This window comes from Rhipicephalus microplus, chromosome 7 (genome assembly GCF_043290135.1).
Source record: "Rhipicephalus microplus isolate Deutch F79 chromosome 7, USDA_Rmic, whole genome shotgun sequence".
Classification (NCBI taxonomy): Eukaryota; Metazoa; Arthropoda; class Arachnida; order Ixodida; family Ixodidae; genus Rhipicephalus; species Rhipicephalus microplus.
Window position 1 is genome coordinate 100409745 of NC_134706.1, and position 144179 is coordinate 100553923.

Consider the following 144179-nt stretch of genomic DNA (forward strand, 5'->3'; position numbering starts at 1 on the left):
TAGAACAATTTTGCCATATGAACAAACACCGTAAACTGATACTAAAAAGGTAATTCAATTATTTTTTTTAAAATCATTTGTCAGTCATATAATTAGTGGCAATATCTTTCCACCTTAGCCTTGAAGAAGGCGGCGAAGGGACAAGCGCCTACTTATAATAGTTCTTTAAAAATATTCTGTACTACATAAAAACACCTTGTCCCGATGTGGTGGTCAAGTGACTAAATTACTCGGCTACTGACCCGCAGGTCGTGGGATCGAATCCCGGCTGTGGCGGCTGCATTTTTGATGGAGGCGGAAACGTTGTACACCCGTCTTTATAGATTTGGGTGCAAGTTATTGAAACCCAGGTGGTCGAAATTTCTGCGGGCCTCCACTACAGCACCTCTCATATACATGTGGTGGCTTTGGACTTTTAACTCCACATATCAGTAAAAACACCTTATATACTGTCTATATTATTGAACACGAGACAGTGCTACTGTTTTTAAGGAATCATGTGGTGCCACGTTTCTTTATCTATGGCTTGCAAATTTGTTCGAGCTTTCGAAATACGATGCCTTGGACTAAATAGAGAAGTTGCTCCCGCTGTTCCAACAAGGTACAACGCATCTAGTCTAGGCCCGTTCTTTTTACTGACGTAAAACGAAGTGCTGCACCGAAGAAATAACCTAAATTATCATAGAAATTGACTTGATGTAATTTTTTTTGAAAACCGTTATCTGCCTAATAAGGCAAACTACAGAATTGTCTCACGGAGTATTTTCTAAGATGGCGAAAATGCTGTAGTCCTGTGTGCTCAGATTTGGGTGCACGGTAAAGAACCCCAGGTGGTCAAAATTTTCAGAGCTTTCCACTACAGCGTCTCTCATTATCATATGGTCGTTTTGGGACCTTAAACTCCACGTATACGAAGATTCTTTTATGCTTTATAGCAGCAGAAAATGAAACCACCTTCCCCCATCCATCGCTGCAATTACTGACACCAATTTCAAAAGTGCCAATCTTGACACGATATTTACTTATTTTTTCTTCTCATTTGTTTTGTTAATTTTTATAAGTGCACGTTTCTCTATGCATATTCGCCACTCCTTTCTGTAATTCCCCCGTGCTTCGAAAGCACTTGCAATAAATAAATAAATAAATAAATAAAAATGATCAATCATCAATTATTGTCTCCTGAATAAATGCACCCATTACCCATTGCAACACTGAAAATGCATGTAATTTGTTATTATTCTTACAAAAGTTTGACTTTTATGCACCAACATATTATATTTACTACAGAAACAACTTCACGTATATTCTTATGGCAAGCACTTTGTGCTTACACATAAGTTCGCGCGAGGAAGGCGGTAAACAGCTTTGCACATAAACAGTTGTCTACATTGCGCACAGACAATCACTGGAGTTCATTCTGGCACGTCTTAACAATAGACCAGTGTCTTTTGAAACTGTTCCAGCATGTCGTCGGTAATGAACATTGCAGCTAAATGTGGGTAAAGAACTCCTGAGGTGTTTGAAGCAGACTGCCCTGTTCAAGCGGCGTTTAGAGTGATGGCATGCTGCACGCCATATTATTGGATCCTTGCTGAAGAGGTACTTGTGCACGTACTGTGTGATGTGCCATATTTCTCTTCTTTTTCTCCGTTTCCTTTCCTTCTTTCCATCTCCCCATACCTTTCCCAAGTAAAGAGTAGCTGACAGGTTACTCTGGACTGGTTGACCTTCGTACCTTCCCTTCTCTACCATTTTTTTTTCTTTCAAGTAAACGCGCTAAACACCTACGACAAAAGTGGCAGTGCCTTCACATTGAAGCGAAAAACAAAGCATAGCCGGGTGTCCCACCCGTGTGTGCCGACGCAAACGTCAAACGCAGCCCGCAACCAAATGATCCACTGGGGATTTACTTCGTACCTAAGAACAGAACACCAAAAAAGCGTGCCACATTGGACGTGTTATTGTTATTTCACTTTCAAGACACGAAAAAAATTTTCAGTAAACACTTCTTTCTAATGCGTGACATGCTTCCAACAGCTATATTTGAAAGCCTTCTAATTTCGCTTTCTTGAACAGTTGGATCTACTTGCCTGACTACTGTTTTCATTACCCATTTCATCACACATCGATGGTCTGGCGCGACAGAGCACCTTCAGGCAACTTATAAAGTCTTTTGTGCTGCTCAGACAAAGCAGTTTGCTTTTACGTTAATTCCAAAACTTATTTGTCAACGTTTCTTTTCTACTTTCATTACTCAATTGTTGATGTTTTCGGGCCTTTCTTTTTCACGTGCTCTGTCTATTCATTCTCTCTATATAAATTGCAAGACGCACTGTTTCGCTACACATGTCGAACGCAGTTCACGATAAAGCATGACCGCATTTGATAGGCATTGATCTTCTCACATTTCTTCTCATCTTCTCTATACAATGTCGGACAATAATAAATGACATCTAGCACAGCACTTATGTAAAAAAAGGCACCTATGTAATTGTAGTTTTGAGTAATCCAAAATGAAAGCTAGCCACGGTGAAACAGAAGTTGGCCGGCTGACGACCACATTTTAGTATTTTGTTTTACATAGTTCGGTAAACCAAGACTTGTATACTAAAACGTTTCTCGCACAGTCGTCTGGCGAAGCCAAATGCTGATACAAGTAATTCGTTTCCCAAGGGAAACGTGAAACATGAATAAAGCATTCAGGTCTAGGGCCCCCTAAGGGTCGCTTGAATTTATTTAAAAAATGAGCATGCGGATGTATACGAGTCAGAAAACGCATGATGTAGGCGTATATTTTTGGCAAGTTGCCAAGAAATGTATATTCTTTATCATTAATCAGTCTTTCTTCGAGGGGGCCTTGTTTTTGTATTAAGCCTGACTTTCAGCTTACATCCTGTATGCTTGTTGCAGTGTTGGTATATGAGGCCACTTGAACTGTTGCTAAACGGCATGGCAGCGGATATAAAGTCTAGTTTTAAATAAGCTTTGGTTGAAAACTTGGAGGGTGCTCGAGATTCGCCTGCAGTAACCGAAAGTGACAGAGTAATCATGCCCTGTGCACATAGTCTTCTCAAGTGCTTACAAAGTTTTGGTTTTCCGTGAATGCTACAGCAACGCCATTGAAAAACGATTGACTGTGCGCGTAACATTGCCTGTCTCAATGTCTCCTGAAATGACTACTGCAAGTGCACTTGTACAGAGCTCAATACGACATAATTATTCCTTTTTACGAGTTGGAAAAGAGCTGCGACGCGGTCATAAGGCATTAGGCAAAAATAAGCAGCAGTTCGCATTGTTAATGTTTGTGTCGATGATTATCTAATGTGTGAAAACGCTTTATAATGAGTTGATCTTTGAAATGCTACTTGTTTAGCTATTCCTACGTTTTGATACCTTGCGCAATTTTTCACTTCTCTATAGCAATAACATATGTGTTAAAGAGACTCCTTCGCCTACAAGATACTTCTATCGTGTTCTTTGCTGAGGCACCTTCTACAAAATGAATGGAACTATAGTAGAACTCCTGCTTGCCACACACAAGACCTTGGTGTGATTCTCACACGAACTCGAAGTTCTTTATTGTTGGTCATGGACAAAATAATCATTTTTGCTCGCAACCATTGGCATGTACACCAAAAGAAATTTTTGAAAAACATGCTCTTTGCCATCATCACGGTAAAGTACCCACAGATATGCGGTGGTGTAAAAGTGATTACATATGAAAACTTTTGTTAGGAAAGACAATGACTCTACTTGAGCAGTCATATTTGTGTCATTCAGACGTGTCATTTAGAGGAGTTAAGCCATATAAAAAAGCAGCGACGTAAAGACATGTATATGTTCTGTCATTTGTAAATAAAACTGCTAAAACTGTAACTAAGCGAACGTGAAAGGCGGTCAAAGAGAAGGTGTAGCTCAAACATTCTGCTGACCCTATCGCTATATAGGTTCTGTGTGAATCAGTGCAGAGTAATTGTCTCTCCGGAACTTTCTTATCTTTAGTCAGGCTTTGCAAGGTGCATCGACGTGTTTTTGTCAGTATAGTAATTATGTGAACATCATGGTCTGTCCAGGTACGCCGACTACGGCATCGCTAAAAGCGCAACGTGCGACATTGAACAAATTCCTCACCTTTGTTTCAGAACATGCCGATAACGGTGGGAAACGACAGCAGATTACTGTGTCATGATGTGGCAATCATTCATAACTTCCATTAACGCACTCACATGAGATGAAGAAACGCTTGAAGTGAGCTCGCTGAGTCCTAGGAATACAAATCTAATGTTTATTAGACTGCAAAAGCAGCCAAACCTGTCCTGTAACCACAACTATTTTGTGGGAGCAGAGGGCTGAACACAAATATTTATTTTGTCGGCTATCTGAGCTGATGTCACAGCGATGATGTCGGAGCTTCTCGGTGTCTTTCGCTTCCGCGAACACGAAACAAAGTGTCCGCTACGTGGGTCCTACCATGGCGATGAGGGCAATGCAACCGAGCGGTTATTCTGTTTCAAATGGCGTTGCCAGCGCCCACGTGAGGTGGCTTCAAACTGTCTATAGAAGTCGCCTTTCGCGTTTGTTATTAAGAGGAGTGCAGTACTTAAAGGCCCCTCCTAGAAAGGGAGGCCTTTAAGGTAATAAACTGAACTGAACTGAACTTAAGATCGCGCTTGGGGAGTTCAAAAGTATCTTCGTAAAATGCTTCTGAAGGATAACGAGTAGATTCCTATGAATGTACACATGGCAGCCAAAGAAATAATGATGAATTTATAATAACGGTCTTGCAATCATGACAAAGTGGTTGCGGTACAAGAGAAGCCGTAGTAGTTTGCAGGTGATCAGCGTAAGAGTGTACCTAAGCTTATATAGGTTCCAAGGCAAAGAACTCAATGGGCATGTGAAGTGTCGTGCCATAAACCAGATTTGTGGATGAGCACTTTGTGTCTTCTTTCACTGTAGTGCAATAGCCAAGTAAAACAAAGAAACGCGCTCTGCTTATGGAACTGTAAGCTTAGTGCAGCAGTGATGCCTTCAGTTGATGGTGGGAATGTTCTACCACGCCGTTTGAACTTGGACGGTAAGTGGAAGTTTGTATGTTCGTGACGGGTGTATAAGGCGGGGAAGAGCCCGAAAAAGAGTGAATCGAATGGTCTCTGTGGGTTGTCCTTATTGTGTGCTCTACGCCATAACGAACATAACGGACAGATCTCACCTACATTAAAGAAATAAGTGACCACAAATTAATTCATGTCACCTTTTCTCTAACCCAGCCCGTGTGTCAGTCACATAAGAAAATCATCCGTCTCTGTAATAAAAGAAATTACTAAGCGATCAATGATGAACTCGAACAATTTTGTGAGGAATACGAAGCAATATTTCAAGAGCGCGACATTCATGAAAACTGGTCTCTTTTCAAAAAAAATAGCATATTCAACAGATGAATACAATTCAACATTATCAATCAATGCTAACCGGCATAAACCATGGTTCACAAGAAACCTTAAGAAATTGAAAACAAGAAAAAGCGCCTTTTTCGCCAGGCTAAACAAAACCCACACCACGACTCATAGGAAAAGTACTACGAAGCTGAACGTACATATCTTACCACTACCCGGCAAAGCAAGTACACCTTCTTTCACTATGACCTGGCAAAGATGATTACTGAAAACGCTAAAACAATTTCGCAAACCATCAACCCACAGTCAACCCGCACTATATATTTACCTAACGAGCAGGGTGAAATGCTATCAGATGAAGACACCGCTTACATAATTAACACCGCGTTTTTTTCTGTTTTCACCAAAGAACCTGATTAATCATTAACTATGTTTCTTACACCTTCTGAGGCTACGATTCCCCCTATCACTTTCTCGATTGACGGCATTTCAAACATAATTGACAACATTAAACTGTCATTATCCGCAGGTTTCGATGAAGCCACATCGAAGTTTCTGAATAACACCAAATTCATTTCCGCGGCTTGTCTAACGCTGTTGTTTTCCCAGTCACTGTCATCTGTAAACCAACCAAACGAGTGGAAAATGGCCAAGGTTGTTTTATTCTACAAATCAGGCAGCAAGAGTTCACCCTTAAACTTCCGCCCCAATTCCATCACATCAGTGCCTTGTAAGATCATGGAGCATGTCATATACACTCATAGAATTAGTTTCCTTGATTCTCAAAATTTTTTTCACCATTCTCAGCATGGGTTCCGCAAGGGACTATCCTGCGAAATTCAGTTATCTGCCTTTCTCCATGACCTTCACCTCAATATAGGCGCTAACACTCAAACTGATGTAATTTTTCTTGATTTCGCGAAAGCATTTGACAAAGTTGCTCATCAACGCTTACTACGAAAACTCTCCCGACTGATTTTAAACCCCGAAGTTCTAACATGCATGAAGCAGTTCCTCACTAACCGCCTGCAATCAGTGTGCGTCATTAACAACAACTCTGAGCCTCTTTTAGTAGATTATGTCGTCTCTCAGGGTTTGGTATTAGGCCCCCTACTCTTTCTAATATATACTAATGACCTACCATTTCATGTTACTAGCAAAATCCGCATGTTTGCCGATGATTGCGTGATTTATCGTTCAGTTATTAACATTGCTGACCAGTCTGCTCTTCAACAGGACTTGCACAACATTAAGGACAGAATTCAAAGCTGGTTAATGATTTTAAATACCGGTAAATGCAAAACAATGTCGTTTTCCCACAGTCCTAACCCGTTAAAATCCAAATATCAAATAGCAAACGAGCAACTAGAGACCGTATGCCAATATAAATACTTAGGTGTGACGATATCGAATAACCTCGACTGGTGTGTGCATGTGAACAATGTTATTGCATCATCTAACAAAACATTTGGGTTTTTACGACGTCATTTACAAAGCGCTCCACAGCATGTCAAGTTACTAGCTTACAAAACACCAATACGGCCCAAACTAGAATACGCATCAGCCATTTGGAATCCTCGCCAGATATTCCTCACAAACACCCTTGAGGCTTTTCAGAATCGTGCCATTTGTTTCATTCATTCCGCCTTTTCATACGATATCAGCGTAACGTCCTTGAATTCGTAATCCGGTTTACAAAAACTTTTTAATTGACGCCACATTGCTAGTTTATCATTATTTCATCAATTCTACAACAGCGCGCTAAATCAAGCACCGCATATTTTGCCCCCATCATGCATAACCTATCGCATTGGTCACCCCTTAAAATGTTGCCCGTCCTCAAGCTCGCACAGTCACCTTTGCATCTTCTTTTTTTCTTCGAGCAGCCAAGGATTGGAACGACTTTACACAAGAAATTGCCAACTCGAGCCCTACTGCCTTCATTGAAGCGATCACATCACATTATACCATATAATTAGGTGTTCAACCTGTTGTACATATTGTAATCTATCCCTTATGTAATACCCCCCGGTGGGTTATTTAAGGAATAAAAGTGAAAGTAAAAGTAGAAATTCGGATTTGCACGAGAGTCTGTGGAACAGAATCTGCAGCAATGTTTCTTAGTGTTGTTTCTTCCAGCCTGAGGGTAGATGGGTCGATACAACGTTAACCCAATATTAGCTGGTTTCAAAGGAGTATTTTTGCTTTCAAAAAAAATAAATAGCGAGCATTGAAACCACAGCTCCCATGGCACCAGCATTACACCGCATAGAGACTTCTTTCAAAAAAGATTCCGGACCAGTCCATAGCGGTGAATCAGTGTCTATGGCGATCGGCTGTTGACCCGAAGAAGTGGCCAATGTGGTCGCTATGGTGGAGATAAAGTGGTTCTGGCCCATGTATTGTTTGATGTCAATAAACGTTAAAGAACACGAGTAGGTAGACATCTCCAGGGCCTTCCGCTACAACTCCTCAGATAGTCATATCATGCTTTTGCGCCGTGATATCGCAAAAAAAAGTTGGGAATGGGCACAGCCCTTTTGTGACGTCACTGCTGCACTTACATCTTGTGTTTTGTTTCTCTCAGGATTTCTATTTTTATTCCTTCAACTTCAATCAATCAATCAATCAATCAATCAATCAATCAACTTTTATTTCTCATAGAGAAATATGGGGGTGACGGAAAAAAAGCCGCAGTACTGCGGCTTGACAAAGCTCCGGCCCCCTACAAAGTCCAGCAGTAACAATGATCAACCACACAAAAATTGATTTTGCTGGAAAATAAAACATTTGATTTGAATGCACATTGACAGGAAGAGGCAAATGTAGCGATTTCTAGGAGAAACATGGGAGGACTTGGTCTTTATACATCATTATACATAGTAATACACATTCATAAGACTTATGGAAAAAAGGACAAAAAAGAAAAACACGAACAGTTGTAGGTAATGATTACGTGTACAACAGAAGTTGATAAATAATCCAACAAAAAAACTGCAAAGGCAATAAATCAGTATTACACTGAGAACATAAAAAAAACGTTAAAAAACATGCCGTAGTCATTGGTAAACGACATGAACGTAACAGTCATTTGAACGAAATCTAAAACAGGTAGTAGTTACCAACACTGAGCACATTTCTCTAGTATGAGAAATGTTATAGCCTCGGTTTATTTTGTGGACCATGATAATAAGTCCTATTGGTGAAAAGAAGATTACAATTTCAACGCACAGTACAAAAAAATTCATATGAAAAAAAAAAAAAAAAAAAAGTAAACAATTTCCGAAAGAGAATGAGCAAGCCAAACGCACACAGACAAAAAGAGAAAAAAAAACGCCATGTACAAACAGAAGAACCGTGCGTATCATTCTGCGACTGATGAATACGACTAGATGTTAGTGTGAAACGAAGTCTAAACTTCACCCGATAAGAATGAGCGAAAGGTGCGTGCTGAGGCCGACTCAGTGGCTATGCCATGTTTTGCATATTTGTTTAAGATTACGGCTAGTTGATACGATACAGACTGATTGCCATAGTTTGTGCGGCATATTGGCTGGATCCAGTCATCCTGACTTCTTGTGTCGTATGTATAGTGACGTCTTGCTAGGCGAAACGAACTGATGAATTCGGTGTTATTAGTCCTCATGGCGAGACGGTATGTACAGGAAAGACGGAATGCGTAGACGAATTTAACTTTGAGTATATTATATGCTTCAAAATAAGGGGCAGTATGAGTAGCATACGGAACGTTGGCTATTGCACGAATTGCGCGCTTTTGGCATATACCGAGTTTTTTCAAGTTGTCAGAGGATGTAGTACCCCATACAAGATGACAATAATTTAATGTCGATAAAAATAATCCATTATATATCAGACGTTTAGCTTTTACTGGTAATATTTGACGGTTTTTATTAATTAATGCAGTGACGGAGTTTAACTTGTTGCAAACATTTTGCACATGCTTATTCCACGACAATGTTTCTGTGAAAGTGACACCCAAGGCTTTGATCTCTCTAACAACACTAATTTCGTCATTATCAAGATACAACTTTTTTGTCAGTTCAATAACTCTGTTTCTAGTGCGGAAAATTATGGCTTGAGTCTTTTTTGTGTTAATTTTCAAGGAATTTCTTTTTGACCACGCTGATACTTCTGCAAGCGCATCATTAGCTAAAGATACCAACCCATCCGGCTTTACTCCGCTGAAAAAAAGGGCTGTATCATCGGCGTAACCTACCCACTTACAATTAGTAAAAGAGGAAAAAATGTCGTTTATGTAGACGATGAATAGGAGCGGGCCGAGTATACTGCCCTGGGGCACCCCGGACTTCAGGCGTTTAGTCTTTGAATCGAAAGTGTCATTTGTGACAAATTGACTTCTATGGCGAAGGTATGAACGCAGAAGGTCATTGGACCTCCCACGCACGCCATAGTGTTCTAGCTTATACAGTAGTAGGTTATGTTGCACACAATCAAAAGCTTTTGAGAAGTCGATGTATACACCTAGTACTATATTTTTATCTTCAAAGGCATCTATTATACATTCTTTTTGAGCAAGTAGTGCTTGTTCTGTGGATTTTCCTTTCAAGAACCCGTACTGGGCCAATGAAATGAAAGAGTGTTTATTCAGGAAGCGAACAAGTCGTGCGTGAATAATCTTTTCCAGGCCTTTTGATAAGATTGGGAGTATAGAAATTGGTCTAAAATTTCCCAAATCATTTTCATCGCCCCCCTTGTGTATGGCAATTACCCTTGCTGTTTGCATTTTTTCTGGAAAACAGCTACTTTCAAGCACTAAATTGTACAGTGTTGTCAGAATAGGAGCAATAATGTCGATGATGTGCTTTATAGGGCGGATTTGCATGTCGTTTGCATCCAGTGATCTAGAAGTTTTTAAGCTCCTAAATATACCGACAACTTCACTCTCCGTTGTTGGGAAAAATACCATACTGGAGTAGGGTGAACTGGTACCTTGAATGGGATATGGATTTACGTTGCAAGCGCCTGACTGGCCTACCGCAATGAAATGGTCATTGAGTGCGTTTGACAAATCTGAACCGCACTTCATGAGACCGTTTACACACAGGCTCGAAATCGCACGGTCAGTCTTAGGATGAACTATGGCGTTTAGTCGTTTCCACAACAGCTCAGTGTTTGCCGCGACAGAGAAATGCTTGAAAAAATATTCTTCCTTTGCTTTCTTTAGCGTAGCATTCAAACGATTTCGGAAAGATTTAAATTTTTTCCATGTTTCAGGGTTTCTGGTCCTGATGAAAACCCAATAAAGGTTATTTTTTACCTTGATTTGGCTGCGAAGGTAATTGGTTAGCCATGGTTTTCGCGATTTATTACTTCTATGCCTGACAACGTATGGGAAGTGCTTATTGTACAGTGTCCTCAGTTCAGCAATAAAGGTCTCGTACATGGAATTTGAGTCATGTTTTCTAAAAACTTGACGCCAGTCGTGGGCTTCAACCTCGTTACGGAAAGCGTCCAGAGATGCACTGTTTATATCTTGGAAACGCTGAGGCGGATCGATAATCCGCTTAGTTGGCACTTCATTTTCGATGAAAGTAAAGATGGGAAGATGGTCACTCATATCGCTTGCAATCGAACCGCTACAAAGGTTTTTTCTGTCGGTGTTAGTGATGAATAGATCGATAAGGGTATTTGACGAATGAGTAATGCGGGTAGAATTTACAATAGTGTTTACAAACCCGTTTGACTGCAGTAAAGCTGACAGTTCGATCTGATCTCTTGAGGTTTTTAGCATGTCTATATTGAAATCACCGGCAAGAAAAAGAGAATATTTGTTGGAACGAATGAAGTCAAAATATTCTTCAAGAAAACAGAAAAAGGTGTGTATATTGGCGTCAGGTGGGCGGTAGACGACACAAAAGATATTGGATCGACTACGCACGCTTAGAACTTCGAAGTTAGCATTTGAAACGGAGAATTCGTCAATGATGCTCACGTTTAGCTCAGCCTTAGCCAACAACAGCACGCCCCCTCCTTTACGTTGAGAGCGGTTTAAAGCAAAGCCTTGGTAGCCTGGTTGGGCGAACGGCACGGAATACTTTGTGTACCACGTTTCAGATACCATGATGATATCAAACGGTACGCCCGTGCTAGCAAGAAATAGTTCGAATTCGTCATGTTTGGATTCCAGCGATCGCGCATTCACATGCAGAAAAGACAAGTGATCATATCCAGGTAGGTGTTTAAGTGAAGAAGGTTTTACAGCCATGACGGCAGTAATCTACAAGAAAAAAGGGCCACGTAGGCAACAGTCTCATAATTATGACGCGTCGGCTGACTGCGTCATCTTCTCCAAGTCGCTTGCGGAATTTAAGCGCAGAACGGCAGAGTTTTCGTCTCGACGAGCAAAAATTCGTCCATCCTTTGTCCAGACATATCGCCAGCCTGCCACCCTCTTCCTAGCCACAGCAGCACCGAGAAGTTGCTTATTCTGACGTGTCAGGTGCTCATTAACAAACACAGGTTTTGTAGAACTACAACCAAGCAATGTGCCCGTTTGGCGAGTCTTCCTGGCCTTCGCCAGAAAAGAATTTCGCTTCTCACGACGGACAAAGCGCACAATTATGTTTGGTTCGCTGTGCTTAGTCGTGAAGACGCGGTGACAGATGTCAATATCGTCTTTCGATACCGATTCTCCAATGAGCTGACCCATCTTCGAGACCACGTCAATCACATCTGGTTCTACCGGAACTCCCTTAATCTCTACATTATTGGAGCGAGTATATTGCTCTAATTCATCGACTCGCGCAGTCAACCTCTCGTTCTCTTCCTTTAGTTTCCGATTGCTTAACTTTAGCTCTTTTATCTCATTTATGAGCTCTTTTATGTCTTTGCCCATCTCAGTCACGCTGTCACAAGACTCGCTACAGTACTGAACGCTCTGTTTCAGTGAGCGAAGTTCTGACATCACCTCCTTTCTAAGGCTATCAATCCCCTGTTGCATTGTCATGCTATCGCTAAGTTTATCGTCAGTGTCCTCTTTACCCGTTTTTCGCGTGTTGCGGCCAGTCATTTCGAGATGGCCACAGACAGCAAGAACATGGAAACACAATGTTGAAAGAAAACGAATGCAAGTGACACAAGAACTCTGCTCGGCAGCAGTGCAAGAAAACAAGAAGGTACTATGGACTTAGGAGCACAAAATCTTGTGCTTACCTGCGAGATGAGAAGATGCCGATTAGTATGTGCACTGTTGACGCACTGCTGCCGAACAAAGTCGCCAGTCAAACTTGTCACATATGCTCTTCCGATGTCTGTTTTTTAACGCTCTCACTTTTAGTTTAACACTGTCTCTTATAACAATTCTCGATAAATGCCAAATGTTTAACACCTTTAGTGCATCTTCGCATACGCTCCGTGGTATTCGCGTATGTAGAAGACGTGTCAGGAGGAAGTGGTTCAATGACGTTTGCGACAGGATTCTGATGTTATCCTTGTCACGACTAGGCTGTGACATTCGTGAAACCTTGTGATATTTATTGTTAATCAATCAACAAAAAATATTCTTTTCTCAAAAAACATACACTTTAGGTGAAAAAAGGTGACCAGAAGCAAAGTCTGTCCAATGAAAGCTTGACAAAGCTATCACTGGAGAAAAAGAGGAGACAAAAAAGAAAAAAAACACGCTATAGAAAATGCTGAACACGAAGAGTAAGCGTTTCGATGTACAATGTGCAATTCTGTAGAAATTTGCATGTACACACACACACACACACACTCACTCACACGCACACGCACACACACACAGACGCTACTACTTAGGAAGAAATGAGATGAACTTAGCGGTTGCCTTCATTTTATTTCGAAATGTTTCAACAAGTGCACCAGTCTGCATTTGAAACCCTGACAAAGACCGTTCCACCGGTTGAAATCATTGGAAGTAGACTGAACAAAATCACTAATTTGTCTTTCTTCTCTCTCTCTCTCGTTATATATATATATATATATATATATATATATATATATATATATATATATATATATATATATATATATATATATATATATATATATATATATATATATATATATATATATATATATATATATATATATAATAAATAAGAAATGAAGAAACACAAAAAACACTTCCTGGCTTGATAATTACTAAAAGAAAATTTCACTGGCTATGTGAGTAGCTCTCTATTCACGTTTATAGCAGCTTAAGAACGCGACCTCGGGGCACGCAGACGTATGTACAGATAGATAGATATATAGATAGATAGTAATTATATATATATATATGTATATATATATATATATGTAGATAGATAGATAGATAGATAGATAGATAGATAGATAGATAGATAGATAGATAGATAGATAGATAGATAGATAGATAGATAGATAGATAGATAGATAGATAGATAGATAGATAGATAGATAGATAGGAATGATAAAGCACCTTTGATTCGCAAAGAAATGCTTGGCATTCAGTGAAGTCATTGGTACGAAATTAAAGAAGCTTTGAAAAATATGCCTTATTAATATAGTTACGCTGTGAACATCGTACTCATCATAATCAGGTTTTAATTGACATCGGGTATTATGAACCTCAGTTAAAATATAAAACAAGTAGGGTTTAGAATTTTTTTTCTGGCTCTCTTAGATAGACCTATGCAGACTCATTGCTCCACTTACCATCTGTACAGAATTATTCAGCGGTATTTCACATGACACTCACTGAAGTGGCAGCTGGACTTGCAGGAAACGTATTGATATAAGCAACTAACGACAGCATTACCAAACAATCACAGCAAGAAAAAATTCAGAACCGTGACAATAAAACCCCCCACGAGGTGCTTCTAACCCTGTCGTATGCGCATAACTGCGACTGATCAGGTGTCATGAGAAATCAACTAGTGGTGCGCTCCATCCCGATAAAGTTTTATTTACCACTCTACTTGTTTACCATCTGGAGCGCGACGAATTATGCTTCTGATGTCCAGGAGCAAGCAATGATGACAACTGTAAGCGCTTATAATATGGTTCGTGGCGATAAAGAGCTGCGCATTTGTTCGCTGACCCATTCAGACGCATATTGTTCAGATAGCGATGTATTGACGTTAGCTGCGAAGTAGGTATTTTTGATTTAAGCATTAATACTTAAAAGAATGTAATAGCATGGTCACAGGTGTAATAATGCTCGACACTCCCAACAAATATTGAAAAAGCCACTGTCCGTTGTTCAGCAACACAGACGGATTCTTGGCCAGTGTCCTTCGTTCCTGCTGTCCGCGAAAGAGAACCTAATAAAAGGTAGTATATGTTACGTTATTTATTTAGTTTACACGTACTTACCCTGGATATAACTGACCTAAACTGTTAAGCGACTATCTATTATGAAGTGTTGAGTTTTGTAGGATTTTGTGAGCGAGAATATATTTGCCAAGCGATTCCGCAGTAAAGTGCGCAGGTGCCAGAATTATATGATCAGTCGACTAAAGCAAGCACCAAGCCACAGTGCCAGCTTAATGCCTAAGTGTGTCCAGTGGAAGAGTATTTTGGTGCAGTTGGATCTGAAAAGGCTTGGTTAAGAAGTTCTTCAGTGAGCTCCACTTTCTCCGTCAACCTTATTTAATATGCCAATTTCACAATCACACCCAATATGAAGGGTTACTTGGTTACTTTGTGCTTTATTTAGACCTTTGACACACATTCGGAAGTTGTCTACATGACTTAGCTCATGATATGAGACGAAGGTTTGAATTCACTGATTTGAGTCAATCGGACACGATTATACGACCCAAGCGATAAGCATAAAAAGTGTGGCACTGCACACAATGCTCGAGGAAGAAATGGAAATTCTCCCAAGTCAATGATTATGTTAAAATAAAAATGATGTCAGAAACTTTAAAACTGTTACAGAGAATTCCCAATCCTTCTAGTGAGAGGGTTCTCCAACTGTAGTTTAAGAATTCGTAGTTAGTGGTGATCATGCGGACATCAAATATCACGTCTTGCGCGTGTGACTTAGGTCAATATGCCTTAGGTATTAGAATATGCTAACACAGTATGGTTTCCTTATACAGTCACTAACATTCAAAAGCTAGAAAATATACAGAGGAAGGTCGCAAGATTCATCTGCAACAAATATAAGCGCACTGATTCTCCTACAAATATGTTAGCAAGCTCTGGCCTTCAAACACTTGCGATTCGAGCAAAACAAGCGCGCCTTAAGTTTTTTTTTTCAGCTACTTCACAACCATTATAAAATTGACCCATCATTGTACATCCGTCCGTCAGTCTTCCGCGTTATTAGGCACAAACATTCACAAACACTGAAAGAGTACTCTTACCGCAATGACACGTTCAAGCACTCCTTTTTTCCACTTGCCATAAGAAAATGAAACTGTTTGGATTCCTCCATAACTAGTGCGAAGTCAGTAGCCGACTTTGCACTAAAATTAGAAAATATGTTCTCTTAATGCGGCAATACTAACATTACCAGAAGCATTGCGCCACCAGTGAAAGCGTATTAGTGGAGTGTACAAGTGTTAACTGGAGTGTTTAGAAGTTTGCTATTTGTTTGCCTTTGTACTACTGCACTTCATGCAAAATTTCTCTTTTTTTTGGTGATGGTCTTTGTCTTTGCAGATGTAAACAATTTGTATATTTTTCGCTTTTATACTTTGTGATGACTGTCATTTTACTACATTCCTGGTTCTGTTTTCTGCGCTGTTAATATACCACCTGCATGTACAATCTGTACGCCCACCTGCTATGGTCTCGGAATGAGACTGGCAGTATTGAAAATTAAATAAATAAATAAAATAAATAAATATATAAATGACGTATTTTATTTTCAGACAATAGATATCTTCATAAAAAAATTGAGAGTATTACGTACTTTTCGCCCCAGAACCCACATTGAGGTGAAAATGCATTGCTACCGTTAAAAAGGCACTTTTACGACTACGTAACAATTACTCGTTACTTGACTTTTCATTACTCACTTGAGCTCAACTGCTAATATTTTAAAATAATAGGGCCTGTCACTTTATGGCATACCTATTTTTTTTAAATGGCAATTGTTGCCTGCAGTTTCAGACATACGTCATCAAAGTTAAAATATAAAACCACCACTGATCAATCCTGGCTTGAAAAAAATGTCGAAATGTCTGGATTTACCTGTCGAAATTATTCTGAAACCATCCCGCAACAACATGTTCACATGGTTCAGAAAGCAGTATCTGCACGAGGAACATAGGAAATCTACTGTATTCAGCTACACAAGTTTCCAGCACCTTAGGTATCCGTGAAAGAGCTCATGGTGCAGCACAAGATAATTGGAAGTTACAGTAAAAAAATTGCGACGCAGAATACCATCACTACATTTCTACTGACACAGGCCTGGATTCATTCAATTACCCTAATGTATCTTTTGTAATGAAGAAGAAACGGTTGATCACTCCTTCTTGGAGTGTCCAAGATATCAGAACGTAAGGAAAAGATTTCTAAATTTATTTTTTGGAAAAAAAGGAGTTTTGAGCTTTCTGCATTGACATCGCTCTCCCTGGAGTCATCAGCCCCAGAGCACTGTGACAAGGTCATTCACGAGACTATATTTATTATTTTAACAGAATCAAAGAGAATCCCATTTTAAATATAACAGGGCAACTAAAGCAATGTTTCATATAATCTTTCACCCTAAATATATACATTATTATTTCATATCTTTCTATTTAGGTAGCATTGCAATAAAAGAGAGCAAAGTTATCACGAGTATTTTGTTCTTCTCAAGATGGTCTTTTTCGCGTAGTTCTTCCTTTTTTTCTGCTTTTTTATATTATGTTAGTGCATTTTATTTTCGTTTTACAAGTTGTACTGCCGCACGCCTCATGGCTGATCCCCTGTGGTGGGTAGTGCCATTTTTCTGGGAATCATCGTTAGCATCATCATCACGTTGTTCTGGAAAACACAAAAGTGGCGTTATTGCACGTAAGATCTAAAGAAGCATGACAGGTCGACCTCCTAAATTTCTTCAAAAATTATCTACGTTGTTGTCTGATGTAAAGCCTCACGTAAGAAAGAGATCCGCAATTGGTTTTCACAGAAAGAATTTTTTCAAGCAGATTACATCAACAGTTTCGAAGAAATGGAGTGTCGCGCTGACCTGCTCTGCCGTTGCTTTTTCAGCTTGGCAATAAATCACAAAAAATGTATTTCAGCTACGTAGTTCGAATCATTTTAGCAGAATATTGACGTGTGTGGTAAATATACGCGTTTAGCTAAATATAGATGTATATCCACGGTAATTTAATTTTCGGTTGTCTGGTCGGGTAACGTGTTTTTTTTTAATCTCAATATCGACCCTGTAAACAATTTTATTGCCTACTTTGCCGGCCTTTATAAAAAAAAAAACTTAGGACAGAGCGGCGAGAGTTCCACATCACTTTCCTAGGACGCTTATTTAAAAAAAATCTGCCAAAGCTTCTATTATTAGGCGTTCTGATAAGAATATAGAATTGCGCTAACTTATAGAAAGCAGCATGCAGTAAAAATCCTTAAAAAACAAACCCGATTTCTGATATTCTTTAACTCTTCTCCACCTAATCTCTTGCCCACCACCTTGAACAATCAATAAAAGCATGCTGCATACTGACGTTTCACTTGCAGTTCATCATCAGTCTGACAACGCCTTCTGCAGGGCAGAAGCCTCTACCATGACCCACCAATCAACCCAATCTTCTGCTTTCCGTTACACGTTTTACGTGCAAACTATTCATACTAATTGGCCTACCTAAACTTATGTCTCCCCTTCGTGCGTTGCCTTCTCTGGGAATCCGGTGAATTACCGTTATTGAACAGCGGTTAACTGCCAACGGGCTACAGGACCAGCTCATGTCCTATTCTTATTCTTGGTTACAACTACAATATCGTTATCTCCGGTTTCGTCCTTGACCCGCTTTGCTCTCTTCTCTCTTAAGGTTACACCTATCATTTTCTTTTCTATCGGTGGCTGTGTCATCCCCAATTTAAGCGGACACCCTCCTTGTAAGCCTCCAGGCTTCTGCTCCGTAGGTCGGTACTAACAAGATGCAGCTTTTATATACCTTCTTCTCGAGGTTTAGTACCAGATTACCATTCATGATTTGAAAATGCTGTCCGAATGTGATCCACCCTATCCTTATTCTTCCAGTTATTACAATTTCATGGTTCGGCGCCGCGGTTACTGTTGGTCGTAAGTTCAAATATTCCTTTACAACTTCCAGCGTTTCTCCACTTATCACAGAGGGGTGTTTTCTGCTGAGACTGCTGCCCGTTACTTGAGTCTTTTGCATATTATTTTCAGACCTGCTTTTCTGCTTTCTATTTGCAGTTCTTTAATCATGAGATATAATTCGCCCCCTGAGTTCCTCATCAAGACAATGTTATCAGCGAATCGCAGGTTACTAACATACTCTCCATTAACCCTTATCCCTAACTTTTCGCTTTCTAGGGTCTTGAAAACATCTTGTGAACATGCGGTGAATAGTGAACACGCGAAAAGATCATGCCTCCCTGCCTTACATGCTTCTTTATAGGAATTTTGTCGCTTTCTTTGTGGAGGCTATGATGGCTGTGCCTCCACTGTAAATTTTTTTCAGTATGTTCATGGTAAGGTTCTTCGATTCTCTGACTTCGTAGTACGTGCATTACTGCTGGTGTCTCGACTGAGTCAAAAGTCTGCTCGTAATCTAGGCAGACAATGTTAAGGGGTTGCTTGTATTCCGCGAATTTCTCGATTAGTTGAGTGATAGTATGAACATGGTTTATGGTAGAGCAGCCTGTACAAAATCCTGCTTTGTCCTTTGGTTGATTCAATTCTAATGTTGCCTCAATTCTGTTACCTATTTGTTTTTTTGAAGAGTTTGTAGAGCGTGTACATTAAACTAATTGGCCTGTAAGCTTCAGGTCCGTGATGTCTCCTTTCTTATGTATTTAAAATTAAATGATGTTGGCGTTCTTTCAAAATTATGGTACCCTTATGCCAAGCGACACTTTATTAATAAGGTGGCTAGTTTATCTAAGGCTGTTTCTCCTCTATCTTTCAGAAAATTCGTTATTACATTATCCTGATCACCTGATCAGCGGTTTTGCCTCTTTGCATTCCTTCTAGGGCTTTTCTTACTTCCCCTGTCGTTACTGGTAGGATGTTGAATTCCTCTGGTTTATTATTGTTGTTAACGGTTTTATTGTGGTTGTTTTGACTTCTAAAGAGCTCCCTGTAGAACTTCCCCACCACCTCGACTACCCTATCCGTATTGGTTATGACATTATTCTACATGTTTCCTATTGCAAATTATAATTTTCGCCAGTGCACAAGTATACCTTGGCACCTTTTTGGCCTCTGCCGCTGTTTACCGCTAGCTAAATTTTCCCCATGTTATACTTTTTGACGTCGGCTACTTTGCACCTATTGCTTAACTTGGAAATCTCGGCTAGCTCTATGTCGTCAATTGCATCTCAGGCTCTTATGGTTTGTCGTCTTCTAATAGGATATTTGTCTCCATAGATATCCCGTGTCCTGTCTAGCGACTGTACATTCATCTTCTATTGCGCCCTTTTTGATGATAATAGTAAGATTATTGCCCATTGTATCAACGCTAACTTCATTAAGCTTGTTTAGTACCGCGATACAATTGTGAAGTGAATTTCTACTTTCCTGTACTTTTGCTCACACCGCTAGCTTGTCAATTGGCTTCTTGCGTATCAGTTTTTGCCTTTGCTATTTAAATCTTGGTGAATACCAGCTCTTACCACTCTGTCGCCACTACATTAAATTTTGTCAACTAATTCTACATCCTGTACATTGTCTGTAAGCGCACACAGATAGAACTAGATTCCATTTATAGTTTCGACATTAGGACTTTGCTACGGCTACTTATGGTTAGCCCGCTTTCTCAAGATGGCATTCAAGATACGTTAATTATGAAGTCCTGCGAACTCCACTCATTACTCTCTTCTTGCATTTCTAGAGCCTATGCCATAATCTCCCAGTGCATGGTCTCCAGCCTGTTTCTTACCTACTTTGGCATTAAAAACAACCATCAGAATAGTATACTGTGTCTTTCCTTTATTATTGCCTATTTCTACGACTTCATAGAGACGTTCAACCAAATGATTATTATGTCTCTATGTAGGCACGTAGGCCTGTACCACCTTCATCTGGTATATTTTAGTAGACTTGACTATAATACTTGCCACCCTCTCATTGATGCTATAGCATTCCTTAATGTTGCCTGCTATATTTTTGTGTATGAGGAACCATAACCGTAGTTATTTTTTTGTCAACGAATCGACAGTACCACGAGGCGTGTTCATTCTTCTGCACTGTTAAGCCTCACGTGTCCTGCTAACTTAATTATATCCCATTGAACATTCTTTATTTCTTCGAATATGACAGCTAGACTAGCCTCACTAGATCACGTTGTAGCGTTGAAGGTAGCCAAGTTCAGACTTCAATGGTGGAATGTTAGGAGCCAGACATTCTTAGCACCCTCCCCTGGGTCGCAGGTCTGACCACTGCCTTGAACAATTGCTTCGTAGCTGATGGGGACTGAGGGCGAAGGGTTCATTCCTGTAGTCATGGGAGGTAGTGGCCAAGGACTGCAGGGTGGCCAATCCTGCTATGGTGAAGAAGTCATTTACTTGAAGGTTGTAACCACAGACGCCGCACCCAAGACCTCTTCTTGTTCTTCATTTGATTGTTTTATCTTGCATTTTAGGTAAATATACGATTGAGCCGGCATCTGCATTTGAACCGAATTTCGTCATTTTATGCTAGGCTGCTGCGGTATATCTAAGTAGGGGTTTCTGGTCCTTTCTGATAGCACTGTGGAACGCCACATAACCGCATGTCGGCTTTCAACCTCACCTGACTCGTAGCTCGTGTCATCTTTTTTTCCTGGCTCTGTAAAAATTCATTTTTGATTAAAAAACACACACCCCACGCAGTTTCAAACTACTGACATAGTAATCTTGGGCCGGCTTAGTGCCCAAGATGACCCCCCTTCTCATGCGTTTAATCTCTCCTAACTTCTTTCTGTCTAGCTCGGTGATAAGATATCGAAAATTTTCACTCAGGGTGGATTCCTTAGAATCAAAAACACCATGGACCGAATTTCGACATTTAAAATATAAAGAAAACCGACTGGTGTCTTACCAGGCAAATGGAAGTCGTGCTAAATAGATTACAATTTTGTGTGCACCCTGTAAATTTATACTCCCTCAGGGCTGGTCTGGGGATACTTCCTCTAGCAGTTTTTTTGAGATATGAAATAAATAGAGCAGAACATTTTGTCACGTCGTCGTTACAGACTGTTAAAGAAAACGTCTTCCTGTCATACCATTCACAAACCTTGCGCCGCCTTTCACTGTTAATAATTTACTGTCCTTTGGTGCTCCGGTTCTTGATTACAGCCACAGGAACGCCTTTGATGCTGTTTGCAGGTATGTTCATGAAACAAAACGAATGCGCCTCTAAATTTCTATTTGTATATTTGTTATTAGAGTATTTAAAAAATCTGAACATAATTTTTAAACGTGTTTGGTATTACTGCAATTTTCATTCAAGATATATACTATTCTGTAGGGTCGGAATGGCAAAAAGGAAATTATGCACTTTTTCTGCTTTTACGCTTGCTTTATTCTCCTTTTGTTAGGATTAGGTATCACTTGAAAGACCTTAGATTTCATATCCTCAATACTTCGCCAATTTCTTTGAATGGGCAAGATTCACAGTGGAAGCATCACCAACAACATAAATGCTAGTCTACTGCACAATGAATAACGCCGTAGTGGGTATCCTGCAAGTGTGCGTGATAGTGACCTAAAGGGTGTGTAGAAGAGGCACTGAAAGGCTGCTCTTCAAGCTCTCACTGTGACAGTGTCGCGTCTTCAGCGCAGGCCTGTTGATTTTTTCAACAAAGGCCTCCAAAATAAGCAAAAATAAACGTTTACTATGTCAATATGGTGGTTTTACAAAAATATGTGTAGTACCTAAAAAAGCAAAAAATAACCGAAAATAGTCAAAATACGCATGTATTTAGCTAAACAACTTAGAAGCACGTAGCTCTATCATAATGTGTAATTGATCGCCAAACATAAAAAAACTACAGAGAAGGTAAGCGTGGCACTCCACCTTTTTGTCAGTGTTGATTTGCTGTTTTTATTTCAAAAGGCATGGCAAGACCGATTGCAGATCTCTATTTTTCACTAATCAGGGAACTATATATGAAATTTTCAAAGAAATTAATGAGGTCGACCGGCCATGTTTCTTCAATATTACCCTGTGTCAGCTTACAGTTGGGAGAAGAAGGATGGATGATAGAAAGCATGAGCTTCTAATACAACCTCCACACATATATAAGTGATGTGTTTACTTAACATTTAAAATAACTCGGACAGGTCCCAGTTAACCAACCTGCCAAAGCACGCGTGCCTAATACTCGGTCGCAACTTATCCTAACACGAACTTTGGCACTCTCTTGTAATTGCTGACATTGGGCTGACCTTGGGCAATTATCAATTTTTACACTGTTTCTTCACACTGAAAAATGTTTTTGCCGTTCAACCACACGTGAACGTTGCAAGATTTCCGCTCTCTAAATTTAGGTTAGCATTTGAAATCTTTGTGGGGCTGATGTTCCCGAAGTTTCACTAGAAGCTTCAAGAATATTAGCCGTTTCTCTCCCACATTAGTCAAGTCTCTTGTAAATTGCAGACGCGCTTATTTACAGATTGATGCAGCAATCCGAACTCGCATTCTTGAAACTGAATCTGAGGTGGAAGATCTGTTTAGGTTGATGTCACGTAAACAGTTGTCAACTCTGCTCTCTTTTCAAGCTGCGCACCTATACTATTTCAGATGCGATGCAGCTCTTTGACTAGCCTGTGTAACCCTGTCTCTCTGAGCCGGGGTGGTGCCAAGTAGGTCACTGTTTTCTTCGCAGTGCGCGCGCGTGACGTCACTCTCTCCTTAGTCTGTCGCCCTGGCCGCGCGTCATATCTCTCGCTTCGCCCTCTCGACCGTTCGCGATGCTCGACCGCACTGCTGATGCCGGCATCATCTCCTCAACCGCGCCACCTCTCTCCATCTGTCGGCGAGAAAAAGCCATAGCTAGGTGAACTGCACACACTCGCGTGCCATCGTCTAGCCCGGCCGCGTTCCCGTGGCGCACGCATTAGGGAGTGTTATTGCTGGGTACTCAAGCGGCTTGCGTACGCAGGACGTTGGGGCGGCGGTATTGCGCATGCGCGAAACCCCACACAGATGCGTCGCAAGATCGCTGGGGCGATGGGGCCATGCGTCCGCGCGGTACACCTTCGCAAGAACTCACGGTATCCGCACTGCGGATACTCTGGCTGTCGAGTTAAAATAAGCCAAAGGGCGAGTACTTATAGCGATTACACGGTTTCTGCCAGATTTCCAAAGCTAGAATGGCCTGGAACATAGAACCTAGAAAGCATATGTCAGCCCCCGATCAACTGAATAGGTGGCGCCATCTAGCGCGGTCATAGTGAAACAGACAACCACAACTTTGTTATTGCAGAAACATTGTGCATTGTACATGCGGTGCAAAATCTGCGCAGCGACAATATTACAAATGAGTAACCTTTTTATTCATTTTCACCTCAAAAACATTACGCGTAAGCTAACATGTTCATGACTGCGGTCGCACGAAGTGTCACGAGATGTCGACACTGTCGTTACAGTAACCTTGTATTTTTCACTTTTTCGCGTATACCAGATTGCTGTAAAATATAAAAAACTGTATTGATTCCTATGTATGTTTATTTTAACATTTTAAATCATAAAAATACAAATAATACTTACGCGACAAGACGCTATGGCTCTGCGAGCGCGTGTGAACTTCGTGCGGCTTGCGTTTGCGTGCGTGCCACCATGGCGCCAACTAAAAGACATTCTGGTTGGGTATAGGTTGGGCACACAACGCCGCGCGCTCCCAATTTGAACTGGTAAAGCGCATTACGGGGAAGAAGAAACGGCCGAGCATACCGACACAAGAGGAGAGAGCCCAAGCCCGCAACGCCCCAAGAGAATGTGTACCCAGCACTAAAACTCCCTATTGTGGATGGTGCGCCGCGGCTTGCCGCAAGGTCACGCCGACGGGCGGGACACCACCGGGGCAAGCTTCCTGGTAGTGTTTGCGTACCTTTCCCGGCAGTCACCGGCGTTGTGGGTTAGTGAAGCCGGTCACGTTCGTGAATGGTGACGTCGTGCCTGGAAGAACACCGACGAGGCACGAGCCAGGGAATTCGAACGCAAGCGTCCGCAGTGGAATACCAACGAAACCGACGAGTTGCGAGTCAAGAATGCCCATCTCGTTCGAGAATAGAGACGGTGCACGGGTAACACTGATGAGACGCAAGCCAAGGTAGCCACGCGCGAGCGTCTTCAATGCGTACCTCCTCTCGTGTCTGCGTTTCACACAAACCTTTACTGTCCAGTAAACGAAACACAAAATTTCGTTTCACATCGTTCTTCCAGCACCCGCGTCAACGCCTGTTTTAACCGGGTCAACGCCATGCGCACCACTGCTGCTTCACATTCCATCAGGGTTCTCGTCGGGGACATTGCCTATAGTTTTTTTTTGTTTGTGTCTCATCTCGTAATTTGCGAAACTTTTCTCCCTTTGTATCTTTCAGTGGTTCGTTTTACAAGGTGAACTTTGCATGATTCGACAGTTAGCGTTTTTGTTCAAATAGAGCGCAGTTTTTTTTTCAGATATTTGCTATCTAAAGTAGACGTTGGTGTTCTCGTCAGATGACGATATAGCAATTTTTAGCCTGTCCCAATGAAAAGTTATCCCTCAGGTTATTATTGTGCTCGCCCTAAAATCTGGTAAGTATGTTTTTTTCCCAATTAGGAGTAATGTAGAACAGATGACAAAGTGATTTGCTGCCGCCAAGCAACTGCTTCGAATGAGCTTCTGCAGGTTATTGCGGCATTCACGAACCATTTTGGTCATTCTCGCACAACTTTAACTGTCGGTGTTATATTTGGCTTCAAGAGTGGTAGCACTTTTTAATAAGTAGCAATGTCGTTTTTGCTATGACAACGATTAGTTCTTGTATTTAAAACTCATCACTAATATTCATTGGTAGCTTCGAATCAGCATAAATATTTTGAAAGTCATCATTCACATTGATTCCTCGAAAAGTTGTCTTGTGCGTGTGTGTGTGTGTGTGTGTGTGTGTGTGAGTGTGTGTGTGTGTGTGTGCGTGTGTGTATGTGTGCTGATAATGTACATTTTCATACACCATATATTTATCGAAAATGAAATGCACGAAATATAACAAATTGCTATGAACTTTTGGCTTGCGCGTTTCCAGTGCGAGCTAATCAGGTATTTCGGATTCCCTTGCGAGACATTGGAGGCCACGACGGACGACGGCTACATCATAGAAGTGGACAGGGTGGTTCTCTCGACTCCAGCAAATGGTTCTTCGCTGACAAAAAACACTACAAACCGCTACCCGATCTTATTGGTACCAGGGATAACGCAGGATTCTGGTTCCTGGTTCGTTAACTTTCCATCGCAAAGTCCAGGTAAGCCCACTAATTTCAGCGCTTTTTCCCTAGTTCGAAATTACGAAACAAACACCATTTCTCACTAAAGGAAACTATGTGTAAATGCGAAGTTACGGGCACTAACTCTTACGCGGACAGCGGCGTTGTGCAGGAGAGAAACCGGGGTAGGCTCAAAGCACGCAATGATGGACCGGTGTTTCCTTCTGGAGCATGCCATTTGTGGTCAATAGGCAATGAGAGACAGAAAACTCTTATTCGACCCGGTAATCCACAGTCCACTTTTTGTAAAAGCATCCGCGGTGAGTTTTTATTGGTCAACAATGCACACGAGAAATCTTCCGACGGCACTAACTTGCAAGTCAAGATCCAGTGCCTGTATACAGGGGGTGCCAAAAGAACGGTTGTGCAGCGTGAGCAGTGAGTTGACATCATCAAAAAAAATTATCAGCATATCCACGGAGTGAATGATGGAGAGTGGGCGAAGCATTCGTCCGTTCATTCGTTCTTGCTTCCGTCCGTCCACGCATCCGTCTGTGTGACCGTCTATGCGTTTATCCGCCCATCCGTGCGTACGTCTGTTTGTGCGTCCGTCCCTGCGTTCGTTCGTGCATCTGCCCCTCCATCCGTTCATGCGTCCACCCATGCTTGTGTCTGTGTGTCCGTTCGTCCATCTATTCCACACTCCAAGTACCACCATTTCGCATATTTCCATCATATATTCCCCATATAGAAGCACCGTCATCCAGCGGACATTCCAAGGACTAAACGAGAGGTGTCACACGCACACTTTCTTATGGCTTACCCTTCGGGTCTACTTCCCACCTTTAGCCACCTCGAGTTCATGCTATATACTAGTTCACTGTATTCATGGCACTGCGGCCCAACACTCGCTAAACTTTTCTAAAATCAAGAAGGTTACGCCCAGCGAGTATAACGTAGCAATCTTTTCTTCTCATATATGCTCAATGTACATGCCAATGGCTGCTATTGGGGATCGCAACGTGCGTGTTAACAAAAATCTTAATGCTCCTGTCTCTCAATCTCCATTAGCAGCCATTGGCACGTACATTGAGCACTATTTTTATTGTTCAACAAAGCACAGAAGGAATCTCTCACCGGCACCACCTTGGAGGTGAAAATGTTATACTTGTTACATACTACAATGGCTACGAGGGATGAGCGGGTGCCGCTATAAGGAAGACCCATGCCGAGGGAGGCGCTGCGGAGCGTGGCGCTCTCAGTCAATGCGGCGAGAAAACTGGTTACTCGAGTCTTCGCCCCTCCGCTGTCCCATTCAACCTGCTTTGAAAATGCGTTTCTTTGCTCGTGCGCTGCACGCGTTCTGCACGTGTTTTTGAGAGTTTCGCGTTGCGTGCGGTGCGCTCTGTCCGCATTTATTAGGATGCCGCAATTGAGGATTTTTTTTTTCGTGGCAGCAATTTAGTAAAAGGGCAGCGAAGCAAGTTGTAGCAGACGACGCCATCCTCATCAGAGCGAAGTGCGTTTCGCAAGTGAAAGACGACGCTGTTTACGACGTTAGAGGTGAATAAAACTTTCTGTACGTTCATTATTATATACTTGTTTTATTTGGTTTACTCTGTGTACTATGCACTATGTTCCTGGATGGATGGGCAAGGCCGCTTCTCGTGCTTTAAGTTAAGCGGTTAAGCGCATTGCTATAAAGGCATTTTATCTTGGTCACGTATCAAAAATGCACCGCGTTGTTCGGGCTGGCCCTGCACACTCAGTAACTAGTTCAATGTATCTGCCAACGGACGTGCAACAACGGCTAATGAATTTTTTTCTTTTTTTCATAGTTGTCCAAGCTTTTGGCAACCACACACTTCAGTCGGCGCTACGTAGATTTAAAAATATATAACAACACATTACTAATACCACGTGTGCACACAGCTTCAACTACTACGTCCCCAGCAATATCGAATAATAGTAGCAGCATAAAATATTCATTCACTATTTTTTAACAGTGCTCTAAAGACGGGCGTTGAAAATCTATACCTTTAAAATGGTGACGTGCATCTCCCAGTAACTCGACAGAATAAAGAAACGGTGACGCTGGAATTAACACACGTAATTTTGAATGTATTGTGCGCGTGCTAATGTTCATGAAAAAAAATTGTTTACATACTTTTTTCGGTGCACTGCTTCAATCCATTTCTGTCGTCTGCTTGTTTTGTACGATCGGTTTGGGAATCGGTAGAATTTCACTGGTGGAGTCGACCTCTTCGTGTTTGCATGGTTATTGTGACAGTTGACGACGCAGCGATGTCACCCCCTTTTCTGTTGGGGTGACATCGCGGAACGAGGGACGTTTCACGTGCAGCGCGTGCTTCGCAAATGCGTGGAAGCCAAAGGGAGCGGAAGGGTCGGAAGGCTCTACTGTTGTGCGCTTTTTCTGGCAGGGGAAAGGCAAGCGCTGGCGTCGCCGGGCCAACTTGAGCGGGTCTCCCCTATAAGGAGCTTCCCCCTAAAAACTCGCTAGCCGACACTGTCGGTGTTACGACGTGTAGGGGGAGTGTAGGAGAGTCGGTTAGGGGACGTGTATGCCCATTGAAAGCATAAATGCCACTGGGAGGTATTCTCGGAGGAAAGAGAGCGAAGCGAGAGTTGAATAGCCCATGCTGCCTGCAACGGCGTTACGAGTATAAAGAGGGGAGCCTAGAAGAGAAAAGAGAAGGGAAACGATGCGCATGCCCAGTGGTGGCGTAACACCACTGGGAAAAGTGCCTGGAGGAGAAAGGGGCAATGAGCATAGGCGAGAGAAAGAGGTGTAGGAAACAAGAGAGTGGGGGAGGGGAAGTGCGTGTCTAATGAAGGGGTAAATGCAATGAGGAGGGATTGTTGGAGGAGAGAGGGGGGAAGCAAATGCTTGATTGCACATGCTGCCTGCTTCGGCCTCACGAGGACCGAAGTCTAGGAGAGAGAAGAGAGAGGAAAACACACGCATGCACAATGAAGGTGTAAACGCCGCTGGAAAAAACGCCTAGAGGAGAAAGAGGGGCAGCGAACATATGCTAGCAGACGATTCTTGCGTCGCGTTGCGAGCTGATAGAGGCGCAAAGTGTGCAAGATGAATGAGAGGAAAAGGAGTGCATGAGCAATAAGGGGGTGCCGCCACACAAAGGAACTGAGGCCGACTATAATATACTTCAAATCTAAAAGAAGGCTAATGCTTATTTCTCTAAATCAGTATAACACGCAAGAACTTGTCTTCACAGAGGTAATTGAGGGTTCATTGTGCCATGTTTTGCCACAAAGGAAAGAAATGAATGCTACAGCAACAAGCGCAAAAGTCACGTGAAGAACGACCAGCAGCTTGAGGTTGGCAGCGCGCATCTCAAGCAGAAAGCTCGCATAAAATGAGCATGCCGCAGGACGTGAGCTGACCGGTGTCACCAGCTGCCACATGTTGACCCTAAGAGTGCGCTGTTCAAACAGAAAGAAAGATGCACGAAATCAGCGCGCAAGTCTACACAAGACAAGCGCAAACAGCTGTCACTATTCTTACTTTTTTGTGTGTGTGACCGGCGTGCTTCTTTCTCAAACGTGGCCGTGGTAGTGAGTGAAATGACCTTCGTGCTTTCCTGAATAACGAATCCGATTGTGCACACGCACAGGAGAAACCACGCTGCGTGGACGTGGCACTCATTTAAACTCTGGAGACAGCAATCTTTGAAACGAGCTATGGTGAACTAGAAGAGATGTACCGGCACGAACAGCTTCGCACAGGCGGCCAGCTTTCACACGGATGCCTTGAAATGGCACCACTGCAACGTCCCATAGAACTAGGTCGTGCGAGCTTACGGGTCCGGGAATTTACGTCACTCAATAAAAAAGATTTCAATGATATCGGTGCTGCTATCTGCGCCCACCAATCTTGCACATGCAACAGTTTATTATTCACACATTTCTGGGAGTGAATGTACCGGTAGATCGATAGCAACTAAAGTTTGTGTTTCATAAAATAGCTTTTTGGGTGAGCGAATTTTGCGAAACTTGCACCTGCACCTTTTTGCGACGTGGATGTGAAGAGAATAAATTATTACGCGGCGAGATTGTGGATATATTCTCAAGGGATTCTGCAGCACCTAGCTAGAGGGTTTCGCACCCTTCCGCCACCAGTAAAAATCTAGTGATGCCACTTTCACTCTCAAAATATATTCTTAATCGTTTCGGTTATTTCATATGTAGTTCAGGTAAAGTGCAGCGTTCTCACTTGAAAGGGAGATTCTTGCTGAAAAATTCAAAAACCAAGTGGCAGGCCTGAAATCTCATTTATTCAGAGTGCTGCGACTAATACCTGCCACCTTCTCAGCTTCAGATGCTTTGCGCTTTCACGAATTTCGATGCTACGCTGGTTGAGGATTTTCTTAAAACGGTGGAGGCATGTTGTGACCTACAGTGCTGTCACTTCAGCTGCGAGTAGCTAAGATTGCTCTGGGCATCCAAGTTCAATCTTCCTCTTTCGATTTAGGTGACTTAAAACATCAGGCACCCTGTCATAATGCAATCTGAAGCCCACCGGGATGGTGCAGTGGCTTGGGTTTAGTGGCGGTATCCCGATGGCAGCGGCTGTATTTTCGATGAAAGCGAAAATGCTGAAGGCCCATGTGCTCAGATTTTTGTGCTCAAAAAACCAGGTGGTCTAAATTTCCGGGGCCCTCCTATAAAGCTTCTCTCATAATGATATGGCGGTGTTGAACCTTTATACTTCCGAAAAATTAGGAATGCTAACAGACTAAAACACGCAGTAAAAACATTTTCTGAATATACGACAAATGTTACAGCAAACTTGACAGGAACAATCGCTGAACAAGTTGGGCGCAGTCTTCCGCATAAACCACCGTCGTACACGCTATGATAACAAAGGAGCCTTCAATAAGCGCCTCTTAATCCATAACAGTTCAGAGCGCACTCAGATACACGGACGAAGAAGGGACACACGAACACGAGCACTGAAAAACAAGTGAATTTGATTTCAAAAAATTATGGCAGATTGAATATGCAGAATCGCATTGCGCATCTTTTGGCCATGATAACACGTTATCATTTACTCAAGGTTAAAAAAAATGAGCAAATCTCATGTACTTGGGAATCAAATTTATGCGAAGCACGCGGAGAGTAGGTAACCGCTGTGCATTTTATTTTTCAGCGACACGTCATGAATTGACGCTAAAAATATGTACAAATTTTGTGCGCAGAGACATATGTTGAAGAGTTCGAGATGTATATATAACCTGCAGTTTTACACTTGCACAACGATGTCAGCTGGAACTGTGTTTTAGCAACACCAGAAGCTCGTTTGAACTGTTGATACTGGCGAAGATGCTGGCCCTTGACCCTGCTACCTAAATCAAATTTAGCACACGGCACCTCATACCAATTGACGTTAACCCGACGTGACGACTGTATAAAAGGAGTACATATGTAATGTTTATAAAATTGGGTAGGCAATGCTGCAACCCAATTACGAAGATTAGCGTCTATTTAAAAGTAGTTCCGAAACCTGGCGTAGCTCTGGGGTAGAATGCTTGACTGCCACTTATAATGCGTGGGTTCTATTCCTGCTGGGACCCTAAAATTCACTATTTGCATTCGTCGAATGGCCAACGTTGCCTATGTCAGGTTTCTTTTTAACATTGACATTTATTCTATGCATTCATTGGCTCGACGCTACCGATGACGGGTATTGCTTAACGCTCACGCGTTAAAATTGCCGATGTGTGTTCTCTTCGTTCCTAAGTAGATACCTAGTCTCATCACCTGTGGCACATACCCGCTTACCAGCGGAACATACCCGCCCCTGAGTATGTGTCACTGTCTGACGGGAAGTGTTAGACGGCGTTCGCGAAGGGATTTTGACATTAATCATGTCTTGACCAGCACGTCATAATTTTCAAACCACCTTACCCTCCTATGCTTATTTTGGTTCACGCCAAGTTAAGAGAGTGACCACGAGAGCACCCAAACGTAAGCGGCTAGATAGATACGCTCAATGTCGCCGAAGTTCACCAAAAATTGCTTCGCATTAAAAAAAAAGATAGTGAACTTCTTAGGCCTATGTATTCTTCGCGTTGATTGCACACCACGCAAGTTTACTAGAAGCTGTGTAGTAATGAGACATTGATTGACCAACACTAGCTATAAAGAAAGACTACACCAAGATAAATGAGCAGGGTAGTATCGGTTGCTACTTTTTTTCTTAAAACCTTTAAAATTTGGAGAGTTTCCCGCCCCCAACAATGAAGGTCTAAAGTAGGGTTAAAGCACATAATCAGCAAGAGACGTCTGCGCAACTACGCCGCAGGGCGCGCGGTACTACGTAATAAGCTTAGACGAAAGGGCGGGAGCGGCAACTGGTGTGGCCCAAGGCCTCACAAAAGAGGCGATGGTGAAAGGGTCAGAAGGGATGTCGGAGTCGTGACGCTGTTTTTGGCGACACTGCCGGTGGTAGGTAAAAGAACGGGTCAGATGTCGGCATTTTTCGGCGTGGCGAGCCACCACAAACACAGACAGACACACGTCGTCAGCGCCTGGATAGTGTGGTAGAATCGTATCAATGGTGCTGAAACGTTTGTGGTCGTATAGGAAGAAGAATGGTAAAAATTTGGTGGTAGCTTGGGAGGCGGTGTTCTTCGCGAATATGACAAACGGAAGAAGAAGATCCAAATTCAAGTAGTCTGACGCAGCGTACATGAACAACAAGTCACGAAGAGTTCGGTTAAATCAGTCTGTTAATACGTTTGTCGGTGAGTGATATGCGGTGGTGGTGCGTTTAATAATTCTGCATTCAGATAGGAGAGGATGCAACACGCCTGACAGAAATACATGACCCCGATCACTGAGCAGCTTATTAGGGGTGCGATGGCGGTGAACAACGCTCGGTAGTATAAATGAGGCAACGTGTTTGGCTGTTGCGGCGGGTAATGCAGTGTTTTTGGTGCTTCTTGTCAAATAATCTACGGCAATGGCAATCGAGTGGTTGCCAGCTCCAGTACATAGGAGAGGCCCATACAAATCAATCCTGACACAATAAAATGTGTAGTCAGGTCACGGAAGTGGCTGGAGAGGGGCTGGGGAGAAGTGCGAGACTTGTTTGCGTGGCAGGCAGGCGAGGCAAGCACGGGCGTATTTGCGGACACAGCTGTACTTGCCGCGCCAATAATAGCGTTTACGAAGGCGTAAGTAGGTCTTAAACACGGCGCCATGGCCACGCTATGGATCATTGTGAAAAGAGGAGCATAAACCATGACGGAGGTGGCGGGCACGACCAATAACTATGTGCAGCCATCGTTGTGGTAGTTACGGCGGTATAAAAGGCCATCGTGGATAGCGTAATGCTGTACCTGGTAACGTAGCACTCATGAAGCATGTGCGGTCAGGGAGCTTGACAAAAAGTTGAGCATTGTGTCCATCTAAGGGGTCTTTTTGTTGCTCCGGGGCCTTGTTAAAGATGTCATGTGGTGAAATATTGTGATTACAACTGGATGCGTGGACGTCTGCAATGAGGGGGAAGCGTGAAAGGGCGTCAGCATAGGATTGTAGGTGAGCAGAAGAATATACAACATGGATGTAGAATTTCTGGAGTCGGAGGGCCCACAGAGCAAGGCGACTTGATTGGTCCTTGAGGTTTGACAACCTGCAGAGCCTGGTGGTCTGTTACGACGTCAAAAAAGAGGAATACAAGATAGGGGCGAGATGTCTGTAGAGCCGATATGTTGTACAGGCACTCTTTTTTGGTTCCGGTATAATTGGCCTCAGGTTTTGTGAGTTCACGACTAGTATATGCAACCACGCATTCAGCGTTGACATCGTTTCAAGGCCGACACCACTGGCATCAGTGTGAATTTATGTGGGTGCGCTCGGAGCGAAGTGTCGCAAAAGTAGTGGAGACGTAAGCAGGTGGCGAAGTGTCGTAAACACATCGTCAGAAGCTTCTGACCAATTATATGGCTCTGTCGTCTTGGATCAGCGCATTGAGAGGTGCAATGACAGTAGCGAAATTTCGAACGAAGAGTCGGAAGTATGAGCAGAGACCAATAATTGTGCGCAGTACTTTCAGGTGAGTAGGCTTCGAGAACTCAGATACGGCAGGAAGGTTAGGCAGGATAGGGGAGAACGCCTTGTTTGAAGACGACGAGGCCAAATATACTTAGTTTCCGAGCTTTGAATAGGCACTTTTTCAAGTTAATCAATACACTAGCATTTTGGACACAGGTCAAAACTTGATGCAATCGTTGTAGGTGGGTTGGAAAATTAGGCGAAAAGACGACAATATCATATAGGCAGCCAGAGACAAGAGCACTACTTCAGGCCGCGTGAGCAGGCAAAACGCAGCTAGGGAACGAACAGCCAAGCGAGCCAGGTGATGGCAAAGCGCTTCTGCGCGTATATATCTCTTTCTGCGCAGGGGATACGCATTCCTCCTCTTTGGTTTTTTTGTTTTTTCTCTTTCCTTTAGGTCTTTGTTTCCTTGTCTACTTATTTCTGTCCTCGCGCCACGTAAGCTTTTGCCCGAAAAGCCCTTCCATTTTACCAGACCAGAGCTAAATGTTGGGTCTTGTCATTCTTCTGCAACATGGGTCCTGTAGGGAATCGCTGACGATTATCCTCTGAACTTAAGTTTCTGCCTAAACAGCTGAATTGTAAAATATAATAACGCTTAGGGTTCCTCACAGGAAGGCGAGAGTGATCTTTTTCTTCCAAGTCGATATGCTGGTCTACCCGACTACCATTCGAAAGCTCCCGCCACCTAACAGGAGTTTTGCTACTTCCTTCAGGATGATAAGAACCTCACCTGGCCTTGCATTGTCTCCCTGATTGGCGCTTTTCTGACCAATTTACGTTGTTGTGTGATCACACTAGTTAACAATGTTACCTCATTTACAGTTACTTAGACGGCACTATTGTGTCATAATGACGCCCCAAATTTAATAATCTGTGATGTGGAAATGTTTGTGTGTTGTAAGGTCATCACGCGAACGGTTTTTTTTAACCACTTGTAATTACGCTGCCGCTGTGAGATGGCGACGCGGGTCGATGGCCCATTTCTGCTTTTTATACGGCATTGAATGCTCTTGCCTTAGAGATGGGACACGTCTCACAATTCAATCTGTATTGCAAGATGGAAAAAGTTGCTTCGTGACTGGAGAAGAAAGTCTTATGTGGCACTGTGACCACTAACTCCTAAGCGAGGCAGCATAATGAGGTCGTCTCGCTGGCTATTCTGCCACTGTTTAACTTGAAAGAACTTGCAGACATTATTATAGGCTGGCAGACCTATTGTGAAAAATCTTACATATATTTCCAATGCTAAAGGTTCTTGAGCGACAGCAAAATAATTCATGTATTCAGACCGTAGATGATTCACTCCGGGTCTGCTCACAATGAATGCCTGAAACGCTCACATTGTCTTATCTGGTCACCTCTAAAGCATCAAGAAAAATTGTTCATTACTTACAATAACGAAGTCATTCAAGCTAGGACGACGGCCATTGTGGAGCATGGAAGCCTCATTGCCATTAATCAATTACAAATAACTCATGAAATTTCAAAGTCCTGGTAGTAAACTTACAATCTACGGTCCTGAAGCTATCACAGGCCAGGTGATGAAGCCTGATTCAAAATATTAGCACTACGTTTGACGAGGACGAGAAGTGAAGTAAGTGGCAAAATCGATAATTCTTCTTGTCTTCTTCAAATTTAGCGCAAACTTTTTTCAATTGTATATTGCATAACCAACTAGACTTACAGCGTCTTTTTTTTAATACGAATGAATTTATTAGTCGAGCTATGTCAGGCGTCCATCGGGATCCATCCATCTTCCTCTCCCATAGCAACAGATGCGGGCGTGCGCGTCCCTCACAACCAAAGTCCCCGCCACGTCCCCGCCACGTCATATGTGAAACTAGCACAACGGCTGCGAGCACAATATGTGCGGGGCATGTAGTGATGTTGCCACATGACAAGGATCTCATGATTATCAAGTATGGATGTGTCATTTAACTTTGGCGTCTGTTCGCGTGAAGTAATACCAAATTTGGTATATTTAAAGGTAGCGAAATGGCCTTAAGCGCTTCATAGGTGAGGAACTGAGCGCATCGCATCGCAGTGAGGGCATCGCATGGGAAGTGAGCGCATCATGAGCGCATCATGAGTGGGAGTGGAAATCGTGAATTTGCAAACCCCTCTACAACAATGCGCCCAGAGGGCCGCTGTAGGTATAAGTAAAAAAAAGTATAAGTAAAATAAATAAGCAAGTTATGAATCATGCCTTAAATGTCATGCATGCCATGATTTCTATGTTAGGGTCCATCACTGGTGTTCGCCATGCAGGCATATCACACTATACCAGTTCTGCAACATTTGATGTAAACAAAACGATCGCAAGAGCAGCAAGACCGTGCAATGTAAACAATGATATTCATGACTTCCCTTTCAAGATTTTCTAGTTGTAACTAGTTATTTATGGTTTTCATACAGTCATGTTATTTTATACCAATTTTAGTGTCAATACCACTATCGAAACGGCCAGGAGAGCTAAATGTCGTTGGTGGCTCAATAAATAGATAGATAGATAGATAGATAGATAGATAGATAGATAGATAGATAGATAGATAGATAGATAGATAGATAGATAGATAGATAGATAGATAGATAGGTAGATAGATAGATAGATAGATAGATAGATAGATAGATAGAACTTTGGAAAGTGACTTGCTCGGGGAGCTTTAGGGCATTTTATAACTAAAGAACAGCTGCCTTTCAAAACGAAATAGTTAATAGAGCTAAACTTTTTTGAGTCTTTCGAAAATCATGCTTTCAATTATCCAGAGAACTTCGTTGCCGATTCAGGCAACAATAATCGATCGTTCGATTCAACATTGCCTGTAGATTGTTTGTAGGTAATTATATTTCAAGATAAGAAGAGCCTGTTTTTAAATTAACGGTGTTGTGCTGTTTTTTTAGCATAAAAGCTATAGTAGGTACCAGCGAAGAGATCTTAGATACCGTTTATACCACTTGAGCATTATAGGAGGTATACTACGCATTATTATTCGTTTATAGGCGGTACAATACTCCTCAAATGAATGTACTATAACGATTATCCTTGTTTTCAGTAAAGCATTGCAGCCAGTAACGCTGTATCATCCTTGAGATCTCATGAATTGAGCACCAATGATTTCAACAATCACAAGCTATTCTAAATAAAGGCCTGTAAAGTCAATACTCGCTTTATCGGAAGCTGTCGTATGTTGAGACTTTCTAATTTACTTTCCATGAAGGCGAGACGTTTATTGTCATCACTCGCAGGCTTTCTCTTGTCTCAACTTGGTTATGACGTATGGACGATGAACACACGGGAGATTGCAGACCGCTCCCGCCATGAGACCCTGAGCAAAAAAGACGACCGGTACTGGCAGTGGAGGCAAGTAATTTCACACTGAATGTATTCAAAAAAGAAATGTGAGATGACTGAACTGATTCATCCTAATAGGAGCCAAGCAATAAACTGAGAACAAGAAAAAAAAAACACGTGACAGATAGTGCATGTTCACTGAAAGTTGTACTCACGTGAAGTGAGAGACAGGCACAAATATGAGCAGCACCTTCAAAAGTAGCAGACGACGCTTTGTCAGACACAAGCAAATGTCGCCACGGATAAGCTTTGCATTTTTCGCAGCGAAAGCTCTCATGAGGTCACAACAATAGTCGCATACGCTGTAGTTGTCCGCCCCTACTAGCGCTGTCCGTAACGACTATCGAACAAGATTAAAACAGTAAAGTGAAGTAAATTGAGCACACAAGGACACAACCGGATTTATATCTCGGGACCCTGCTTGCCAGCCATGTATCCTGCCACTAAGCAACACCGGTGCATGGAACTCCATTGCAAGCTGGCCATAAGCAGGCTTCGTGTCGGGAAAGTAATTACACTTACGTGTGTAATTAAGCGCCTTAGAACAGCTAAGGAGAACCAGGCTTCACACAATGTGAATTGCGCAACGAGTGGGCTATCGATTGGTACAACTCATCACAACAGCGCTAGGCATAGTTCGGGTACCACGCTTCTCCAAAGAATGACGAAGAATGGCCTAGTGAATGTCTCCATAATACACAAAAGTTATGTTGAGTTACAGTGTACGGTGTTTTACCCTTCAAGTGTGCGTATAGCAGTTAACCGAATAGTGTATAAAAAGACTCCGAAAGGCCGCTCTTTGAGCTTTTGATGTGACTGTACGGCGCGTTCCGCGCAGGCCTGGCGTTTTTTGTTTGTCATTGTTATGATGTGTACTTTCTAAAACAACAATAAAATTTTAAGGGTCCTAGGAGTGGAGGCCTCCTTAAAATTCAAACACTTGTTGTTCATTGCCATTCACTTGAATCAATTTACAATTTGCTCAAGCATTTTCTTCTCCTTTGAAAACGCATCCGAATTGACGAGTATTTTATTTTATTTTGATTTTTATTTGCTATAGTCAGCAGTCAAGCAGCATAATGTTAAGGCCATGAGTTTTTTCTACCTTGGCATGCAATGCCATGTAACCTGTGTTGGGACATTTTTTTTTTAATTTGATACCATTGCAATAAGCCTTGTGATTTTGCGAGCTTCTTGAACAGTAAAGCTATAGAATATACAGTGGCCTTAAACGTAGGCATGTAAGTATCTTATAAACAGCATCGATCTAGAAGTAGATAACTGCGTGAGCACAATGTCACTGACGTTGATTGTCAAGGAAAAACCTAACCCGAGGGGACTTCGCAGGTATCCGTATGATCAATGCTATCTTCATTTTTGTGGGCGCTGCGTGTGGTCTTGAATGTTTGTCGTTTAACGTTTGTAAAATTTCAGTTGAGGTCCAGCGCTCGTTTTGTTTACGTGTTTTTTTCCGCTTCAGTCTAGAAGTCTTAAATTTTTTTTCCCTTCAGTCAAGAAGCCTTGAATCGCATCTTTGGACTTGTTAGATGCAAAACTGAAATAATTACTCCTCGATTTTACCTGTTTTAACATAAAGACCACCCATTACTACAGTGGCGAATTGTGATATATTTCTAAATTTCACGATGCGAAATAAGGGTATACACTCAGGCATGTGCGGAGAGGTGACCGGGTGGCCACCGCGTCTTTTGATAATTGAAAGAGAAGGGGGGAAGGGGTTATATACTCCCGGTGTGCTTCCTTTGTGGTAATTGTCCCGCCACTGACAAGCTGGCTTTAGACAGTGATGGTGGCCAAGTGTCTATAGTCTAACCCTCAAAGGATGGCGCACATCCCCTTTTTAACCCCAACAGCCATGGGCCAAACGCAGGAGAAGGGGAAAAAGAAATAGGTGTGCATGTTAGTGTGGTTTAAATCGTGACGCAAAAGGCAGTGCTATATGAAAACAAACGGAACGACAAGAGAAGTGTTGCACTCATTGTACTCACAGTTGGCCTTCTCACTGGAAAGAAAATGAATATTGCAGCTTGTAGTAACATATGCAAGGCTGTGTAAGAGCAGAGATGATTTGCAACTAGGCTGTTTTGGCTTGGCTCTAGGCTTTCACTTGTCCTCTCTTTCCCACCCTTTTGTATATTCTCTCTCTCTATATCAGGACTGGCCAGCGTCGCGATAAAAAAATAACGTGACAGTATTTCAGAGATAATTCTGAGTACCTGCATTTTTGTATGAGATGCTTTCACAAAATGTACCAATATTAATGCAGTGAAATACTTTTACGGTGCATCTATTGCTCTACAGATAAGTAAAAATGTTCTACATACAGATATATATCGATCAGTCGCATATAATTAATACAGCTAGTTATTCAGAGCTGTGTAATAGTGACAACAAAAACGATGGTGTTACTAACGCCAGAAGCGGCAAGCTTACACGTGGCGCATGTGTTTGCGAGGATGGCAGCCCTGAATACTGCCACGTCAACCAACTACAGTGATCGACATTTAGGTATATATCCAACTGATGTTAACCCGACATGGCTCCTTCGTGAGAGTACATATGCTATCTTTTAATTTGATTGCGAGCACTGCAACGGCATTTTATGTTGCACCAACACTACGCCTTCACATTCTATTTTTTTCCAAAGCATTTTCAGTCCCTGATGGGACTCTGCGCTGGAACAGTTGATTGACTCGCCGAATTTTTCGGTCCGATTCCTGCTTGTAGTATGGTTTTCTTGCATCCATGGGGTCAGCGCATGCGGATGTCAGTTCTTCCTATTGCTGTCGCATTTAGGTTAACAATAACGGTCTCCACCATTCGTATAAATCATTAACGGGTATCAGCCACAAGTGTCTGGACAAGTGACTTTGACGAAGTATGTGACATTGGTTTCACGTTATGATACTTGGTATATTCAGAAATATACAATTATTTAAAAATATATCAACCAACCGCGCCCGTGACCTTGAGCACTTTTTTTTCTTCGAATACGTGGCTTTTTCAGTGTGATTGCGCGTGCACGCGCAGGCAAGTAGCAGCCTCCTGCGGCTATCTCGGTAACGTGATTTTTCGGTCATAACACACAGACAATTTTTCGCTCACAACCAACGGGGCCAACGCCGACAGCGAGTTTTCTGCGACACGAGTTCTTTAACGCGATTGCGTTAAAAGGCGATTTCTAGGTGTCGCATTTCAGGGTTGTACGCGATAGCAAAATCCACGCGTGTATGCCCCCTTCTTCCACCCGCGCACTAACGTACACACTCTCCACGCCTTCGCTTTTTGGGAGATACCTAAGCTATGCCACAAGACTAGCTTAGTTGGAAAGACCCTCCGACTCCTCTCTGTACTTGCGTCGATCTCGAGTTTTGGTTGACGGCAACACTGCTGTTTGCATCACAAACAAAGATGCCGCCCCAGTCACATTGATAAGGGAATTTGCACAAAGCGCTTTGTGCTTTTAAACACCACCGCGTGTACAAAGAGAGACCCGTTTTCTACTTCAAGCCTCAGGTAAAGTATATTATCTAGTGCACTTATTGTAGCCATCGAAAAATCAATACCTACAGCAGAAGGCACTTCAAAAATCACACCTCATCATAACCGGGGCCTCATGTTTCAGCTTCGCTGCCTAAAGTCTGTACGAAATGCTTGTGTAGTGAAGCTATTAAAAAACGCCATTTCTTAGGCTCTCGTCTCCTTGCACCTAGTTATATTACGCGTGATGGCACATCTGCACGCACGACAGCGCTCCTTCGTCAAACGTCTCGTTGCAGCGGTTAAATTAGTCGGACGGCTATGCGCGTCTACATCGTAGGCCGGCCCCATTCCGCCCACTCATAAAAGGAGCAAGACGCGTCTATTGTGCTTCATTCTGACCGTCCCGTCGCAATGGGCACATACACTCCGCGAACACGCTTCGGAGTTTACGAAGTGTCCTTCACTTTTTGTTGCGAAATGATGACGGCCAGTGAAGAGAATTTTTTTCCTATCAAATGCATCAGCAAACTGTGTTTCGTACTTTTATCTTGCACCCATGCCTCACCTTCGACGAAATTGGTCGCTACGACATTGCGGCCGTTATAGACCTCGTGCTGAATGTTACCGGCGCCAGCAAAGTCAACATGCTCGTGTTCTCTCAAGGCACGGCTGGAAGCTTGGTAATTCTTTCTACGAGGCTGGAGTACAACGACAAGGTGTGTTTTTGAAAATAGCTTCGTTGTGATATCGCGGTAGTGAATGGAAGTTAGAAGATTTTCACATCTGTTTTTTTTTTTTGCGGCGACAGCCTTGCAGGCATGAAGTGCGGTGAAAAGCTTAATCATTTTTTATATAGGCGTATCTGCCTGAGAAATTCAAACTCTATTGTCGCGGTTTCTTGAAGGCGTACCTGAGTTGGCTTCTAGATGTCCGGCGCACGTCTTGTTGCCACAGAATATACTCCTAAAAGCTGTCGCACTTCACGACGAAGAGCAATAGTGGCGAAAGCCCCTCGCAGACACCTTGGATTAATTTGTGTGAAGTTCGTGTTGCGTTGTGCGACGCACGTTGATAGGCAGGCGCTGGAGTCTGTATGAATTTAGATATGATGGGTGTAGAACAGTTTCGAGGCATATAGGTGTACCGACAGGAATGTTGGGAGACTCAGCGTTCCCTAAAGGGTCAGGACAGTCCCGCCAAATTGGGATGGCTGGTAACTCTGACTGCATATTTCTTGCAAAATTACATTTCTTCACTACTGCAGTAAAAATATTTTAGCTATCAAAATGTCTCTATACGGCTATATTTGGCAATAGTCACTTGATTTCTGAGTTACGTAATTACAAATTCTCTTCACTTTTTTTGTGCAGGTTAACCTACTTTTAGCCTACGCTCCAGTGGCAAACTTAAGCCACATTGGATATCCCTTGCGTGAGCTGATTCCTTTCGCTGGTCCTATTTTTGTAAGAATCAGAATAATTTGTGCATTGGCACAAGATAGCACTCCACAAACAACAATTAGATGAGTTTGTTCAGCTGATAAATTATGCAAGTTTTCACAGAAGAAGGCAGTTTAATTAAAGGTTTTCTGTAAACTTTCCCAAGTAGAATAACGATCACCATTTTAGGTGTTTGTTAGAATATAACTCACAATTGACGGCAGAGGGGAGCATCAACATGGAGGCTGCCGCGTCACCAAAGAGAAAGATAGCAGTAATAGAAAATTTTGTATTATGTTTACTTTAAGCAAACATTTTTATCATAAAGTTTGCCATATAAAAACAACTCTTTTTTGCATTTATTCGAAGTGAAAATTTGATCGTTGAATGAAATGCTGCGTGGTCCGAATTGTTTCTCCATGTGGACGAACACGAATATTGTTGAAATTTATAATTTTTTCAAAATCTGAAGTGGCCCTACAATATCTTCAAAGCAAAATAAATCTTTAGTAGAGCAGGTATACATTCCGCAGATGGCACTGCATTGAAATAGAAAAAAATTTAAACATAGAAATTCCTAGAGGTCGAGATCGAAGGAAAGTTGCAGCAAAAATGCTGCGCTGCAGACACCTTACACCAACAGCTTGCTTAATAGATAAACCAAATTAAATTTTGAAATAATAAACAATATTTTCTGAATAAATTTTATGTCATTCAACACTCTGTCGGCATTGTAGAAAATTCGAAAATGTTTCGCTCTTGCAAAAATTTTTATCTCTTGAGTCTTCCCCCGATTCACTGATTTGAGCACAATGAATCAGCACAATCTATTTAGAATATACTTGAGATAGTCGCCAAAAGGACCTAGTTTTAGCGTGTAATTACCCTGAAATGGGAAGCCGAAATGATAAGAAACCAAAAATTATAGACAATTCATGGAGTGAATGATGGTGGGTGGGGTGAAGCTTCGAAGAGTTTTATCGGCAAGCCATGAATCATACGCCGGCTGGGTTCATTCATTCTTTCACTTCTGTCTGTCTGTCCGTCCGTCCATCAACCCTTTCTTGCATATGTATGTATGTATGTATGTATGTGTGTATGTATGTGTGTATGTATGTATGTATGTATGTATGTACGTATGTATGTATGTATGTGTGTATGTATGTATGTATGTATGTATGTATGTATGTATGTATGTATGTATGTATGTATGTATGTATGTATGTATGTATGTATGTATGTATGTCCATCCATCCATCAGTCCGTCAGCCTGTCTGCCAGCATTTCTCTCTGTCTGGGGGTGTGTTCCAATGCTCACCATAGACGGCTAAATAAACAGTTATATAGACGGCGGCCATCTTAAGTCCCATTCCAAATCTCACGTAGCCGGCAACATAGACAGCTCCGAGAAGACCACATCGTAGACAAATACGATGCAGGCTACTTTGCTGTCTAAACAAAATGGCAGCTCAGCGAATCGCTCAGATAGATCGAATCTTTCCGGAATGGTCGTCTGCACTCAAGCAGATGCTTCTCCAGACGCTCAATGTGAGTAATATTATTTTTTTATATTTTAACACGACATGAGCCAGAAAATACAACTGTTACGTTGTTTATTTAGACTTCCTCTTCTCAACGCGAGGTGGCGCACGTCGTGTAAAAACCGTGAAGACGTCTTCCAATTCTCGGACAGCAATGGCTCGGTGATGTCTTCTAAGCAGTCTGCGTAGACTGTCAACGTGCTGTCTAAGAATTGGAACACAGCCTGTATGTGCGTCTATCTGTCTGTATGACATTCGTTCGTCCATCGTGAAAAAACTCCAAGTACCGCCATTTCGCATCTTTTTATCACATATTCATTCCATACAAGTACCGCCATCCAGTGGACATTCCAATGAATAAAACGAGAGGTGACTACTACGTACAGGAGCCACGTAGTAGCACGACCCACGCCTTAAGCATATTCGCCCCTAAAAGACAACGCATTCCCCTGGCACAACAAATAATATGAAAAGCGTCCAAGGAGCATCACAGGCTGCTTGGACAGCATCAATAACATAGCGTCCTTTTTTTGACAGCCCACTGACGACCATTCGTTAAACCGTCATAAGGTACACTTTGAACGACGCCAAGCCTAGATCAAGTCTATTGTACAGTATGCCAAAAATGTTTGCCGCACTATTAGAGTGCCTGCAAGCACTAAGAATACACCACGAGCCCCATTGCTCGTCGTATCGTGACGTGTAAAGTTATTTCAAGTAGTTTTCAAGCACTTTCAGTGACTGTGTAGGATATTCTTTCAGTCAGGTATAATTATACTTTGAAAACACCGGTCTACTAATACCTCATTGATTAAATCTCTTTTATAGCGGGGAAGGTTGAGAACCGTCACAGAATATGCTTTTTTCACTGTTGCAAGCTAACGCTTTTTTTCTTGTTGCCGCAGCGAAAGATAAATGTTTGCATCAACACGTCTTAACGTTAGCTCACGAAAGAAACCACCATTCATTATGTCCAGCACAATAACCTCTTCTCTGTTGTAAAGTTTCTTCTAGATCCTTTAGGAGACAGCGGATATTTGTTCCTACCAGACGCTCCGAAGGAGGTGGTGCAGTTCATATGTAGCATCCTGAGAGGACAACCATGCAGCCTCGCCCTACTATTCACACTGGCCATCAGTCCTGAGCAGCTTAACATGGTACTGCTGCTTCTTTCCGCTGGACATAGTTGCTTGTTTTATTGCAGTCAGTAGTTCATCAAATGCACTGTCAGCGTCAGCTCTCACGATTCCTTCAAGGAACTTGTGCAGCCCTTTGCTATTTGTTTTTTTCTTCAATAAGCGTGCATGGTATATTCGTCTGTTGTCTTTCGAAGCAAGATAATTTCGCGCGGACAAACGGATAAAAAAAAAACTTTGTTTAATCCAAATTGTTATAGACGCTAGCCCCTAATAGGAAGCCATTCTAACTTTCCTAGGCCCTGATTGCCTAGGCTTGCCTTCGGAATGCTGTACTTCTTATGGCCTCCTCCCATTCTGCTTCACTGTAGAGGTAGATGTTAAGCAACTCGGGACGACGCCAAAGCACAGTGGCATACTAACTCATTCACCTTTCTCACTCATAAGCTGGGATATATATATATATATATATATATATATATATATATATATATATATATATATATATATATATATATATATATATATATATATATATATATATATATATATATATATGTATGTATATATATATATATATATGTATATATATACATACATATATATATATATTTATATATTTATATATGAGCGTACCAGCAACATCATCACAGCGGCAATGCTTGCAAAATTTCCCCATGTTTAACGTACCCTCGTAATAATTTCGTTCTTTTGTTCGCCCGTAAGAACATAACTCAGCGATTCCTGTTGGGATGGAAAAATGCGCCTTACTTACTGGTTTTCCCAGCGTTCTGCCTAGAATAACCACTGTCGAAGGGGGGGGGGTCGCAGCCCCTTTCCAAATTTTCTTAGGGTGGAGTAGGGCTCGCAGCTTTCTTGCTGCCCTGGCTGATACGCCTATAATAAAGCATGCTTGATTGATATGTGGGGTTTAACGTCCCAAAACCACTATATGATTATGAGAGACGCCGTAGTGGAGGGCTCCGGAAATTTAGACCAGCTGGGGTTCTTTAACGTGCACCCAAATCTGAGCACACGGGCCTACAACATTTCCGCCTCCATCGGAAATGCAGCCGCCGCAGCCGGGATTCGAACCCGCGCCCTGCGGGTCAGCAGCCGAGTACCTTAGCCACTAGACCACCGCGGCGGGGCTATAATAAAGCATGCTAACCACAAAATGGAAGCTTTCAGTGCAGTCAAAATAAATAGGTTCCACATCCGTGTATATTTCTACGGAGGAAGCCCCGCTACGGGAAAGCCACGTCTGCAACGTTCTCAATGTAGCTGACTGATTTTTGTGGAATTATGGTGAGGAATATATTAGAATATGCCGTCAAGTTTACTGGTAATGTTTAGTGGTTTCATTGAATTTTAAATGTGCATCTTTCTGCTGAGCCTCTTGTTGTCCCTCCTGAACCTTGAGAGCGACGTGGCACGTGAGTTCATCGTGGGCCGGCTCGTTGAGGTTTTTGAAGCCCTCGAAAACGTTCGACTCCAAGTGTTCGGGGAAATAATTGGTGGAATAAGAACCAGGATGAGCCCTGTTCTAAAGAATTGAGGACTGATCTCGAGTGAGATAATCAGATTCAAAGGCTCTGATTTCCTTCCTCGAGTCGGCATAAATGTGAAGACGATCTCGGTCTGACCAGGTCAGCGCAACTGCGGTTCGCTCGGCTATTCTCGGGCAGCCTCCCTTAACGAGATGAAAACCAAAGCACTCCCCACCTGTCAGTGACACACCTGTCACTGTGTAGACCGCAGTGAGAACATCCTCTTGTTACCGTACTGCGCTGTATCGACGTAGGAAATGAGTACAAGTCATTCATACCTCTTTTCAAGAGAGAGCTCATGTGCGAGCTTTAGGCCTGCCATTGTTTTACTGGGGATGTATGTTTCTTGGAAAAGGCCCCTTCATGTAAGCCGCCTTCATTTCCCGACTGAGTGCTGTCCACCATTCCTTCATCACCGTAGGATTCATATGAACTTCGTATGAACTCCTCTGCCAGCATTGCACAGACACAGCATTGCATTCACAGCATTGCAGACACAGCATTGCGGGCACAGCATTGCATTCATATGAACTCCTCTGCCAGCATTGCACAGACAACATCTAGACCACTTGGGCAGCGAGCTGTTCCTCTATATATTGTGCTATATTAGTTATGAGACAGTGTTTAAGATCTCGTATAGCTTTACATTTAGCAGAAGTTCTAGCGTTGGACCGTTGGCGTGAGCGAAAAAGTATTTTGTGTGTGACTGGAGAAAATTACTAAAGTTCAAATAAAAGAATAAAAATTGCCTCTACCACCCCGAAAGGAATCGTGAGGAAATGCAAATGCATTGCGCAGCGTCGATAACGGTGTTTCGCAAGTGAGAACCCAGCGTTAAAAGAATATAGTTTTATGTTTTTTTTTTGCACCGTGCAGCCATTAACGCCGTTTGCCGCACGTGGCGCTTTCCTGTCGTGAGAACAGCTGCATGCGTTTCCAGCTCTAGTAGCTAGCGTCCACGGCTAAGAGAGAGAGAGAGAGAGAGAGAAGAGGAGAAACAGCTTTATTGATGGCATAGCAAGGTCGGTAAAATTAAACAGCCGGCGGTTCGAAGGGTGGTGGCCAAAGCTTGAGACGACTGTTTCGGCCTAGTTAACCACTTCTGCCTGAAGCCGGTAGTCAGCTGAAGACAGGAGCGACTCCCACGCTTCGAGGGAGGAAGCTGGCAGTGTTGTTCTTGTTGGGGGGTTACCCTCGCATTCCCGAAGAGCTTTCACGCAGCTGCAATGTCGACAGTTTGGTGTAATCTCTTCTGGCTAAATTTTAGACAGCCGGTGAGGGCTGGGCAAAAAATCTGTTTGGTTTTGCCCCCAGATCGTGGCCTGTTCCCTTGACATATCTGCCTGCAGGGCCGCGTATATCTTGCGGTTCTATCGGTAATACGATGTAATTTCGTTATGCATGGTAATCCCTTCCGGCGGGAAGTCCAGGGTGGAGGGGTGCTCGTTCCGGTTGATTAAATCTCGGGCTACGCGGTGGGCCACCTCTTTCCCTGGATTCTCCGCGTGAGCGGGCACCCATATAAGTTGTATTTTATTGTCTCGTTCCTTATTTTTGATAAGGTTGGCCGCTTTCGGCCCAACACAGCCCATCGTAACATTCATGAGCGCTCTTTTGGAATCACTCAGGATGGAATTGGTGGCCGGAATTGAGGTGGCCAGCGCGATGGTGGTTTCTTCTGCTTCTAATGCTGAGGCCGTTTTTACGGTGGCTGCAGTGATTCGTTCCCCACTGCCGGTCACCGCGCATACGGGGTGACGGTCCCTTGATTGTCGAGCGGCGTCAACATACAGAACGTTTGGGCGATCCTGAAATTGTTTTGCGAGATTTTCTGTTCTTGCCTTTGGTCTCTCGTCATGCATTCCTGTCAGCATATCTTTGGGCAGGAGTTTAAATATAATGTCTGCATGAGCTGCCACTGGCAGGAAAACCTCGCTGTTGAACATGCAACTAGTGTGTTGTCCGAGACAGTTGAGTATGTGCGGGCCTGCTTTGGTTCGTGATAGCCTTTTTTCTTGGGCCGTCAAATGCCCTTCTATTAGTTCCTCAACTGTGTTGTGGATACCAAGGCGCAGTAGTTGTTCTGTGCTTGCGTATCTGGGAAGTCCTAGGGCACGTTTATATGTTTGTCTAATTAGGGAGTTTGGTTTTTCTACATTCTTTCTTTTTTATTGAGTTGGTAGTAGGGGAACGAGTAGGTGACTCGACTGATTACAAAAGACTGGATTAACTTGCATAGGTCGTATTACTTCATTCCCTGATCTTTCATGGTCACTCTTCTTAGAAGCCTAGTCGTTTGCTGAACGGATGCCTGTAACTTGTTGATAGCTTCCGTGTTATGCGTGTTATGCTGGATGAGCATTCCTAAAACTCTGATTCTGAGAACAGTGGGGACAACGTTCCCACTTACTGTGATATCGATTGTGGAGTGAGCTCCAATGTAGGGGTCATCCTTCTTGTTTTTGGTTCTAATTACTAAGAGCTCGGATTTGTTGCGAGAAGGCCCACTTTCTTTACGTACTCCTGTACAGTGTCGGCGGCTGTTTGCATCGTGTCACAGCTTTGCCCATCTGAGCCTGTGCAGATCCATATGGTGATATCAGCAGTATACAGCGAGTGCCTAATGTGTGGGATATAATACAAGAGAACGGGCAGGCCATGCATCGTAATGTTAAACAGGAATGGTGATAACACGGCTCTTTGTGGAGTGCCCCATGTTCCAAAGGTGATTTTGTCGCTTTTTAGGTCGCCATTGGTTAGTTAAGCCGTGAGTTCAAGCAGAAAAGTTCTGATATAATTGTAAGTTTGACTGCCGACGTTCATTTGGGCCAAGTTGTCAAGTACAGCAGCATGGGACACATTTTCAAATGCTTTAGTGATATCCAGGCCCACGATGGTCCTGGTAGCCGCTGTGTGTCTAGGATTTAATATATAATTGTGAAGTTGCAGCATTATATCCTGTGTGGATAATTGCTGGCGAAATCCAACCTCCGGGGGGGGGGTTGCTGGTCCCTCGACTTTGCATAAGCTGTTAGTCGTCGTAGAATTGCATATCTCATTACTTTCCCTAAACATGAAGCAAGGAATATAGGCTGAAGATTTCCCAGACTCAATGACTTGCCCGGCTTGGGAATAAATATTGCTCGAGCATGTTTCCAACTTGGCGGTAGTGTCCCAGACGCCCAATGTTTGTTCATAAGGTCAGTAATTGCCGTAATAGACTTATCATCTAGTTTACGCAATATTTTGTTGGAAATTTGATCATCTCCTGGGGAAGCCGTTGTGCGAACTCTATTCGAAACAGCGCGTATTTCCGCCACGGTTATATCTCGATCTAGCTCATGGTTAGTATTTCGGGAGTATTCAGGCTTTTGTGACGAGTCTACCTGTGTGTTTAAAAACCTCTTTTTCAGTTCTTTCACTAATTCATGGTTGGTGCCCGTGTATTTGTAAACTAGCTGATGCGTTTTATTGCGAGACGTGCTTTTAGTCTGCTCAGGATCTAGTATGCGGCTGAGGAGATGCCAGGTGTTTTTATTTCCTAGCTGACCGTTGGGCCTGTCGCATAGCTGATGCCATTGTGTTTGACTAAGTTTTTTTGAGCACTCCTTGATGTTCCTGTCAATTCGCGCTGGTCGGCGTTTCAACTTTCGATTGTGCTTTTGGTGGAGCCATCGGCGATGTAAGCTGGCTTGTGCTTCCCACAGGTGCACAAGCTTCTAGTCCGGGACGGGGCCATCCCGCTCCATTGGAATTTCGCATGTAGCCTGTTTAGCATCATTAGTGAGATCGGTGGTCCACTAACTGAGATCTTCGATAAGGGTGGTTAAGCACTTGTCTCTCGGGAATCTAAATACATCCCATTTCATGTGTTTAGTAGTGAATTTTTTTGCATTCTTTAGTGGGTACGTTGATGAAAGCAGATAATGATCGCTTCCTAATTGTTGTTCAGTGCTTTCCTACGTTACTGCGTATGCGTTTTTAACAAGTGTCAAGTCGGGGGTTGTGTTGGGACTGACGCTATTCTCAATCCTGGTTGGTCGGTCGGGGAGCGTGAGTAGGATAAGACCCAAGTCCCTAATCGTGTCCCACAGTTTAGTGCCCTTGCAATCACATTTGGGGTAGGCCAATTTGATATGTTTGGCATTAAAGTCACCCATTATTATCAGCTGTGATTGACCCCCTATTCTGCTCACTTTTCCTAGAAGTGAAGCAACGTGAGTAATAGTACCTCTGGGTGGACTATACAAATTTAAAATGTATACACTGCTACCTGAGCGTTTGTGGGGGAGAAGTTCTCCGAGAATATGAGCTATCTCTGGATATTGCAAGTGATGTTGGATTGCTGTGAGATTGCGTTGCGCCAGTATGGCAGTAGCCGGTTGCTTACCGGCTGTGGTAAATTCGTTGAATGCGGCATATTCAAACAGTTTCGCAGGATAGCCTGTCTCCTATAACGCAATTATAACAGGGGACTGGTCGGTGGATTGCAGGTGAAATTGCGAAGCTGCCGGTTCGTTGCGGTAGCTCCCGCAATTCCACTGCCAGAAGAGAGTGCTAGTCGCAGTGGCCATCTTTTCGCGAATATGGTGTTGCCCTGACAAATTGGGTCGAGGGCATTTTGGGACTTTGGTGAGCAATGGGCTGCATGGGAGTTTAGGACGGTGTCTGTGATGTGATTACAACGGCCGCAGCTGCACGCTCGGTAAGAGCGGGAAGTGAATCTAAGCGAGCTGTAAGGTTAGTGAGAGCCATACTAAGGGCATCGATACTCTCAGTGAGCTGTTGGTTTTGAGTTCTTTGCTCCCTAACCATTTTGTTGAATAAAATTTCTAGCCTTTTAATTTGATCATTGATTTGTGAGACGTTCAGGTCTGCGGTGGCAATTACGGCTGTTGGTTCGGCAGCCTTACGTTTCGTGCCTCTGACCGCGTCTACGTCCATTGTGGCAGTGTTTTCATTTTGCGCGGCACAGGCCACGCAAAATGTTTGCGTTCCAATTGTTTGATTTTATCATTAGCGGCAGCCAATTGTTGCTGCAATAGTTTTACCTGTTCTGCCAACTCCCTCACCTGTTGGTTTTCGAAGGGTTGTGTCTGCGGCTCTCGACTCTTGTCCGTCTACCAAGCAACACTCTTCACATGTGGGACGGCTGGAAGTCTGTTGTGGTGATCCCGGGTCCTTGACGGGGATCAGGAGCGGGCCCCGTTGTCAGGTCCGGTAGCACTGGTGCTACTTCCCCCGAGCAGCGGGAAAGATTCTTAACAGTTCCTATTGTCGGTAGTAGTGCCCTCGGTCTGGGAGTCGGAAAGGTGCTGAGTTGCTTTGTCGGTGCTCTTGTTTCCTGGAAGCTTCTTTTTTGAGTAACCAGTATTTACAGTTGCGGCTTCCGGTTAGGTGGCCGCCTTTACAAACGACGCATTGCGCCGGGCAAATGAGTTCTTTTCTTCTGGTAGGTTGCGGGTGGCTTTCGCCACAACGACGACAGTTACCTTCTTTCGGCTTCGGACACACGTCGGTCCTATGACCAGTTTGTCATCAATTGATGCACGCCTCTACCCGTTCTTTTAAGGCAAATATCAAAAGCGTGAAAGCAAGGTGGCGGATATGCTGGGGTAGGGTATGACCAGCTATGGTTAAGATGAAAAGTTTGGCCTTTCCTAGTCGCCGAGCACTTACGATGTCGATAGTTGGATTGCGAGCGCGAAGCTCGTTGTAATTCTGGTCATCACTTTCGCAGCTGTGCGCATTGAATATTATGTCTCTAAACTAGTTGTCGGGTGTAGGGGCGTACACAGCCATGGCACAGGATTGGTCGGCAATTCTCACTTAGTAGTCTAATCTTCAGGTAAGACATTTCACGGTTCACATCAGGCGTGCTGACAGTGATAGTGTTGTTGGTCGGCTGAATGCGCATCTGGTCGGTGTGAGAGGCTGCGTGTGAGTCGAATTCGGCAGCGGCGCATAGGACCTCAGAGAGGCTGGCTGGTCCCAGATCGGCTAGGTTTAATGCACCCTGCGGTCGCAGGACTATTTCGTAGTCTTCCGGTGGTAACCGTGGCAGTGGGCGTCGCTTTAGAGCAGGCGGTGGTCGTGCATGGCGAGGAGTCGGCTTGCCGCGTTGGGTGTCAGTGGTCACATTGTCGGCTGCATTTGATCTGTGCTCGGGATCAGGACGGTGATGTCGGCGTTGCATGGCCAACGCGGTATGTGACCACAATTCGTCATTAAGTTCCTGATCAGTTATGGAAGTTCCTGTTACGACAACTTCCATTTTACTGTCTGAGACGTGCTCTGGAAGCGAACGCTGACAGAGAAAGGCGGCGTCTTGTCGCAACGACGCCGGAGTTGGGATAAGCACGGCGACCTAGCCTAGTGGGGCATGGTGAGTTGCGTTCAGAGCAGCAAAACAGCGACTTGCCGGTTTGAAGTGGTGATTTCCGATGGTGCCTGGTGTCGTCTTGGAGCGTTGGGTCACTTTACTGACGTAAAAAGGGAACTTGTGGCAATGCAGCAAGGTGCAAATGCAGAGTCCATGCGAAACGTTTCCGTGAGTTCTGGCGATCTAGCGCCTCCTCCTGCTCCGTTCCAAGCCTAAGAAAAAAACCTACACGAACACTGCTTGCACAGACGCCACAAACGCGTTTCAAACACACTGCATTGAGGCGGTGGCAAGTCACGTTCAATTCAAGAAGGTGGGGGCTCCGGTTACTAATGGTGAAGGTAAGCAAACACGCCCGCAGCTGTTGCTTACAGCTGCCGACATCGAAGCATAACCTGGTGGGGGCTCCGGCTGCTAGGGGCGCGCAGGCCCGCAGCTGTTGCTATGGGAGAGGAAGGTGGACGGATACTGACTGAGAAATGCATTCACATTAAAAAAATCACAGTTTATCTACGTCGTGAGTGATCATCAGTGAGGCGAAGCATCCGTCAGTCTGTCCGTGAGCCCATCTACCCGTGAGTCCGGATGAATGGAAGTCCAAACACACACAGGAACAAACGCATGGACGAAAGCACGGACTGACGGGTGGACACTTCGCCTCACTCACCATTTTTCACTCCGTGGATGTGCTGTGAAGAAAACTAACGCCATCTAGTTAAACTATTTCCAACGTATGGATGGATGAATGGATGTAGCTGAATACTGTTTAGATCGGGCGGTGGCTAGTGCCACTAAGCCGTAATACTTAATGAACCAAAAACTAGATTTTTTCCCTTGAAAGAGTGAGGTTGAGGATTCGTAATTTGCAGTGAAGGGTTTAATTTTCACTCGTGCCTTGACTTTAACCACCAATAAGATAACCTCCTTCTAATTAATTCTACCCGCTTAAAGTATAATTTGTCCTCCTTGTCCCTAAACCCCAGTGCTTTGAAAAACTCTGCGCCATCATCCTGAACTATAAGGTGAAGCCCTTTACAGAGCATTATCAAGTGTTTGGCAGTTTCTTCTTCCTCTCCACACGTACTGCATAACGTGTCTACCCCTTCTTATTTGGCCAGATATGTCTTGGTTCACAATACTCCCGTCCTGGGCTCAAACAGTGAAGAACTACCCCGAGTATTATCATAGATTCTTTCCTTGGCAATTCCCTGCTTAAAAGTTCGATAGATCTCGAGTGCGGACTTCTTAATCATGCTAATTCTCCACATATCGGTCTCAGCTTCCTTCACCTTCTTCTTAATCAATAAATCTCTTTGGTTTCGCCCCCTGCTATTTTCTAAAAATTTACCAGTCAATTTTCTGGTTCGCTTCCTCTATTTTGTATCGACATTCTTCATGTACAAGTAGCTGAATACTTTCCTAGCCCAACGCTCCTCCCCCATTTCTCGCAATCACTTCTCAATTTTTATCTTGCTGCTAGCTTCCCAGCCCTAAAATGAAGTCCATTCCATATCGCCTTGTACTCCGTGATTTGGTGTATTCCCGTGAGCTCCTAAGGCAAGCCTACTTATTACACGTTGCTTAATTTCTAATTTTGCTTGAACTTCTGATCTCATTCACAAGACCGTAAAGCCGAACGTCAGACCAGGAACCATGACACCTTTCCATATCCCTCTCCCATCATACCTATTGTAACTCCACAGTGCCCTGTTTTTTATTACCGCTGCATTCCCGTTACCTTTAGTTGTCACGTATATTTCGTGTTTCCTTAGGTACTCGGCCCCATTGCTTATTCACACGCCCACATATTTGTATTTATCTGTTATCTCTAGCTTGACAACCTGTATTCTAAGCTCACTACCTTTATTGTCAATAAAATTCATTATCCGGATTTTTTCTTACTGAATCTGAAATCTAAGCTTTCTTCACATTACCGCAGATGTCAACCAATCTGTCCAAATTTTCCTTGTTGTCAGCTATTACCACTATATTATCTGCATACATCAATGCTGGTAGTGCCTCTTCAATGAGTTTTCCCTGTTTGAATAAAGAGAGGTTGAAGCCCAGTCCACTTAACTCTAATTTGGCCTCTAATCCTTGTAGGTACATCATGATTAATAAGGATGACAGGAGACACCACTGCTTAAGCCACCGTTTTACCTATGCAGGCTTGGACACCTGTTTTTTCCACTTTATAACTATCTTGTTATCTTTACAGTTATTCTTTAAAAGATTAGCGACTACATCTTCGACGCCTAGTGTGTCCAGTATTCCCCACAATTCCTCTTGAACCACGCTATCGTACGCTCCCTTGATATCCAAAAATGCTAGCCACGGGGGCCGGTGTTCCTTTTCTTCTATTTCGATGCACTGCGTCAGTGAAAACAGATTGTCTTCCAACCTCCTGTGTTCATGAAACCCAATCTGCAGTTCCCCCAGCAACCCCTAATGCTATATCCATGCCTGCCGTCATTCCTTTATAATCTGCATCGTCAGCCTGTCACTGTTATATATAGAACGGTAGTTGTTTATAAGAGCTTTGCCCCCATTTCCTTTATAGATCATGCTCGTCCTGCTAAGTCTCCATCCATCCGGGACTTCACCATGGATTATTATTTTGCTCACTGCCTCTCTCAAAGCCTGCTGAGACTTCGGACCTAATGTCTTTATCAGCATAATTGGAATGCCATCTGGGCCTGTTGATGTACTACAAGAAGCCTATTTCTCAGCCCTTTCCCACTCTCGTTGTAAAAATGAAGCCATTACGCCACTTGATTTATCCTTGTCACTTGTGGTGCATAAAGCACGTCTTTGTTGAAAGTTTTGTGTGTTCTAGCCTAGCACCCTGAGCTGTAGTTATAAACCTCTGCTCTAGGTTCGTTTCCTTGCCACGCCACGGTGGTCTAGTGGCTAAGGTACTCGGCTGCTCACCCGCAGGTCGCGGGTTTGATTCCCGGCTGCGGCGGCTGCATTTTCGATGGAGGCGGAAATGTTGTAGGCCCGTGTACTCAGATTTGGGTGCACGGTAAAGAACCCCAGGTGGTCAAAGTTTCCGGAGCCCTCCACTACGGCGTCTCTCATAATAAAATGGTGGTTTTGGGACGTTAAACCCCACAAATCAATTAGGTTCGTCGCCTTTCTTAGGGAGTTTAGATGGTTCCGAAATTTCGCAGCTGCCTTTCTATCTTATTACTTACTTCTGCCAGCCATTGAGCTCCATTTCTTTTAATCAAGGACATATACATACAACGCACCCTATTGAGCAACTGATAAACTAGAGGTAGCCACATACCACAACTACGACAAAAAAGGAGGGAACAAATGACCTGCTGCCTAAGAAGCTTGGCTGTCGTTTGCATGGCAAGTGGGTGTTCTACCACACAGCCACGCATCCACACAGACACATTTGAATTCAGTTAAGATAAATTTCGTGCTTTACAAGCGCATGCAAATAGTACACATGCTTCACAATACAACAAAAAATATTGCAGCGATAAGGCGTGGTACAAGCGTACAAATTCATCGGGCCCTTAAACATGGAATCAGGATGAGGACCTCATGCTTTAAAGCCCGTCAGTCACCACAGAAAAGCGCACACATTACGGCGCGTATTCCCTTAAGACAGCATCATGAGTGCAATGCAAGTTGGAACAGATTTCAAGCGCTAAGTGTTTGAAGTTCACAGTCAGAACAAAATTTCACTAACGCGTTCAACGCTGAAAGGCCAAACGTATGGATTCCTTAATTTTTTATACCTCCCGAATACTATTTTTAATACCCTAATGCTCTCCAACGACAGCACTCAAGAAGCACGCGTAAAAATATTTCAGCTTGATTTAAATGTTTGCCCCACCCTACATGTTCCTGGCCTTACCTGAATGATGAATATTACAAGCAATCAACACAGTTCACTGAGGAGCTTGTTAACTCCGCGTGCTCCATGAGTCTCAAATTGTGCCGGCTTCGCTGGATGACCATTCTCTCATTGCAGTTTACGTGCATTGACAGCAGACAACAGATTTGCCGATGACGTGCTACGAGCTGCTGTCTGCATGGTACTTAGCTCTACGTCAGACTGTGTTGATGTGTAAATATACACTACATGAGCTGAGACAGGTACGCTGCCACGCGGCCGTCAGAGAAGACAAACGTTGAGAGCCCAAGCAGAACGAAACACTCCCTCAACGTTCTCCAGCAAGTAGTTTATCTGAATCATGAACTGCTGCGTAGTCGATTTTACCAACCGGTACACGCCGTGTCCTGCGGGAGCGAAGTTTCATAGTTTCTCGCCGTGTCCCTGCTTTATTGGGCTGCAAAATAATTGGATCACTTCTATGGGACGTAAAAAGTGCTTAGTTCTCATTTCCTCTACCGTTTCGCATTCTGCCTATGCGTGCTTGAATTGGTCTGAGACACCCTCTGCACGTGCGATGGCCTTGCGTGATGTTCTTTCTGCCATGGCGCTGGTGAGAAAAGAAACGCATGCAAGAAATATGATTTCAGATCAAGGCTGATTGGACGTTTTAATGGACCTTAATAATTACTACATCACCGTGTACCGTTTGCAGTTTTGAGGAATTCAATGCGAGGTAAATTAGTGCTTTTCTTAGTTGATGAGCTTATCATTGAAGGGGAGAACTGAGTTACGTAGCACTTTAACGTAAACGCAAGTAGCCACCCAGCAGCGTATGCGCACTAGATATGATCAAGCTAGTACGTTAGTTGGTTGGTTGGTCCTTAATAAACTGGCGTAAGACACCACGGGGAAGTGGCCATAAAATCGGTGGTGCCTTGTTATGTATCTGATTTTGTTCATAAATATCAAAATGATTAGCAATATATTATGTTCTAAATAATTATTAGCTTAATTCACAAAAAAGTCATGTCGTTGAAGAATAAATTGCACCTACATTACCTTATGATTCGTTTCGTCTTGCGTAGCAAACCGCACTCACATCCCAAACATTTCTGTGTCTACAACCAAGTGCTGCAGCTCCAAAGCAAATACTCGCCAGAAGTAATGAATTGAATCCCATTTTTTGAATTCGGTTCATTCAAAAGCCTTTTTCTTTTACTGTTAAACAATGTGCACGTTTGGAAGAAAGGATGCATGACGTAAAGTAGAGCAGAAATATACGCGGTAAAAAAACGATGGTTTGCGAATGCAGCAGTGACGGATGTGCATGTCGGTGTTTATTTCGGAAACCAACATAAACAACACAACAGGTTATGATGAATGAGAGACAGGGTGGCCAAAGTGACCGTGCCGTCGTCGTCAGCAGTCTACAAGGAGAAGCAAAAGAAGGAACGGGGCATGCTCCATCCTCTCTGGACTAATCTTCTTGCGTTCTCTTTTTCGCCTGCGCCTCGAGCTCTTAGTGTAAGCTGCGCGAGCGGTGAGGTAAAGACTATGATCATGATGAGTGACAATGATGCCAGGAAAACTTCAAGCAAAGCACTTCATAAGACTTGGTGGCTTAAAATCGCCGTGGCACGACGCCGCAGCAAACGAGCACGCCAGTTTCCATGCCCAGTGGCCATCGATATTTCTAAACACTCGGAGTATTTTGCAAGTACGTGGGTAGTGGGCAAGCACCTACAATGATCTAAGTTTGAAGGAATGACAGTTAGCAGTGACAGTTATGCATAAAGCCTCATGCACTACGCACACCTGACACACGCGTTTAGCTGTCATTCCTGGCGACGTGCAGCAAAGCGCTCAATAACGCAAAAAACGGGCACGCTTTCGTGAAGGTTTTCCTGTTTATTTTTTGTGGCATCGTGGAAGATTGTCCCCTGCGATATCTTTAAATTCTGCTCGAAACACGCACTAACGCGCTGGCCACGGGCGCTTGTGCCACCACAGCTTTCAAAGCAATTAGGCGCTGCTGCCTGCTACAACTCTCAACGTTGCACGTACGCCACACCACAAGTGGCACTGCGCGCGCCTTTCAAGGTGCCCCCTATAGGTCTCGCACGGAGTGTATAGAGCCGCCCATTAGATATCGATACCGAAAAGGGTCTTTTTGAGGTAGCAGCACTAAACAGATATTTAATGTTCTCCGACGTACCACTAAACTAATCTTAGGGTTCGCCACACTATCGCTGCACCCTTGCAGCAACAAAACGAAGTTTGCTAGAATTTGTGCCAGTATTGCTTTATATATCTCGAATGCATTTACATGCGCAAGAGAAGACACGGGGAAAAAAAGAGCTCCGACTTCCAGCTTCGTTGGCAGTTAAAGCCACGCAGAAAGCGGACGTGTGCACGCGTCCCCGTGTAGTACTGCTGCAATCCCCCTGTGACGCGGGCAGGCAGATGCGGGTATTGCGTTTCTTTTTGAATTCCCTCAACCTATTCTTGCATTTTTTGTCCGAGAAGCAATGCGTTCTGGCACTGCATTCGCACTGGAAAACTCCAGTGCACGGTTCCTATAACTTTTTTTGGCACTAAAGGTATTGTGCATAGAATATATTTTTTGTTTGTCGACCGCCGAGCATTTTTGATGGGAGGTGCTGGCACTGCCGACGATCCCTTCCTCTGGAGGCCACCAGACGGTGCTACCCACAGGAACCGTGCTATCCGTGTGGTGAGACCAACCGATGCACGCGCAACGCGGGCGCTGCATACGCGTCACTTGCGTTTGGATGCACTTAGTATGCGCGTTCGTTAACCCAGTTGGATGCGGTGTAATCACGGGCATTTATGCTATTGAACCGGTTGCACATGCCTGCCATGTGTTTTTTAATGCGAAGCGTTTCTTAGCAAACTTCAGCGACCTTGAGCTATCTATCTATCTATCTATCTATCTATCTATCTATCTATCTATCTATCTATCTATCTATCTATCTATCTATCTATCTATCTATCTATCTGTCTGTCTATCTATCTATCTATCTATCTATCTATCTATCTATCTATCTATCTATCTATCTATCTATCTATATATCTATCTATCTATCTATCTATCTAGCCACCTAGGACTTTTAGCTCTCCTATCTGTCTCGACAATGGTATCAACACCACAATTGGTATGGCATAACTTGGTGGTATGACAAGCGTAATTGACTAGTGATAAATTGAAAATCATGAACTGTATGCCATGAATGTCAAGATTTACATTTCATGATATTGCGGCTCTTGCGGTGGCTTCGTTCACATGACACTTCGCAAAACCGGTACGGTATGACATGATTGCATAACAAACATAAGTGACAGACTAAGCAAGAAAATCATTACATGCATGTCATGGTTTTCATGTTATGACTAGTCATGACTACACGTCACGCTTATGGTGTCTTCGCGGTCATTTTGCTAGCTTTACATGAACGAAATACGGTAGTACGAGACGTTAACAAATAATGAAGGTACATGACTGGTGCAATATGATTATCATGACATGAGTGTCAAGTAAGAACATGACAACATACTACGCTGATAATGCGCTCGCGGCCCTTTCGATAGTTTCATCAACATCATAAGCCTGACTGCGCCCGCTGCAGGACAAAGGCCTCTTCCATGTTTCACCAGTCAACTTGGTTGTGTGCTTGCTGCTGCCAATTTATATCAGCTAAATTCTTAATCTCATCTGCCCACTTAACCATCTCTCTCCCTGTAACCCGCTCGTCTTCTCTAAGAATCCAGTTAGTTACCCTTAATGACCAGTGGTTATTCTGTCTACGTGCTACTTGCCCAATCCATATCCACTTTCTTTTGTTGATTTCACCTTTGATCTCATTAACCCCGGTTTGTTCCCTAATCCACTCTGTTCTCTTCTTATCTCTTAAAGTAACACCAACCAATTTCCTTTTCATTGCTCGCTGCGTCTTCCTCAGTTTAAGATGAACCCTTTTTGTAAGCCTCCAGGTTTTTGCTCCGTAGCTAAATACCGGTAAAATGCAGCTGTATTATACTTTCCCCTTGCGAGATAGTGGCAATCTACCTGACATGTTTCGAGAGTGCTTGCCAAATGAGCTTCACCTCACCTTTATTCTTCTAGTTATTTCAGTCTCGTGGTTCGGCTCCGCAGTTATTACCTGTTCTAAGTAGACAGTCTTTTACAACTTCAAGTGCAATGTTACCGATCTAGAAGCAAGCGCTGTTCTCTTCCGAGGTTGCTGTAAATTACTATCGTTTTCTGCGGATATTTTAGTCCTACTTTTCTGCTTTCCTTGTCTAACTCTGTAATCATGAGTTGCAATTTGTCTCCTGAGTTACTCAGCAATGCAATGTCATCGACGAAGTGCAGGTTACTAAGGTACTCTCCACTAACTGTTATCCTTAACTGTTCCCATTCAAGGCACCTGAAAACCTCCTGTGTGCACGCGGTAAATAGCACCGGGGAGGTCGTATTCCCTAGGCTTACACCCTTCTTGATTGGTATTTTGTTGCTTACTTTATGAAGCACTATGGTGCAGTTGATCCTCTGTAGATTTCTTCGTGAGTGTTTATGTATGCTTCGTCGACGTTCTGATTGCACAATGTCTGCATGACTGCTGATAATTCTACTGAATCAAACGCCTTCTCGTAATCTATGATGGCTATGTAAAGTGGTTGGCTATATTCTGAGCATTTATCTATTACCTGAGTGATAGTATGAATGTGGTCGATTGTTTAGTCGCCTGTTCTAAATCCTCCTTGTTCCTTTGGATGATTGAATTTTAATGTTGTCGTAATTCTATTAGCAATTATTTTTGTAAACAGCTTGTATACTTTGGAAAGCAAGCTGATCGGCCTGTAATTCTTCAAATTCTTGTAATTTTCTTTCTTATGTAATGAGATGATTTTAGCATACTTCCAAGATTCTGGTACTTTTCCCGTCATGAGACCCCTCGAAAACAGGGTCACTAGTTTCTTAGCACAATCTGTCCTTCATCTTTCAGCAGATCTGATGTTACCTGATCTTCACTAGCAGCTTTGTCTCTTCGCATGATCTCTAAGGCTTTTCTGACTTCTATCATTACTCTTGGGGTGGCATCTAGGTTTATGCTAGTTCCTATAGTTTTAAGGTCGTAGTTTTCGCGGCTACTATACATATCTCTGTAAAACACCTCAGCTGATTTTACTATTCTATTCATATTGGTAGTTACTTTGCCTTTCTTGTCCCTTAGTGAATACATCTGCTTTTTGTCTATCCCAACTTTTCACTGCTTTGACGCTTCCTCCGTTCTTCAAAGCGTGTTCTGTTCTCTTCATGTGATACCTTCTTGCATCGGATACTGTACGGCTATTAATCAACTTCGAAAGCTTTACCAACTCTATTTTGTCTGTTACACTTCAGGCTTTCATGCTTTGAAGCTTCTTAATGAGATTCTTATTTTTCTGGAACCGCTTGCCCATGTCGTGTCTAACTACAGTACCTCCAACTTCCACTGCAAATTCCGTAATGATACTCGTCAGATTATGTATATTTGTGTCAACGCTAAAACTCCTTTCCTCAATAAGAGCCGAGTACCTATTCTGAAGCGGAATTCTGAATTCATGTACTTTCCTTCTCAGTGCTACCTCATTGATTGGCTACTTGCGTATCAGTTTCCGTCGTTTCTTCTTCAAGTCTAGGTGAATTTCTGACCGTACCATTGTGTGGTCACTGCATCGCACCTTGCAAAGCACTTCCACATGCTACATGATGCCTCGGTGTGCACTCGGTATAAAGTTCATTTCTTTCTTTCTTAGAGCTCCTTCGTGTCCTTCTATTGTTCTCTTGCTTTCGGTAGAAGGTATTCATAATCAGTAATTTATTGCGTTCTGCAAATTTTAGCTAGTAGGTCCCATCTGCCATATCTAGTAACAATGCCATAATCTCCTACCGCCTGGTCTCCAGCCTGTTTCTTCCCTACTTTTGCATTGAAGTCTCCTATCGCTATAGTATACTGGTTTTTACTTTATTCACTGCTGATTCCACGTCTTCATAGAAGCTTTCAACTGACGCGTCAGCAGGGCTGGGCGTAGGTGCTTAAGGCTGTACCACATTCATCTTGTATCACTTATTCAGTTTAACTACGACACCTACCATCTTTTTATTATTGGTTTAGTATTTTTCTACGTTGCCAGCTATGTTTCCGTCGATGAAAAACCCACTCCCAGTTCTCTTCTGTCAGCCAAGCCCCGATAGCGAAGGACGTGCCCGTTCTGTAGCACTGTATCAGCCTCATTTGTCCTCCTAACCTCACTGTACGTAGCATCCCAATTTAGGCCCTCTAGCTCCTCGGGTAGAACAGCTAGCTTGGCATATACCTAATTCGCTATTACGTGACGCGATTAGACAGCGAAGGTAAATGACATGTCCACAGATAATTAAAATGACGGGCATGTTATGTGAGATATGACTACGTGCTACGCTCATAGCGAGCTCACAGCCGTTTTACTTGCTCCACATATACGAAATTTGTGTCACGTGATGTGAATTGACGACATAAGTAAATGGCACCTCTAAATGTCATAATCTTGATATTGGTGTCATAGATGATTACATGCGTGTCCATGGCCATTTCGCTAGCTCCACATATACCTATTTTGGTATCGGGTGTCATGAATAGGCGACGAAGCTAAATGATCCATCCAAACATGATAATAATGATATGCGTGTCGTAAAAAAGATGACTACAAGCTACGCTCATTGTGTGCTCATGGCCATTTCGCCAGCTCCACATATACAAATATTTGTATTAGGGGACGTGTACAGACAACGAAGGAAATTGACACTTCCAAACTTAACATTCATGGTATGAAAATCGTATATATACGGCATTTTTAGCGTCCATCTCGTACCGTTGTGCTCATAATAAAGTGGCATGTCATACTTTCCCATTTGTGATTCGCGCACCATCGATTTCCACTGTATGTGAAATCTTCCAATTTTTTCTATGCTCGCTGTTGACCCTTGCGCCTCTTCACGAAAGCAGGATGTCACCACAGAAAAGAAGGCGTAATAACAACACCTGTTCTTTTTTCACTCTAACATTGAGTGGGTCTAATCATTCAGCGTTCCTTCGGATACAAAACCGTTAGAGACGTGCGAACATATAAAGCAAAAAGATCCAAACTCCAGCGGCTGTTGTTCGTTAAAAAGATCTTAGTCAATTCTACACTAAGCACTCATTTAAGATTACTTTCAATGGTGTAATCAATAAAATTTCCCGTGAAAACTCGAACAGAAATTTCTGTCCTTTTTTTTAACTCTCAATTTTTTTTCATGCATCCAAGATCCTTTCTTGCCTGAAACTAACATCGCCGACATCAGTGTTTCTGCGAAATGAGCTCTTCAATGCTATCATTTTACTATATTAGATTATTTAGGTTGTATTACTAGATGATATCCATACGGGTAGCGGATATTTCAAGAAATGTGTCCAAACTTGTCAAAAATTACCAAAATTCAATATTTGTTATAGCATTTGCAGTAGTAGTTATAAGAACTAAAATATTTACTTTTAAATAGTTCAGTTAACGTTAACATCATAACGTTAACTGAAGTTCTTCATGGGCAGAACATCGTTGAGTAGTAGAAGAATCGGCTTATAGTAAATGTCATGGTATAACGAATGAGCTCAATGCTGCGATATTCACTGCTGGATTTTGTTGAACTTCACTACAGTTGCCCTTCCTCAGAAACCACGCGTATTCATTTATTTATTAATAATTTTTTGATAAAAAACTTCATATTGTCTAGTGTATTAACGATAACGGGGTGTAGGTTCGTTCGTAAGTGTAACAAAAATATTGCTTTGATTACGCTTCTCCTCCCAACCAGCGGTTCACAGCTCTAAGCGGGCTGGAAGAGCCTGTCGGCGTCTCCCGCACGCTGCGTTAGCTGGAGTCTCGGTTGAGATGCCGCCAACACACCGCTCCGCTCATGCAACTCGGCAGAGCACAGTCCTAGAGTAACTGTACATTCTCCTGTGGGGACCGTATACAGCATGGAGTTTCTCACAATCATGCCTAGAGAGGGACGTGTGGCGCCACCGTCTATGCGAATTTCTCGAGGAGCCTCGTTGGATCGCTGGGAATGACGGTATGTGTGTCTGCGAGGCTTGTGTATGCTGGTGTTAAGCGAATCTTCGGCTCAAAAGCGAATACGACTGCGTGAATGAAGTTTCTCTAAAAAAACATTTATAAGCTGATCTCATTCACGCGTGTTAGATTCTAAAGTAAACGTTCACTCATCTTCACGGCTAAACCAAACAGCTAAATAAAAAGACGACATAACGGTGGTGGTGGCAACGCTTGCTCTGTTGTCTGCCTGCCGAATTTAGCAGCTGTTGGTAACTTCTGACGCTCAGTGAAATTGTATATCGATGCAAAAGATTTCAGTATCTAATAAAACACGTTTCTGTGCAATGACGAAATAAGTAGCTTATTAGTTGCTGTTTCAGTAAAAAGTTAATTATTTTAACATGAAAACAGACGCGTTGTCCAAATATACAAATCCAAGTCAAGTTCGAAGCTTACATATCCCGTCATTCCCTTGCATCCAGTAGCTCACTAGTGCCAGATTTCCCTCTAGGTAAGTTTGTGAGAAACTATATCATATACAGTTACTATGCACGGTCCCTGCGGCTATCGCCGTCTGGTGGCCGCCGATGGAAGCCATCGTTCTTCGTGCCACTGTGGCGCCCGTGGTTGGCACAATTATAATTATATTCTAGAAAATCTATGGAGGCGAAGCTTCTGCACATGCAGCACTACGTGAAGTACGTTTTGATGCACGTCTCGTAACGCTACAAAAAATGACGGGGGTGCACCATCGGTGTTATTTTAGACGCAGACGCTGCTTCGCATTTGAGGTGCACGTGAAGATGCGGGACTTTCTTACGTGTTCAAAAAAGCGAAGTCAAAACAAAGAAATATAATAGAAGTGTGAGCTGCGTCTTGTATCGAATTCGCAACTTTAACAGATGGTGGCGTTGCCATGTGGCATTCGTCGTAACTGTCGTTTGGGGCATAGAGTTTCCTACAATACTTACTTGAGGCAACTCTGGCGTTAGTGTCTATGGGAGCTGCAACGCACGATGCTTCAGCGAACATGGGAATGATGGGTAGTACACACATTTGTCGAATATTCGTACTTCTGGCCTGTTTTTGGCTCCGTGTGGGCTCGTGTGGCTTGGAGCTGTTTTCTTACGAAACAAGTATTAGGAAATGTTCAGTGGTTGCGCTTCACCATTTTATTTTTTTAGACTTAATTTCCTAATCGGCTCACGAAGTTCAAAAGAGTTCAATGTTTTCTTTTTCAAAACACAACCGAAACACAGCAATAAACGAAGCCGCAAGTACGATTCACCGCCCACAAATACGAGGACCAGGCAAATGAGTGGGCTGGGAATAATGGGTAGTAACCCATCGTTCCCATGGTCCCTGAACGATCGCAGCGCCAAAGTGCCCTCTAGTTATTTTTAGGAAACTCTATGGTTTGGGGAGGTCCACGCAGCCAGCGCATGCCATTGTTCAATCAGCCTCTCTTTGGCGGCTCGCTGTTGTTGTATATTTTGCCGCTGGCGATTTCTACTACGTATATTGTGAAGTCAGACCGTTACTGCGAGTCGTAGTAGCAATGGTTTAATCTTCCTTATTTGCTTGATAATCTAGAAAAATCACAACATAAGTTGGATGCCGCTGTTCAGACGCCGTGCAGTCAAAGGCGAGGTTTCCTGCTTTGCACGAGTATGGTCGCTCGGCCTTCCCCTGCCGTGGCGCGAACGGCATTCACAAAGCTGTACACCACAGCAGACGATGTGCCCGGCGTTCGAAACTTCTTTTCCTTCAATATACGCCTCACACGTGTTCCTCAACATGCAGCGTGGGATATAATACATGCTAGAGTCAATGACCTTCTCAGCAAAGCCTTGAAAACATGGTGGATGTAGCCGAAAATACTGCACAAGTAGAAGTGACGGGCACACCAGTGGTGGCTGCCGGCGCACCAGCTGCATGGCCCCCAAACGAAACTAATGTTGGGCTTGCACCAGTGCCCTCTCTAGGTGGTGAAATTTGCGAATAGCTCTAGGTAGAAAATAAAGAATTATTACTTTCCCGTTGAAGTTACGAGCGTTATTGGGGAACTACATTCACTAGTGGTGGGATCCATGCACTCTTGCGCTGTAGCCATCGCTCCGATGCCAAGAAAGGCTGTCGCAGAGTATAGATTATTTTTATAGTCATATACGTATGGTTGCCTCAATATACCTCAAGTGGCGAGTGTGCGCCTTGGTTATTTTCTCGAGTCTTTTTCTGCCGTGCGCCCCGATTTCCGCATTCACAATGAACTTTTGTCAACAAGCCGAAACGGTTGTTTTTCTTTAGTTATACTGACTGTGTGCAAAAAAGAAGCTTTTTGTGTGCGAAAACGAAACTTTGTGTTGACTTCCTTCAACATCAGTTCAGCTGGTGCTATGGTGTTGTTATGTAAGAAAGTAAAAGCCTGTCTGCGCTTATGTAAGGCAAGTAATAACCACGGCAAAGACGAATATCATTCAACACAACTTTTATTAATGATAAAATGGTGGCTATGATTGGCTCTGTGGTTGTATTTTTTGTTTCAGACGAGATCTCCTGTAGGGCTGTCCCATTATGGTATTGGGACATCCTTTCAAAATCTTCGACATTTTGTGTAGGTAAGAACTGAATAACAAATCTCAACTTAATTTATTATATCAAAGCCGGGCGTTTTAAACTAACCCAAGCTATAGTTTCTAAGTCACTAACTCTTGTTCGTTAAGGACCACGACAGTTAAGAATCTAGAACAGGGAAACGGTGGATGGAGGGAAGCATGCAGTTGGAACACAATTTGAACCGCACGGGACCGATGGCTGATCCGATACCTTGTCTTGTTTGTATGGAACATTTCTTGAGGTGATTTAGCGCCAAACTGTGATTTTGCAGTTGCCTTGTAACACTATCTTTTTGTGGCAATAACTTTTGGGCAATTTGGCAAAAAGCATATATATATATATATATATATATATATATATATATATATATATATATATATATATATATATATATATATATATATATATATATATATATATATATATATATATTCAGATAGATGAAAATTTGGATGGGGCACTTGTTTTATATTGGAGAGAAAAGGGTCAGATGGTCGCGAGAGAGAGTGACGGCGTCGTGATGCTGTTTGCCAGACCACTACACAACATCAAACATGTACACTTGCTAACGAATAACCAGCAACCCGGACGCCCGAAACAAATTCTTCAGTGAAGACAACGAGCATGGAGCATGATGATCCGTAATAACAGGGAAGTGGCGTCCATACAGATACGGTCTCAATTTCTGGATGGCCTAAACGACACTGAGACATTCCTGTTTTGTTACCGAATGGTTCTGTTCCGCAGGTGTGGCTGGCATACGCAACTACTCGTTCACGTGAGGCGTAGTCACGCTCGGGGAGAACAGAACCGGTTTTGTTGCAGCTACCATCTGTAAGAAGAACCGTGGCCCACTTTCGTCGAAGTTACGGAGGACGTGTCTGATGTTAAAGCACGTGTAAAGGCGTACAAAAGCACACTCGCACTCCACAGTTCAGGTGATGGCCGTTCTGGACGTTAGAAGCTTGTGTAAGGGCCCCGCAATGGCAGAAAAGTGGCTGATGAAGAAGCGGAAGTAAGACGCCAGGCCCAGGAATCTTCGCAAACGCTTTGATTGCCTGGATGACAAAAACGCATGACGGCAGCGACCCGGCTATCTTCTGATGGAACTCTAGCTTTGCTGACAAGGTCGTTATATACTTTGATGCTTGTACTGTACTTCTTTGTACTGATCTAATGGACAGTGTTCAAAAAAACTGTTAGAACTACGTCCACGTAAGGTGCTCAGTAAACGTTTATTTAAAAGTGATGATGTCGTGTAAATAAACTGAGCAGGTTTTTCATTCAAGCCCCCTTAAAACACTATTTATCATGCGCTCTAATGTTTCTGGACCGTTGCATAACCCAAATGGCATGTCGTGGAACTAGTAAAGCCTGTCAGGCACTGCAAAGGCTGTTTTCATTTTGTCTGCTTCGCACATAAGTATTTTACCATACCGGAGTCGGAGGTGCGGACTGGAGATTATCTGTGCGCCCTGTTCAGAGACGAGGGCAATAGCTATGCGTGGCAACGGATATACATCTTGTTTTGCTGATCATATTAAGCACCCTGTAATGAACACAAATACAGATAGAGCCATGCTTTCTTCTGGACCAACACCACAGGAGAGGACCGAGACTCGGATGCAGGCAGGACAATGTCAAGTTAGGCATGTCAGCAACGTTTCTCTCGGTGATTTGCCGTTATGCCAAAGACACGGGCGACGTACAATGGAGCTGTCATCGCTTTTGATGCGGTACTCTGCATCAAAGGTGCAGCCCAGAACCTTCGAATATACGTCAAACGAAAGGCCGCCTTTTTGAACAAGCCCTGAAAGGTCTCTCTTTTGCACGGTAGTGAGTGAGTTGTGGTAGCATTAATAGCGAGAGGGACAGCCTTAGAATCAATTGATTCAGATAAAGTGCTAATTCTGCGTACAGGACTACCAGTGAAATTTGCATTGTGTCAGCGAAGCAGCTCGCAGGAGAGCCCTTGGGCAGCATTCCTGGCGAAGAAGTTGAGTTAAAGAAGGCTTACAATGCTTTACCATCGTGAAAGCGCACAACGCTAGTTTTCATGGTAAGCCGCGCAGGTTTGGAGCGAACTGATGGAGCAATGAACACGTCACTGGTAAGGATAGTATCCAAAACTTTGTGAGAAAATGTTCATCTCCTGGTGAAATACAACAACCAGCGGCTATGAGGAACTGTAAGCCGTATGAATCAACGTCCGATGAATGCTGAGTCTCGGACATATAAATCACTCGCTTACGGCACGATATGCAAGCTGACGCTGAAGAAAGTCCCATCCCAAAATGAGTATGTGAGCCAACGAAGGAGTACAAGAAACTGAATGTGATGAAGGGTGCCATCATTGAAAACGAGCACTGTAGAAACACTTGAAGGCTGAATAGGTACTTTGTCTGCACACCGAAGGCGGAGGACCATCACATGGCGTCTTAAGTTTGCTCAAGCGGAAACAAAAGTCAACACGAAATACGGAGAGTAATGCGCCTCTGCCTATCAGTGCCCCAGTCTGTATACCTTCATCATACAACAAAAAAACATGTGATTTGTGGTCCTGAAAAGTTTGATGCAGTTCAAAAGATGCAGCATTTCCTCATGAAGGTACACTGATTTTACAGTTGGCGGTCGAAGTAGAAGGTCGAAGTAGAGAAAAAGAACGCCTCATCATGGAAGGGAAGTGACGACGCGAGAAGCGGTAACTACCAACTGTGCTGAAGTTCTGCGAAGACTGTGACTGACATGTGCTCTTCTGTTATGGTCGGATAGTCCAGTGGGATAAAAGTCATGCCGTTCAATGTCGTTGCAGCCTTGTCTTTCGTCTTGCGGACGTCGTTGGTAAAGCATTCAAATATGGCCACGGATGTCGAAACTTAAGCAAGTCGGCCTCGGAGTGGTGAAGTGTGTCAGGCGTTGTAAGACTACGCGTGTCCTCGCGGTGCGAGTGGGTTGAGTGAACCATGCACTTCAGGCGCTTAAGCTACAGTGGGCTTTGCTGGGGTAGAGCTGTCGTAGCCGCAACCTGAGCATAAGTTGGAATAGACTAGGGATATGACTTCAGAACTGGTCTGCTGATCATCGAGGCAAGTATCTCCTTAACGACGTCATGTTGCCTGGTAGCAGGTGGCGTCGTGCGAACATCAAATTGGCGGGGTAAGGCTGTGCAAGAACTTTCTCGCGGAAGATGGATAGGATAAATGCACGCAGCTCTGCTGTGTCACGGCTCAAGCTCAGTTCAGACATATCAGGTTGCAACTGAGTGGTCTGAAGCTCCTGAAGGCGCTGACAGGTTGAGATAGTATTGGCTAGGTCTGAGGCTTCCTACCGCTAGCGCATTAAAAGCGACAGTCGCTAAGCCTTTAAACAGGTGGCGCACACGGTGATTCTCTACCATAAAGTTGTCGATGCGGTGCCAGAGGGCAAGAACGTCTTCAATGTAAGAAATGTACGACTCGCAATGGTGTTAAACATGCGCACCAAGTCTTTTCTTGGCAATATCTGTGCGCATTGACAAGTGCCGAAATCTGGTGGAGCTGATGTGTAAAGGTGGGCCAAAAAGGAAACTCTGTCGCGTGGTTGAGAAACCACGTAATTGAGAAACCGGTGAAGGAGAATGCAACACCGGTCAATTTCGCACGCTCATCTCAGTGGTTGATGGCACTGACGCGGTCGTACTCCTCGAGTCAATCTTCAATGTCCTCATCCGGAAGCCCTCAGAAAAGCGGGCAATCCTTTTGAGGGCTTGTGACCAGCCGAGAAAGCTTTGTTGCAAGTGGGAGCGTTGGTGAAGCTGCCGTGCCTTAGAGTATGAAAAAAAAATGTTGCCCGGAGCTGGTCGACTTGCGACATTACGGAGCCGAGGTCATTTAGTAGCGGCCTGAACACAGCTCCAAGCATGTGTTCTAAAAGACGAACTGATGCTGTGTTATAAAAAACGAACTGACCAGTGTGTGTCAGGAAAGTGCCGGTGAGAGCTTTCGGTGGCTTTCAGTGGCAGCCAAAGTGCGTTTTCTGAAAGCGCATCAGAAAGTTGCTTATGACTCCTTTTGCGAAAACCGTACGCAAAAAAGAAATTCCACTATATCCAAGAAGTGAATTATGAGTGTGGCGAAGCTCAAATATTTATCGCTAAAAGTGCGAAGCTCTCGTTCGAGCACTGCGGTAGCATTGCAATCGAGATGGTCGTTGCAGATGGAGGCAAGGACGGTGAGGTTGTCGTCGAACCCTAAGTGGTCGCATACATTACGCATGTTGCCGAACGAACGATCGAGGAAGTCACGTTTGAAATGCACAACGGTACCACAAACACCAAGTGGGACCACTTTCGGCACTTGAACACTGGTTCCTGTGTACGCTGCAATTCTAGTTTATCTTTCCGCTTCTTGTGCGCTACCTGTGCTTTCCGGGCTCTCAATTTCAAATTTGCTTGTCAACGAGCCCTCTTTCCTTCGTCTGTGGAAAGCCTTATCGCTACCATGAGCTCCAGATAGATGCTGGTACTGGCTTGCGATCGCTGGAGGCGCTAGCGTCTTATGGCTCGTGAGCTCTCACTGTGAAGTCAGGGTGGCGGGCCCACGTTGCAGCCGCGTTGCTAGCTCTCCGCACTGCTGCCTTCACTTCCAATGTGTTCATAGGCGTGTTCCTGGAGCGGTCGCCTTTCTAATCACCTTTCACCCGAGTAGGCAGCGGAACAGTGGAGGTTGGGGGGGGGGGGGGAGGGGTGGTTCTGAAGTGGGCCGTGCCACTTAGAATGGAGGCGCGCTATCAAGGGGGTGACATGGTAACAGTTTCACAGCTGCGCCTCTAGGTGTCGTTTCCAAAACAAGAGAACTAGAGTTACTGTATATGCTACCTTTAGGATATGCTACCTAAAGGTAGCATATACAGTAACTGTAAAGGGAACGTGGTGCGGTGAAGAAATTTCCTCTAGTAAGAGGAGCGTCACTCACAAAAAGCAAAGCATTCGGGACAAGCGATACGACAGTTTGATTTTACGCTGAACAGTATTCATCATAACTGCGTATCGTTAGACACTGAGGCACCGACAGCATGAACCTATGTACTCGACCGGTGTGGTAGGCATACCTCGGCTGGTTGTTTTATGACTGATTTTGAGTGATACCGATCTCGGCGCAAGTAGCTTGCGAAGTATAGCGGCATGTGAGAGAGAAATTGGACAATTTTGAAGGCGACAGACGGTGCCGTGCCAGTCTGGCTACTTTATTCTAGGGCTACATCGGATCCTGGGTAGCTGCCAGCGTCTGACCCGCCAGGTGCGTGCACCTGTTCTAATTTGGCAAGCACCAAGAGCTCCGAGCACAAGCAGTGCTACAGGCGCACCGCAGTGATTGAGTGATGATTATGATGATGCTGATTATGCTGCTGATGATGATGATTATGCTGCTGTTGATGATGATGAGACTGAAGATGATGCTACAGTAGGTAGAAAATGCGCATTTTATAAGCTTTTTGTTCTTATAATAGGAACAGTTCATGTAAGCGAAACTACAAGTACTGTCAGAGTTGGCGTTGTGGTTATGCCAATTGGTGTCGTTTTTCTGGCGTACATGCAACGGCTGTCTCGCCAGTGCAAGTCCGATTCTATGCCTCGTCCTCGTAAACTATTCGTCAGCCTCTCCTGGTAAAAGATCATCGCATGTGTATTTTTGAGCACATGGCTACGACTTCCGAAATTTCAAAGCGGCAATATAGTACTTCGATTCATCCACTGCACTCGATCGGCTATACCCATGGATTAAAAAGCCAGATGTTATATTACTATACTTTTGGCGTATTAATGTTTGTAAACATCAGAATATGTCTTCTGCCGAAGTAAAGAAAGCAGCACAAATAAAAAGCAGATAGAATGCTTCTTTCTGTCACTTTTGAATGATATTGGACGCATTTCTTCCAACTCATCATGCATAGCACCCCCATAGTTTCACATATAGAGTGGTAAAATCAATGAAACGAGAAAAAACGAAATGTGTTGTGTATAACGCAATATCTGAATATGATTTGGTTCTTCAGGTTCATAAGGGATTTAAATCATATAGCCTTCTAGCTAATCATTCGGATGATGCAGGGAAAGATGTTTTTTTCTTATTATAGCTTGCCAATCAGCGAAGTAGGGCTATATGGGACAGCATTCACATTCATCAAATGTCCAGTGGCTGAACAACTCCATTCAAACTCGTATTTACGTCACACGCATGCAAATAATATTTTTACACAAGAATAAAAGTTACTACATTCTTAAAACATTTTTACATGGTCACATGTAATATATTTGATCTGTGAATTGCCTTTATCGAGAGCTTTCCGGGGCTTTGTTCAGATATGATAAATTCGTGTTTCAGTGTGTCCGGATGCATTCACATGCCTACCGACACAGCAGTGGTTACAGCCATTTGAAACCCTTGAGGTTAATTTCCTAAATCATCGGTGTATTTAAATGAAACACTACGGCCTTCGTTTCCTGTAAAAAAATTCAGGTGAACTTCACCAGTGACTGCAGTTCGTAACGTAAATACTGCATGTAAGCTAACGACATTTCATTTGTTGCAGATCAATGGAGCGATGGATTTTATAATGTATGATTATGGAAGACCCAAGAACAAGGAACGCTACGGACAGGTAAAAAAAATGTTAAGTCGTATAATGGTATTTAGTTTTCTGTGCATCTATCTCTTTCATTTAAATACTAAGAAAAGAAGTGTATAACTCAGGGTGAGTTTTTTCGTGTTTCCCATAAGGAATATGAGATCCAACAGACAATGATGCCAAGGGAAGTATAGGGGAACTTATTAGAGCAATTCTATTGTGAATGTGAAGAAAGAAAAAAGGTTGAAAAGATAACTTGCCGTAGGCAGGAACGAATCCTGCGACCATCAAATAGCGCGTAAGATGCTCTGCCAACCCAGCTACCATGGCGGTACCTCCTTAGACACTTTAGAGTGTTTTTCAGTCATTAAATAAATGTGGAAGTGTCAGTAAGTGCCACCTGTTGTCATGGCGGCAAATGTGGCACACTGTTTAAAGCACTGTTTTAGCGTCACGTAGTACGTGATTATAGTGCGGCCTAGCTGCTGACTAATAGTCCCTCGTATAAAACACAAGCAATATATATATATATATATATATATATATATATATATATATATAAATATATATATATATATATATATATATATATATATATATAATCTTGGACAACAAGAAGCAGTGTGGGGACGTGGCTAAAAACGAAGAGGCCAACAGGTTGCTCATAAAGATTTTGTTCGAGCGCATTTCTGCGCGTTACTTCTCGCTTTCCTACGCTAGCATCTGAACTCTGTCATCCCAAAATGCCTCGTGAGATTTGGTGGGGATGCTGGACACCATAGAAACCGCTTGTCAGCGCCGAAAGCGTATTCTATGATACGAGATCTCGGCGCGTAGCAAAGCGTTGCTTACGCAGTTTCTCATAGCTCAGGCAAAGATTCGTTACTTCGTTCATCGTCTGAGGGTTCTTCGCTAAGAGAATTTAGAAGGTGTCGTCCTCTAAACCCCTCCGACTCATTTTTTGACCAAGTCAAGCAATTTGTATGATAAGAAGTCGTACGTCAGCTCTCCCTTCTGCCTGTCACCCAAGCGTCCGAGTCGCTCTTGACACCTGACATCCGGCTGGTCGTACAGGAGCAAGTGACAGACGTCGTACCTTTTACTCATCTACAGCTCTACTAACCTACGCTGCCGTTGTCGGTATGCCAAGACGACCCTCTCCGACAGTTCTATTCGCGCCTACGACTACCATTCCTTCTTCGCCTATATCCGCAGTTCAATTTACACACCAAGAACCTACTGTCCACAATCTCAGCCTACTCGCCCTGTGCGGCAATATTTCGCTACATCTGCGGCTCCTGTTTTCAACCCATGGTGCACCTCTGACAACCAGCTCATCTGCTTATCATGCGGCTGTGCTGGTCACGTAGGATGGTTTTGCCACCGACATTCTTGGCATTCTCCCGACTCCGTGCGGCCACAAAGCTCTGGTCCAGACTATGTCTTCCGTTCTTATACTGGCGCTGAACCAATCGACGCTGTGCCCGCTGCATCCCAAGCTTTCAGCACATGGCGGTCTTTGTCCCCTCATCGGTGTTCCCTGTTGCCACTCATACGCCCACGTGAAGCTCCCTAAGCGGAAAAATAACGAACGCAGATCCAGAGGCCAGAACTGCGCTCTTAAAAATGCTGAAGACCTCGATTCTTACTTGCGAATGGTATTGTATTTTATAACAAATATATTGCTGTTCACGCACTTGTTGACACGGGAGAAGTGGTATCAGTGATTTCCGACCAGCTTTGTCTTGAGCTTCGCAAAGTTGCCGCGTCGTTTTCAGCACATTCCTTATGCACAGCCAGCGCTGAGCCGATTGATCACGCGGGAAAGTGCACTGTTCTTGTTTTTATATACGACAATCTTTACCATATTGAGCTCATTACCCTGCCTCGATCCTCTCATACCATTATCTCGGGACGGGACGGCATGTTATCCCGTCATGCCGTAATCGATTGCACCCGCGAAGAACTTTCGCTGTCTCCATTCGTTGGCAACATTGCAGAAAACCTCTCAGCCACTTCTAGTCGAGTGTTGGTGGCCATGGACAGTACTCGCATCCTGGTATTCACCACGCGCTAGACTGCCTCCAAAGCGCAGAATTTTTCTCGTCCCTCGATTTACGATCCCACTACTGTCAGGTACCTCAGGCTGAAGCAGACCACTCTGATACTGCATTCGTCACACCAGATGGTCTATAAGAGTTTACCGTCATGCCCTTCGTCCTATGCATTACGCCTGCCACATTTGAATGGGTGATGGATAAAACCTCCGGGAGCTCAAGCGGCAAATCGGTTTTGTTACATGGACGATATCGTCATCTTCTCGCCGAACTTGCCTTCTCACCTACTTCGTTTCGAACGTGTCCTCACATGCATCGCCAAAGCCGGCCTCCAGTTCAACTTGAAGAATTGTGCTTTGCTGCTCGGCAATGGTCATTCTAGGCCGTGTCACGACAAAAGTCGAGGTGCTCCCTGATCCGTCGAAACTATACAAGCTGTCGCTGACTTTCCACAATCTGAAACGCTGAAAGAGCTTACCAGCGTTCGCGGGTTGTTTTCGTGAATTCGACGCTTCGTACGCAACTTCGCCACGATCATAGCCCCTTTGACACAGCTTCTTCATGCTGACCACAACTTTTCGATCTGGTCACCAGATTGCGATTACGCGTTCAAAACACTGCCTCGTCTTTTCACCTCTTTTCCGATCCTGCGGCATTTCGATCCAAGTGCACCGCCAGAAATACAAACACACGCCAGTGGTGTGGGCCTTGGTGCCATCCTTACTCAATGAAAGGCTGGCTTCGATGAGTACGTTGTCGCTTTCACCAGTCGTGCTCTGACGAAGACTCAAACCAACTATTCTGTCACATAAAAGGAATGTCTGGTGATATTGTGGGCCATAACTAAATTCCGAGCATATCTCTAAGGCTGCCCTTTTGATGTAATGGCGAACCAGCAATCCCTGTGCTGGCTTTTTTTCTTTGAAGGAGCCCTCAAGACGTCTCGCTCGATAGGTGCTTCGGCTACATGAATATAACATTCGCGTGCTCTACCGTTCCGGCAGAAAACACTCCGATGCAGACGCTTTGTCCCGCTCCCCACAATACTGTGAGTTGAATTTCTATATGCCCCACTGGCCGAGTCCTTTCTCTCTGCTACCAACACGGTTTTCAAGCACAAGAAGAACCCATAGATTGTTTCTGTGTTCAACTTTCTGTAACAGCCAATAACGCCTCCTGCCAGCCGAGTATTACGTCACCAAACACACCACTTCTCCGTTCGCGATGGATTTTTATACACCACACTTACCGTACGTACAGCTGAAAACGATTGCTCGTCATTCCTCAGCATCTCCGCCTGGCCATCTGTGCTGCGTTTCGCGATGACCCATAGTGAGCGAATGCAGGTGTACTTAAGACTTTCGAACGCCTACGCCTTCGCAATTACTGATGCGGCATGTACCACTTCGACCATCACCACATACGCTCCTGTCTCGCATGTCAACGTTGCAAGAGTCTTCCTCGCCATTTAACTGCCCCAATGCAAACTTTGCCTTGCCCAGCACATGCCTTTGATTGTGTAGGAATTTATCTTTATGGTCATTTACCCAGCACTCCCGACGGCAACCGATGGGTGATCGGTTGCCGTCGGGAGTGATGGGAGAGAATTACTCAGTGACAGAGGCTGAGTGTTTCTCTCCGACGTCTTTGAAGCTCTCCTCAAAAAATGCCGTATCAGAAATACCGCTCCACAACTGCATATGACCCGCAGACTAATGAGATGACGGAATGTTTTATTCGAACTCTTGGCGACATGTGTGCTATGTATTTTGCGTCTGACCACATGAATTGGTACCATGTGCTCCCATTTGTCAGATATGCCTATAACACTGCCACGCAGGCCACCAAGGAATTTCCCCCTTATTGTACTTCATTGGCGTGGACCATCCTCCACCATGTACACGATTTTTCAGTATAGTGCTGTTGCCATGGAACCTACACCCCTGCTGAAGCTGCTGCTCATACAGAAGCGGGCCGAAAGCTCTCCCACCTGTTGACATCTGAGGACAAGCAACTTCAGATGCACCGCCATGATTCTGCCGTCGCCCCTGCGTCTGGTAATCCTGGCTCGTCAGTATGGCTTTTGGTGCGTACCACAAGCCCTGAATCGCCATCAAAACGTGCTTCGAAGTACCAGGGTCTCTATCGTGTGGTAAATCAAACGTCTCCCGTAAATTATATAATCAAACCCTTAGAGCCACCTTCAGACAAGCGCCAGCGGCCGCGCGAAATTGTGCTTGCCGAACGTTTAAAGCATTGCTACGGTCCCCCTGTGCTTTGGTGCTCATCAGTTTCTGGAAAGGCTTTCTTTTTATTGAAGTAGAAAATAAACAAGAGAGTTTTTGTCACCGTTACTTGGCGACGGCATCCCGTTTTCACTTGGTTGTTACAAATAAAAAAATAGCATATATACATATATACAGTCCTACATGGGTGAGAGCAAAAGTTCTCCTATGCACACATTAAACTTTAAAACGCTCACATTAAACTTTTGTCCACTCAGTAGTGGTCAGAAATCTTCGTTTCTTAGAAGAGGTGTTGCCGCACCTTCAATGCTTTGCCTTTTGTTTTGGATGGCCATATACGTAGTATTTTAGTCAACGCAAAGTCCGCTCAAAATCTAACTTAAAGAATTCGTGTTCTAGTCGCCTTCGGTGTGGCGTGTTTTCGATAGTCGAGCAAGGGGTGACAAAAAATCCTCATTGTCGTGGCCGCACGAACATGCTGACGATGTTGCACGCTGAATACGAAGTAGGAAGTGCTTTGTGAAAGCAGTTCCGAGTCGTAGGCGATGTATAAGTGTGTCCATACGTCTCAGGAGGTCACGGTCTAATTGGTATTCAACATTAGGATCAACAGAGGACAGGATCGTTTACATTGTGCCGGCGGTCCCCGGCTGAAATGTAGGAAAAGTAAAAAGTTTTCATTTTGCCCGTTCTCCACTTCCTGACACCACACGCGCGCACAGACAGACGTAATATATATATATATATATATATATATATATATATATATATATATATATATATATATATATATATATATTTAGTGGGAGTAATAATTCAATGTTCAATGGGCCAGTTAGTCTTCGTGAAGGTAGTTTCGGGAGGGGTCCTCCTTTCATCAGGGGATGAGTTTTACTGACATGAACTTTCAAACTTCGTTGCTGCCGCGTCCCTCTCGCCTTGAAAGATGTTTGCGAGAGTAAGAGGGAACTAAAAAAAAAACAAAAAAGGTGGGAGAAAAAAGACGAAAAAGAAAAAGAAAGAAAAGAAAGAAAGTAAAAAAGAGGAAGAACCACTGTCAACACTGAGAACGAAACCAACTGTCCGTGTACGTCCACATACGGTTCTTATCACGTGCTGTTCAGTTCTCGACGTGTGTTGGGCCACCCAAGATTGTCGCCACGGTGCCGGGAGAATCCTTGACGGCGTGCGTAAAGGAAGGGTTTCCCGTTAATGGGTCGGTTGGCTATATTTATATATATATATATATATATAAATATATATATATATATATGTATATATATATATATATATATATATATATATATATATATATTGTTCAGTACTGTCATAGACACACACACGCTGTTCATTAAAAGTAATTGACTGGTTTCTTAGAGTGGGCTAGCGGGTTAGGGGGAGACAGAACGTTAGGGGGCACATGAAATTAGGAAGTTTTCGGGTACCAAGTGGCGCCAGCTAACACCAAATTGAGTTTACTGACAGAACATGGGGCAGACCTTTGCCCTGCAATGTAACATGCGCACCGACAACTCCTCATGCCTCGTGTCACCACTATTGGTGCGCAAGGAGGCTTATTGGTGGCAACGTCCACACTGTTTCTCTTTTCTAGAATCGTACATATAGTTGAAGAAAGCGCTTATTTGACGCAGGCTGATTAGCACTGTACTGTAATAACAACGATAATCATTTATTTATTCTTAAGTTTTTGACTGTTCTAAGAATATAGTTCTGTGTTAATTGTACATATTCAGTCGGCTTTGCAGGCGTTCTGAGGCACTCTTCGCCGCAGGTTCATTATTTCGCTGACTTAGGATTTCTCACAACTGTTAATTAAAGCCTTCACTTCACTGACAGTGTTGATCGCCGTTGGCAATCTTTAGTGTCATGAGGCAGTACTTGACTTTATCGTTTTTATATTGCGACATAGCTACACCAACAAAACTATTGTGATGGCAGGTCTGAGAGATATAAGGCAAAATTGTAAAAAGTTATGCGTGTGTGTCGGCGATGAAGTGGGCCGAGCGTACAGCGCCGATGGATGTGCACCGAAGGATGTTTGGTTCGACACGCAGGATATTTGAATTATCGAAACGTTTATTTTTTCGTCATCCTTTTTATGCATTTTACCTACATTTCTTTTATAATAGAAACGAAATTAGTGATGTCACACTTACCTCGGTGTGAAAAGTTATCGCGTTAAAGTAATTTGGCGACTTTGATAGGACGGCAACGGGTATACGTCCAATCTCACGCAAGCATTCTGTATGAACTCTATTTCAGGTTGAACCTCCCGCTTACGACATAGATCGCATTACGGCAAAGATTGCACTGTTTTCCTCGGAGGAAAACACCGTCGCTGATCCCGAAGACGTATCTCTCCTTGTTGAAAGGCTTGGCTCCAACTTGCTCTTCCACTACGTGGTGGAACCCACAGACTTTCGTCATCTAGACTTCTGCTGGGGCTACAGAGCGAATGACATCGTGCACAACTTGATGCTTGACACTCTAGAAAAGTACTCCGGCACAAGCACTTGACCAGTGCTACCATAATCCAAAGGGACATTCGATTTTAACCACTATTGTTGAAATAAACTTCATATTTGTGATGTTGGAAGGCAACTTCTTTTTTATATCATTGCTTTTTTTCCACCTGCCATAGAAATAGTAGTTTTACTAGGCGCATAAGCAAACACCCACCTTCTGGTTTTATAAACGCAAATAAAAAAATAACACGATTCCACGTACCTGGGGAATCGGTGTTATGAGAAGCAGGTGAAGGGAAGGTGACTGTGCTGTAATTTTATTGTGGTAGCAATTATACGGACACTCTCGGCTGTATTTTACCACTGGCATTGATGTCATGCACCATATATATATATATATATATATATATATATATATATATATATATATATATATATTTATTTATATATATATATATATAAACGTGTGTGTCTGCTGCGTGTGGGAAAAAGCGAAAAAAGAAACAAAATTCCCAAAGAGCCTTAGGTGTTTGAAATCGAATGTGGAACATTGCAGTCGTGAATGTAAGGCGTTAACCGCTAAGCTATAGAAAACCGTGTCCTACAACGCTGAAACGGCTAACTATATATGTATAAATATATATACTGTAGGCATATATTATGCGCTACATCCTCCTCTGGACAGCAGTCAATCATCATCACCTGTTCTGGCCGACAACCATCATCGTCCGTGAACGTACTCTTCGTCTTCGGGTCCATTGCACTTGTTCGTTCCCGAGTTCACGGCCAATAAACCTTGTTACAATCGAGTCGTCATACGTGGTGGAAGTGCTGTATATATATATATATATATATATATATATATATATATATATATATATATATATATATATATATATATATATATATATATACCTCTTACGACGGGTGATGGGCATCTTAGAGGGGAACTATCGCATTTTCCGCATTAACAGTAAGATGGCGCAGAGAGCGTGTGTCGGCGTGTGCCCTTATCTCCCACGCGTATTTTGCCAAGCGGAGGGGAGTGGGTGATCGTAAAGCCCCTAAACCCACACTCGCGCGCCATTATCTCGTGGTTGAGAGCATCTTATGTCTCGCATCTCCAGAAGCTTTACCAGAACATTTGTGTTGTAGGTACTGGGCACACACAGCGTTATTGAAATTGTGCCCATTTTCCATTTTCAAAAAGAGCGCGCCCTTCTCGTCATACACGACGTCAAAAGATATCCTTATTAACAAGGTCGGCACCAGCTCTTCGGCAGTGGGCACGTGACGAAGTGGCACGAGCTATGCAGCTAGTAAAAATGACGATGTTTTTGTCCAGGTTTGTTCGGATTCATTCATCACGCGAAGTGACGACGATACATTATTGGTTGTGACGTGCCCATGAAGATGTGTTTTGATGGCGTATAGCTGCTTGTGTGCTTGTAAACTAAATGTATTGATTGATATCTGGGGTTTAACGTCCCAAAACCACTATATGATTATGAGAGACGCCGTAGTGGAGGGCTCCGGAAATTTAGACCACCTGGGGTTCTTTAACGTGCACCCAAATCTGAGCACACGGGCCTACAACATTTCCGCCTCCATCGGAAATGCAGCCGCCCCAGCCGGGATTCGAACCCGCGCCCTGCGGGTCAGCAGCCGAGTACCTTAGCCACTAGACCACCGCGGCGGGGTTAAACTAAATGTATGTCGTGATGTTGAGGAAAATGCCGGACATTCATTCAAGGGAATATTTCTAGAACTTCAAAGTGGTCAATCCAGAATACATGGAGAATGTGCGATATAATAACTAGAGTGACAGATATTGAAAGTGCAGTATAAGTGCTTTCAGGAATCGCTGGAACGAGTTTGACGAATTTATGGCTGACATTCATGAAAAATATTCGCAAATTTAAACTCTTCAAAACAAAATCATCTCACTTGAGCGCAGGCTAGGTCAACAGGCTGAAAAAAAAACTATTTACCAAGATGACCGTAGCCGAAGATCTCACCCTGTAGTTTTTGAAATACAAGAACGAAGCAGACAGGATGAAAAAGATTTAAGACAGAAGTTGATTTCAAATTTTTTTTTTTGGCAGGAAATGGGGGCAACATTGCAAATCGGTGGCGAGACTTGGCCATCTTTGTGTCATCAAAATATGCCAGCCAATGTGTATTTTCCAGACGTCACAAAAAAAAAGAGACCATAACGTGGAATGCAAAAAAAAAAACTTGAATATTGTTCTTTGACATGACATAGACGAAGGCTTCTGTGGCCGTCCGGTGAAGATGATAGGGCAAACGGCAAGGAGATGACCCTTTTTATGGGAAACTAAGAAGTAGATATCATACTTTATGTGTGGTAGGAAGACATAAACAATCTACTAGTTCTCAAAGGATTTATGCGCGACAGCGCAGATGCAAGAAACTCAGCCAAAACACATCAAATGCCTTATGAAACCATGCATGTCCGAGACCGAAATGTCTTAGAACTGCAATTAATAATGCTCGTAGCTTTTTCACGAAAACAAGAGAAATCATGGGCCTTCTTTTTAGCCACGATTCCCGTAACATTATAACGGAAACGTGGCTGCATGATGATATGCCAGAGAAAGTAAATACTGAGAAATTGCACCATATCTTCTATATTATTTCGCGATTGTATGTGAGAGGGAGGTGGTGTCACAGTTTTCTTATAGGGCCCCTAAACCGCCCAGAGGTCGAAATTTTGTTGTGGCATTCGAGTTGAACGGGAGTCAACCATAAACGCTGGTGGGGTCGCACGCGTTTGCTCGTTTCGCTCTTTCCATCGCTAAGCTTCCCTCGTCTGTTCGCCTGTCCACCTCTCCGTGTGGCCTTCCTCTACGGCCCGGATGGAGACACAAAAAGCACGCGCATCTGCTTGCAGAAAACAGGCTTTCATGCGCCCATTAACCCCGTCTGTTGGTTGCGACGTCACCTAATCTTACAGGTGATGTCACGATGGCTCTTGTCAATAGAAACCCAAAGCAACGCATTGTGGCACTGCGATAGATGGATGGATGAATATGGCTGTACCCTTTTGATCGGGCGGTGGCTAGCGCCACCAAGCCGTAATACTTATTGAACCAAAAATTAGATTTATTTTTTTCTTAAATATTGAGGTTGAAGAATCGTACTTGGTAGTGAAGGGTTTATTTTCACTCGTGCTTTGACTTTAGCCACCAATCAGATAACCTCCTTCTAGTTAAATCTACCCGCTTAATGTCTATCTTGCCCTCACTGTCCCTAAACCCCAGTGCTTTGAAAAATTCTGCGCAATCAACCTGAACTACAGGGTGAAGTCCTTTACAGAACATCATCAAGTGTTCGGCAGTTTCTTCTTCCTCTCCTCACGCACTGCATACCGTGTCTACCCCTTCGTATTCGGCCCGATGTGTCTTTGTTCGCAATACTGCCGTAAGCGATAAATCCAAACACGACAATCATGACACGGATGTCGTTTACGCCCTAATATACCTCCACTTCATAACGTTGTGTTTATTTGAAAGTAGCATATCAACCGTGCTCCTTTGTGCTTCGCATACCATGGATTTCCACTGTACGTGAGATCTTCCCTTTTTTTTTTCTCTTTCAGCACCGCATCCGCTCAGGATCTTCTTAAACAGGTGTGACATGGCGCCAGCTCAGCAGGAAATTTCGCTAGCCTTCCGTTGCGTTTTAAAACATCAGTAATTCATAATGTCAGCTACATATGTGCTGCGGAAAATTCTCACTTTTTCAATGCTAGCTGCAATATGGCATGAGCTTTCTAAAGCTGAGCTTCTAAGTATAGTTAACATATTCAAAGAATAATCTTTTTAGCGTACTCTTAAGGCGCTATTTCGTGGCTTCACTTTGCAAATACAAAACTGTTTTCGCCTGTTGACTTTGGGAGATTGTAAATCTGGAGAAAAGTACGTGCTCACAAAGGGCAACGCTCACACAAAACAGAAAAAAGTCACGGCATATCCACAGAGCGATAGATAATGAGTGGGGAGAAACCTCCGTCCGTGTCCGTCCGTTCGAGTGTCTGTCTCTTTGTCTGTTTGTCTGTCTGTCTGTCTGTCTGTCTGTTTGTTTGTTTGTCTGTTTCCCAATGCAGTTCTTGTCATTTTCTGTCACTTCAACTATTCCAATAGTGAATGGTCAACGCTATCTGTTTCATCCACTGACACCCAGACACAGAAATTTCTAAATTCTTGTCTCGACTTTTCGTTGTGCCAGCTTATTGAAAAACCGAGACGTTGCTCGACCACATGCGCAAGCATTCTCGATTTACTCTTAACTTCTCATTCCGTTCTTTTCACTGATATAGGCCATATTGTTGGTCTTTCTGATCATGACATAATCACAGGAAACTTAATAAGTTGATTCAACGAAAGGAGAGTTACCAACAAGCGTATAAGGTGTTACAACCGTGCCAACTTTGGTAAAATTTGTGCCAAATTTTCCAGTTTCAGTGGAGAGTTTTAGATACCCATTTGTCGCGTTCAATGGAAGATAACTGGGACATTTTAAAAAATGCTGTTTCTGACCTAATTGATCAATATATACCAGTCATTACCATAAAAGCCAGCAACGTCGCTCCGTGGTTCAATTATCAACTGCGTTGACTTACAATAAACAAGCGACTGTTAAGAGTAGCGGACAAAAACAGATTATCAGAATCATGGTGTCATTATAAAACTTGCGACGAGTTATACCAAATCCTTTCAAAACCACTCGCCGTGGTTTGTTCAACCATGATTTGTCATCATTGCTAAAAAATAACCATAGGCGCTTTTGGCGCACGATAAATACTAGTAACCAACCTGATGTAACTCCCACTAATACCGATGGAACCCCTGTTCTGAAATCCGAGTGTGCTGGTATTATGAACAATTTTGAGCATACAACTGTAAAAGCGTCATAGGTAAGAAGTCGTGCTGTTGATTTGTGCAAGAGTTTTAATTTAGCCAATGTGGCTAATTCAGTTATTGATTGCAAGAAAACATCCTTGGAAGTATTTTTAGAAGTATAAATGGTGCAGAAAGAACTTCACAATCTTTATTCTTATTGCATACAGTTGCTCTCTAGACGATGGGGATTTTTATAGCTGGTACATAATCTACACAGCAGTACACTAGTTGTCTTGATCATGATTCACTGTTACAAATCAATGCTGGAATATGAGAACTGTACTTAAACATCAAAAGAGTGAGCAAATGTCAGTGACCTACGCTCTTCTGCTGACCTCTGCACCTGACTTCTGACTTCTGTACTTGATGTTCATGTACGCAACCACTGATCAAATATCGACCAATCGATTTTTATTTTGATCTTTCTCTGTTTTACTGCCTTTGGTTTGTTTCTTTTTTGCCATGCTTTCCTAAAATCACCAGTTTAACTCTTTTCGTAGTACATGGGCATCAACATACATAGGCCAGTGTTTCAGTAAGGTGTCGCGCATGCACAGGTACTCTTTTATTTAGTGCATGACACAATGTCATACCTCGACAACTGATAAACGGAAAGTTGTTTGTACTGTTTTATTGAAATAAAAAGATTAACAATGGGACAGCACATCCCACTGTTTGCCCAAATGCAGAGAGATGTATGATATCTTCATTTTTGTGTGCCCGATAGCACTGGAAAATGTTTCCATCTCAGGCCATCTAGTAGAAAAACGACCAAGACAGCGGGACGAAACGGTGACGCACAAATGCCACGGCATGCAGGTGACGGTCAACGGCACGGCGGCGCCATGTGCTCAGCTAGCGTGCCGACGGCAGGGGGGGGGGGGGGGGAGCGTTTCTTTCTCTTTTCTTTTCCGCGCTCACGCTTGAGGCCGAACGGTTCTGCGTAAGTTGATGCCGTCTCCTGGCGCCAGACTGGCGCGACGGAGATGGCGGCTCTCCCCTTTTTTCTTTTTTTTTCCTACTTGCACCTGCTCTTACCGGCTGTATGCGTGACTTCCGCATTCCACGAATGTCACGAGTATTTTTTATCGCTGGGCTCCCTACAGACAGGATTTTAGTCAGCACGCTTAGAGGGCCGCCTATGCGCCGTTCGTTATCCAACACCTGCCTGAAAGCGTAGTGAAGCATGGCAACTACTTTAACTGTAAAAATACTGCATGTACGACATTTTCAAATAAAAAACGTCGTCTTCACTTTTGATATACTAAAGACAGTATAAGTCTGGAAAGTGTTAAGGAGGTAAACACATTGCTGAAACGCTGACAGCCAATTCAAATACACACTCACGTCAAAACAATCTGCAACAAGTTCTTCAAAAATCTTGTGCCTCGGACGCACATTAAGCAGATCGACAAAAGAAAGCTGACTGACAGCGCATAACACTTTGCTTTGACTTCAATATCTGTTGGTTGTGAGGCTGCCTCGCCACCAACATATACATGTTAGATTCTGTTTTGAAAATGCATTACTGCTTATGTTTTGCCAATATGACCAGAGTTTTTAACCTATTTTACATGCACCTGCTTATCGCTGCCAATCGGAAAACTTACTATAATGTCACCCTCCTGCTTAGCAAATAAGAGAGTTCACACTTCTTCGAGTGTTCTAGCACCCATATCCGTCGTAACATCTTCATCACATCGTACCCGATGATTTGACCCTCTATATATTGTGCCCATTAAATCAATTAGAAATTGTTTCCCGTTTTTTGTTGCTTGCTTTTCTGCAAAACGTCCATTTTTTTAAAGAGCTTGATGGGTATCTGCGCGGACTCACTGCAGAACGATTGGAACAAGGATTCGTATTTATTTGTTCCTATATTGTAGTTTTCAACACGCTGAACATTTGCGTTTCCACCTTCTACGTATCGAAAACTAAGACAGCAGTACTTGTAAATAAATGGCTTTAAGACACGCTGCCATCAAATCAACTTTTTTCAAACAAACTTTTTTCTAGAAAATTTAATTCGCAAGTTTCTGTCCCGATAAGCTCTAGAATATTTATTTTATGCTCGCCTCCTCTCTCTACCCTCCCCCCGCCAACCCGATAGACCCCACGCCGTCGACGCACCGCCACCAGCAATTTTGGTGCCGTCGCACAACACCAACGCCTTTTAAATGCGAAGCATTTCATAGCGAACTTCGGCAACTTTGAGCGTATCTATCTATCTATCTATCTATCTATCTATCTATCTATCTATCTATCTATCTATCTATCTATCTATCTATCTATCTATCTATCTATCTATCTATCTATTTATCTATCTATCTATCTATCAGCCACCTAAGACTTTCAGCTCTTCTGGCCGTTTCGATAAAGGTATCGATAACAAACTGGGTATGGCATAAAAGGGCTATATGACGAGCGTATTTGATTAGTGATAACATGAATATCATCAAACATATGTCATGAAGGCCAAGATTTACATTTCATGGTCTTGCTGCTCTTGCGGTTGTTTCGTTCACATGACATGTTGCAGAACTGGTATGGTATGAGATGATCGCATGGCTAACACAAGCGACTGGCCCTAACATGAAAATCATGACATGCGTGTCATGTAACATCACTACACGCCGCACTCATGATGTGCTCTAGGCCATTTCGCTAGGGTCACATATACCAAATTTGGTATTACGGTAAACGAATGAACGACGTAGGCATGAGACTGGTGCAAACTTCATAAACATGAGATGCGTGTCATTTACCAACATGACTGCATTCTACGCTCATGATGCGCTGGCGGCTGTTTCGCTAGCTTAATATATACCAAACTCGGTATTACGTGACGTGAATGGACGACAAAGCTAAATGACACATCCAAGCTTGATAATCGTGACATGCGAGTCATGTAACAACATGACTGCATGCTATACTCATTATGCGCTCGCGGCCGTTTCGCTAGCTTCACATATGCCCAATTTGGTATTACGTGACGTCAATGGGTTACGAAGTTATTTGACTTGTGCAAACATGATATATTTGAGATGCGTGTCATGTGAGAACATGACTAAATGCCACAGTCAAGGCGTCAATACATTGCGAAAAGGCGTTCTTTTTGTCGCGTCACGCCGGCGTTGCCACGCCAGGCGCCAGTCCTGCCATATACTCGAAGGCGCGCGCTGCGTTGCTTTGACGCATGCGCATTTCAGCGCGTCCGGCGTCCCTCTGTCTCGAAAAATTGGCAGATCCCTTATACAGTGGGCATCGATAATATGGGAAGTACGAATGAGAAATGTTGATATGTCCTTTAAAATCAGCACAACGTTACGAGGTGGAGATAAATGATGCCGTACATATCTTCCTTGTTATGATTATCATGTTTAGATCTTTTGTTTACCTTCTTCATCTACTTACGTCACGTAATACGAAATTTAGTATACGTGGAGCTAGAGAAACGGCAGCGAGCACGCTATGAGTGTGGAATGTTGTCATGTTCTTACATGACGCACGTGTCAGGATATTCACGTTTGCACCACTCAATTATTTTGTCATCCATTGACGGAACGTAACACCAAATTTGGCCTTTGTGGAGCTAGCAAAACGGCCGCGAGCGCATTATGAAGGGTCCAGTATGTCCCAATGTGGCGTTGACGTGCGCGCACGCTGGGCACTGCGACACTACGTTAACAAAATGCGAGCACTTTATTGTTGAACGCCAGGCGCCACCAGCGTTCGTCGACGCGGCCCAACGGCATCCGGCGGAAATTGCAACAAGCTACATTTGGCGCCTATGCGTTACAAAGATAACACTGCGTCTCCCTCGTTTCGTGATGGAGGGACGCCGCACGTGCTGAAACGCGCATGTGCAAAGCAACGCAACGCGGCGCGCGCCTGCGAGTATACGGCAGGACCGGCACCTGTCGTGGCAACGTCGGCGTGACGCGACGAATTGAACGTTGGCGAGCACGAGCACCCCGTCATGTCAAAATGTATTAGCGCCTTCACAGTGGCATGTTGTCATGTTCTCACATGACACGGATCTCATGATTATCATGTTTGTACCAGTCACATACCATCGTCACCCATTGGCGTGACTTAATACCAAATTTGGCAAACGTGAAGCTAGCGAAATGGCCGCGAGCGCATTATCAGTGTGGCATGTAGTCAGCTTGTTACATGACACATTTGTCGTCATTATATTGTTGGGATGTGTCATTTACCTATGTCATTTGTTCGCGTCGCGTATTACCCAGTTTGGTATAAGTGAAGCTAGCGAAACGGCCGCTGTTGCATCATGGGCGTGGAATTTAGCATTGTTGTTACATGACACGCATCTCATGATTATCACGTTTTCACCAGTCGCATACCTTCAACATCCAATCACGTACTGTAACACCAAATATTCTATATGTGACACTATTGAAACGGCCATGATCGCGTCACGAGCGTGGCATGTAGTCATGTTGTTACATGACATACATCTCATGATTATCATGTTCGCACCAGTCACATACCTTCATCATCCATTCAAGTACTGTAATACCGAACTTGGTATATGTTACGCTAGCGAAACGGCCGCGAGCGCATCATGAGCGTGGCATGTAGTCATGTTGTTACATGACACGCATATCATGATTTTCATGTTAGAGTCTGTCGCTTGTGTTCGCCATGCAATCATGTCATACGTACTATACCAGTTTTTCAACATGTCTTCTCAACAAACCACCGCAGGTGCAGCAGGACCATAATATGTAAATCATGACATTCATGACATACATGTGACGATTTCAATGTTACGACTAGTCAATTATGTTCTTCATACAGTCTTGTTATACCGTACCAAGTTTGGTATTGAAGTCATTATCGAAATGCCCAGGAGAGCTTAAAGTATTAGGCGGCTAGATAGATAGATAGATAGATAGATAGATAGATAGATAGATAGATAGATAGATAGATAGATAGATAGATAGATAGATAATAGATAGATAGATAGATAGATAGATAGATAGATAGATAGATAGATAGATAGATACGCTCAAATCGCCGAAGTTCGCTAAGAAATTCTTCGCATTTAAAGAGGCAGACGCAGTGCTGTTAGGGTAACGCATTGGCGCCAAATGCAGCAAGTCGCAGCTCGCGCCGGTTGCCGTCGAGCCACAACGACGGATGCTGGTTGCGCCAGTCGCGCTTGGCGTCAAACTAAAGAGAGCTCACGTTTCGTTAACGTACAGTCCCTGTGCCCAGCGTGCGCACGCGTTAACGTTATGTTATGTTGGAGTATATTGGGCCTTTCATAATGCACTCGAGGCTGTTTCGCTAGCTCCACATATACCAAATTTGGCGTTACGTGACCTCAATTGATGACAAAGGTTTATGACTGATGCAAAGATGATGATAATGAGACGCGTGTCATAAAAAAATGACAGCTTACCATGCTCATAGCGTGCTCGCGGCCGTTTCGCTAGCTGCACACATATTAAATTTTGCATCACGTGACGGGAATAGATGACGAAGGTAAACGACAAATCCAAACATGATAATCATGACACGGATGTTGTTTACGCCCTAATATACCTTCATTTCATAACGTTGTCGTGATTTGAAAATAGCATATCAACCATACTCACGTGTGCTTCGCATACCATAGATTCCCACTGTACGTGGGATCTGCTTTTTTTTTCTCTTTCAGCACCGCATCCGCTCAGGATCTTCTTACACAGGTGTGACATGGCACCAGCTCAGCAGGAAGTTTCGCTAGCCTTCAGTTGTGATTCAAAACTTTAGTAATTCATAATGTCAGCCACACATGTGCTGCGGAAAATTCTCACTTTTTCACTGCTAGCCGTAAGTTGCAGGAGTTTTCTAAAGATGAGCTTCTAAGTATAGTTAACATATTCAAAGAATAATCTTTTTAGCGTACTGTTAAAGCGCAATTTCGTGGCTTCACTTTCCAAATACACAACTGTTTTAGCCTGTTGACTTTGGGAGATTGTGAATCTGGAGAAAAGTAAGTGCTCATGAAGGGCAACGTTCAAACAAAACATGAAAAGTCATGGGATATCCACAGAGCGATTTATAATGAGTGGGGCGAAACCTCTGTCCGTGTCCGTCCGTTCGACTGTCTGTCTGTCTGTCTGTCTGCCTGCCTGTCTGTCTGTCTGTCTGTCTGTCTGTCTGTCGGTCTGTCTGTCTGTCTGTCTGTCTGTCTGTCTGTCTGTCTGTCTGTCTGTCTGTCTGTCTGTCTGTCTGTCTGTCTGAATGTCCATCCGTCCATCCATCCATCCATCCATCCATCCATCCATTCATTCATCCATCCATCCATCCATCCATCCATCCATCCATCCATCCATCCATCCATCCATCTATCCGTCCTTTGACTATATGAAATTGATAACTATGCGTTAACCAGTTACGACATCTGGTGATGTTACTGCCAAGGACACATACAAACAACGCATTCATTGAGCAATTCGTAATAGAGGTGGCTACATATTATTACCACTATTATTCTCACTACTACTACTACAGTAGAGGGAACTAACCACACACTGATGAGGTTCACCCCGAAAATTGTGTAAATGACCCACCAGTATATTATGCTGTCTAAACCGAGTTGGAGCAAATGTTGTTGATCGCCTATCAGAATCTGAAAGTTGTATTGATGGAGGACCTCGTACATTTATTTAGGTTCATTTCATGGTATAGTACGCGGTCAAAATTTGTCAATGTTGTCGCTATGTCTTGTATCATAGTGATATCGGGGTTTTCGCACGTACAATTACGGCAATATTATAACAGCAAAAAGCTGAACAATGAACGAATAATTTATTAGCAGCAAAATTGAGTAGGCTCTTGTTGTCTTCGCAGCCAGTCTCTTGGCCTAAACGAAAAAAAATTGCCACTGTTTAGATCATGCTCGAATTAAAATTAGCAAAATATTATGCATACTTTTTAGTATCACTTGCAGATTGGATTCTACATGGTGAAGTTGTTCTACATCACAAATTATGCCGCACCTAGTTTTTATAAAATGGTAATATCACGCGTGGTTTCGGAGGTTCATTGCCGAATTTTCAGGCCATGGTGCTGAAGAAATTGAATTTAGCACACTGACCTCGCCGAAAGGATGGTCCCTGAGCTGCGTGACCTGCCACCATTCCTTTACGTAATTTGAACTCTGGTGCTTTGTACGAGATACGTTGTGTCATGCTAGCAGAACATGCCGACCAATCGTTCTTTACGTGTCATGTACGTTGGTTATTTCGTCCATTTGCACTTTAGGCCCATTATTTCATCGGCAGTTCATGTGCCGCTTCATGGTTGCGCTGCACTCTGGCATTTTTTTCCCAGTTCAAGATGGCGGTGGCAGCACAGCGCAATTTGTTTCACTAAAACGGTAAAGTCATAGTGCACGGTTAGTTCTGTAATTCCCTGCACCGGCTCGTCAGTAAGTAACGGAAAGCGTGCAGTGCGAAATTGAGCTGGCCGAAAGCGCGGCCAATGACAGAGCCTGCCGCATCCGTGTTTGTTTTAACGGCGTGTAAATGCACCTCACGCCATACCGCAACAGTAACGGCAGGCATGTTCACGACGGCAGCAGTGACCAGTATTCTACGCCACGTATGTAACTAGTTATGAGTATCTTGAGGCCTAGCACTTGCGTAGAAATCGTATGCCATCTACCGAAGTACCGTGCCCATAAGGGGGGCTATGCATGCTAAAATCAATGCAGTATGAGAAAAAATTGCCGTTTAATTTTGTTTACAGATGCACTTACCAGCTGTACAAAATATAGGGGAAGCTCTTATGGCACGTGTGTAGTGCTGCTTCCGACAATTAATTTTATTTGTGCAGGTGGCACCGTATTCAGCGTGAAAGGCTCGTCGGAACCTCAGGGCGCAACTTCTGCAAAAGGCCACGAGGCTAAAGCCCATGCTGCGACCGGGCAGGGCCATCGGTCTTATCAAACCTCGGCGGCGCCAGTGGATGCAAGCGAGGCCATAACACAGCCAGTATGGTGTTAGAAGAGTGAAACTCAAGAGCTCCACGAGAGCTTGGCTTGTGGCCGCCAGCCAAGGTATTGTGTTTCACCCCAAAGTACACCGAGCTGAAAGACCCAGTGGGAAAAAAAGCGCGGCCTAGGGTGTAGTTGTCTTTCTTTTTTACAAGAAGACAGAAAACATGCTCTTTATCGCTCCAATACAGTGCCTATACTGAAGAGCATTTATATCATTCTTGACTCCGATTGTAATGTAAAAATTTTACGTGCATGCAGTTTTGGAACATGCATTGTTCAAGAGCTTTGTGTGCGTTTTCATGCATTTTTATTTAGGTATTCGAGGATTTGGCGTGTCCCGCGAAAGTCGAAAGAATCCCTTCAATTCAAAGTCAAAATATTTCCTCATGACATCGTCGTGGTAGCATGGCACACGATGCCCGCTTTGTCTCCCAAGTTTGAGTGCAATCTTTGTCACCATCTGCCCGTACTCATCATCCTTGCTATCGGAGCCGACCACCTCTATCGCCGTCTGAACAATCGCGTAAAGAGACCCTCTCACTGATTCAAAGCACAGCCCACAGGTTATGTTTGCGCAACAGCACCACCTTTTTAGATGTTTGTAACTCTCACATCCGTCTCACAGGCCGACAACTCGCTGGACTTTCAAGCTCTACTATATGCACCCGCAAATGCAGTCTAGTAGATCTGATGGTAGTGGTAGAACACGCAACCTAGCGAGTAGGCGCAGCAATACCAAGTCTTCCCATGCCTAGCCTAGCGAGTACACGAAGCAACACCGGACTTGACCGCGAATATTATTTTCTTTATTAGTAGTGAGCAGAATGGTCACCGCTGATTATGTAAGCACCCAGGAAACCTTTGAAAACGCGTCAAAAAGGGCATTGACACTTCAGCGTCTTAATGTGTTCAGCGAGAGTTTTATTTTATTGTTATGTCTTGCGGTCGGTATCAACAATACTGAGGTGGCCCAAAAAGCATCGTCATGCCCTCTGGTTCACTGTCGGGTGGCTATCAGAAGCACTGCACAAGATCTGCACTCTCGCATTCATTTCAGCGAGGGCGCTATCGTCACGCTGTAGCGGAACTCCGTGCATGGTTATTTCACCTACACGGCACTTCAGGCGGTGCCATCTTAAACCAGTTTTGATAGTGCAGGGGCGAACAAATGAACCGTTTGAAAGGTGCAAGACAGGAATATTAAGGCAAAAACCTTTGATGTCTCCTACTCGCAATGACAGGTGCTCAGTCCCCGGGCATGGTGCGACCCATGGTGCCTTCCCTTCACGTTGTAGAATAAATGATCTTGATGAGTGCTGGAACGTGGGCGGCGTTCGCATGATGCGCAAAGTGTGAAAATACGAACGCACGCCACACTGAGGTAGCTTAGTCTCGTGCTGCGCCGATATTACGCAAAGGGAAGTTCGCCCGTGATGCAGTGCAGGGACCATTCTTCCGGCACTCTCGGTGCGTTAGTTTTGGTTTTAGGGGCAACGCTCCTTGTTTAGAAAAAGTTTATTCACAGCATGTACAGAACACAAAGGCTTCATACCATTCCAGTAACAGGGCACATACACTTCGGCACATCTATATATCACGACTAACATCACTACGTTACAGTGAAGACATTTGCTCTAATATACATGATTATGTTGGCATACATGTACATGAAAATTCAATGTGATATAACGATACAAGGATATAACGATACAATATATCCAAATGAAACACAATTTGTCACAAACGAAATCATATATAACAACTCAACGGGCGCTGCTTAGCACCAAGTCGGTCGAAGAATGAGTTGTATCCTATCGTGTTCCACCTTGAAGAAAGGGCATGACCAATGCCGCTCCTTACGGCGTGGCTCGTCCGTTTCTCGTAGTACGTAACCACCAATGCCACATACACGAAATAGGTATAAAATTTGACCTCCAAGGTGGTGCCGGTGAGAGATTTCTTCTGTGCGTTGTTTAACAATAAAAAATAGTGCTCAATGTACATGCCAATGGCTGCTAATGAATGAGAGAGAGGAGCAATCGGCTTTTAGCCAACGCGCACGCTGCGATCCCCATTAGCAGTCATTGGCATGTACATTGAACACTATCCGACAAGAAAGGGCTGCTTCATTATACTCGCTGGGTGTAACCTCCTTATTTTTAGAAAGGTTTATCGAGCGTTGAGCCGCAGGGCCATGAATACAATGAACTAGTATATACCATGAATGAATTCGAGGTGGTTAAAGGGGGGAAGCAGATACGAAGCGCAAGCCATAAGAAATTAAAAGCTGAATCCTCCTGTCTCTCATTTCACATTAGCAGCCACTGGCATGTACATTGTGCACTATCTGACAGAAAAAGGTTGCTACGTTATACTCGCTGGGCGTAACCTCCTTGGTTTTAAAAAGATTTAGCGAGCATTGGGCCGCAGTGCCATGAATACATTGAACCAGTACGTACCATGAACTCAAGGTGGTTGAGGGTGGGAAGTAGACCCGAAGCGAAAGCCGTAAGAAAGTGTGCGTGTGCCACCTCTCGTTTAGTCCTTGGTGTCCGCTGGATGGCGGTGCTTCTGTATGGGAAATATATGGTGAAAAGATGCCAGATGGTGGTACTTGGAGTGTTGAATAAATGGACGAACGGACACATAGACAGATGCATGGATGGACGCATAAACGGACGCAGGGGCGGCTGCATGGACGAACGCAGGGACGGACGCACGAACAGACGCACGCACGGACGGGCTGATGGACGCATGGACGGTTACATTGACGGACGCATGGACGCACGGAAGCAAGAACGAATGGACGGACGAATTCTTCGCCCAACTCTCCATCATTCACTTCGTGATTATGCTGCCATTTTTTAGCATTGTTGTTACATGACACACATCTCATGATTGTCATGTTCGCACCAGTCACATACCTTCATCATCCATTCAAGTACTGTAATACCGATTTGGTATATGTTACGCTAGCGAAACGGCCGCGAGCACATCATGAGAGTGGCATGTAGTCATGTTGTTACAAGACACGCATATCATGATTTTCATGTTAGGGTCTGTCGCTTGTGTTTGCCATGCAATGATGTCATACGTACTATACCAGTTTTTCAACATGTCTTGTGAACAGAATACCGCAGGTGCAGCAAGACTATGAATGTAAATCATGACATTCATGACATACATGTGACGATTTTCATGGTATGACAAGTCAATTTTGTTCTTCATACAGTCTTGTTATGCCGTACCAAGTTTGGTATTGATGCCAGTATAGAAACGGCCAGGAGAGCTAGAAGTAGTAGGCGCCTAGATAGATAGATAGATAGATAGATAGATAGATAGATAGATAGATAGATAGATAGATAGATAGATAGATAGATAGATAGATAGATAGATAGATAGATAGATAGATAGATAGATAGATAGATAGATAGATAGATAGATAGATACGCTCAAATCGCCGAAGTTCGATAAGAAATTCTTCGCATTTATAGAGGCAAACGCAGTGCTGTTAGGGTAACGCATTGGCGCCAAATGCAGCAAGTCGCATTTTGTGCCGGTTGCGTCCAGTCACAACGACGGACGCTGGTTGCACCAGTCGCGCTTAGCGTCAGACTATAGAGTGCCCGCGTTTCGCTAACGTACAGTCCGTGTGCCCAGCGTGGGCACGCGTCAACGTTATGTTGGAGTATATTGGGCCTTTCATAATGCACTCGAGGCCGTTTCGCTAGCTCCGCATATACCAAATTTGGCGTTACGTGACCTCAATTGATGACAAAGTTTTATGACTGGTGCAAACAAGATGATCATTAGACGCGTGTCATGTAAAAACATGACAGCGTACCACGCTCATAGCGTGCTCGCGGCCGTTTCGCTAGCTCCACATATACTAAATTTGTCATCACGTGACGTGACTACATGGCGAAGGTAAACGACAAATTCAAACATGATAATCATCACATGGATGTCGTTTACGCCCTAATAAACCTCCACTTCATAACATTGTGGTGATTTGGAAGTAGCATATCAACCGTGCTCCCTTGTGCTACGCATACCATAGATTCACCTTGTACGTGAGAACTGCCAATTTTTTTTCTCTTCTTACACAGGTGTGACTCTTCTTACACAGGTGTTACATGGCGCCAGCTCAGCAGGAAATTTTGCTAGCCTTCCATTGCGATTTAAATAATCAGTAATTCATAATGTCAGCTACACATGTAGTGCGGAAAATTCTCACTTTTTCAATGCTAGCTGCAATATGGCATGAGCTTTCTAAAGATGAGCTTTTAAGTATAGTTAACATACTCAAAGAATAATCTTTTTAGCGTACTGTTAAGGCGCCATTTCGTGGTTTCACTTTTCAAATACACAACTGTTTTCGCCTGTCGAATTTGGGAGATTGTAAATCTGGAGAAAAGTAAGTGCTCACGAAGGGCAACGCTCACACAAAACAGAAAAAAGCCACGGCATATCCACAGAGCGATCGATAATGAGTGGCGCGAAACCTCTGTCCGTGTACGTCCGTTCGACTGTCTGTCTGTCTGTCCGTCCGTCCGTCCGTCCATCCATCTATCCATCCATCCATCCATCCATCCATCCATCCATCCATCCATCCATCCATCCATCCATCCATCCATTCTTTGACTATATGAAATTGATAACTATGCGTTAACCAGTTACGACATCTGGTTATGTTACTGCCAAGGACATATACAAACAACGCATTCATTGAGCAATTCGTAAACAAGAGGTGGCTACATATTATTACCACTATTATTCTCACTACTACTACTACAGTAGAGAGAACTAACCACACACTGATGAGGTTCACCCCGAAAATTATTTAAATGACCCAGCAGTATATTATGCTGTCTAAACCGAGTTGAAACAAATGTTGTTGATCACCTAACAGAATGTGGAAGTAGTATTGATGGAGGACCTCGTACATTTATTTAGGTTATTTCATGGTATAGTACACGCGGTAGAAAGTTGTTAATCATGTCGCTATGTCTTGTGTCAGAGGGATATTGGGGTTTTTGAACATAATATACAGCAATATTATAACAGGAAAAAGCTGAACGATAGACGAATAAATTATTAGCACAGCAAAATTGAGTAGGCTCTTGTTGTCTTCGCAGCCAGTTTCTTGGCCTAAACGAAAAAAAAATTGCCGCTATTTAAATCATTCTCAAATTAAAATTAGCAAAATAATATACATACTTTTTAGTATCACTTGCAGATTGGATTCTACATGGCGAAGTTGTTCTACATCACAAAATATGGCGCACCTAGTTTTTATAAAATCGAAATATCATGCGTGGTTTCAGAGATTCAATGTGAAATTTTCAGGCCGTGGTGCTGAAGAAATTAAATTTAGCACATAGACCTCGCCAAATGGATGGTCCCTGAGCTGCGTCACCTGCGACCATCCCTTTACGTAATTTGAACTCTGGTGCTTCGTACGAAATACGTTGTGTCATGATAGCAGAACATGCTGACCAATAGTTCTTTGCGTGTCATGTGCGTTGGTTATTTCATCCATTTTCACTTTAGACCTATTTATTTCACCGGCACTTCATACACCGCTTTACGGTTGCGCTGCACTCTGGCATTTTTTTCCCAGTTCAAGAAGGCGGTGGCAGCAAAGCACGATTTCTTTCGCTAAAACGGTGAAGTCATGGTGCACGGTTACTGCTGCTACTCCCTGTCTCGGCTCGTGAGTAAGTGCTGAAAGCGTGCAGTGCTAAATTGACCTGGCCGAGAGCGCCGCCGATGACAGAGCCTGCCGCATCCGCGTTTGTTTTAACGGCGTGTAAATGCACCTCACGCCATAACGGAACAGTAACGGCAGGCATGTTCACGACGGCAGCAGTGACCGGTATTCTACGCCACGTATGTCCCCTGGTATGAGTACCGTGAGGCTTAGCACTTGCGTAGAAATCGTGCGCCATCTACCCAAGTACCGTGCCCATAAGGGGGGCTATGCATGCTAAAATCAACGCAGTATGAGAAAAAATTGCCGTTTACTTTCGTTTACAGATGCACTTACCAGCATGTACAAAATGTAGGGGAAAATCTTATGGCTTGTGTGTAGTACTGCTTGCGACAATTAATTTTATTTGTGCAGGTGGCGCTGTACTCAGCGTGAAAGGCTCGTCGGAACCTCTGGGCGCAACTTCTGAAAAAGGCCACGAGGCTAAAGCCCACGCCGCGACCGGGCAGGACCATTGGTCTTCTCAAACCTCGGCGGCGCCAGTGGATGGCAGCGAGGCCGTTAACAAAGCCAGCCTGGTGTTAGAAGAGTGAAACTCAAGAGCTCCACGAGAGCTTGGCTCCACGAGAGCCGCCAGCCAAGGTATTGTGTTTCACCCCAAAGTACACCGAGCTGAAAGACCCAGTGGAAAAAAAAGCGCGGCCAACGGTGTAGTTGTCTTTCTTTTTTACAGGAAGACAGAAAACATGCTATTTATCGCTCCAATACAGTGCCTACACTGAAGAGCGTTTATATCATTCTTGACTCCAATTTTAATGTAAGAATTTTTTGTGGAAGGAGTTTTGGAAAATGCATTGTTCAAGAGCTGTGTGTGTCTTTTCATGAATTTTTATCTAGGTACTTGAGGACATGGCGTGTCCCGCGAAAGTAAAAAAAATCCCTTCAATTCAAAGTCAAAATATTTCCTCACGACATCGTCGTGGTAGCATGGCACACGATGCCCGCTTTGTCTCACAAGTTTGAGTAGAATCTTCGTCACCATCTGCCCGTACTCATCATCCTTGCTATCGGAGCCGACCACCTCTATCGCCGTCTGAACAATCGCGTGAAGAGACCCTCTCACTGATTCAAAGCAGAGCCCACAGGTTATGTTTGCGCAACAGCACCACCTTTTTAGATGTTTGTAACTCTCACATCCGTCTCACAGGTCGAAAACTCGCTGGACTTGCAAGCGCTACTATATGCACCCGCAAATGCAGTCTAGTAGATCTGATGATAGCGGCAGAACACGCAACCTAGCAAGTAGGCGCAGCGATACCAAGTCTTCCCATGCCTAGCCTAGCGAGTACACGAAGCAACACCGGACTTGACCGCGAATATTATTTTCTTTATTAGTAGTGAGCAGAATGGTCACCGCTGATTATGTAAGCACCCAGGAAACCTTCTTTGAAAACGCGTCAAAAAGGGCATTGACACTTCAGCGTCTTAATGTGTTCAGCGAGAGTTTCATTTTATTGTTATGTCTTGCGGTCGGTACCAACAATACTGAGGTGGCCCAAAAAGCATCGTCATGCCCTCTGGTTCACTGTCGGGTGGCTATCAGAAGCACTGCACAAGATCTGCACTCTCGCATTCATTTCAGCGAGGGCGCTATCGTCACGCTGTAGCGGAACTCCGTGCATGGTTATTTCACCTACACGGCACTTCAGGCGGTGCCATCTTGAACCAGTTTTGATAGTGCAGGGGCGAACAAATGAACCGTTTGAAAGGTGCAAGACAGTAATATTAAGGCAAAAACTTTGATGTCTCCTACTCGCAATGACAGGTGCTCAGTCCCCGGGCATGGTGCGAGCCATGGTGCCTCCCCTTCGCGTTGTAGTAAAAATGATCTTGATAAGTGATGTAACGTGGACGGCGTTCGTATGATGCGCAAAGTGTGAAAATACGAACGCACGCCACACTGAGGAAACTTAGTCTAGTGCTTCGCCGATATTACGATGCAGTGCAGGGACCATTCTTCCGGCACTCTCGGTGCGTTAGTTTTGGTTCTAGGAGCGAAGCTCTTACGGCGTGGCTTGTGCGTTTCTCGTAGTACGTAACCACCAGTGCCACATACACGAAATAGGTATAATATTTGACCTCCAAGTTGGTGCTGGTTAGAGATTTCTTCTGTGCGTTGTTTAACAATAACAAATAGTGCTCTAAGTATATGCCAATGGCTGCTTATAAGGAATGAGAGACAGGAGCATTCGGCTTTTAGCCAACGCGCACGCTGCGATCCCCATTAGCGGCCATTGGCTTGTACATTAAACACTATCGGACAAGAAAGGGTTGCTACATTTTACTCGCTGGGTGTAACCTTCTTTATTCTAGAAAGGTTTAGCGAGCGTTGAGCCGCAGGGCCATTAATACAATGAACTAGTATATACCATGAATGAATTCGAGGTGGTTAAAGGGGGGAAGCAGATACGAAGCGCAAGCCGTAAGAAATTAAAAGCTGAATCCTCCTGTCTCTCATTTCAAATTAGCAGCCACTGGCATGTACATTGACCACTATCTGACAGGAAAAGGTTGCTACGTTATACTCGCTGGGCGTAACCTCCTTGGTTTTAGAAAGGTTTAGCGAGCGATTGGCTGCAGTGCCATGAATACAGTGAACTAGTACATACCATGAACTGAAGGTGGTTGAAGGTGGGAAGTAGACCCGAAGTGAAAGCCGTAAGAAAGTGTGCGTGTGCCACCTCTCGCTTAGTCCTTGGAATGTCCACTGAAATGTGGTGCTTCTAAATGGGGAATATATGATAAAAAGATGCGAGATGGTGGGACTTGGAGTGTTGAATTGATGGACGAACGGACACACAGACAGATGCATGGATGGATGCATGAGCCGACGCAGGGGCGGATGCATGAACGAACGCAGAGACGGGCGCACGAACAGACGTATGGACCGTCACACAGACGGACGCATGTACGAACGAATGCTTCACCCCACTCTCCATCATTCACTCCGTGGATATGCTGCCCTTTTTTTTATCGAGAACGTTGTCCTACAGCATGGTGCACCAAGCGTCGCAATCACAGTCAGAGGAACTGCATTTACGGCAGCTCTTTTGGATCAAGTCCTCATGCTGAGTGGAACAACCCATCGTAAGACCACCGCCTACCACCCGCAAACGAACGGGCTTACAGAGCGTCTGAACAAACAATTTAAGACATGCTTTCAATGTACGTAAACGTCGAACACAAAAATTGAGATAAAATCTTGCCATGTATCTTGTTTGCATACAACACGGCCAAGCAACAAACAACCCGGATGACCCCGTTCAGCCCAATTCACGGAAGGGAAGTACGAACCATGTTAGATGCGATGCTAGCGCACGAATGCGACGACATCGAACCGGACGCCGAGATGTAATACAGAACGAGCGGACGAAGCAAGGCAACTAGCACGCTTGCGAATCCAGCAACAACAAGAGTACGATGCGAGCCGTTACAATTCTCGCCGCAGAACAGTCGTTTACCAGACCGGCGACAGAGTATGGGTTAGGACGCCCATGCGGAAACGAGGACTCTCTGAAAAGCTTCTAAGGAGATACATTGTGCCATACCTAGTACTGCGACGACTGAGTGATGTTACTTACGAGGTCGTCCCCGACAGTTCGTGTAGTACGAGGCTTCGCCAGCACCGTCGTGAACTAGTTCACGTTATGCGCATGAAGCCTTATGAAAGGCAGTGACTGCGCAAGACACTTCGTAAAAAAGCAAAAAAAAACTGCACTACTGGTTTAGCATTGGGGCGATGCTCATTAAGAGAGGGGCAAATGACAGTGTGTACTGGTGGACCACAACAACGATAAGGGAATTGGGCGGACACCAGGTAGTGGAGCTCCGGCTGATAGAAGAAAAAGAAGGTGATCTTACTGTTCAGCTGCTGAGAATCGCTGTGTGAACGTTTATCTGTCTTTCGTTCGCGCTGTACCGCGACATTATATATATATATAAATATATATATATATATATATATATTTATATATATATATATATGTATATATATATATATATATATATATATATATATATATATATATATATATATATATATATATTCATATATATATATATATGTATACCCAGGCACTCTGTCTGCGTTACGACCGCTAAAAGACGCAAACGCTTCTCTCTAATCAGTCCGGTTTCATTACGACAATAATATTACCCGCTAACAAAGCTTTTGGCCTATGCATCTGACAACATAGAAACGATTTGCCTCATCAAGCACAGCCGGAACGCACAGATAAGTGGTCCCGGAGGTCGTACGGTCCCCCCCCCCCCTTTTCTTGCTTTTTTCTTCTTTTTTTTTCTTCGTCAAGCTTGAACGCACATTCTGTTCCTTCACTGACAAGGAGCTGACAGCTAGGTGGTTTCGTTAACTTTTTCCTACATGCGCGCATATCTTCTCAGTGCGCCTCAACTGTGTGGTGACTGTCCCGGAGTGGTACAGTCTCTCCCCCCACCCCCCTGTTCTTCTTCTTCTTCTTTTTTTTTTCCCTTCGTTAATCCTTTAACGCACATTCTGTTCCTTCACTGACAAGGAGCCAATGCATATAATGAATATCGATGGCAGTGCCTCATTCACCGGCTTTTTCGCTACTCCCGATGCCACCAGCATCCACTTAAAGCGCTTAAGCCCTCCCCATTAACTTGTCATACACTTCAAAGAGGAACGAGCCGCCAGCAGACTACACGAAAAGGTGAAATACAAAAACGGCGGCTCCCTGCCCACTTGGGGAAGTGTGGGTGCGGGGGAGGTATTCTTGACAATGATGACACTCCTCATCTACCTCTGCCCTACTCTGTTGAAATGCTGCCCCTTTCTAATTACGCCATGTCGGTCTTGCTTCTTCTCCTAGATTTTCTATATTTTATTTAATGTTTGTCCTCCCGTTTCGCTGTTTCTTCCTTCTTTTTTTTCTCCCTCTCTCTCTTTCTCATTTGACCCCTCCCCTCCTGTCTCGACAGAATATAAAAAGGCACGGAACACGTGTAAATAGTATTATGCCTTGAAAAAGACAGGGTTCCTGTCGAAACGTCGGCACAATAAACAGTTGTTATGTGAAAGCGCATCTACTTTCATATTTATGTATATATATATATATATATATATATATATATATATATATATATATATATATATATACATTTACATTGTTAATGAGATCTAACAGACAATGATGCCAAGGAAAGTATAGGTGAAAAGGGGTTTATTGGCGTGTATTGCGACGGTGGCCCTACGACGAAAACACCATCAAGACAGTGCAACGGTCAAGGAGATGCTAGCGACGATCAACGCGAGGCGAGCGAGGGAAGCCCAGAACCCAGTACCCAAGCGGTGGCGATGTTGCTTGCCAACGATGCGTTTTCTTCATAACAATTTTCCCCCGCCGAAAAAGAGCCATCCTTGCGACCTAAGAGTCTGGAGGCAGAGGGCTATTATATGGCTTAAGGCGGGCGACGTGGACGATGTCACGTCCACGCCGGCGCATGTCGTCAGATAGGGAAAGTGGCTCAATGAAAAAATTCACCGGCGAGGTTTGCTCCGAAACGCGGTAAAGACCCTCGTACTTCGGGACGAGTTTCGAGGAAAGGCCGGGGGTTTGGTAAAGAACAGCCAGCCATACAAATGATTACAAATTAGTTGCAACACTTTCCCACCTTGGCCTAGAACTAGGTGGCGAAAGGACAAGTGCCTACATATTATAGTTCTTCAATAAATAATCAGCGTTGCATAAAAACACCCTGCCCCACGGTGGTGGTCTACTGGCTAAGCTACTCGTCTGCTCACCCACAGGTTGCGGGATCAAAACCCGGCAGCGGCGGCTGCACTTCTGATGGAGGCGTAAATATTGTAGGCCCGTGTGCTCAGATTTGGGTGTACGTTAAAGAACTCCGGGTGGACGAAATTTCCGGAGGCATACACTACGACGTCTCTCAAAATCAAATGGTTGCTTTGGTACGTTAAACCCCACATATCAATAAAACACCTGATATGTTGTGTATTTTATTGAATGTGAGGTCATGCTTCCGTTTCTAAGGAAGCGTGTGGTGACACGTTCTTTCACTAGGTGGCGTGCAAAGTTGTTCGAGCTTTTCAAATACTTTGTCTCGGACAAAATATAGTAGTTGCTCCTGATGTTCCAAAAAGCTGTGGTGCATCTAGCCGAGGCTCGTATTTTTACTGACGCAAAAGAAGTGCATCACCGCGGAAAGAGTTTGACCAATCATAGAATTGGACTTTATGTAATTTTTGTGGCAACCGCTATCCCCCTAAACAGATTTACGCGAATAAGGCGAACGACACATATGTCTCCCGGAGCATTTCAATGAAGGCGGAAAGGCTGTAGGCCTGTGCGCTCAGATTTGGGCGCACGTTAAAAAACCCCAAGTAGTCAATATTTCCGGAGCCCGGTGGCTCTCATATTCATATGGTGGTTTGGGGAGCTCAAACCCCACATATTATTCATCAATCGTCTCCCGGATAAATGTGCCAAACACCCTTTGCAATAGTAGAAACGCATCTAATTCGTTAATATTCTTGCAATATCTTGACTTTTATGCACCGAACTATTATTTATACAACAGACACAAACTTCACGTATTTTCTTCTGGCAAGCACTTTATGTTTACACATAGGTTCACGCGAGGAAGGCGGAAAACAGCTTTTGACATACACGGTGGTCTACAATGCGCACAGACAATCAATGGAGTCCAATAAGGCACGTCTTCACGATAGACCAATGTCTGTTGAAACTGTTCTAGCATGTCGTCGACAAACGACATTGCAGCTGAAAGTGGCTAAACAACTCCTGAGGCTTTTGAAGCAGACTGACCTGGTCAAGCGGCTTTTAGAGAGAGAACGTGCTGCATGCCAGATTATCGGATTCTTGCTGACTAGGGCTTTGTGCACGTACTGTGTGATGTGCATCTTTTTTTCTTTTTCTCTTTTTCTCGCCGTCTTTCAATCACCCCATCACTTTCCCAAGTGTAGGTTAGCTAACGGGTTATTCTGGACTGATCGACCTTCGTACCTTTCCTTCACTAGCATTTCCGTCCTTCAAATGAACGCACCAAACGCCTACGACAAAGGTGACTGCGTCTTCACGTTGGAGCAAAAGACAATGCATAGCCCGGTGTCCCATCCGTGTGTCACGACGCAAATGTCAAACGCAGCTCGCAACCCAATGACCTACTGGGGAGCCACTGTGCATTTAAATATAGACAAGAAAAAAGCGTGCCGCAGTGGACGTGCTATTGGTATTTCACTTTCCAGATATGATAGAAAATTAAGTACAGACTTTCTTCCTAATGCATGGCATGTTTCCGACAGCTCAATTTGAAAGCCTTGTTATTTTGCTTTCGTGAACAGTAAGACGTACTTACATGATTACTGTTCTCATTACCCGTTTAGCACACACCAATAGCCTTGTGCGACCGAGCAGCTTCAGGCACCATTAAAGTCTTTTGGGCTGCTCAGACCGAGAAGTTTGCTTTTAGGTTAATTCGAATACTTATTCGTCGTTTTTTCTGCTTTCATTACTTACATGTTCGTGTTTTTAGGCCTTTCATTTTCGCGTGCTCAGTTTTTTTATTTTTTGTATAAGGCTTGCAAGGCGCACTGTTTCGCTACACATCTCGAACACAGTTCACGACAAAGCATGACCGCATTAGATAGGCATTGATGTTCTCACGTTCCTTCTGTCTATGCAATGCCGGACATTATTAAATGACATCCAGCACACCACTTACGTTGAAAAAGAACTTATTTATTTGTAGTTTTGAGTATCTTGAAATGAAAGCAAGCCATGGTAAAACAGATGTTGGCCAGCTGACGACCACATTTCAATATTTTGTTTTACATAGTTCGGTAAACCAAGGATTGTATATTCAAACGTTTCACGCACACTCATCTGGCGAAGGAAAATGCTGGTACAAAACATTCACTTGCCAAGGGAAAATGAAGAATAAACAAAGCATTGAGGTTTGAGGCCAATACGGCTACCTTGAACCTAATGAAGAAATTAGCATGCTGCTATCTACGAGTCGGATGACGCATGATGTAAGCGCATATTTCTGGTATGTTGCCAAGAATTGTCAATTCTTTGTCAATATTCATTGTTTCTATGAAGGGGTCTTGTTTTTGTATCACGCCTGACTTTCTGCTGACATTCTGTATCTTTATTGCTCTGTTGATAAATGAGGCCGCTCAAAATGTTGCTAAACGGTACGGCAGCGGATATAAAGTCCAGTTTTAATATGGCTTTAGTTGAGAACTTGGAGGGTGCTCGACCTTCGTCTACAAAAGCCGAAAATGACAGAGTAATCATACCCTGCGCGCACAGACTTCTCAAGTGCTAACCAAGCTTTGGTTTCCCGTGAATGCTACAGTATTGCCATTAAAAAAACATTGACTGTTCGTGTAACATTGCCTGTTTTAAACTCTTCTGATATGGCTGAAAGTACTGCAAGTGCGCTTGTACAAGTGCGCAAGTGCGCTTGTACAGTAATCAGAACAATATAATTATAACTTTTACGAGTCGGCGAGGAGCTGTGACGCGCCCATAAGGGATCACGAAGAGCTAAGGAGCAGTTCACATTGTCAATGTTTCTGCCGAGAATTATCTAATGTGTGAGAACGCTTTATATTGGGATGGTCTTTGAAACGCTTCTTGTCTAGCTGTTCCTACGTTTTGATACGCGGCGCAATTTGACGCTTCTCCATAGCAGTATTATATTGTTTAAGGAGACTCCTTCACCTACAAGATCCTCTTATTGTGTTTTTTTTTCTGAAGCAGCTTCAAAAAAATAAATGGCACTGTAGTCGAACTCTTGGTTTCCCCACACAACGCCTTGGTGTGTTCTCACACGAACGCGAAATTCTTTATTGTTGTTTTCTTTCTTTATTTCTTTCTTCCTTTCCTTCCTTCTTTCTTTCGTTCTTTATTGGTTTAGTACGAACAATTACAAAATTGTCCAAGAAGGCACGACAAAAGGCAAATATTGCCTGACTGGGCCGTGCCACCCATACAGCAGTAGCAGCAGAAAGACATTCACAAGTATAAAAGGGTACATGGAAATCAAGTACCACACCTCTGATCAATATTACACAGTCGTATAGCAAAAAAGAGAAGAAAAACTAAGTATCATTTTACCAAAAAATAGCACGCACTACACTTGAGCAGAAAAAAATTGCATTGTCATCTACGCACACACACATACACACACAAAAAATCTAGGAACAACTTGTAGGGCTCGCAAGCCGCGTGGGGGGAGAGAAAAAGAAAAATCAACAATACATAGCATGCATACACAACCATAGTGTTCTTTACTTTGCATTAGTCCTCTGAAAATAATAATTCTTTTATTGTTTTTATACGCTTGCTTCCTACTTCCGGATTCGAGGAGATCTATAGTAAATGTATAGTCATTGAGAAGGGTAGAAATTCGAACAGCAAGTTTTTGTTCTCCGTAATTTGTTCTGCTATGTGGTGTAAATACAGAACTATTTCTGAATTTGTTGCCTGTCGTTCCCACACTGTACTTACTCTGAAAAGAATGTTTGACAGATTTATATTGCCGCATAATTTAGAGAAATATCTTGTGTGTGTAGAGTTCGGGCACCTATAATATTTTATTTTTGGAAAAGCATATTTGGGTGCTTTCATACGTCCGAAATTTTCTATTGCACATAGCGCACGGTTTTGAAGCGTTTGAAGTCACCCTAAATTATACTGTGTTGTAGTCGACCAAACTAGAAGACAGTTCGTTAAACGGGAATGTATAAGGGCGTTGTAGATATAGTGCTTCACGCTTGTTGGTAGGAAATATCGCAGCCTGTTTATTGCGCCTGCAGTACGGGCAATGCTACCTAGAGAATTTTAGTTTTATTTCAATCAATATGAACTTCTTTGGTCGCGGACAAAATTATAAATTTTCGCTCACAACCAACGGCACGTACACCAACACTGAAACTTTACCAAAACAAGCTATTTGTCATCATCGCGATAAAGTGCCCACAGTTATGTGGTGATATAAAAATGACTACATATGAAAACTTTTCTTAAGAAAGACTGTGACACTACTTCAGCAGTCAATTTTGTGTCATTCAGACGTGTCATTCATGGGTGCTAAGCTATATAAAAAAGCCGTGACGTAAAGGCAGCGTCATCAATTGCAGCGTCATCATGGCTGGATGTAGGCGCGTATGCCTGTACCACCTTCATCTTATATCTCTTATTGAGTTTAATTACGATACCTACCACCCTCTGATTAACGCTATAGTATTCCTCTATGTTGCCAGCTATGTTTCTGTGAATTAGGAACCCCACTCCCAGTTTTCCTCTGTCAGCCAAGCCCCGATAGCAATGAACGTGCCCGTTCTGTAGCATTAAATATGCCTCATCTGTGCTCCTAACCTCCTTAGCCCTATTATATCCCATTTACCATCCTCTAGCTCCTCGAATAGTACAGCTAGCCTTGCCTTACTAGATAAGATTCTTGCGTTAAACGTTGCCAAATTCAGGTTCTGATGGCGGCCTGTCCAGATCCAGAGATTTTTAGCACCCTCTGCTGCGTTGCAGATCTGACCGCCGCCGTGGTCAGTTGCTTCGTAGATGCTGGGGACTGAGGGCTGTGAGGTAATTGACATATGCATGTGGGAGGTAGTGGCCAGAAACTGCACCAGGGTGGCCAATACTTCTCTAGTGAGAACCTCTCCATTAGCTCGGGTCCATGGTGTCGCTACACACCAAACGCTTGCTACGCAGACGCCCCTGCATTAAGAGTGGACAAACAGACGAAATTACCACAGACAGACAGACCAGAATTTTTGCGTCGAAGGTGCCCAAGAAAGAATATCGTCTTTAAATATAGATAACGAGAGCTGCAACCAAAACTCACAAAGCACCGGCATTGCACTGCATAGAACTTTCTTCTAAAGGAGATTCCGGACCCGTCCGTCGCGGTGGATCAGTGCCTCTGACACCTGGTTGTGAGCCTGCAACAGTGGCCACTGCGGTCGCACTACGCCGTGGAGATGAAGTGGTGCAGGCCCGTGTGCTCTGCGATATCATTGCACGTCAAAGAACACAAGGAGGAAGAAATGTCCGGGGCCTTCTACTACGGCTCGCCTGATAATCATATTATGCTTTTGCATCCTTATACCCCAGATAAAAAATTCGGGTTCAAGCGGGACCCTCTTGTGACGTCACTGCTGCACAGACTCCTTGTGTTTGGTTTCACTAAGGATTTATATTTTTATAAAAGGACACGATATAACTTTTCAGTGGTTACCAGGCCACTTTGGAATCATCCATAACGAGCATGCCGACGCTGCAGCAAAGAAATCTCACGAAAATGTAATGACGGATTCCAATCTACTGTCAAGAAGCGGCACAGCAGCAAGGATTATTGCGCTCGCACACGATGTCACCAGGTCTTTGTGAAACACGTCCGATATTTCTACACACACGCCTTCACCGTCTGGACCCATACCTGCGACTTTCCATTCCATCTGGGTTATCCAGATCTGAGACAATCGTTCAATGTCGCATGTGGCTTGAGGTGTCTCTTAGAAACGCCTTTGCTTGCCGCATCAGATGGGCAGACAGTGCTTGTGAACATTGCGGCGCTGACAAAACCACCGAACATATTTCGTGTCAGTGGCCTCAGTACAACTGTCAGTGACAGTCTCTGTCTGCAGTGTTTGCACGCCTCGACCACCAGCCGCTTTCTGAAAAAATAATTTGAGAATACCGGAAAGATCAAGCTTCTCGCCAAAAAGCGACGAAGACCCTCCTGAACTTTCTGCAATTGACACGCCTCGACGAACGTTAGGGACGCTTTAGTGTGTGTGCTTTCGCTTTCGTCGCGCTCTCTTTCTTCCATCAGCTTTTCCTTACTTTTCTGTCTCCCATCGCCCCTTCCCCCGAGCAGGGTAACGAACCAGACACTTGCTTTCTGCCTAACCTCCCTGCTTTTCTTCATGCCATATCTCTATATTTTTACTCTCTCGCCTTTAACCTAACACTGTCTCTTTTAACGATTCTCAATGAATGCCAAGTGTTTAACACGTGCGTTGCATCCTGGCATACGCTCCGTGATATTCGCGTATGTGCACACGTGTCCAGAGGAAGAGGTTTGATGACGTTCGCGGCGGGATTCTGATGTTATTCTTGTCATGACTAGGCTGTCATATTCGTAAAATCATCTGATATCAATTACCAATCAATCAAAGAACATTACTTTCAACAAAAAATATTTAGGGTGAAAAAAAGGCGACCGGCAAAAAGCTGTCTGACAGCTTGACAGACTTCGACAGCCAATCAGCAGCGAAACAAAATCGTGCAGCACTTGATCACAAAGAATAAGAAAAAGTAAAAACAATTATGCTACGGAATATGCTAAACACTTCAAATAAGCTTTACGATGTACAATGCACTTGTATATATATATATATATATATATATATATATATATATATATATATATATATATATATATATATATATATATATATATATATATATATATATATATATGTAAAGGTTGCGAACTAAATACACAAACATTGTGAGCTCACTAGCCAAAACCTCGTCAACTTCTTCTCTTGCGTCTAGCCTTGAGCTGCTTCTCGAAAAACCGTCAGCGTTCTTTTTCCAGCGCGTAGTGTGGTGACACGTGCAGCCAGCGTTGCATGGCGCGTTTAGCTTGGCGCGTTTGGCTTGTCAGTTAGTGTGGCAGAATTCATAAGAGCAGGAAGCGGCGCAAGACTTCGGTAGGTGCCTAACAACATGCGGCATTAGTCCCCCTCCCGAAACGCATATTCCCGATGCGTATGCTGACGTCGAACAGTTTTGTAAAGGAGTATAAATATGATGTTTGAGCACATTTATCAGTTGTCTCGTTCAGTGCCTTTCCTAGTACGGTTTCAATCGTACTACATGTACGACTTCTGGGTGATTCTTGCGTCTGGTTGAGCACACTTGCCCTTCAGGAATTACTTCGTAGTTTAGTGTGCCTAACCGGCGAAGTACTTTGTAAGGGCCGAAATAGCACCGCATCAGTTTTTTCGATAGGCCAGGTGCGCGTATAGGCGTCCACACCCACACTTTGTCTGCGGTGTTGTACTGTACGTCTCTCCGCTTCAGAATATAGCGACTTGCATCGGAGCCTTCTTGGAAAATGATACGATGTCTTGCCATTTGCCGTTCCTCTTCTGCCCTTTCTATGTAGTCGCTGATGTGTGGGTCACTCTCATTCGAATTGTTGACAGGTAACATCGCGTATAAGGTCGTTGCGATCGTCCGACCATAAACAAGTTGAAATGGTGTGAAGTGTTTCATTTCTTGTACTGCGGTATAGTGCGCCAATGTTGCATAAGGCAAAATACTGTCCCATGTCTGGTGCTCAACGTCCACATACATCGAGATCATGTCGGCGAGAGTTCTATTGAGCCTTTGAGTTAATCCGTTTGTTTGCGGACGGTATGCGGTGGTCCTTCTATGGTCGGTTTGGGTGAGCTTCATTACAGACTGCATCAAACGGGCAGTAAATGCTGTTCCTTTGTCTGTAATGACAACCTGAGGTGCGCTATGTCGTAGTACAATCTGAGTGACGAAAAACTGGACTACTTCGTTAGCCGTTTCTCTCGCGAGAGGTGATGTCTCAGCATATCGTGTCATTTAGTCTGTTGCCATAACAATCCAGTACTTTCCTGAAGAAAAGAGAGGAAATGAACCAAGCAAATGCATTCCCACTTTCTGAAATGGCCCTTTTGGTGGCTTTATTGGTTGCAACGAACCCGCTGGTTTCGATGGTGGTATATTGCGTTTCTGGCAATCCCGGCATGACTTAACATAATGGTGCACTGAATCTCTTAATTTCGGTCAATAATACTTCCGGCAAATTCTGGCCAAAGTGCGACTACTACCCATATGGCCAGCCGATGGGTCGTCATAACACGCTTCTAAGATTTCTGTTCGCAGTGATGATGGTGCGAGAAGCAGAAACGTATCACCGGTGTTTACGAAGTTGCGCTTGTACGGGACGTCGTTCCGGAGGACGTAGGATGTCAAACCACGGATGAAAACTCGTTGTACCTTAATTTGGTGACCCTCTAAGTATTGGATAAGCGGGCGCAGTTCCGGGTCCATTCGCTGAAGACGAGCCATCTCCGACACATTTAGAATTCCAAGAAATGGGATGTCTTGTTCTTGGTCAGATGATGGAAACTCAACAGGTGCGCGAGAAAGACAATCCGCGTCATTGTGCTTGAGACCGGACTTGTAGACCACAGTGACGACGTGTTCCTGCAGACGCAGGCTCCATCTAGCAAGTCTTCCTGAAGGGTGCTTGATGTTTGCCAGCCAACATAATGAATGATGATCACTGATTGCTCGAAACGGTCTGGTTCAACGGGCACGAGCGGCGTTGCTTGCCAATGGAGCCCCGGAATAGGGGTTCCACCTAGTGCTGTGAGGGTAGGAAGCCAATAAGGCCCCAACCCAATCACCTCTCTGTAACCATTTAATGGTTAATAATTGTTTTCACCACCACCACCACCACCACCCTGCCATTGATGTATGGGCGAAACTTGCTGATGGCCCATATAACTGCGAGACACTCTTTCTCTGTTGCTGAGTGATAGGACTCAGCATTCGATAGAGGGCGGCTCGCGTAAGCAATGACCGCTTCTTCTCCATTCTGCCACTGAACGAGTATGGCACCGAGACCAACGTTACTCGCGTCGGTATGAATGTCTATATCGGCCTCTTCGTTAAAATGGGCAAGTATTTGAGGAGATTGCAAACGGCGTCGCAACTCTGTGAAAGCTGCTTCTTGTTCTTCCCGCAAATGGAATGGTACACTTTCTTTCGTTAGCCGTGTCAAAGGCTCAGCGACTTTAGCAAAGTTTTCAGCAAAGTGTCTGTAGTAGGCACATAGGCCTAGGAATCGTCTGACGGCCTTTTTTGTCTTGCGGTTTCGGAAACGTTTCAACTGCTGCAATCTTTTGCAATCTTTTCCGGGTCTGGGCGGACGCCTTGTACACTAACTATGTGCCCGAGTAACCGAAGCTGACAAAATCCAAAGTGAAACTTTTGTGGTTTGATGGTCAGTGCTGCCACGCGAAGGGCATTCAGTACCTTTCTCAGTCGGTAGATGTGCTGCTCGAAGGTAGAAGAAAAAAATTACGGCATATTCACGGGGTGAATGATGATGAATGGGCGAAGCTCCGGAGGGATTCATCGGTAAACTGTGAATCTTCCGTGTAATTCGCCCAGTCGATCATCATGTAAAGACGTGAGAAACGCTGTGTGTGTATATACACAAATCAACTTTTATTTGTTCTTAGACGATGGATGGCTTGCGATGTCCCTTCATTATGACGGCTTTATGGTCTGTGCCTTGCGCTCTCTCCGCTGTGCAGCCTTATCCATCCGGCGACTCCGAGCGCGCGCCAACAGCGAACGGATTTTATTACAACGCTCCCCCTAGCGTACGTCGCCGCACTAAATCGAACGATTGCCTTCAACCAATGACACGCGCCATATGTGGCATCGTTCCTATTTTATAAGATCTCGCGTCTTTCATCAACTACAAGTACCGTTTTCTAGTTTATAACATCTTGCATCTTTTCATCATCAGCTACAAGTACCACCATCTAGTAAACACTACAAGAACTAAATGAGAGGTGGCTACATACAGGAGACGGTACCGCCATCTAGTGAACACTGCAAGAACTAAACTAGAGGTGGCTACATACAGGGGACGGTACCGCCATCTAGTGAACACTGCAAGAACTAAACTAGAGGTGGCTACATACAGGCTACAGGGGACGCACAGCCCACGCCCTAAGGAGCTTCGCCCCTAAAAACCGCTACATCGTCGAGGTAGACGAGACACGATTGCCACTTGAGTCCGGAGAGGACAGTGTCCATCATTCTTTGGAAGGTAGCGGGAGCAGAGCACAAACCGAAACGGAACACTTTGAACTCGTATAGTCCGTCTGGGGTCACAAACGTAGTCTTCTCGCGATCTTGTTCGTCCACCTCGATCTGCCAATAGTCCAATGATGAAGAGAAGTGAGCATTGCGTAACTTATTCAAGGCACCATCGATCCGTGGAAGTGGTTAAACATCCCGCTTTGTGACTTGGTTCAGCTTCCTGTAGTCAACGCAAAACCGCAGAGTGTTGTCCTTCTTTTTGACTAGCACTACTGGTGATGCCCACTGACTGTTGGATGGCTGGATTACATCATCGTTGAGAATTTCCTGCACTTTTCCTGCACTTCTTTTGGCGCTACTCGGTATGGGCGGTGATGAAGAGGTCTCACGTGTTCTTCGACCACGATACGGTGCTTTGCGACGGGAGTACGTCCGACTTTCGACGAGGTGGAGAAGCACTCGGCGAACTCTCTGATGAGGTCAGCAATCTGTTGCTTCTGAGATGACGAGAGCTCTCTGTCAATGTCTACTGACTGGAGTACGTTATCTACTGTCTCTGAAGCTTTATCAAGAGTGCAAACATCTGAGACTTGCACGTACTCATGCAGTGATGCTACGGATGTTCCTTTCTCAACATGCTGAAGCTCATATATATAAATAAATAAATGTATATATGTATATATATAGTTTTTTTGCACCAGGTGGCGCTGTTTTGTTTGGCTGGCCCCGTACAGTGCTCCGGTTTCACGTGTTCTTGGCCCGTTACCGGGCCCGCTGGTGTCTGGACAAGCTCACTATTCCTTCTAGAAGACTTCCGGGACAAGCCTACACCATCCGGGCCCCGGTCCGACACAGGCTGGCCCTCCAGGCCCCTTCAAATGTATGGAGCGGCGCGGCGCCACGCTAATCCTAACGCGCTGCGCCTGCATCTCCTCGATGCAGCGTCCCGCCCAGCACTCGACACCAGCGGCAACTGACGCCCTGTCGGTTAGCCAAGCCTCCTCCGGTCGTACCGCTGATACAGCTGTGCCCCCTCTGTCAACACCTGGCAATGTCACCAGCCTCGCGCCGACAACATTACAGCAACAGGCAGCGTTCCTCAACAGCACGCACGGTCCAGCAACGTGCAACGCTGGTGGCGTCTCTGCTACTCCCAGCTTGACAGCCACGCAAACGCCGGAGCCCGAGTGCCGTAATGGAGCGTTGGCGTTGCAATCAACCACGCCTGCTGCTCTCCCCACCGTATCTGCGTCTGGCCTACCCATCAGAAATTCCGAGTCTGTCGACAAGCGCGTTTTGACGAGCATCGTTCCTTCCATCGCCGAAGTTTTGCCTTCCATCACTTCAGCTGAACACTTATCGGCGGAAATGGATTTCACGCCATCCCCTGAGACAATATGCCATCCCCTGAAGGCAGCTGGAACACCGTTATTGCCAATCGAAAACCTGCCTCTACCGCCCGCCCCCGCTCCGAGCTCATCACCGTCGGCATCCAAATTCCACCCGGAACACTCACGCCGAAACTGCCTCTCTATGACCTGCTTTTTACCATCATAGCCACCGCAAATCTCTCTCCCAAGACCAGTGCGGAGGTCACCCTTCAGGCAAAACCTGCTTAGAGCCTTGTGTTTCTGAAAACGCACTCACCTCTCTCTGCCCACCTGCTACTGTTCTTTACAAGTCTGGAACTTGAATGTAAGCCGATCACCATTACGCCCTATGCCCCCAGTCCTCCAATATCATGTCTCGGCGTCATACACAACGTCGGTGGTCACTTCATATCATCAGAGCTCTTGCATGACTTCGAATCCTTTACTTCAGACATACTCGCTGCACGTATGATGGGCTCCACTGAATCCGTCCTCATAACATTTGCTGGAACCATCAACCCTCGCTTTGTCTACTTTAAACGCGTCTCTTTCTGACGCCGTTCACATAAACCTAAGCCCCCTACTTGCACTCAGTGCCTTGCTATAGGGCACCGTGCTCATCAATGCCCCCAACACAGCTTTCCGGCCAAGTGCCGCCGCTGTGCGTCTCCTCTACCAGCAGATCCCGATGCTCACGTTTGCGCCCAACCCTGGTGCATCCATTGTCAAGTCAACACCAACTCATCTCTCGACTCAACCTGCCCCTACCTTCTAGCTAAGCAACGCGACTGCGCCAAAGCAGCTTTTCTCCGTCGCACAGCCGTGCGCCGAGCCACTCAGTCTTCACCGCCCTCCTCTTCAGCGCATCCCCCCCCCCGGGCTCATATGCCGCTAAGGCTAAGGGCACACCTCCCGTGTGCACTTCTTCATCAAACACACCTTCACCATCCTTAAGTAATGAAAGCCGCTCCTGCGATCTGCAACTGGCTATGTTGGAGCGCAACCAGCGTGAGCAACAACGCGTCTCAGATGACCTACAGCATAAAATACTCGCACTGACGCAGACACTCGCAACTACCGCATCCTCTCTTACCTCTCAACTCACGGAGCTAAATAAGCAACTCGCCAAGCTCACTGCACCGACCTCCAGCTCCCATGTACCCAAATCGGCCGACATGGTCGAAACCATCACCACTGCGCATGACACTTGTTTGGTCCAGCTGGAAAATTCAATTGTCCGGATTCTTACGACCCTCGAAACCCAGTCCAAGCAACTGAAATCTTTTACCTATATGCTTAACTCCCTGAAAGAGTCGCTTCCACCGGCAAAAAAGAAGGAACGCGCATGCGCAGGCGCTTCCTCTACTTCAAAGACCTAGATGGCGCGTGAAAAAGACCTCGATATTTTGCAGTGGAACTGCCGCAACTTTTGTCATAATAGGACCCCTGTCCACCATTATCTTCTCACCCGCCAAACATTACCCCATTTTCTCTTTATACAGGAGAATCGGACGGCCCTTGCCGTCCCGGGATACGGTGCATATCACGCTACGACGGGAACGCCACTTGCGTCCATTTATGTACGCAATGACGTTCTCGTCGAAGCACTGGACGTACCCTCCCCCCTCCTGAAACATTTAGTTGGTGTGGTCTATTACCAACCATCTACCCGTATTTCTCTCGCTCTGATGTCCTTTTACAGCCCCTCTGTCACGTCCTCTTTGTTTAGTGCTCTTGGCCAATTCCTGCACTCCCTTCCATTGACCACCCATATCCTCCATGGGGGTGACTTTAATGCTCCTCATAGGCACTGGGGTTACCCCCAAACACTCAAACCAGATCGCCTTCTACACTTCCTCGCCCAGGAACGCCGTCTCACTCTTCTTAATACCACTGACACCCCTACACGAGCGGGCTCTGTATCACAGCGCTCCCCTACATCTGATCTCACTTTTCCTCGGAGTTTCCTTCCTTTTTACTGGCAGATGTCCGCTGAAAACCTTTTCAGTGATCACTTTCTCATACACATCACCACCCCTCTTTCTCACAACTGGCGGAAACAACGAGTCACTCACACTGACTGGGAAGCATTCCGTAAGGACCTTTTGTCGGACTCATTTGAAACTTACGACGACTGGACGTCGAGGATCTCCGCAGCAATGACACCCTGTAGTCGCCGCGCTCGTTTTCAACTCCAATTCCTGACCCTGATCCTCACTTCCTTCCGCATTGATGCTCTGCGGGCTGAAATTATCGCTTACGGCACTTCTCTCGAGCACTCTCGTTGGAACATGCTGTGCGACGGCCTTGAATCCACACTGCACTTGCGCTCTACATGGTCTCTGTTTAGGCCTGTCTTAGGTACCAAGCCGGCCGTTGCTCCCACCCTAGCTAAAGCTCTCACTCAAGGGACTCCATCTGATGTTTTTGACAATTTAAAATCTCTGTGTCTCCCACCCCCCTCACAACTTCCTACCTAGATTACTGTGGCGAAGCTAACCCAGACCTGGACCGCCCATTCACGCTCAGGGAGCTGAAAGCTGCCTTAGCCACTCAATCTAGCCACTCGGCTTTCGTTGAGAATGAGATAATATATACTAAACTACGTAATCTCTAACAGGTACTCTGCTCTTAGTGAGGAAACCAACCTTAGCGTAGATACAATGAATGATAATCTGACGAGTATCATTACGGAGTGTGCAGTGGAAGTTGGAGGCAGGGTAGTTAGACAGGACACTGGCAAACTTTCCCAGGAAACGAAGAACCTAATTAAGAAGCGTCAAATTATGAAAGTGTCAAGTACAACAGACAAAATAGAACTGGCAGAGCTTTCGAAGTTGATTAATAGACGTAAGGTATGCGATGTAAGAAGGTATAACATGGAGAGAATTGAACACGCTCTGAAAAACGGAGGAAGTGTGAAAGCATTGAAGAGGAAACTTGGGATAGGCAAAAGTGGGATGTATGCACTAAGGGACAAAGAAGGCAAAATAACTACCAATATGAATAGGATAGTTAAAATAGCGGAGGAGTTCTACAGAGATCTGTACAGTAGCCGAGACAACCACGACCTTAATACTATAAGAACTAGCAGTAACCCAGATTACACCCCAACAGTAATGATAGAAGAAGTCAGAAAAGCTTTGGAGAGCATGCAAAGGGGCAAAGCTGCTGGTGAGGATCAGGTAACATCAGATCTCCTGAAAGATGGAGGGCAGATTGTGTTAGAAAAACTAGCCACCCTGTTTACGAGGTGTCTCCTGACGGGAAGAGTACCAGAGTCTTGGAAGAACGCTAACATCATCTTAATACATAAGAAAGGAGATGACAAGGACTTGAAGAATTACAGGCCGATCAGCTTGCTCTCTGTAGTATACAAGCTATTTACAAAGGTAATTGCTAACAGAGTAAAGAAAACATTAGAATTCAATCAACCAAAGGAACAAGCAGGATTTCGAACAGGCTACTCAACAATTGACCACATTCATACTATCAATCAGGTAATAGAGAAATGCTCAGAGTATAACCAACCACTATACATAGCCTTCATAGATTACGAGAAGGCGTTTGATTCAGTAGAAATATCAGCCGTCATGCAAACACTGCGGAATCAGGGCGTAGATGAAGTATATATAAACATTCTGGAAGAAATCTACAGGGGATCAACTGCTACCATAGTGCTTCATAAAGAAAGCAACAGAATACCAATCAAGAAAAGTGTAAGGCAGGGGGACACAATTTCCCCAATGCTATTTACCGCGTGCTTACAGGAGGTTTTCAGAAGCCTAGAATGGGAACAGTTAGGGATAAGAGTCAATGGAGAATACCTTAGTAACCTGCGCTTCGCCGATGACATTGCATTGCTGAGTAACTCGGGGGACGAATTGCAACTCATGATTACGGAGTTAGACAAGGAGAGCAGAAAGGTGGGTCTTAAAATTAATCTGCAGAAAACGAAAGTAATGTACAACAACTTCGGCAAGAAGCAGCGCTTCGAGATAGGTAACAGTGCACTTGAAGTTGTAAAAGACTATGTCTACTTAGGGCAGGTAATAACCGCAGAGCCGAACCACGAGATTGAAGTAACTAGAAGAATAAGAATGGGGTGGAGCACAATCGGCAAGCACTCTCAAATTATGACAGGTAGATTGCCACTATCACTCAAGAGGAAGGTATATAACAGCTGTATCTTGCTGGTACTTAGCTACGGAGCAGAAACCTGGAGACTTACAAAGAGGGTTCAGCTTAAATTGAGGACGACGCAGCGAGCAATGGAAAGAAAAATGGTAGGTGTAACCTTAAGAGACTAGAAGAGAGCAGAGTGGATTAGGGAACAAACGGGGGTTAAGGATATCATAGCTGAAATCAAGAAGAAGAAATGGACATGGGCAGGGCATGTAGCGCGTAACCAGGATAACCGCTGGTCATTAAGGGTAACTGATTGGATTCCCAGAGAAGGGAAGCGGGTTAGGGGGAGACAGGAGGTTAGGTGGGCAGATGAGATTAAGAAGTTTGCGGGTATAAATTGGCAGCAGCAAGCACAGGACCGGGTTAACTGGCGGAACATGGGAGAGGCCTTTGTCCTGCAGTGGACGTAGTCAGGCTGATGATGATGATGATGATGATGATGACGTAATCTCCACAACAACGCGAAGGAATTTCTCTTACACACATTCAATGAAGCATGGAACAGCCACTGTCTTCCAAGCTCTTGGACATCCTCTTTAATTTGCACGATTCCGAAGCCGGGCAAACCTCCATCTCTCTCTAACATTCGCCCTATTTCTTTGACGTCATGCGTTGGCAAGACTCTTGAGCGAATGACCTTGACTCGACTGTCTGACTTTATTGAGGCGAAAGAGTTTTTCCCTCCTTCTTTTCTTGGCTTCTGACGCCACGTATGTGCGCAGGACATGTTTCTTGTTCTTCAGCATACTTTTCTTTCACCTTCTCATAGTCAGATTCATGCGCTTACGGAAGGCATTCGATGTACGGAAGGCATTCGATGGCGTCAGTTATGACCACATACTCGCTCAGCTCTCCTCCCTGTCATGTGGTTCCTGCATGCATTCTTACATTCGATCATTTCTTTCCAATCGAGTTGCTCGCTTTAGAGTCGATACTCATTTGTCTAACCCACACTCCCTCACCCGCGGCACTCCTCAGGGTCTCCTACTTTATTTATTATGGCCCCCTTGCCCCCCAACTGTCTCAAACACCTGACCTCAACCATATTTTTTATGCAGAGGACATCACTCTCTCGTGTACGCCTGGATGTCCCGGCCACGTGTAGGATACTTTGCAACGTGGCCTGGACCTTATCGCTTCCTTTCTCGCTACTAGTGGCCTGTCCCATGCATCGGAGAAATGTGAACGACTTTTGCTAAACCGGTCTGCATACCAGTGCTCCCACAATACCCTCATCTTCTTACATCTTTCTATCTCTCTCATCTCCACTGTTCAGCAATGCAAAGTTCTTGGCTTTCCTTAGCACGCGGCAAAGAACGCGCAGGCCCTACATCATGCGGCGAGAACCTGCCACTCGGTGACCCACCTCCTGCGACGCGGTGTCACTCGGCATTCGGGGCTCTACGAGGCTCATGCGTGCCGGATTGCACAAGCGCTTGTCGTTAACAAGTTCTTGTACTTTGTACCCTACGTTCAATTCACCCAAGTGCAACCAACGCACTCGAAAGAGCTCCATAAGGCCTGTACAAGGCAGCTCTAAACCTACATCTCGATACCTCTTCAAATAAGCTCTTTGCCACAGGCCTCTTCCATCCGTTACTTTCTCTTATTTCTCTGCACCACGACTCTCAGATTACCCGTCTTTCTCTCACTCGTCAAGGCCAATGGCTATTAGCTCAAGCAGGTATCCCTCACATTCCCGTTTCCGTTCCCACCTTCCCTTCTGCCGCTAGCTCCGCTGCTTCTAACCTTCGCATCCATCCCCTCCCATTCAATATGTATCCCATTCTTCACGCCGGCCGGCGTCATACGGCAGCACAGCATCATTCTCTTCCTCTCTCTACACAGGAATTTGCCTCGGGAAATGGCTCCTCGGGGCTCGTGTGGCTACGTTATCTACCATCCTCAACTTTCGGCACCTGACACGCACACCAGCGGACCATACTCGGACCCGCCAAATGTACTTTCGCTCGAGGTCCTTTCCATGCTCCACGCGTCGCAGTCAATTTCCTCCCTCCCTTTTCTCCCCGAGTACACGATTTACTCCAACTCTAACGCCGCCATCCGTCACACACAGAACAACACGTTGCCTCCTGCTCTTCAACAGGAGGTCGAGCGAGCGGCCTCTGCTCTTCAACCATCCACTGTCTTCCTCTGCTGGGTTCCTGAACATTCAGGTACTAACGGCAATGAGCTAGGTTACCAGCTTACACGTGATATATTGCCCCGGGCATCATTCATTCCCTCGTCCACACCTTCGGAAGACAGTGAGAGCTCCGCGAATAACGATGGGCATGTCTACTTGCGTCACACTATCAAGGAGGTATATCTCCAGCTCCGGCTCGACAAGCGTTTTCACCCTCCCCTCATCCATCACTCACTGCACTCGAGGCTCGAACACTACGGCACATCCAAATGAACTGCCTGATAACCCCCTCTCGCCTTTTCCTTTATAAATATAGGTCTAACCCAGGCTGTCCTAATTGCTCCTCCCTATACGCCAACCTCTCACACTGCCTCTTTTACGGCCCAACTGCTCAGCAATGTAGCTATTTTCATCACCTCCTTGCTCGACTGAATCGGCGCCGAAGGGGAAGAAGAACAGCGTCGACTGGTCACACAGGCGGTCGAAATGCTCGGCCAGTAAATTGTGGCTGAAAGTCTATATACATATATATATATATATATATATATATATATATATATGTGTGTGTGTGTGTGTGTGTGTGTGTGTGTGTGTGTGTGTGTGTGTGTGTGTGTGTGTGTGTGTGTGTGTGTGTGTGTGTGTGTGTGTGTGTGTGACGAACCACACGAGAACGGTGTGGTGGAAAGGTAGAGATGGAGGAAGACGAAGACAAATAAATGGTTCATCGTACAGCGATCACGCCTCCTGCGTCACACTAGTCGACAGGACATACCGTGCCCTTCATCATGGCCACATCCAAGAAAGTCATCAACATCCCGAAGTACTCAGGAGCATCTACGGACGTCTCCTTTGACAAGTGGCTCCGGCTCTTTGAGGTGAGGACTGCGGCCGCAGCATGGACGGAGCGAGACAAGCTGTGCTACTTCTCCGATTACCTTGAAGGTGAGGCTATCCGATGGTTTCTCACCGAGGTTTTCGACACAAACGCGTCTTGGGAGAGCTTATGTGAACGAATGAAGGGACGCTTTACGAGCGGCGTCGCGGATTCTTTTCGCCAATTTATTTATTGCCGGTTGCGAACAGGCCAGAGCTTGAAGGATTACTAACCCCGCGACAACTTTCTGTGGCAGCACAGCCAAGGCTATGGAGCCGAAGCACGCTTGTCTTCCTGCGCCACAGCATGTAGTCCCTCAACGAAAACGTTTGTATACTGTTCTGCGTAACTAAGATTTTACCATTCGTCACTTAAATTTTTCGCGGATTTAATTTTTAATTAGTGAATAAAAACGTTGCGCAGTAGAAAAAATTTTGTTTCACGCTCTCTCAGGTTTTTTGGGGGTTTTTTGGCTTCCGTCGCCTTTTTACCTCACCGCATTCCTCACTGTCAAAGATGGCGTCCGCTGGTTACAGCTCGTCAACGTCGCTTACGGAGGAAACACCGCCGCGTGCCGCGAGTCCACCAGCTGCGCAGCCGTACCAGGCGTTGTCAAATCGAAAGCTGTCCGTACAGGCCAAGAAGGTGGCGTACAACGTTTACGCGCAAGTAAGGAAAAGCAGCGAAACGCGAGCAAACGCAGCGAAACGCGAGCAAACGCGAGCCGAAACGCGAGCAATTATTAATAATTGTTACACGAGCCGAGTTTCGCTGCATTCGCCGCGCTTCGCTGCAGATGACATGCTTCATTTTTGTTGTTTATTCTTCCAGACCCATATACTACCTTGACGAAACCTGGGTCAACGCCGGACACACAAAGGATAAAGTATGCGCTGGTGAAATCGAAACCGAAACATCCGTCGAAGCGGTCGGACTACTTGGCGCAGTTGCACATGTGCATAGGCTCCGCCCACGTAGCCTTGGCCGTGCTGCCACAGAAAGTTGTCGCCGGGTATATAATGAAAAAATGTCTCTCGGACGCCTCGCCGACCTAAAGGACACGCACCTTATATTAGGGCTCATCGACGGCCTTCCTGCGCATATGGAGTTGGCGCTTGCTGGGCTTCCCTCGTCTACACCAGAGACATGGCTTACAGCTGCACTTTGTGTAGAGTCAATCATACAGAGAATGAAGTTACATCGCTTTCCACCAGCTCGGAATACACAGATTAACGTAACAAGTGACAGAACTAGTCAGCGTCCACGTAATTCCCCGTTACGAACACCCGTGCGTGAGTGCAAACACTGAGCGATGGATGGCTTACCCCGACAGATGCACTGGCATAATGAATGCCCACGACGCGCAAGCATTTCCGCTCTCTCCACCAACCAGGGAAACGAGGAGGGCGACCCAGAGTTCATGTAATTCAGTTTGATGCCCTCATTAACGGGTACCCTGTCAGCGCTACACTTGATACCGGCGCTACGATTACCTGTATCAACGAAGCAGTGTTGAAGGCACTTCACCTGCGAATAACGAGGAATTCATGCATCTCCGTTCAACAAGTCACATCATCTACCAAAATTTTGGGTCGCGTTAATTTAAAGGTACAAATAGGAAAAGTGACAAGAGAAATTCAAGCTCATGTTTTACAAGGCATGAAGAGCAACTTACTTCTTGGCTTGGATAGTGCTTGCCTCTTTAACTTGTCGCTGGACCTTGACACTATGACTCTACGCCAAGGGAAAGACATCCTCCATTCTCGTACACAAAACCAAACCACGGTTAACAAGGGCGCGTCTTTGCAAGGTGTTGAAGTTTGTGATGTACTACATCTAAATAAAACTCAACAGTTAGCATTGAAGCAGCTTATCCACAAGTTCGATGACATTTTTTCCAAGTCACAGACAAACATTGGGTGCATCAACGGCGAAATGCATCGCATTCATCTCAACAACAATGTTCCCAATCGTAGAGCTCCCTATCGATGCTCAGAAACTGTCAGCGTTGAAATAAACAGACAGATCAATGAGCTTCTCAAGCAAGGTGTCATACGACTATCTACGTCCCCATACGCTGCACCAGCACTTCTGGCAGAGAAAAAAGGGGAAGGACGCACGCGCTTCTGCATCGACTACCGCAAGCTGAACGAATTGACAGTACCTGATCATCAGCCCATCCCTCGAATTGATGACGTTCTCAATTCTCTGGGGAAATCTACGTACTTCTCGACATTAGACAAAACGTCAGGTTACTGGCACGTGAAGATTCACCCTGATGACATTCCAAAAACGGCGTTTGTCACACGTACCGGTCACTACGAGTGGCTCGCCTTGCCTTTTGGCCTTCAGAATGTTCCGGCCATCTTCGAACGTGCTGTCAAATTTGTATTGGCAAAACACCGTTTGCAAAACGTCACGAATTACTTCGATGACATTGTTGTCTACTCTGACACGTTCTTAGACTATCTGAGGCATCTGGAGGGCGTTTTCAAAGCTTTCAAAAGCGATGGCGTCAAGCAGAAATTAAAGAAATGTCAATTCGCTCGAACCTCCATTGAGTATCTGGGACACAAGGTTTCGCATGGCACCGTCACTCCAATGCAAAGCAACGTGGACGCAATCCTACAGTTTCCGACACCATCACGCCCTAAAGAGTTGCAGCGTTTTCTCGGCACTGTCAATGTTTACCGGCGATACAACGACCACTTCAGTCAAATCGCTCACCCACTGACGCGCCTGCTCAGCGAAGACGCCACCTGGAACTGGGATGCGGAGTGTGAACTGGATTTCCTCAGCTCAAGAAATGCGTGACATAAGAGCAAATCCTTAACATCTACGATGCCACTAAGCCTTGTGCGCTATACTACGATGCATCCAACAGAGGTATCGGCGCCGTTTTGAAGCAGGATGATGATGAAGTTAGAGAGCACCCAATCGCATACCAATCACGGAAGTTCCTAAAACACGAAATTAATTACGCCATCACAGAACTCGAATGTTTGGCAATTGTGGACGCCATTGATTAATGGCACTGCTATCTACACAGGAAACCTTTCACTGTGATTACAGATCACGCAGCGTTGCAATGGCTCAAAAGCATCAAGAATCCCCGAGGCCGACTTTTCCGGTGGTCCTTGAAACTCTCCATGTACGACGTGAACACCAAACACCAAAAGGGCATTGACAACATTGAAGCTGATGCACTATCTCGAAGCCCAGTAGTTATACTCCTATCTGCTGAGCAACTGCGAGAGCATGACAACGACAAACCACCCGGAAAGCATACCATTGAGAACGGACTGAGTATAGTGACACGCAGGGGAATATGAAAAGTCTATTTGCCTTTTGCCCTCCGGTTTTCTCTTCTCCAAAAAGCTCATGACGCTTTCGGTCATGTCGGGGTGAAGAAGACGCTGCGGCTTCTCTCTCCAAAGTACTATTGGCCCGACATCATCACCGACGTGAGCGAGTACATACGCCACTGCGATACCTGCCAGCGCTTCAAGAAACCGAAGAATAAACGATTTGGTTCCTTGGAGTCTTTGCCACCAGCGGAACAACCATTTGATGTTCTGGCCATGGACACTATTGGAGGTTTTGGCAACTACAGCTCATCCAAAGATTCATTCACTTAGCCATTGATCATGCCACCCGTTATGTCTGGGCTTTCGCACACAAAAATGAGACTTGCGACGCGTACATCTCTTGCCTGAAGAGTATCTTCGCTGCTGGAAAGCCGCGGAAGTTCCTTTCCAACCACGGCACAGGATTCACTGCCGGCAAATTTAAGCAATTCCTCAAGCACAACAATATTCATCAGTTTTTAACAAGCCCACAACGCCCGCAGTGTAATGGCCTAAACGAGCGCACTAATCAGACGATTGTTACTCGCCTCCGATGCAAGATCAACGACGAACCCCAAAAACCGTGGCCACGTCTCCTCTCGGACGTTGTCGACGAGTACAATAGAATGCCTCACGAAGTCACAGGCTACCCACCCTGCTTTCTTATGTATGGCACACCATCGTATCCCTATCTTCTTCCAGGCGTTACCGAAAATCTGCAGGAAGTTCGTACAAACGCAGTCCGCAATTCAGTAGCATATCACGAGAAAAACAAGATCATATATGACAAGAAGTTCCTTCCATTAGATCTTCAATTGGGAGACTTTGTTCTATATGAAACACCTTGGCACCCGAACCGCGGCCAACTCGGCGCAATCATGGAAAGACCCTATACGATCATACGCAAGATTTCGGCAGTTAACTACGAGATCGGCCGCAGCGTGGCTCTACTCGGTCGCCAAGCTGACATCGTTCATGTCGGGAGACTTCAACGATATCATCCGCCCCTGCATCTACGTCTCTCTCGGGGGAGGGGGGAAGCGTGTGACGAACCACACGAGAACGGTGTGGTGGAATGGTAGAGAAGGAGGAAGACGAAGACAAATAAATGGTTCATCGTGCAGCGATCACGCCTCCTGCGTCACACACACACACACACACACACACACGCATATATATATATATATATATATATATATATATATATATATATATATATATATATATATATATAAAGTGTCATGGCAAAGAAAAACGCTGGCGCTTCGGCGCGTGGATAGCTAGAGCAAGGAGGAGGAAGACGTAGTACACAATAAGAACAGCTGGCCCAGGATCAGGTGTTGCCTCTTTTTCTCTCCATTACAATGGCGCAGTCGACGAAGAAGAAGTCCTACGTGCCGGCTTCGTCATCCAGGCCAGCCGCAATAAGCGCCGCTTGAGGACGGCGTCAAGGCCTCCTCGGCAGCTGTTCACCTGCCGCCACCGCCACCACCGTTCGGGGACGGCGTCAAGGCCTCCTCGGCGGCTGCAGTGCACGTTACCGGTACGCAGTGTTGGATGTAACTTAACGCAGTCTTGGATGTAGCTGCCTCATACGACCTTGAGGCAAGCACACCGGAGCATTTCACAAGGGACGCCGTTTACGCGTCCTTGGCTATGGACTCTGCCGTCAGCGCAAGCCGACAAGTGAACGCTCTGTGAAATGTCACCTGTAGGTGTCTTCGTGGTTCATCGGCAGTGCAGGCTTCTCCATCCAGAAACGCCGTTCACGCTTCTTTGACGATGGTGTCCACAACCCGGCCGCCGCTTCAGCAGCCCATCGGACCATCAGTGGACGGTGTCCATGCCTCCTCTGTGGTACCAGGGCATCACCCAACGGATTATGCTACCACTTCGCGGCTGAAATACGCATGGGCTCCTGTCCTTTGGGAATGCTGTTCAAGCTTCCCACGGCCTGCATTCTTTGTCCGGTACTCTTCCAACACATGAGCCACCAAGAAACGCTGTTCATGCTTCCTTTGACGTAAGTGTCACCACTGTTAGTACTACTAGAACCACTTACTTCACGGACGCGAACCAAAGTGGTTCAGAAACCTTGTGCGACAGTGCCGTGGAGCTGCGGCGTACCATCGCACTGCTCTGCGCTGAGACTAACAAACGGACAGCGTTCATCACTGAGCGAGCTCCTACAATGTTGCCAGCATTGTGTGACATTAACGCAGTGTTGGATGTAGCTGCCTCATACGACCTTGAGGCAAGCACACCGGAGCAACGCAGGGAGCTTCGATCTTCTCTGATCGAGCTCTAACACCAGCTCGACTGCTTCACGTCGGTGATCTCTGCGTTGTTAACTGCCACCTCACAATCAACAGCTTCTGCGAACTACCGGAATTCAACGGGGTCTGGAATGACGCCGACAGCTTGGTGGCAACCGTCAACATGATAGCAATGCGCGAGGCCTGGACCTAATCTCAGAAATGGACCGTGGCTGTAGACCGTCTTCGGGAAGGTGCAGCGGCGTGGCACCGGTACGAAGGCTGGAAGCAGCAGTCATGGGCGGAGTTGAGCTGCAAGCTCATAGCTGCTTTTTCGGTCGTAATCCTTACCACCTCTCCACCACCACCTAATTCAATCTAGCCGGTATCCAGGAGCAGGCTCCAGAGGCTTTCTACCTCGAGGCTGCAGCTTAGCACTCCAGTTCTCCACATGAGCTTCCAGACTCGTCGCTGGTACCGGACCCAAATTCGTGTCAGCCATCGGCCACCCCGTCCTCTTCCGTGGGGAGAGCTACAGAGGGGCACAGGGTAGGTGGACCCTTCGGTAACGCGCCCACTGCCATATATCGAGCTGAAGTGGAGCAAAACCTCAAAGGTTCCTCGGATTTCTCCAGCCGCGCGGCAGAAAGCTTCTCCGCCGGTCCTACGAATGAGGTCAGACGCAGGTGCGACACGCCACTGCTGCTCTCAGTACCCGCGCCGGTACACGATGCCATCATGTCAGTGGAAGAGGCTGATACCAGTCCTCATACAGCTCAGTTAGAGAATCCAGCCCCAATATAATCTTTACTGAGGCAAGTGGAGACACCAGCATCGCATATGCTTGAACCGCCTACGGTGATGGCGCCGGTAGAGCCCAAGGTAACCACTGCTGGTGTCACTGACCAAGATCATGAGGAGAAAGTTGGCGCTCAAGATGCAGACAGCAACCAGTCTCGACCTCAAGATAGATTTGTGGAAGACTCTCGCACTCAGTTTCAGCGAGGGCAAGGCCGACCTCCGAGATGCAGCCACTTTATCGACCACCAAATCTACCTTTGGCAGATACCGGGAACAAATCGCGGCCGAGAGCGTTCGCCGCAACGGGGCAGCCAGTACCGGCCACCTGAGTCCACAGCACTCTTCCAAAAGACATCGTGGCGTGCAAAAAAGCGACCACCTCGAGGCAGCCAGTGCCGTCCACCAGAAACTTTGCTGCCAGATCCGCGCGCGCGCAGTCATGGCCGAGTGTCATGACCAAGAAAAACGCTTGCCCTTCAACGCACGGATAGCTAGAGCAAGGAGGAGGAAGACCAAGTACAGAATAAAAACAGCTGACCCAGGATCGGGTGTTGTCTCTTGTACTATCCGTTGCATTATTTATATTTATATGAGATTCAACAGACAATATTGCTAGGGAAAGGAAAGTATAGGGGAAGATGTTACACTTTATTGTAATGTAAATGTGAAGTGGACATGAACCGAACCTTCAACCTTCAAATAACGCGTTCAATGCTCTACCACTGAGCTACAATGGCGGCTATCCAGCCAGCCACATTATTAGGTATATATGTAAATTTAAACGTTGGAGTGTCAGCCAGCGTCATCAGTATCCATGGCGGCAAGTTTGGCACACTCTTTAAGAGCCCCTATGGCATCAAATAGCAGGTCAAGTTATTACGAGCTGGCAGCTGACCGATTGTCCCTCGTATATAACCTAAGGCGCGAAGTCTGTAGTACGAGACCCTCGTTAAAAATAAGGCAAAAGCTGTATACTTAATGGCTCGCTTTTCCGTGTTTTGACACATTAATAATGAGATGTAACAGACAATAATGCCAGGATAACTATAGATGAATTTATGAGCCCGAAATGTAATGTAAAGGTGAAGAAAAGTGGTTGAGACGACAACTTGCCGAGGGCATGAATCGATCCTGCGACCTTCAATTAGCACGTTCGATGTTCTACCATTGAGCTACTTCAGTGGCTATCCTCCCAGCCACTTCATTGGGTATATATGTGAATTTAAACTTCGGAGTGTCAGTCAGCACCAACGATAGCCATGGCAACGAGGGTAGCACCCTCTTTAGGAGTTTTTTGTCGTGTCGCGCAGCACGTGAGCTTATTACGAGCTGGCAGCTGACTAATGGTCCCTTGTATACAACCTAAGACACGAAGTCTGCCAGTACGAGACACTCGTTAAAGAATAAGGCAAATAATTATATACTTAAGGACGCGCTTTTCCGTGTTTCGACACATCAATAATGAGATCTAACACACAATATTGCCAAGGAAAGTACAGGGGAAGTTATTAAACCGAATTGTAATGTAAATGTGAAGAAGAAAAAGTGGGTGAAAAGATAACTTGCCTTGGGCATGAACCGAACCTGCGACCTTCAAAGCTCTACCACCCAAGCTACCTCGGCGGCAATCCTCCCAGCCACTTTATTAGGTATATATGTCAATTTAAACGTGCGAGTGTCAGTCAGCGCCATCAGTAGCCATGGCGGTGTGTGTGGCACAATCTTAAAGAGTCCGTGTGGTGTCACGTAGCACGTTAACTTATAACGAGCTGGCAGCTGACCAATAGTCACTCGTATACAACCTAAGACACGAAGTCTGCCAGTACGAGACCTTCGTAATGAATGCGGCAAAGAAGTGTATACTTAAGGGCTTGCTTTTTTGCGTTTTGACGCATTAATATTGAGATCTAACTGACAATAATGCCAAGGAAAGTATAGGGGAAGCTATTAGACCGAATTGTAATGTAAATGTGACGAAAGAAAAGTGCGTGACAAGATAGCTTGCTGTTAACTGGAACCAAACCTGCGACCTTCAAATGACGTGTTCGATGATCTACCACTGAGCTACTTCAGCGGCTTTCCTCCAAGCCACTTTATTAGGTGTACATTGCTGCGGGACTTTCGTTGAAGTGGGGCAGAGGAAAAAGAAGTGATTGTGTTTTGTGGTAGGCCTTACATCTGGAACCACCTATCATCCCGCCTGTACTTTAAGCATCTCTCACCAGTAAAATAATTGGTGGCGAGGACGGGGTAACGCCTTGGAGGACCGGACAAATACGGTGGAAGGCACACCCCTGGAGCTTCGCCGGGGGCTGCAGATTAGCAGGACCTCAGCCGCTACCAATCATCATAAACCCTGACGGCGAAATCCAACCAGCTGCGCCTACCACGCATGGACACCATTACAGGAAACCGCGTCCGTTCTCTGGGAAACCATGAGAGGACGTCGATGAATGGCTCAAGCACTATCGACGGGCAAGTCTGTATAACCAATGGGACAACACCGGCCAGCGCAACAACGTAAGACTTTTTCTTGAGGGAACCGCGTTGATGTGGAGCGAGAATCATGAGGAGAATTAGACTACGTGGACGAGCTTTGTGATCGAAATCAAGAAGTGTTTTGGAGATCTGTCCATGATAAAGAAGCGTGCTGAGCAGACCCTGAGCCAACTTGCTCAAGTCCTTGTGGAGACATGTACGATGTATATTGAAGAAGTTCTCAAACTATGCAAGAGTGTCGACTTGCTAATGACTGTTAAGGATAAGGTCGGGCATCTCCTTAAGGGCATTGCGGATGATATCTATCACTACCTTATAGGAAATAATGACTTGCAGTCGGCCAATGCTATCGTCCGACAAGGTCGAGTATTTGAAGCCCTTAAAGCTCGGCGCATTTCGGCAAAGTTAGGTAGACTCCCCAACGTCACAACGGTCCCAAGCATCGACGTAGTCTCTCCACTTAGCGATCTGGCGTCAACAATACGAGAAATAGCGGGCGAAAAACTTCATCGGTGGGATGCTGCTGCGCCATCGATAGCACATGGCCATGGTTTCTATACGCCATGCGGCGCCCCGCCTGCGTCCTTCAACGCTGCGGGCTTCGTCGACTCAAGGACGCCGGTACAGTTACGTCGTCATGCTTATAAGTCTGATCTGCGAAACTACTTCGTGCAAAGGTCAACCCCCCAAAGGGGCAGCGTGGCAAAATTATCCCGCTGACCATCTTCAGCAGCGAGTGGGGCGTGAAGCACCTGTGTGCTTTTATTGCGGCGTTCGTGGACATATAGCCCGCTTCTGCCCAGAGCGGCATTGGTCACCTCTGCCGCAGTATCAACGACTCCCGGCATCCTCGCAGTGCGCAAGTACTCGGGGAGACTATCGGTGCTTACCCAACGGCTACTACCGAACCGACTTCCAACAGACTTTCGCAGCGATTCGCCAGCTTCTGTGCGGAGTGTGACGCCACCAGCCTCCTCCTACCAGCAACGGTCACCATCACCAGGTCGTCGGCGTCTCACGTCTCCTCCGCCGGGGAACTAGATGCCGCAGCCGAAGGAGGTGAGGTCGCTGGACATTTTTCAATGCATACAGATATGCCTCCGCCAGTTTCTATGCTACAAAAAAGGGGCAGTGTTCTTATAGATGGTGTCCGCACGTCCGTGTTAATCGACACTGAAGCAACTGTTTTCATCATGAGCAGATATTGTAACACTCGTCTTCGCAAGAGAATGATGTTCTCTTGGGGAAGCCAGACACCGTTTTCATGCAGTGAGTGGAGAACCGTTGCACTCAGTGGGAGTTCGTACTGCAACAATTAGTTTCGGCGCTAAATTGTTTAAGGCATATTTTGCAGTTCTTTCTAATTCAACCCATGACGTTATCCTGAAGATAGACTTTCTGACAGAATGTGGAGCCACTGTGAATTGCGCAGCTAGTGAAGTTTTACTGCCTGGTTTTTGTGAGGAGCCCACGCGATGCCAACAGACACACAGTCGTTGATGACACACTTTTTACCAGCGCAGTCAATAATTCAAATGCCTGTGGATGTTTGTGGTAACCCAGCAGATGACGCTGACGTTATAGTTCACCCAATCCAGCTGAGCTGTGCGAAGAAGAATGTGGTTGTGCCGCGTTGCGTGATTTTTGCAAGTAGTGGCAAAGCCTTGGTATGAATGGTCAACTTCTCTTTCGAGCCCATTGTACTGCCTGGTGTAATGAGGCTGGCTGTGTTTGAATTCGACGTCAGCAGCAACGTTAACATTGCGGTCATTAGTAAAGACAGGAAAAAGGAAAATGCGTCTGATGTGGCTTGTCCTAGTGATGACATACTAATGGATCTGGTGAATGAGTCGCTATCGCCAGAGAAAAGACAAGCGTTAGTTGGAACTCTCTCCAACCATGCATCCGTTTTTGATTTCGCACACAATAGCCGCAGAATTTCTGCACCACCTACATGCACTCGTCATGCAATTGATGCTGGTTTCGCCCATTTCATGCATCAGAGATCATACAGTGTAGCTACGACGGAGCGTAAATTTATTGCTGAGCAGGTGGAAGAAATGCTGTCTAAGAAAGTTATACAAGAGTCGTCTAGCTCCTGGGCAGCACCAGTTACACTTGTAAAAAAAGGATGGGTCTTGGAGATTCTCTGTAGATTGCCGGCGGCTTATATCTGTTACAAAAAACGTATATCCGCTTCCCCGCGCCGACGACGTTATCGATTGTTTGCACTCTGCTTCGTACTTTTCTTCCGTAGACTTAGGATCGGGATACTGGCAAATCTCTATGCACTCTGCTGATAAAGAAAAAAACGGCTTTTATAACTCCAGATGGTTTACTTGAATTTAAGGTCAAGCCCCTTGGTCTATGTAACGCTCCAGCCGCGGTTGAGCGCTTTATGGGCACAGTTATTCGGCGCTTAAAATTGGAAGTATGTCTTTGCTATCTTGATGACGTTGTAATCATCGGCCGCACGTTTGAAGAACACAATCGTCGACTTGACGTTGTTCTCACGTGTCTAAAGAAACTTACCTTGAATTCCAAAAGGTGCCATTTTGGTGATCATGAAACTCTAGTTCTTGGCCATCTCGTTTACTACTACGGCGTTCGGCCTTATCTCCACGAAATCACCGCGGTCAGCACTTTCTCTCAACCACGCTCACTACGAGAACTCTTAAGCTTCCTGGGCCTGTGTTCGTATTTCTGGCGCGCTTTGTTCCTAGGTTCGCCGGTGTTGCTCAGCCTCTTACTCATCTGCTCAACAAAGAGGTACCTTTCAAGTGAACGAAAAAGTGCGAGTCATCGTTTTCGAAGCTGAAGCTTCTACTCACTTCTGAGCCCATTCTTCGTCATTTCGACGCATCAGCCCCAACTGAGGTTCGCAGTGACGCAAGCGGAATCGGTATCGGCGCAGTATTAGTACATCGTCATGGCGCCGCCGAAAATGTCATTGCCTGCGCGAGTCGTTCTTTGAGTAAAGCTGAGCGCAATTACACTGTTACAGAGCAATAATGTCTGGCAGTTGTCTTCGCCTAGCACACGTTTCGCTCGTACATCTATGGCCCCCGATTTCCCATCGTCACAGACCACACTCACTTTGTTTGCTCACTGGTCTACGAGATCCAACCAGTCGTTTTGCACGATGGGCTCAAAAATATGACTTTGATGTTTGTTTCAAGAGTGGCCGCCGTCACGCGGACGCTGACTGCCTATCGTTACTTCCCCTTGCCACGACTGAATGTGACGCCGACAATTTAGACGACTGTCTGGCCGCTCTTGACTCACGTTATAGAGATTTGGAAGCGTTCAGTACAGAATGTCAAGACCGTAGTCTGGCTTCTTTTTTCTCATCTGCTGTCGATAAGCTGCATCAGAGCCTATTCGTCATGCAGCGTGGCATTCTTTACTAGCAAAAGTTTGCTGAAAGGGGGCCTGCCTACTTTTGGTTGTCCCGAAATCATTGTGGCTCAACGTGTTGCAAGCTATGCACGACGATCCAACATCTGGATATATGGGGTTCGCCAAGACCTATCATCGCACACTGGAACGTTTCTACTGGCCCCGCATGCGTCAGGCTACAGCTAAATACGTGGCAAGCTGTGAGTATATTCAACGGTACAGGATTCCAACAAGTGCGCCGCCAGGATTTCTTCATCCCATACCGCCGCCATGTTTTGCCTTTGAGGTCGTCGGTATTGACTTGATGGGCCCTTTTCTACGATCTATCACTGGGAAGTGCTGGATTATAGTCTGTGTAGACCACCTCACTCGGTATGTTGAAACCACAGCGATCTCTGCCGCAACAGCCGATCACGTTCGTGACTTTCTGCTACACTACATCATGCTCCTGCATGGGCCCCCCTCGGGCCATCATCAGCGACCGTGGCCGGCAGTTTGTAGCTGACGTCGTGGAAGAGGTGATTCGCCAGTCTGCTTCCCAGTTTCGTCAAGCCACTTCATACCATCCACAGACCAACGGTTTGACTGAGCGTGTCAACAGGACGCACATCAACATGCTCGCTGTGTCCGTTGATTCCAAGCATAAAAACTGGGACGGCGTTTTACCGTTTATGACCTCCACCTACAACACTGCGCTACAAGAGACCACCGGCTTTAGCCCGTTTTACCATCTCTACATCCATGAGCCACGTACTAGCCTCGACACGATTCTCCCGTTTTCGGAGCAAGAAAAGCCATCTCTTGCAGAGACACTCTGTCGCTCAGAGGAGGCACGGCGCATCGCGCGTCTCCAAACTTTCGCAGCCCAAGACCGTGTAAAAGCTCGCTACGATAAGCGACATCGACAAGTGTCATTCAGCGAAGGTTATATGGTGTGGCTGTGGACTCCATATAGCAAGAGTGGTCTGTATCAAAAGTTTCTGGCCCCCTATACAGGTCCCTTCGTCGTTTTATCGCGCCTTAGCGGTGTTATGTACGTGATATCACGCCTCAAATCTGGCCATTGCTCTAGTTAAGCTGACGTCGTACATGTCGCCCGGTTGAAGCCATACGAAGTGCGACACTAACTCGCCTAGTGGGCATCGTCTGCAATGGGGGAAATGATACAGGGCTTTCACTGAAGTGGGGTAGAGAAAAAAGAAGTGAATGTGTTCTGTGCCAGGCCTGACTTCTGCAACCATCTATCATCCCACCTGTACAATAAACGTCTTTCACTTGTAACAATATGTGAATTTAAACGTTCGTGTGTCAGTCAGTGCCACCAGTAGCCAATGCGGCGAGTGTGGCACACTCTTTGAGAGCCTCTTTGAAAGAACACTCTTTGAAAGAAGGCAAGGAAGTGCATATTTAGGGATCGCTTTTTCGTGTTTTCACACATTATTTATGAGATCTAACAGACAATATTGGCGAAGATTATATAGAAGTTATTAGGCCGAATTTTGATGTAATTCTGAAGAAAGGAAAGTGGGTGTAAACATAATTTGCCGTAGGCAGGAACCAAACCTGTGTCTTTCGAATAACGCGTTATTCGAAAGTCACAGGTCACGCGTTGGGAGGATAGCAGCTAACACGGCTGCTATCCTCCCAGCCACACTATTAGGTATATATATGAATTTAAACGTGGGAGTGTCACTCAGCGCCATCAGTAGAGATGGCGGCGAGTGTGGCACACTGTTTAAGAGCCTGCGTGGCGTAACGTAGCACGTGTACTTATAACGAGCGGACAGCTCACCAATAGTCCATCGTATACTACTTAAGGCACAAAGTCAGCCGATACGAGACCCTCGTAATTAATAAGGCAAAAAAGTGTATACTGAAGGGATCGCTTCTACGTGTTCTTACACATTAATTATGAAATATAACAGACAATTGTGCAAACTGTAGTATAGGGGAAGTTATTAGAGCAAATACTATAGTAAATGCGAAGAAAGAAAACTGGCTGAAAAGATAACTTGCCGTGGGCAGGAACCGTACCTGCAAGCTTCGAATAATGCGCTCAATGCTCTACCACTGAGCTACCTCGGTGGCAATCCGCCGAGCCGCTTTATTAGGCATATATTGTAACTTAAACGGGGGAGTTTCAGTCAGCGCAATCAGTAGCCATGGCGGCGAGTGTGGCACACTCCTTGAGAACATGTGTGGCGCGACGTAGCACTTGAACTTATTATGACCTGGCAGCTGACCAATTGTCTCTCGTATAACTTCCCCTATATTTTTATTGGCATTGATGTCTGTTATATCTCATTAATAATGTGTCAAAACATGGAGAAGCGAGCCCTTAAGTATATACTTACTTTTCTTATTCATTAACAAAGGTCTCGTACTGGCAGACTTCGAGCCTTAGGTTGCGTACGAAAGACTATTAGTCAGCTGCCAGCTCGTAATAAGTTCACGTGCTACGTGACACCACGAAGGATCCTAAAGGTTGTGCCACACTCGCCGCCATGGCTACTGATGGCACTGGCTGACACTCCAATGTGTAAATTCACATATATACCCTATAAAAGTGGCTGGGAGAATTGCCGCCGTAGTAGCACAGTGGTAGGCATCGAACGCGGTATTCGAAGGTCGCTGGTTCAGTTCCTGCTCCCGGCAAGTTATCTTTTCACGCGCTTTTCCTTCTTCTCACTTACATTAAAGTTATGGTTAATAACTTCCCCTATACTTTTCTTGGCAATATAGTCTGTTGGATCTCATTATTATTGTGCAAAAACACAAGAAAACGAGCCATAAGTACACACGTCTTTCCATATATATATATCAATCAAAATAATGAGTGAGAATAGAAGACACCTGCAAAACACATCTAGGCTGCATAATTACAAAAAGCGAATTTTAATGGCTACGTCAATTGCCCTCTATTCACGTTTATAGCAGTTTAAAAACGTGACCTCTGGGCACGCAGCAGACGTATAGATAGATAGACAGACAGAGATAGTTAGAGAGCTATATCGATAGGTAGATAGAAATGATCAAAGCAGCTTTGATTTACTAAGAAATGCTTCGCATTGGGTGTAGCCAACGGTAACAAAAAAGAAGTTTCAAAAACATGCCTTATTTATTATTGTTACCCTGTTAACATTGTATTGACCGTAATTAGACTTTATTGATATCGGGTATCGCGGACTTCAGTTAAAGTATATTAAAAGGATGGTTTAGATTTTTTCGCTCTCTTAGATAGGCTTATGCAACCTCATTGCGCCATTTATCATCTGTACAGACCTCTTCAGCGGAATTTTGCACGGAACTGACTGAAATGGCAGCTGGGTTTTAAGAAACGCTGCAGGAAACTAACGAGAACAAGACTAAACCATCGCAGCATAAAAAATTGAGAACTGTGACGTTAAACCCCCCTCCCCTCCATCAGACGCTTATAAACCCTTTTGTATGCGCACATCTGCGACTGTAAGGCGACATGGGAAATCAAGTAGTGGCGTGCTCAATTGCGGTAAATTTTTATTTACCCCTCTACTTGTTCACCATATGGACCCCGACCAATGATGCCTCTGATGTTCAGGAGCAAGCGATGATGACAACGGTAAGCGCTTATAACACGGTTCGGGGTGATGAAGAGCTGCGCCCTTGTTCGCTGAACCATTCAGGCGCATATTGTTCAGATGGCGATGTATCGGTGTCAGCTGCGAAATAGGTATTTTTTATCTAAGCGCTAATATTTACAAGAATGTAATAGCATGGTCACAGGTATCATAGTGCTCAGCACTTCAAAACAAAGTTTTGGAAAACCCACCGTTCGTTGCTCAGCCAGACAGACTAATTCATGTCCAGCGTCCTTCGTTCCTGTTTTTCGCAAAACAGAACCAAATAACGGTATCCGCTACTTTATTTTGTTCACGCGTACACACCCTGGATATGAGGAACCTAAACTGTTAAGCCAGTATCTATCATAAAGTGTTGCGTTTTGTATGATAATGTGTTCCAGTTCATGCTCCCGCTCTCGCACGTACTCGCGTACCATCTCTACGCGCAGCACAACCAGGTCAATATTGCGTCCTAGTTCGCGCTCCCCTCTTGCACGCGCTCGGGTTCCGTTAAAGGTGCGAGCTACGCTGCCACGTAAAGTGGATCGAACGACAGCAGCAGCTTAACCTCCTCGAAGGCAGAAACCTCATCCATACAGATTCTGGAAAATAAACGTGAAGGCCAACCAGAAAGCTCCAGAATCAGCACAATTAGCTGCAAAGTAAACAGGACCTCATAAATAAACTGCTCCACAGTCAAAAAAGACAACAAGAGCTCATCGACAAACTACTTGAAAAGTGCATGCATCAGCAAGAATATTGGGACAGTGCAGAATCACAACATCAAGAACAAGCAAACTCAAGCACACAGCCGACATGTTGCTGACCAAGGTGGACGTCCAAGCCCCAGTGAACGCAAGCTGCGCGATATTTGAAGAATCTTTCATGAATAACATGCATGCCACGATAGAAAAGATTCTCAGTCAGCAATAGATAAAACAGCCTCCGTGTTTGAACACAAGATGAATATGCTTAATCCCAAAATTGATAGGGTTGCTGCGCAAGTCAACCGTTTCATTGCGCACGTGAACACAACTTACGTCACCATGGCACAGATCGACAGCTTGAACAACCCACGCCAAATGACTCGGAAGAAGTCACAATGCTTCTCGCTCTGTCTCGCTGAGTCACGATGGCAGGCGTCACATCGAATCGATCGAAGATGGCAGTCCCCAACCATTAGTGTAAAAACCAGCATTCAACTTTTCGCATATGGCAATAGAACTGTCGATTACACCGCCCTCGACATGCAAGTCTACAAGAATTCACCAAGCTTAACCAACCAGACATCATTGCACCTCAGGAAACAAACACGCAGAACGTACGACTGCAAGGGTACATCATCTGCGCTCAAACCCAACCCACTGTCATACTTGTTAAGAAAGCACTTTCAACGCAAAAATACGAAATCAAGGACACTCAGACGGAACACACCTTAAGAGAGAGTCTGCCGGAACGAAATACGCAGTAAAGTATTTTCATAAACAATATATATAGCCACCCGCGAAACCAACTACCAGACTTCGATCATTTCATACGAGAAATTAGGAAGCACACGAATGACCACCCGATCATAATAATGGGAGACTTCAACGCCTCTCACACGTGGCATGGGGCTACCATATCACCACGAGGAAGGGTTCTAGAGTGCACGATACTGCTCAACATGACAGACTGACACTGTGTGACGACCCTCTCCAGAAGACGAGAATCGGGAACAGCGTCTCCATGATACGAATCCCGATCTTTCCTTTACGGTGAACGTCACTGGGATGAGTGGAGTGTGCTACCGGAAACTTTAGGTAATGATCATTAAATCATCCAACTCTCCGTAGCGCCCACTCGTCAAGAGACCAAGACTTGAATAGCGCGAATAACAGAATGGCAATTCTTTAGGGATGACCTCAACGTTGAAACCACCATAACCGACATTGACGACTGGTTTAAGAATGTGCTCAAGATAGCCACAAGCTACACTAATTACACACAGCTTGACACCGATACACCCGCCCTTCATGCACATCTCCACCACTTTTAGGAGGCTAGAAGAGGACTTCTAAAGCGGTGGAAGTGGCGAAAACTAAACAGGAAGTTACCAAAACGCAGTTCTCTCGTCACCGAGCAATCTCAAAATTAAGCGAACCAATTGGCCAGGAAGAACTGGCACGCTTTTTGTGAAAAGCTACAGGGGACTCTAAGCACCAAGAATAAGTCGATTCTGCTACGCGCACTTCTAGCCACGCAATCCTGCAAAGCGGTATAGAAGAAGCACCTTCAGAGGCTTATTCAATACTACGCTGGTACAAAGCAACTCCTAAAATAAATACAAAGAAGCTCCTTGGCGATGCACCCACTAGGGCTTCAATTCACGCCAAAGAATACTGTGGCGCACCATACACTGAGCTCGACCGGGCCTTCAGCCAGGCTGCACTGCACACGGCTTTAAGGAAGTTTACAAGATATACCAGGCCCGGAATAGACAGGATTGTCAACAAGCACTTATTCCACCTACCACACCAGGCCACCACTGCACTTCTCTGACATTACAACGACTGCTGGAATAAAGGAGAGCTACCTGTGGTATTGAAGCACTCGGAAATCACCATGATTCCTAAGACTAACAAACCAGTCCGCATTGGGAACCTACGCCCTATATCTCTCACCTCGCATGCGGGAAAGCTGTTCGAACATATGGTGCACGACCACTTAACCCAGTAACTAAAAGATAGTGGGCACCTACCGGACACCATGTTCGCCATCAGGCAGCATCTTTTGATGCACGACGTGCTCTTCTCAAAGAAGAGCTTCTTGATCACCTCACCGATCGAAGAGAGTACTCCAAACTCGGAGTCGACGTCAAGGTGGCTTTCGATAACGTCAGCCATGACGTGATCCGCAACAACCTCAAAGGCTTTGGTGTTAGAACGTATGCGTACGTAAGGATATTTTCAACAGACCGTACGGCAACTGTGGACGAATGCAACATCCGCAGCAAAAGCTTCCAACTGCCGAAAAAAGGCACGCTGCAGGGTTCGGTCGTCTCGCTGTTACTTTTCAATGTGGCCATGATCAATCTGCCAAAAATTTTCGACAAAATACCAGATTTACGGCACGCAATCTTCGCTGATGACATCACGCTCTGGACCAGGGCTTCGAACAGTGGGAGACAAGACACCTGCCTACAAACCGCCGTAGATACTTTCGAACGGTATCTCCGAAACTGCGGTCCCTCCTTTGTCCCCGAGAAATCCGAGCACCTAGTCCTCAAAGTGCGAACAAGAGGCAGACCCCCTTTATACGACGAGCCCGACCATAGCGTAACACTGAATTGGACATCAATTCTAAATGTTGAGACCCTGCGAGTGCTTGCAGTTCACATCTACAAGGATGGATCTCGAGCTGCCACCCTACCAAGACTTCAACGGACGCTATCACAACTAACGCGCCTCGTCAAGAAGATCGTGAACCAACGAAACGGACTCAAAAGAGCACGACATGCTACGTATATTGCAAGCTCTGTTCACCAGCCACATTACGTATGGCACGCTGTACCAGAGTTTGAAAACAGCTGAGATAAAAAAAAAACTTAATATCACATTAAGAAAGGCCACTAAAGTAGACCTGAGACTTCCCCTAATGACATCTACCACACGGCTCCTAAAGATCGGTGTCTACAACACGTGGCAAGAGCTCGCCGAAGCGCATAAGAACAACCAGCTGGAGAGACTTAAGCTGACGCCCACGAGAAGGTCGGTGCTCCGGTACCTCAGCTACAGTGACACGTTCATCGCCGATGCAGACCGGAAAACGCGCATCTCGCTGTACGTTGCAGAGTCACTGTCCATCGCACCTATTCCACGCAACATGCATCCTACTTTCTACAAAAGTGAACGCGAGGCTAGAGCTGGCGCTATAGGCACCCGGCAAAGCAGTTTACGAGATCTAATGGTAGCGCCAAAACCCACAGCCTAGCGAGAAGGCGCAGCAAAACCAAGTCTTCTAATGCGTAGCCTAGCGAGTAGACGCCGCGAAACCGGGCTTGCCCGTGCATATTGTTTTCTTTTTTAGTTGCGGCCAGG

At 44.7% G+C, this 144179-nt stretch overlaps 1 protein-coding gene across 1 annotated transcript; it reads left to right on the forward strand.

Annotated features, from left to right (window-relative positions):
• The first annotated feature begins 41430 nt into the window (after window positions 1-41430).
• Window positions 41431-81021, forward strand: LOC142767822 (gastric triacylglycerol lipase-like). Its single transcript, XM_075870061.1, has 4 exons — window positions 41431-41631; window positions 42286-42378; window positions 74145-74213; window positions 80767-81021. Exons 1-4 carry the CDS (start codon window positions 41431-41433, stop codon window positions 81019-81021), a joined length of 618 nt encoding a protein of 205 aa, XP_075726176.1.
• Window positions 81022-144179: the final 63158 nt, after the last annotated feature.

Excerpts from the sequence above, each read along its gene's own strand:
- LOC142767822 (XM_075870061.1), top strand. The coding sequence starts at position 41,431 with ATGCATCAGCAAACTGTGTTTCGTACTTTTATCTTGCACCCATGCCTC. Across the intron at positions 41,632-42,285 it reads GGCTGGAGTACAACGACAAG|GTTAACCTACTTTTAGCCTA; the intron begins GTGTGTTTTTGA and ends TTTTTTGTGCAG. Across the intron at positions 74,214-80,766 it reads ACAAGGAACGCTACGGACAG|GTTGAACCTCCCGCTTACGA; the intron begins GTAAAAAAAATG and ends ACTCTATTTCAG.